Consider the following 128,565-nt stretch of genomic DNA (forward strand, 5'->3'; position numbering starts at 1 on the left):
TAAAGGAGTGAGCTGTGAATAAAGCACAATGTGCAGGCAAATTCTTTTAATCAGCTTTAGGTTCTCTGTTCCAGCTCAAACCAACAAACATCAGAACCCCTAGGAGAAAACCATGGCAAGAATAGCTATACTCCTCAGTATGTTACACTCCTTTGCTTAACTCTACATTCAATTTATCCACAGCAAATTGTAACTAGAACTGATCCACTTTTAAGTGGGAGCTGTAATAACCAATCTATAACTGAGCCAAGCCTACTTACTGTAACAACTACATGCTTGTTTGGTCAATTGCCCAATGATTCATTGAATATTAAGTGAGCGTCAGTAAATTGTTCACTGATAAGGATTTGGTATCTCCTGCCGCTGAATGAAATGTATGTGAAATAACATTTCCAGTCAGTCAGGGATGTAGGAAAACTATTTAAAGCATGCTGTCTTTTTTCTCTTTATGAAACAATATAATCACGCAGACATATACATAGCAAAAGCAGCTCTGAACCTAATGTGGAACCACATGGTTTAAAAGATTGATTAATAAAACCTGCAGTGTGCATGACAAAGAGTTGATAGTTGAATAAGGCATTAGATGGGAAATGTTGGATTTTAAAGAGTTAGTAATTTTGTACTGAAATAAGTTCACCATTTACCCTACACCAACTGATTCAGTCTGTCCTGCAGACACTCTAAGTCTTGATATTATAGCTGTCCCTCCAGAATCTAGTTTGTGGGTTCTTGACTAAATATCATCTATCTATAAATTGCATGCAGTGTTTAGTTACAAACTACATTTGCTCAGTATCAATGCAATATGGCTCTCCAACTGACTGACTAACAATCTGTGACTATGGACATTTTTAATGGGACTGCATAAAAATTTCATGCAATTTCTAAATTACTAAATATACTGTTAGTGTTAACTTAACTGATGTATCATACTACATTTATTGTGAAGTTCTGATTTAAGCAAAAGACCTTGGAATGGACTCTTTCTCTGTTAAAACATTGACTTTCTACTCTGGTGCACAGTGTCTCTGCTCAAAATTTAGCAGAAGTGAGAACTATTTTTCTGGAATCATGTCTCTGTCTCATCATTGAAGCTGAAGGGCTCCTCTTCATCTACCTTCTCCCCTTCACAAGCCTACTTTACTCAGGTAGGTGGGCTCTTTAGGTTGGCTGGCCTAAGGCACACACCTCTGCTAAGTGCACTATATTCCACAGAGATTAGGAACATTCTATGATATATTTCACTGTGTCCCTCATCAGACATAGCATCGTCCAAAGACTGGCCGGTCAAGGACATCTGCTACTTATCTCAAAACGTCCTTAAACGTTGCACTTTACTAACACAATTATCTCACTTCTGCTCCAGCACACCATAATTTCCAGGGTTAAACATCATTACCCCATGTTCCTACGTAACCTAATCTACAGAGTAAGACCTGAGAGCTTTGTCTAAATTTAAAAGTTGTTGATATTATCAGGAACCCATTGATACTGCAGCTGTGAGATGATAGCCTCCTGTATACCTGAAGTGTAATGAAGTGTAGATCTGATTATTAGTAGATGGTTGTGTGGGTTACTGCAACTTACATGTCTTGTAATGTAGAAGTGTATAATGAACACTCCAAGAGACTACTTTACTTCCCAGAGTCACTGCCTTTCCACTGTGAGTGCAAATCAGCATTGCTGCTCATCTCTCTGTGATTATGTGCAGCCTGCAACACATAAAGGAAACTCATAACATCAGTCACACTAATGTAAAGTTGTGGGGAGAATGATCACCCGAGAAAACTATAGCTCGCCTTGTGTATTATGTCTTCTTGAGTGGTTGTGCTGCTGAGTATTTAAGAATAGTGAAACAAGTCATACAAACTCCTTTTGTTTCTTTGCTTTCAATTAATAATTAATTTTTTGTAGAAGAGAATTCCCCAATTGATGTATGTTTTGAAGAAAAGTTTTGTTTGCTCAGTCTGATAGTAGAGGGATGCTCAGTGCCATGGGATGGGTGCAAACATTCTCAGTGCCATGGGATGGGTGCATAGTCCGGAATGCCAGTTACACACGAGTCAAGACTCTGTTTCCTTGAAATTCTCTACAAATGGAACTTCTATACAGTAACAAAGCCTAATCAGCCTGCACAGTGTGCCAGGGAACATGCTTCCAACGCAAAAAGGTCTAAGGGGTGTAGGTACAGGGACTTCTGTGACACACAACTGTCTGAATACACTCAGTGCAGGTCAGAAAGCCTCATAGTGCATAGAACACAAAGAGCATCGGCCTAGTGACAAATACTCAATTACAGACAACACAGAGAAAGTGCAGAAGAATCGTACATTACACACACCAATGTGCAAATTAAGGTTTGCTGTGAATGGTTAGTGCTTTCCTCAGTACCAGATGCTGTGATAAGGCGCTGTCTTATCTCAAACTTTGCAAGGACACAGATTAAGACCTTGATGCTCTAAGTTTGAGTTAACGTTTGATCATTTACCTTCTGATTTGCTGTTTACCATGAAATCCAATGTTTGAAGTGCAAATCAGGTGCAATTCTAGCCTTGCTTACACACCAATGTGACTTATATTGTAAGTAGATTCAGATTTGCCTTTTAACTATTATGCAATTGAACACGTGCTCATTACTAGTCCTTTTTGGTAACAATAAACAACAGTGCAGTTTGGAATTATCTGATAAACACAAGACAGATGATTCTTCGGATCTCAGAAAATTTACAGATCTTAGTGAGAAATACTGCGTTCTCCATCAGTCCATGAGCGTGGATTTTTATAATAGAAAAATTAGTCATGAACAAGAGCCCTGACCTCTGTCACTGAAACCTCCTCAGTACCAATCTGTGAATATACTTAACTCCCTCGTAACAAAGAAACAAGTACATCAGTGATCGCCATCCAGTACATAAATAAATCACACAGTTCTCTTTCACGTTATGTCTCCACTGCCTTTCCCTGCCATAAACAACATGGCCTGTTAGAGTGAAAGGGATGCGAAAGACAGAAAATTAGCAACCCTGTTCTTGAAGAGCAGAAGAACATATAACCAGTAAGAGAACTGAACTGGTTGATCATTCCTTGTGATCCTGTCTAGATTAGTACACAATTGAAAGAAGTGCCAGTGGTCAACAAGTTACTGCTAACAGGCTGGGAATGAATGGCCTCACTCCTTCAAGATGTTCAAACCTTTGCACTTTTAGTTAAAGATAAAATTAAGAATTGGTTCCCGCCTGCCAGATCAGCTAACTAATTCAGTATACACAGTGCCACACATGCTGGCATCCAATGGGCACTGGATGATGTTTCAAAGCTTAGTTATTACTGAAGCTGCACTGATGCAGTAAAATCCAATATATCACTTAATATAACAGAGTGACTGGGTTGCAGGTCCCAGTGTGTGTATATGGAGGTGGGAATAATATTGTCCAACCTTCTTTAATCAGAGGGACAATTCTTACTAAAAAAAATTATGCAGTTAGTGTTTATTAGCTGAACATCGAATAAATATATATATAACATTCATCAATTTGTCCAACATCGCTTTATATTTCTTTCTTCCCCACTCCTCTCTTCTACCTTTCCAGTGTTTTGACTTCTCCTTTACTCTTTCACTCTTCTCCAAAATACAGAGCGATAAGCTGTTCCGGGACACAAACTGAAACCATTCAGACCACTTTGGGGAGGTGGGAGGAAACCGCCTGCATTGAATGGTGCAGAATGTGGCAAGGAATCGGGGGTGGGGGAGATGGGGGGGGTGCTTGATCGGGGCCATCGTTGATAACAGTACCAGTCTAACTCAAAAAGACAAGTCCAGTGGTAACCTGTCAAATCGTGCGAAAGCTTGTCTCATTTTACACTAGACTCTATCCATCTACCTTACTTCCATTCCCGGAATGCCTACAAATCCCAAAGGCTTGAGAAAACCAAATCAGGGACTGCTTTTGTCTCAGTCACACAACCAAATCGCATTCAGCCTCTTCCTGTTGGGAGCATTACTGTTTGGAGCGGCCAGGCCTTTCAATCCACCTTGCCTCCTCACCGCCCCCATCCCCGCCGTCCGTCATCCTCCTGACCCCTCGCCACTAATGCAAGAGCAGAAACAGTGTCAAGTGTCCACACTACAGAACTCTGTCATTACTGATACCTAACTGTTTGTTGAAGACATACGGAGCATCACACGCACATGTAACACGGCGCTTCCAGCGCAAGGCGACACGGCTTGCTTTCACACAACTATAATTTTTTTTTGTTCCTCAATAAATTACTACACGTAGAGCAGGCATGTTAGATGGGTTTTCACGTCAAATGCTTGAAAGGTTGAGTATGTACACGAGTCCTGTTTAATGTCACCAGGTTAAGAGCAGAGTTAGAATTCGAGGCAATCTCAGGCTCCCCCTCAGATCTTTATCTGGGTATTCCTCCTCCTGGACAGCTTTGATCTGAAACACAGGGATGTAATGCCATCAGGAAACACCACAAATGTCAAAGCATTTTCTCACTGTAACAGTCTGATATACTCTGTATATCACTGTAACACTAGTGTACTCTACACCCCTAATGTAATGCTCTGATACACTCTGAACACCTCCCCCACCCCTCCCCCATCACTTTCTGATGTAGTCCAGACCCTTCCGTGCACCATTCAAACAGCTAATCCCAGCATGGTTCTAATCATGGTGGAAATCCAGGTGTTACTGGAACATTTCTCATAGGATTTGGGAAAATCAGAGATGAAGTCGGGATGGTTTGCATTTTAGAACTGGTAGAGTCTTAAAATGAGAAAGGAGCAACTGATTTTGTACTTGAATTCCCAACTCTACAATACGCTCCATACACTGACATTGGCACAGCACATACCTGATTGAGCCAGCGAGGAGGGGGTTGAATGCATACAGCCAGTCCTGCATTTCCTTATCATTGGAGGCCTGCAGGAGGATCCCGCGATGCTCTGTGCATACGGCAAACGTATTTGGAGTCTGCAGAAAGATTCAAGTGAAAAAAGAGTTAAATCCACTTCCAAGGATGAACCACTTCATAAATACAGCAACTATTAATTACTCCTCTCCCCACCCCCACCCAATTCCAACATCAATCAGATCCAAGTACAGCATTACATGCTCTTATTCAGGTTCAGTTGACTGCTTTTTCACTGGAAAGCTTTAATTCCAAATTAATTTACAGGTCTGAATTCCCACCACTCCATACTTATTCCCACTCAATACAGATGTTCCAAATGTATAATTTTCCCCTTATTGCCGTGAATAGAAAATTATTTAATTGTTAATGGTAAAAGGCATCATGTTCGTGGGTACCTGAAAAGTATAAGAGATATCAATTGGAGATGGATCTCACTGTACAATGCATACATTTCCTTATGAAAATACAGTGTATGTATTATATAGCTGTATGTGGTAAACACACTGTATTTTCAGTGTATTTACCACATACCACATTCAGTGTGAGGGTGTCCTTCTCACTCATTGTCAATGGTGAGTATTCTTTTACGTCCTAAGAAATTTCTGTCTCATCATAATCGCATAGTTGACAACGTATCAATTACTTTAAGAATAAAAGGTCTTGTTTCTGGTTGTTGCTGTTCTGAGACACTACCCTGTGTGGAGGGTGCTACATAAGTGCAAGTTGTTGTTGTTGGCAAAGCTTGGCTTTGAAAATAGTCACTTTTATTAGAAGAAGTGCCATGAATTCCCTAGGAATACTGGAGGCAACAGTAAAAAAGTGTGCGTACCTTCAGCATGGCCTGCTGGTCCTCACTGTATTCCACCTGTGCGGATGACAGGTTAAGGATCGCTCGTTCCACTGTGTCCTTGTCAGTGTTGTATATGTAAACATAAGGGCGTCGTACAGCCACAAAGCGTTTGACCCAGCCACTCGTCTGGGGCTCCAGAAAGTGCAGGTATCCCTTTTTTGAAACAATTGCACTGGAAGATATAAGATGATTCAGAGTGAATTTCTTCTGGTCATTTAGCCAGGAACATATATCCACAAAGGGAGTCTGTTCCCTTTCATGAAACAACTGCTACAGATATAACATAATAGGCTGGTGATTCTTCCCACAGTGAGTAACTGATCTCAAATGGTGAGCGAGTGCAACCAATAGGGGGATGATACATACCCACTGGGAGTCAAACACCACACAGCCAGTCACCACAAGTATATCCTGGTCAATAGCTATTGAGCACCATTGACAACAGCCAGTAACCATCTGAACGCAAGATAGGCCCAGCTAATGAAGGGACATTTGGCACAGTTGATGCTACATAATTCTTCAATAGTCTTTAAAATACAGACCAGTTTGTACCCATCCAACACTTTGGGACATCCACCCGATGTGAAGGATGCTGTATAAATATAAATTGTATTGTAGTGTACCTCACTCTGATCTCCTGGATGTCAGCTACAAATGCTCTAGTGATTCCCTTCTCGGGCTTTGCCTGTACTGGAGATTTCTTCAGTTCTCCGTCCTGCATTAAGTCGGAATCTGGAGTCACAACTCTAGACTGGGCCTCTGGAGTCCTGGTATAAAAATCACAATTATTAAATAGTATTGTAATCAAAGCAACAGTCAAATTGTTATCATTTAACATTTGTACATAATGTAACACTCTCTGATATACTGTGACAACACCCTGCTATACCTCATACTCTTCACTGTAATATTGATACATGCCACACTACTGATGCTGACTGTAACACTCTGATACAAGCCACACACCTCACTGAAACACTCACTGGTTTATTTACTTGTGAACTCCAGGTTCTACTGTCAATAATAATAATAATAATAATTAACCTTTGTGATAAATTGCTTAGCCTACATGTGTTACTGAAGTTGTCACAACTGTTATACATAAACTTTAACAAGCGTATTTCAAAGCTTCTGTGATCCCTAACCTCAGCTCTGTGGCGATGTACTGGCCTTCCATTAGGGAGGGGCAGGTGGAGGAAGGGGGCAGTGTGGTGTTGCTCAGTGCAGAGAATGACGTATCTCTTGTTAGGGTGACGGACATCTCAGATAACTGCAGAAAACAGAACAAATAGGAGAAAAGTGAAAAGTGTCAAAAATTGGCTATCTTCCCCTACCCCCCACCAGATCATTTTATCAGAGGAAAAGAGAAACCCTGAATGCAATAATTTAAAACAAAACCATTTGAATGATCAGTTTAATGTTTCCAGTACGACTGAAACACTGAACACAATTCATATCCTGAAGTGTGATACACCATACCGACCTGTCCACTCCTTCCGCTTAGTGGGCTCCGTCCTATCCCCCACAATTGGTGGTTGGACCTTCAGCCTCTCTGCCCCACCCACTGGAATCCTATCCCACAACAAGTCCCTTCAACACATCCCCCCACACCCCCGCCTCGTTCAAGTCCCGTCTCAAGACCCTCCTCTTTGAACGCGACTTCGGTCACCCTCCTAACCCTACCCTCCCAGCCCTCCACTCCTTCTGATGATTGATTCAGCGCCTTGGGATGGCTTCCCGACACGAAAGGCGCTTTACAAATGTCATTTTGTTATTGTTGTTATTGATACCTGGATTGAGGATTTGCACTGGTTCATGTGACGGATAAGAAGAGAAACATTTTCAGAAAGAAAGAGAAAAAGATTATTTTTTTCAGGAGAGGAGAGATTCTCAGACGTACCTTGCTCTCGCTGGCACTGATGCAGACGTGGCTGTATTCCCTGTTGAATGTGTGAGACAGAAGTCGGAGGCACTGAAATAGAAAATAACACATGGTAGTTTGTGTTAGCTTTCTTATTGTTGAACCACCTTACTCTCTGCCTTCAGAGTACTCAGATTGCTGTCGCCCTCTCTCCCCCGCCCGCCTTCAAAAGGACATTCACAGCATTTTGTACTCCCATCACATCCCCTCGTTGGTTCGTCAATAAGAGGTGTGCTTGTGAAAGAAAACCTCATAGTTTGCGTGTCTTCCAAATGTGCTTTCCATTTCTGTGAATGTTTCTGGTAAAAATTGCGCCACGGGTTAAAACAAACATTGGTAAAGACTTTGTGAGGCGAGGCTATTGTTGGATGTTCTTCAGTCCTACAAATCTGCTTGATACGCACTGTCGTGGATATGTGCGTATAATTATATAATTAAAGTTATAAAATTTGAGTAGAACAGAGAAAGAGGATTGCTTGACATCTAAACCGTACTGCACTTGGACTCATTTGGGGAAAAAAGGTTAATTATCAATTTAGATCTCAGATGCTATCCCAAACCCCACCCTCAGTACCTTGGCTGCCAACTCTTTTTGGCGTTCGGTGGTGGTGGTGGTGGTATTGGAGGTTGGAATCTGTGTGTCACTTCCTATTGAGTGAAGGCTGTTGGTTGAACCGATGCTCTGGGATTCACTGAAGTCCTCGCTGTTGTATGAGGAAACTGAATCAAATCCTGACTTCTGGGTGGTCTCTAGCTTCTCGCGCAGCAGCAGGTAATGTCTGGTCTTCTCTACCTGCAGGCAGCCAAACAAATGGTCCCCGATAAATAGTTATGGTTAAAGAAGCGTCTGATAATTGGAATGTACCTTTTAACTGGCGAGTTGATTCGTCAGTGGCCCCTGTGAATGAATATCCTCCAATAGGACACCCCTCTATCAGGACCTCATTTAAAGTTATGTCACGTCACATCAGAACTACCTTTAAAGAACGTAACCCCATTAGGTCAGATCACTGTTTGGACTAAGAGTTTCCCCATCAGAATACTCTTCAGAGAGGAGACCTCACCATTCAAGACCACTGGTTATGTTTGGAAAGCAGAAGAATTCTTCAAAAATTACAATACCAAAAGATTTTATTTGAAATCTTGCATTGAAGCATTTTCACCCCAACCTCCCACCACTGGCTGGTTACAGGGACTTGTACTGTACCTCTTGCAACAGACTAAGTTTCTCCAGCTCCCACTGGTGATCAAGAATGAGACTGTCACTACGAGGTCGCCAGCCGGCCAGATTCTCCTCTCCACGGACGTACGCAACAGAGGTGTCCAGGATCCTCCTGCGTCTTCGCTGCATGCCTGAAAACATATGGTTGATCAATGTTGCCTCCAAAGTGCAAGCAACAGGTAAAAGTTATGTTCAATCCAGAAAAGCAGCAGACTGATTAGAGATGGGGGAAACGATCAGGGTCATAGCAGCACAGACCACCGTGGCAGTGTGACGGGGGCAGAAAGGCATTGAGGAGAGGAGTGTGGTAATAGGGAGCATATCAGAGTGGCAATAAGCAGCATGGCAATGGGCTGTATGGCAATGGGAAATTGAGCAGCACAATATGGGGGAGCACGGTATCATGGCGTTGGGCAGGTCTTACTACCTGGGCTTCCAGCATCCGCTACTCGGCAGAGGCTCAGCTCGTATACACCCGTCACTCGGTTACTGCAGATTACAACAACAACAAAATTACATTTGTAAAGCGCCTTTCAAGTCAGGAGGATGTCTCAAGATGCTGGACAGACAGAGTTATGGAACCGAGCTGAGGGTCAGGGTGGGGGACAGGGGGAGGGGGAAGCAGGAAGATCGAAAGCACGGTCAAAGAGGAGGGTCTTGAGGTCGGTCTTGATGGTGTGGAGGCAGGGGGCGAGATGGAGGGACTGCGGGATGGGTACAGAGTGGCGGAAGGCCTCCCCGTCGTTAGTGGTGCGAGGAAGGCGGGAGACGTGAAGCAGACTGAAGCCCGCTGAGTGGAAGGAGCGAATAGGGTGGTAGGGGGTTAGGAGGTCGGAGGGGTAGGGGGAAGCAAGACTGTGGAGGACTTTGAAGATCAGGACCAGGATCTTGAACTGTATCCTCTGTGTGATGGGAAGCCAATGGAGTTGGACAAGGATTGGGGTGATAGGGTCACGGAGCCTAGTGCAGGAGAGGACATGGGTTGCAGAGTTCTGGATGATCTGCAGCCTGTTGAGGGAGGAGTTGGGGAGGCCGACAAGCAGTGAATTTGCATAGTCGAGCCTCGATGTAATGAAGGCATGTATGAGGGTTTGGGCGGCTTGCAGTGTAAGACAGTGTTGGAGCCGGGCGATGTTGCGGAGGTGGGGGAAGGCAGAGCGGGCCATGGCGCAGATGCGGGGTAGAAAGTATAGTTAAGGGTCAAACAAGATCCCAAGGTTCCGGACAAGCAAGGTGGAGTGTGCAACCATGGATGGTGATGCTGTCAGCCCCTGAGCTGAGAAGGAGATGAAGTGCAGGCAGTGTGAGAGGTACGATCTGAACAAATCAAGGACAGTGCCGTTGAGGTGAGAGGAGAGGCGGGGGATGAGGATAGAGTGGTCGACGGTGTCGAAAGCAGCAGAGAGGTCAAGGAGGACGAGGAGGCAGAGGGAGCCTTGGTCGCAGATGGACAGAATGTCATTTGTCACTTTGACCAGGGTGGTTTCTGTGCTGTGGGCGGTACGGAAGCCCAATTGGAGGTGTTCGAGAAGGGAGAGGCAGGAGAGGAAGGAGCGAAGCTGAGAATCAACAACTCGTTCCAGGACCTTAGAGAGGAAGGGGAGGTTGGAGATGGGCGGTAGATAGGGAATAGAGAAGGGTCCAGGGAGGGTTTTTTAAGGATAGGAATGATGACAGTGTTTTTTAAAGGGGTGGGAACAGTACCAGAGGACAGGGAGAGGTTAACAATGTCAGTGAGTACAACAACAACAAGAACAAAATTCCATTTATTGAGTGCCTTTCACGTCGGGAGGACGTCCCAAGGCGCTGTACAGTTGGGTCAGGACCCGAGCAGGGGGGATATGGTCAGGGTGAGGGGAGGGAAGGGAGGGAGCGAGGAGGGGGTAGAGAGTCGAGAGGGGAGCTGAAGGCACGGTCAAAGAGAAAGGTCTTGAGACCGGCCTTGAAGGAGGAAAGGGAGGAGGCGGCGAAGGCACTGGGGGATAGAGTTCCAGAGCCTAGGGGCTGAGAGGCTGAAGGCCCGGCCACCGATGGTAGGGCGGTTGGGGCGGGGGATGTGGAGCAGACCGGAGCCAGAGGAACGGAGGGTACGGGCAGGTAGGTAGGGGGATAGCAGGTCGGAGAGGTAGGAGGGAGCAAGGCCGTGAATGGCCTTGTAGGTGAGGGTGAGGATCTTGAATTCGATCCTCTGGGGGATGGGGAGCCAGTGGAGGCGAGCGAGGGTGGGAGTGATGTGGTCACGGTGTCTGGTGCGGGACAGTACACGAGCTGCAGAGTTCTGAATGACCTGCAGCTTGTGGAGGGAGGTGGCGGGAAGGCCGGCGAGGAGAGAGTTCCCATAGTCCAGCCTTGAGGTGATAAAGGCGTGGACCAGTGTTTCAGCAGCGTGAGGGGTGAGGTAGTGCCGTAGTCTGGTGACATTCCGGAGGTGATGGAAGGCGGTGCCAGTTGTGGCGCGGATATGAGGGAGAAAGGACAGCTCAGGGTCGAACAGAACCCCGAGGTTCCTGACTGGCTTTGAGAGGTGGAGAGTGCAGCCTTGGATGCTGATGTTGTCAGCGCCTGAGGTGCGGAGGCGCTGACGTGAGCCAATCAGGAGGGCCTCAGTTTTGCGCACGTTGAGCTGGAGAAAGTTATCTCTCGTCCAGGACTCGATGTCGGACAGGCAGCTGTCAGGACATCGGTGGTCGTGGAGTTGAGGGTAGAGGAGGAAAGGTAGAGTTGGGTGTCATCCGCATACATGTGGAAGTTAACCCCATGTCTGCGGATGATGTCACCAAGGGGGAGCATATAGAGGGTGAAGAGGAGGGGACCGAGGACAGAGCCTTGAGGGACACCGCACGAGACAGTGCGGGGGCCGGAGGAAAAATCATTTGTGGAGACAAAGTGAAGACGGTGGGAGAGGTACAACCTAAACCACTCAAGGACAGGGCCTTGAAGGTTTAGGTGGGATGGGAGGACAAGCGGTGGAGGAGGATAGCATGGTCGACCGTATCGAATGCTGCCGATAGGTCGAGGAGGATGAGGAGGCAGAGGGAGCCCTGGTCACAGATGGTCAGGATGTCATTGGTGACCTTGACCAGGGCAGTTTCTGTGCTATGGGCAGCACGGAAACCCGATTGAAGGGGTTCGAATAGTGAATGGTTGGAGAGGAAAGAGCGCAGCTGGGAGGCGACAACTCGTTCCAGGACCTTGGATAGGAAGGGGAGGTTGGAGATGGGCCGGTAGCTTGATAGCTGCGACGCATCAAGGGAGGGTTTTTTTAAGGTGGGAGTGATGGTGGCAGTTTTTAAGGGAATGGGAATAGAGCCAGAGGAGAGGGACAGGTTGATGATGTCTGTGATATGTGGGGCAAGGAGGTGGAGCTGGGAGATAAGGAGTGGAGTGGGGATGGGGTAAGGAGGTGGAGCTGGGAGGTAAGAGGGGGATAGGAATGGGATCCAAGGAGCAGGTGGTGGGTTTCATACAGGTTCTGGTGGTGATGGGAGAGGAGAGGGAGACGAGTTCAAAGGTGTGGAGGGAGGGTTGGGTAGGGGCTGGGGTGGGAGGAGGAGATGGACAGGGGGTAGCAGTTGCAGCGGCAGAGGCAACTGAGCGGATTCCCTTGTCTTTGGATTCGAGGAAGCTCAGCATCGCCTTGCAGTTGGCATTTGAGGTGAGGATGGGTAAGGCATGAGAGGGTGGGCGGAGGAGTCGGTTCGTGATGGAGAAGAGGAGCCTGGGGTTGTTCTTAGCCTCCAAGATTGTCTTGGAGTAGAACAATGATTTAGCGGATTTAGATTAATCACAAAAAAGAAAAGATACATCATGCAGCTAGACCCACAGTTACATCACCCTGCCTCAAGCAGAGACCTGACTTAGTACAATCTATCTGACCCCCCACCTTGTAAGGGTTAAGTGCTCTGCACCTGAGCACCTCAACAGAGCTTCAGGATCTCAGCAGTCAGTGTATTGAGTGATTGAGATTCAGCTTATTGATGCTCTATGCCATGCACTGGTGTAAGGTGGTTAGTGAAGGGAGGACCTTTTGTACTAAAATGGCAAGTTATCCACCTCAGCTGTGCCCCCAGGAGTGCGGGAGTGCAGGGACCTAGTGGAAGGAAACGTAAAAAGGCAACCTGCACTCTCACAACACCTTGTGACTAGTTACCGGAGGATTGGCAGAGCCTGGTGATCCTCTTGAGCAGTGAAGAGGTGGTGGGTTGGCACAAAAAAAACAAAATTAGTGAGAGTAAAACAAACTATAAGCAACATAGTGCAACTTACATTTACCCTTTTAGGTCGGAAGAATGTCCGAATAATAATAATAATAATAATTATTATTATTATTATTATTATTAATAATAATAATAAGAATGTCCCAAAGGTCTTGACACCCAAAACAGACCCAATACTAGTGAATTAAACCCTGGCTCGTGAGTGAGGTAAGAGAATCAATAGCTTTCTCTGTCTGTTCTGATTTCAAACAGGGAGAGGGATTCCATTGGTTTTGACCCCTACCTTTCTGATGCTTTCAAGCTTCCACTGCCAAAGAGGTTGCGAATGGAGCGGGAGGCCGGAAGCCTGGCGTCTCGTGTGTAGAACACCATGCAGAAGTCTTTGGTGACGACCGCAGGCTGTGAGCAATTCTCCATCTGAGAGAAAAAACGTTCAAGAAGAAGGTTCAAAACAAGTCCACCACGGCACAGGGCACACGGGTCAGTTGGAACGTCAGTAAGGATGAATTATTATCTGTGTGCGTTTCATATTTTTATCCTCCCCAACTTTTATTTTGGTGGATTTTGTGCTCATAAGTGCTAGAAATTAAATCAAACGTTTCCCATGAAGCATTTCTAGGGCATGTGCCTCATCACATACCTGGATGCAGAACAGAAAAGGAAGAAAATCTACCAGTGTCGTAAGGGTTGTAATTGAAACAAATTTTGTCATCTCACTGCAGTTCTTGCTGGGTTTGGTGCTCACAGCACGAAACGGCTCATGGTGTATCTTTCTCAGAGAGGCCAGGAGGATGCCTGATGAGGTCACACTAGTCATGTGAAGGGTATTCTTTTGAGGTAAAGGTACTTGTGCAGAGGAGGAAGGACGTATCCTGTTAGTGCACTCGCGCACACACAGGAGTCACAGGGAGCTCAGCAATGACACTGAGTGCCAGGAGTGGAATAGCGTTCAGTTCCCTGCTCCTTTGTTTGTCTCTCGATCGCTTTTGGATGCCAGCAACGATTGCCTACCTCCAGGTATGCAGACAATGTCATGTAGATCTTTTCTCCGTACGGTGTCACTCTGTTCAGCAGCAGAGAGTTGTGCATGGAGCTGTCCCAGCTGGCCTCAAATCGGTAAAAGGTCCTGTAAAAATGGGCAACTTCCAGTCACCTGACTCAATACTCAAACACAACTCGGAATCCTTGTTTTTGCTTTCTTCAACAAATAAAATGGGAACATGAGGAAAGTCCCCAAAAAACTCAAGAGAAACTATAGAATTATTATTTCTTTATACTATTGTCCACTCCGTCTTATTAAGTGGATTCACCCAGGAATTTCGTTATTTGTATCTTGCTTTTTGTTCCTATTTGTATCTGTCAGTAATAATCCTTGCATTAAGCAGATCTGAGCAGGAGTTTAAAAGGGACTTTACACAGAGAATGGTGAGAATGTGGAACTCACTGCTGGGAGCTGTTGAAGCAGAAAGCATCAACATATTTAAGAAGAAACAATAGATATATGGGGGAGAGGGAATGGAAGGACTTGAGAGGGGATTGAAAAAGGTTGTGGGGTGAGGCTTGTGTGGAGAAAGCCACTGGCCAGATTCCAAAGGGTGTCTGGGACCGATGAAACTGTACCTCAGATCGTCAGTGCTGCCAGGAGCAAAGAAAAATCAATTAAAGGGTGAAGCTAGCAAAGAAAACAGATGGATGGTCTCTCTGCTCTCTCCCAGTTCTATTAATTTACAGATCCCTGTTATTCATAAAGAAAGCAAGAACATTTAGTTAACAAGAACAATTACAAAACAATGTTGGAAAGTATCTTTCCTGTGAATTCAGTTCAATGCTGGAGTTTTATACAGTAATTTGTCACTGGACAAATTCTTAGTGAAAGACCAGGAATAATAGACAGACATGGAGTGAGGAATGAAGCATGAAGGGACACACACTGACACAGACAAAGGATGAAGGCTCTAGAGGCAGCAACAAGCTGAATTTAATTTTACAGAATTTGGGCCATTTTTCTTCCTCTAGGGTTTGTGTTCACTTTCACTGAGCGACTAAACTGGCTAGGGTTAAATACTGCACAATCTGCCACCGATGCCAACAGAAGGCAATGCTGGGAGGTCGAATTCCAACCACTGTGCTTTGGTGTCTTAGCTGACAGGTTGAAGAGGTTGAAACTACACTGGAATGAAATCTGGGGATTTTTTTTATAAAATAAAGTTTGTAAAGGAGATTTGTGTAAGAGTTATGAACAGTTTATATGAATAGTGTAGCAGGTAATATATAACAGTAAATACTGGATTATTCATCTCAGTGTACTCTGGCATGCTTTCACAAATCTTCCTTTTGTTATGGGAGACCGGAGCCGATACTGAGACATACATAAATCACGCAGCGCCACACATGGATTGCATGTCAACTTTAACTGGAGGGTGCTGTAGATAACATTAATGTTGCAGTACTCGATGACTGCTACGGAGGGAGGGTGTAGCGCACAGATCAATGGAACAGGTAACAGCTGAGAAGCAATCAGAGTAACTAGTGAGAGGGGAGTGAATTAGACATTTTCTGACTTAACGGAAAAAGGCAACTGGCTAATATCTTCGTGGGTGAAGATATTAGAGCGTTCACTAATGCTAGTGAAATTCAGGAAGGCACCGTCTCTTTGCCTCTGGGTTTTGGCTCTGATGAAACATATCGCTGTTGTTGGTGTGTATTCATTTTATCAAAATAATAAGATGTGAAGACTCACAACATTTCTTGTGAGATTATCCTTTGTTCTTCAGCCAATAAGAAAGATATTGTTAAAGAGAGTAACTGCAATGATGAAATTGAAATTCTCCTTAAATGACAATGAGCGATAAAACTCCAGCATCTCACCCGCTGTTCACAAGCCCTGAACATTACAGTGCAATGAATTTCTTTATTCAATGAATATGTCGGCAATGGTTTAGATCAGAAGCAGGTGACAATTTACAGCCATCCTCAGAAGGCTTGCATTGTGGTGGTAAAGGAAAATTCCATAGTACATGATTCAACTCAACATTTAATATGCAGATTCCAAGTTGGCAACTAAAAATGATTTGATTCTCTCCTCTGGCTCTGAAAGCAGGTCAGACACCTCCAATAGACCTGCCATCACCAGTGGCACAAGAGCCATCATCAAGAAGGGCAGTGGGCAAGTAGGGGACTTGATCTGTGGTTATTGGGGAGGGGGTAAGTATATTATTAAAAGTGGAGATTTCCTCCCCTGCTCTGCTCTTTATTACAACTGAGACTGTAAACTAGGGGAGTCATAGACCCTAACCTAAACCTCTGTGGGGTAGGGAATGAGTGGACTGGCAGACTGCACTGTTCCTGTAAACACTTAAGGTCATGGCTGGGAGCTTCTTTCTAGTCTGCACCAGGAATCAAGTGAATCATGGATCTACACTTCAGGTAATAAAAAGTAGTGGATTCTAATTGAATGCAGTTACCCCCACTTCTTGGCAAAATCCAGAATTCAGTAAAATGGGAACAGCAAAAGGGAATAGTGTAAAAAAAATAGAATGTGTACAAGGATAGAAATGGAAAGAAAATGAGGGTCTCTGATTCGAGCCTGTCTTTTGGAGTTAGATAGATGTGACTCACTGTTCCAGGATGAGGATGGAGGGCTATCAGCCACACAGACCTCTAGCCAGGCTATTTAAAGAGGCCAACAGGCTTCGTTCACAAGGAGTATTGTGCAGTCTCTGAAGACCAAGAGAAGGCCAAGCACAATAACTTCAGGAAGAGGAAATAGATTTGCAAAGGGAAACCAGGGACAAGTTTAGGAACAATGAGACGCAAAGTACATTTGGGGAAATGTAAATGGAAAAATTGCAAAAAGCTGACTACCTGCACAAAGAAAAAAAGAATAAAATAGAGAAGTGGAATAAAAAAAAGTTAAAATGAAAGAGTTTGCTCACGAAGCAGTTTGGGCTCATTCCCTGGTTGTTTGAGGGCAACACTGACCAAAGATTGGATTTAACCACAGACTGAGAAGAGAGAGAGTGTAAAATGACAAAAATAAATTTAAAAAAACACAATTCTTGGAGCAGAGAGAACATCTGTATTCTCATCCCACTTGTCTGAGATGCGAGATGGATTTGAAATTTGGTCTGATCCTTCAGATGTACTAAACTATTCAAATTTGACACCAGTCTCCATTCATGATATCAAAACCGGAAGTGAGAATTGTCTTCTGGGATCACAGGTAAAGAAATATTGTACATTATAGGCAGAATTTGGTGTCAAACATTAGCCAATATTCCAAGAAGTATTTCTGTCTCTGGGATATTACATTTTGACCCCTTTGTGTTTGTCACTCTGTGGAGGTTGTACTGTTCAACTGTTCATATAAAAACTGGTCCCTTGCAACTTCCATGACTTGACATGTATTGAGCTGTGTCAGACCTGCTACTGTTTGTGTTAGATGCAAGGCAAAGATTCCTCAGCACTGTTCGCTCCCCTCTTTCACAATTTCCCTTGAATACTGTTCTGACAACCTGTTGTGATATCTTGAATAGAACCCTTTGCGGTGTAGTTAAGACGTTACCACCATGCCGAAACAAAACTGTTCACCTTGGACACAATCTAAACCATGCCGTTTTGTTTGATAGACATGAAGGTTAACAAGCACGGAATTAATAAAACCATTCCATTATCTGTATTGGGGGTGTGTAATATCTTCCAGTCTGATGGCGTACAAAATGCTTGAACTTATAAACCCACACTGGGCCACAATATCATAGAATTGTCTGCTTCAAAAAATGAAGCGTAATTATTTTAAAATCATCATTGCTAGTCATTGCTCAAACCAAGCATCCAGTGTAGGCTGGCCTGATATTGGATTCACCCACACCGACCAATATCTGAGGACACTTGATCATTCTGGTTCGGATACTTACACCCCCTCAGGTAATAAAGGTACAGTATTCCTTTTAGAGGTCTCTTTATACAGGGTCATTGTAACAACTATTACTTTTCAATCTCTTACTGCAGAAGGGTAGTGATCATGTTTCTCTCTTCAACCTTCATCACGCAGACTGAAACTGAACTCAAAATTCTTAGGAAGATGTGGAGTTTAAATTATCTTTGCCTGCTTCTTACTCTTTGAAAACCTAACCCTTACACTCGGTTGTAACTCACATTATTCTGCAAATTTATATACTTTCCTATCTGTCCTTTCTTCCTACAATTTAGAGATTTAGAGCACAACAAAAAAAATCAATACATCTTTACTACTTCGTCCTCTGTCTTATTCTTGTAAACCTTGGTGGCATCCTGACCTATTGGCCCTTGACTACCCTTATCAATCAAAATAGAAAGAGCCAGATTTGAATACAAGATTAACGAGCACCACCACAGTATATGAATCCAAGAATAAATTGAGGCTTGGTGCAAATTTCATTGTCGTGATTTAAACCAGATTGTGCCTCCATAAAAGATCTCCTGTTGATTGTTACCCACTGACTCAACTGCACTGCAAATATCTTACAATTGCAAATATTTTACAGTTGCAAAGGGTTGGAAACAGGCCAATGAAAAGGAATACTGTGCCTTTAAATAACAAAAATAGCACAATCAATTGCAATAAAGACACTGTAACAGAGAAACAAATATAATTTTAGGAATCAGCAAGAGGAAAGTCACAATGAAACAGGACATCGCAGACAAGAGAATTGAACAAAAACTAACAAGTGAGACCAGTGTGTAGAAAACAAAAAAAAGCAAGGGACACAGACTCGAGAGAGAGTGAGAGAGAAAAGATCAGCGTGTACCTATTGTCATTTCCATATGTTATGCTTTTTAGTGGAAGCAACCCAGAGACAAACAGAAAGAAAAAAAAAGGAAAAATGTCAGAAATTTTGTCCTCGGGACGTTAAAATGCCATGTTAATGCAGTGAAGCTTAGCCTGAACATTCGGCAGAGAGGGCAGGAAGGGAAGGCAAATGGAACCCTCCACCCTCCCCGACAGCCCAGAGTGCAGACTGTAAACAGGTAGCGTGCATTCTCCTCCGAGAGCAAAAGAATATTCTGCAAAGACCTGAATTGCAAATCATCTTCGGATGCGTTGTGTACTGCAGGCTGCATAACTGAGTTACTGGATACAGTTGATGCCGGTTATTTGGGGCTTGGCCAACTGGCTTTTGTCTGACTGCTAATTCCATCTCTTTAAATTAGCACTGGTGGGATTTGTTTGATAGGCAGGAGATGATCAAGGTTTGGTTTCCATCAGAATATCCCCATTAACAGGCCTCAACTGTAAAAGGATAGAAATGCTGGAGCCAGGAAACATTGGAGGTTCACATGCTGCGCATCAGTAAATTACAAGAGGCATCAGTAGTTATACCTCTTTCCCACTTTATTTATCCTCCAGTAAAAAAAAATGCACATTTAGTGACTTCTTTCTGCCTGTGTGTTAAACTGCCTGGATTTCACCACTGGGAAATATCACATAAATCACTGATGATTTACCTGCAAGAAATTCTACTGCATGTTGCCTTTAAAATCAGGGAGATTTCAATATTGGATGGATAGTGCAATTGGGTTAGAAACAAGTCACAAAGAGCAGAGAGGGTCTCACCATTAATAGAAATCTTCATGTACATAGATGATTTGGTGAGATCTACAGGCAAACACATCTGATTCTCGGATAACGAGGTTAGATTCCGCTTATCTATGGTCAGATCCTTCTTAGGGTAGTTTTAAAGCTACTTCAAAGTTTTTGTCATTAATCAGAATCCGAAAGGGGTTTGTCAGATGAACAAATAAATCCTAATGATTAGTTCCCTTTCAATACACATGATCTCACCACAGTAGTAGTTGAGCGTTGCCCACCTATTAGATCTATCATCTAGCCTGTCGTCACTATCTCTATCTGCTTATTGTGCTTAACTATAGATATTCTACATCTTAGATCCCGATCACTCTTTCTTTCTCTCAAAGATATGTGAAAACCATCAAGCAATCACTCTCGCTTTCTCTCTCACACACACTTTCCATATCACTGTGTTCACATCAATTTATTCCAAAGTCCTCCAATATTGTCTCTGTTCTGAAACAAGACACTTTTCAGGTGTTTAACGGAGCTAACAAATGCAGTATCCACTGCTTTTGCTGAGATTCTGTTCCACGTTCTGTATCTACCACAGTTTGGAGAGCGTGTGGGGAGAGTGTCCTCTTACGGAATTTTAGGAAATGGTTGTGTCTAAAAGAGACTATATTTTTCAGTGAAAGCAATTATATCGCAAGAAGCATTTTCTGTATCATCTGCCCTCGAAGGTAATTTCAATCCAATGCTGTCATGTTGACCTCAGAATGTCTGAATTTCTAAATGGACTTCAAGGAATTTGATTAAAATCCAGCACACAGTCGAATCTCAGCCCAGTGCCAGGCAACACCTCCTCTTATCAAATATAAATTGGCACAAATCTAAATGTTTATAACTGCGTCCCTGTAGTCATTACTATGTGGAATAAAATAAACTGTCAAGTTACACATTCTTTGTGCTTTGATGGATCTTGGTCTCTCCTTACATGAATGTAAACTGAAATGTTGCCTGTAATGGTTACAGAAGGGTGCTTGGAAGTAATTGTGTGTAGTAAGAAATGATGTCAACCCGAGTGTCACTACATGATGTGCTCACAAACAAAGCAGGAGTCCTTGGCTAACAGGTCTACATAGTGACAATACTACATTAACAAGCTGATATCTGCACTCACAGCAGATCAAACTCAATTGAGAAACCCTTATGTAGAGATTACTGTATATAATCTTACTTCATGGACAAAAGTAACATCTAAGATATTTTTGCAAACTAGTTATAGGGATCACTGTGTCCCCAGGCCTAAACTTTATCTCTGGGTTAGAGCCATCTACTGATCCATTGATGATGGCAGCACATCACAGCTTACATTCAGACCATCACACGATGCAATGAGAAGTCCAAGATATCTGGCTAAAGCACTCTGTCATTTATCGAGCACATCAGATCCACTCACTGTCAATGTGCATTGAAGTTTAAAGCATTCGACCAGATTGAATTATGCAACATTTCCACACACACTCTAACCTCCAAATGTCCCTCACAAACATTCAGGTAGAATGAAACAGCAGCAGAAGGTTCAAAAGCAAAGGCCTTTACTAACCCGTCTGTGACCCTGCCTTTAACAATATCAGCTCATATATCACAGCCAATGCAAGCGCTTCATGCAGCCTTTAGCCAACTTAGTGATGGAATCAGGCTTCAGACCAGATCAAGTGGCCCAAACTGACAATGACTGGCAGGTCTTTGCAGAATGTGGTGAAAAGAGAAAAAGTGAAAGGAAACAAACAGTCCAAATAAACAAAGAGAAAACCAAAGGCTTTGATGGGATTTTGGTGCCTGAAAGCTGTTGAAAAATGAATATTTAAGGTTTTTAAAAAAATACCTAGGCATATCCGAATCAAGAAATTGCCTGCAAAAACACAAAAACAATACCTGGTTAGTAGACTCAATAACGTTTGAGCTTTGACTGTAACACCTTAAAGCAAAGCACATGTGGAGGTGTCAGGCCTTGAAAAGACCCTAAGCAGAATAACACAGAAAAGCCACGTTCTTGGAGATAGAAGGTCACAAATACCCGTGAATCAGCTTTGTGGTCATCATGTAACGCTACATTCCCTTTTTAAAAAGGAATTTTCTTTCCAAACTTTACAACTGCAGCACCACTACTACTCATAGAAATGGAGCACCGAAGCATGCGCACATATGCCAGACTGCACTGTGCTTTACCTGCATCAGTATGGTATCTCTCATCCCAACAGAATAGCATTTAGCATCCGATGATTCCTTGGTAATGTAAGGAAACAAGGGGCTTTGGGCAGCTGGACTATAATGTAGAAATGTTTAGCACTCAAGAGGTTAACATGTTCTATTAACTCACTGTTAACCACTGTGCCTGGCCAATCACAGCTGAAGATGTAGTCACCTAAGCAGCCGTTTGCCTGATAAAACTGGAGTAATGTTATTTGAATAGGATACTTTCAAAATTAAATGGGTTGATCGATTTATCATCAGTGCAAGCAATATGGTCCTTTACAGTGAGATCATCAGCCTGGACAGCTGACCTTCCTCCCTTCCTTAAATAGTATTGACCTTTGACTCTATTTTTGCTTTGTTCATCTGCTCTGAAGTATTTAGTGACCTTCTATGCCCATAGTAGGAACAACGCCCAGAGGTTGCACACAGCCAGAATGTCGCAGGGAAAAGCTTTAAGTTATGTCTTCAGAGCCAATGTGAGAAGCTGATTTCACCCTTAAAATAAAGGCACTTTTTGCACACACATACAGACCCACACACACTTGGTGGAGGATACCTGACTAACCAAACAATGTTTACAGAGGCAGAGTTCCAGTTCATTAAAAGATGTTCTCAAGTCTAACATGTCAATAGAAAGCTGAATGACCTGATCCCTTGTGAGTAAAAGCACTGCATTTGCTCTGTTTCTATGAAGGTCATAGCAACTTTGGATTTATAAGCCACTCCAGGGTGTGACTCACAAGCATCAATTCCACATGAATCATCCTGAATCAGCCAACTCCCTGAACCTGAATAGAAGTAAGCATCACACAACAAAGAATGGATGGAATAGTTAATGTCCTTGGATTTTGGATATAGTGGACTGTAGATATATTGGCTTCCAGTCACAATGAAATAGTTTTTAAAAATTGAAAGATTTGCCAGCCCATTTATAAACAGACTGTGTAATATACAAAATTTCATCACTCAGATGTCAACCACATAAGATCACCACCGACTCTTTGATCCTGAGATTCATGTCTGCCAGATTAATTGCAAAGGTAGAATTAATGGCTGATATCTAAGTCCTGGCTCGTGACACCAGTATTGTATCAAATTTCCAACAGGTATTGAAACAATTAACTCAAAAGGTCACAGAGACATCTGTTGCAAGGACGTATGGAATATCAAACTTCAATTCTAATGACTGCCCAGAACAGAAAGATTCTGTGCAATACAAAATATTCACTGCATGTGGTTCACTGCATAATTTATCCAGAAACAGTCAGAATATTTTTAAAGAGTAAAAATGTATCCTAGGGCTATTAAAAGTAAAGCTACCCCACCCTCTTCATCCAGGTAGTGCCCTAGCAATGACCAGGAATAAGGACAAATTCATCTAGGAACCTTGTACCTAAGACTTCCAGCACCGCATCTGTATAGCCTCCTCATGGACGACGACTCAACAGGGACCAGATTGGAGTCAATGTGAAGTTCTGCCAGGTATCTTGAACACTAGTCAAACTTACCTACAGAATAGCCTACAGGCAAGGCTCCATCAGCTGCATTAACAAAGCAATGCAGAATTCAAACGTACTCTCCCAACCAATGCTGGAGCCCTTGCACATCTTGTATTTCTGTTTACATATTGGCTGTGGCGAGTGGAATACTGTCCCTACAGTTTGCTGAATGAAATTCTGTATTTGCACATCCAACTGATCTGAGGTGACTGCATAGGGAGCTCCAGTTGCACACCATTTTCGTTCTGTCCCTGTGCTTCGTGTTGCCTTTAGAATCTGAGATATCCTTCCATCTGTCTTCTCCATCTAGTGTTCCAGATCCTACCAGTGTATTGAGTAGAGCTCAAATTGTTCCAATTGCACTAGTTATTTCTCATGGTGTATCAGCTATACTTGCTGCCCTTGAATTCTCTGATGGGTCAGGCTGATCTGCAAAGGGAAAATATCAAGGCCTTGAAATTTATATCTTGGAACTTAAAGTTTGTCAAGCTGTAGAATGTTTACTAGGTTTTGCACACCCTGTGAATTCACTATAAAAATAAACCAAATGTAAATTCTTAATGAACATTGCATTTTGCATTGAGTAACAATCTTTTGATTTTTATCTGTATACTTATACTTGAATAAAACACTCACCAAGGACTATCACAGAATTCAAAGGCATCAACTTCTTTTACAGAAGTAGTGGAAAAAAATTCTTCCACGCTCTCCTTTCAGCAGCTGTGTTAGATTTTCTCTTTGTTACTTCTGGTCACACTGAAGTTCCTGACATTCATTCAATGTGAGAGATCATGTTTGGCCATCTGTCCATAGGTTATCCAATGGGCTTTGAGGTTTGGTAGTCCCAAAGATGCTGCTTGGTTCATAATAAACTTGACCACCTATGTTGTAACGTTTGGCTTCTTAGATCTTTTATCCACAGATGCTATTTTGCACAACATTATCACTATTAACATCTGAAACTTTCAGAATTTAATGGCAGAATTTATACAAGTAAGAGTGGATAGCTACTTTATAGTTACCACCAGAAAAGCCTTAATGGGGATCTCACATGTGCCCATCACAAGTGTGGAATGAAACGTTCTCTACTCCTAGAAAATAACATGTTAGATTCCAATGTCTGCACAGGAGGTGGTTTCACCCATGGATGTCCATCTCAGAGACTTCAGCGTTTGTACCATTTCATTTGTCCGTTTTAATTCTGTCAGTCTCAGGAAATCTTCCAAGCCGGTTCGCTCTTATTAGTACTCACTGTTCACATGAAACATTCAAAGAAAATGGCATAAATAGAGAAAGGACAAAGAGAAATCGAGGTAACAAAATCCTGCCTCGGAATCTTTCATTCTGATGGAGATGGTTTGTGTTCCTCAAAATAAAATATGAATGCATGTTGGTTTAGGTCTCATTGCAATAATTCCAAATCCCTCCTTTCTTGAGATTTACTGCTGTTACCACTGCTGGAAATGGAGAGTTCAATGATTCTATTATTATACTGAACTGGAAGACATACATATGGGTGGCAAGAGAATGTCATTAATTGGAGGCTCTCCGTGATGGGAAGGGGCATAGGTTCAATGTGTTTCCCCTGAGTTCATTACCTTGGATATCTGCTCATTTATAGAGGGAAAGGGGTCACTTCAGGAAGAAAATCAAGAAAGAGAACACCTGTACCATTTCACACTATCCTTAGCGGCCACTTCAGTGGGATTGACAAAGCCTGGGAAGAGATAGTTCCTTTGTTCTCTTGCCCATAGGATGTGTGCGAGTTGGGAGACCAGGAGATAAATAATTCTGATGGGGAGTATGGGGTAAGGGAAGAAACAAAGGCTTTCACATTCCAATTTAACTTTCTACTTCCTGCCCAGAGGAGTGGGGTGAGTGGTGGTGGTGGTGGGGGGATAGGAAATGGCTGAATCTTTGTGTTAACTGAGGCAATGGATATCAATGCAGTAGAACACGTTTTTACCTCTGCAATCAGTATCAAGCTCTCCCATGTCAAGTATAGCAGCGGTTAAATACTAGATAAAGCTGCGTCTACACTGTCCCATCAAACACTGCATCAAGATGCACATATGCCTAAAAATGTACCTTAGCTGTAATATTAAAAAATTGTCTTCTATTGGGATCATACGGATGGACTAAAATGGTCTATTTTGGTCTTGTTCATTTCTGTGTTAGTATATACTGTAACAACATGGCACAGCTTAATTTCCTATACAACTGTGGCCTCTCTACACAAGATTGATAATTTAATATAAACTTGATCCACATTGTGGGTGTTGGGCTATGGACTCCACACTAGAAACTGGAATTGACTGTCCAGGTCATAAATATCGGAGAGAGAAGCCCAACATCCTATAAGTTTGGGTTTGGAATAGAACCCAGTTGTGAACGGCATGAACACCCCACTCCTTGAGTATCACATAATTATGTTTTAAACAAAGTTTTAGGATATTAAAAGAATGGATTGTAGTTGGCATTTCCTACTGTCAAACTCTGGACCATAATCATAATCAGTCTTCCGGCAATATATTTTTTCAGACTTTTGGGAGTAGTAAAGAGCTGGAAGAGCTTCTGCAACACTAGATACAGATTAGCTATGCAGACCTTTTTAAATTATAGGAGGAAGACTGAAAACATGTTCCAGTAGTGGGGCCTATGGGAGAATATAAACATATCAACTTATTTCAAAACAAACTGGAGGAAATACTGTAGCAAATATGTGCAGTCTATTTAACCAGGATGCTATTTGCTCAGTTCTCCTAGTTTAGTAAACAGGGCTGGAGTGGCTTTCACATCCAAAGCCAACCTACCGATCCTCCTGGGATGGATACATGTAGCCAGCAGTTAGAATATTCAAGGACAGGATGTTGGGATCGATGATGGAATCATCCGATTCTGGTGTGTTCCGGATCCGACCTAAAGACACAGAGAAGATTGGTTGCAAGGGCCAGAGTCAGTGCCAATGTTTTAAACATGTACATCGTCCCATTAGTTATCCAAACAGTGACAGCATGATAGGTTCCTTGGAGCCAATGTAACCTTTACTCTAATACAAATGAATCAAGATGCATTTTGGACTTTATAAACCTCTGTTTTAGGAATGTAATCTTTGTACCCTGTGATACTCTAACCTGGGGAAATTTGCACTCAACCAAGGGAATTACTTTGATTCAAACTATTTGGTTGCTGACTCTGCAGATCTGAAGATCCTGACAGCTATGGGTAGATATTCATAACAAGCTACATTGCTTCACCATATACAATCATTATTGCATTAATTGTTGCCAATATCATTTGGCTTTCCCCACTCTTCGTACTTACCAACAACTAATTCTCGTACTTCCTTCCAATGTATGTCACTTCCTGTCTCATGTACTATAGTAACAGTAATCCGCCTCTGGATCCCCTGTTAGAAGCAAAGTGGAAACACTAATGTTAAACTGGAAGCCATCTCAGATGTCATAAAACTCTTGATAAGCCAAGTACTGTGTAACATTGTTACATCCCAATATGAGTCATACATGTTATAGGTGTTGAAACATTCCTTGATTGCAAGGCTATCAAATGCAAGGCAAGGCTTGTTTAAATCTTAACTCCATATCACATCATATCACTTTAGATGTCTCAAAGAAAGCGTGGAATAAGATAGACTCCATTCAACCTACTTGCTCTCATGAGAAAAAAAAATCAGTTTTACTTGATTGCCTTTGGGGCTGTTGATGTAGAATTTTACATCCATTCCCAGATTGCAACCCTAGCCTCCTGCTCTTCATAGACAAAGTTCCCAATTTCATTAGGTTCCCAGCAACACAAAAACTATTAGGTCCCATGGAGTCTTCATTCATCTTTATATTTATCTGAACAGCCCCTAATCCACTTCTCATTTGAATCAATGGGAGTCTGTTCCACTTGTCCACTAAGCTATTGGAAATTAAGTTTTGTCCAATTCCTAGTTTCTCTTATAGCTTGTTGATTTTAAACCAAGTCCTCAACTTTTGAGTTCTGCTCCCAGCTAAATAATTGGATACCTCTACATCAGCTTTTATTGAACATGATTGATATTGGCTAAATGGTATTACCTGGTGTAATAGGAATATCCCATGACATGGCATACCACTTCTGTGGTCAACAACAGAAGGAATGTACCTGTGGAAAGAAAGGGAAGTTTTGTCATTCAGAATCAGTAACTTGACCTTACAAAAGGTCTCATGTCTGATTCCCAGAGCAGCTTGGCTTCAAGCATACGCCAATGGACCAACTGCTTTTGAATAGGAAGCTTAACAAGGTTTATTAAAAGGGAGCTTAACTTGGCTTGGTTCACCTTGGACTATACAAGTCATGAATGGCTTTCTATCAGCAGATATGGGATAGTCTTGGGTGAGTTTCAAAGCCGTCGTATTCTGCCTCATGGTACTTACTCTCCAGTAGCTTCAAGTTCACAGATCTCGAAGAAGACTAGCAGGTCATATTTGCACTGGCATTGTCCTACAGTAGGTCGTCTCATGGTATTCAACTTTGTAGCTGGGACTGTAAACACAAGAGACTATCAGTCACCATCCTTGGCAATTGAGTATAAATGTAATGACTAGATCAGGGTAATCTTAATTTCCATCATTACCCATCTCATTTAACATTGCATAGGAAAAACTGGCAGTTTTATCTATTTGAATTCAGAAATGACATGCATTATAGCTTTTCCAATGTTTCTAGGAATGAGTCATGCTCTTAAGGAATCTAATTGATTTACTTTACCCCTCCAATTTGATGCCCTTCCAAATATTGACTTGTATGTTTGGTGGTTCCAATGATTATGACTAGAACTAGTTTGGAAACTGATTTATTTTGCCTCTCCCTAACCCATGGGTCCTAATACTATCTGTACCTATCCTAATTCTGACTGAGATTATCCATTTTAGCATTGTCCAGTCTGTATTTAATCATTATTGAAAGGAGCAGATACACTGTGGAACAGGAGACAAATGATTGCTTGTGCTGACATGGGAGACTGGTACAAATATTAATTAGGCATTTTTATATTTACTAAACAAAACAAAGGAAAAAGTAGAGAGAAAGAACACAGGGGTGATACAACTGTAGAAACAACAATCCCAGACAATAAAGAAAGGATCAGGGCAGTTCCAATTTATTCTGTCTCTTTAAGGGCAAGTCCTTCATTGTTTCATGCAGGTTTTGTTTTAACTGAACACTTCAGTCTTCCTTAAACAACATGCTTTACATTTTTTTCACAAGAAATGTGTTTTGAACAACAAAACTTCACTTTTTTAAAAAAAAAGCTGAACTTTTTTGACTTTTTGAATAGTCCTAAGGTACCTTTGATGTTCACCTGACAGACAGACAGGACCGGTTTAACTTCTTACCTGTGAATAATGCAGCGCTCCCCCAACTCTACCATGGATGGTTAACTTAGACTATGAGCTCTATATCTAACTAATTGACTGACTGACTCATTAAAATAATAAAACAACAAAAAGACTGTTATTGTTGGCAATCAACATGCCACTATCAGGGCACAATTGACTAAAATGCCAGCAGTTCTGTGACATGTTTGACACACAACTAAAATTATCGAGAGAAATATACATAATCCAATTCAAACCGTTTAAGGCATGGTTGAATTGCAGAAATGAGTTGCGCTGTTCTTCACCAAACTGCTTAAAAAAGCAAATACTGTACTACTGTGAGCAATAAATATTGTAATTCTGCTACCAGTCTGGTATTCTAACAAGGAACTGCACGTCCTGGTATCAGGTTCTGTAACATTGCTACTGTTGATAACTGTCACCACTTGATTCTACATATATCTGGAAGGAATGTCTCCGAGACTGGAAAAAAATCAGGAGAAAACAAAACTTATGATTCAATTAGATTGTCATGATTTGGAGAGGACTAGAAAGCTCCTCGCCTCTTCAAGCCATCTACGGTAAAGATTACACCCTGATCCATTATTGTTTCTGCTGCTGAGTAAAGAGATAAGGACACAGGGCTGCACAGCGAAACACCACTGCATTACAAAAGATACAGTTCAGGGTTGGGTTCTTCACCAGGGGCAGAACAAACAGAGAATTTACACTTTGCATAATCACTCATGGCATTGGATTTGGCTGGAAAGGCCAATTGATTGATGGGAAGTACCAACAAAACATAATAGTTCAAAAAGGTGCTCCAATTCAGCGATGGAGAGAAGAATTAAGGAATAATACAGCAGAAACACTATGACCGTCTCAAGGCTTCTATCCTCCACCACACCCACCTTATTTAGACAGTACCATTGTGAACTGCCTCATCATAATAAAAATAATAATAATAATCCTTGCATTTGATGCAGCGCTTTTCACGTCTTCTAGCAGTGTCCCACAAACAGTCGTGGACTGAAAATGACCAATTTTATTATTGTTTTTGTAATCATACAGGGATTGGAGGTGAAGAACCCAATCAAGGAGAGGTTTCATGACTGCACACTACAAACCATGCATCTGAGCTTTTCTAACAGCACAAGCGACAGAGGGTAGGGGCAAGGGGGTGCTAGACTCCTCCTCTGTCAGATAAGAGGCCGCTACATGAGCAGCAGACACAGCACGCATGGATAGGGAGTCCAGGAGCGGGATATTCAACGCATCTGGCACCAGATACTTAATCAATACGAGCGCTCTCTCGTTCTCTGTGGGGTGGGGAGGGAACAAAACATAGCAATAAAGTAAAGATATTAAAATCATATTAGATGATGCCAAAAGCAATTATTTCTGTATGCGCTGTAAACATTCAGCTAATTTTTAGTTTCACAAGAAACACAAAACAAACCTCAAGAAAAATATAAAGCCCTCATGCTCTAAAGTAAAATGATAGGATAATCACTTAAATATGAAGTAAAATCAATAACCAATAATTATTCATAGATTAAAATCTTGGACTAATTGTGAGCATCTCGGTATCTGATAAACGCTGGTCTTTCTGTTAATATTCAATTCCAAATAATAACCAATGGAACAAACTGGAAAAGGGTGAAATAGCTGATGGTCAGTCTCCTAGAGGAGGGATAGAGGGTAATTTAGAAGAGGGGTCTTGTATCCAAAATTTGTATCCAAAATTTGTTTAGCCTGACCTGCTCTAGCAAAGCGATTCTTCACCCTCAGAATCACATAGCATAACCCGATGACATTAATCTTCCTTGGTTTAAACCATTCCACATGTCCTTCTTGTCCATGTTCTCCTGACAGCAATGCTGTGTGCTGCACAATTTGTTCTACAGACCCAGTAGCTCTCTAGTACCTTGACCGAGCCACCATTCTTCCTGTGTCCATATAGACCCAGAGTGCATAGGTTTCTCAACTGTAATGTGGCATCACAGCTAAGTCTGATCCTGATTCCCACATGGACGTACTAACAGGGGATCACCGGGCAGTGATTAGGGATAGGATCCAGCTACATTACTACAGACTAGGGTTGAATCTGGGACTTAATAACACAATGTGTAACAGTAAATGTACCCATTAAGTCAGGAATTAACTTAGTTTTTCATGATGTACACAGAGGGTAAAATTAAAGAATTTGATCTCAATTACACAAAACTTTCATCCTCTCACCTGGTTTAGACAGAGGCATGACTCGGGGAAATTGTCTGCGGGACGGTCTGAGAGAGCTGGGAACAGAAAGGGAAATATATTTATAAAGGACACCAATAACAGATCTTTCTTGCAAAGGATTCAGAAAGCGCTCATCATTACATTGAATAACGCTGAGAGGATGCATCGGGTAGATTTACCTAAAGAGATCTTTGCAGAGTGGTGGAAATGGGTGTTGCTGATAGTGTCCAAACACCTCAAAGACAATCGGTTGGGTCTTGATGTACTCAATAAAGGATTTTGTCACCTCCACGGCAACCTGTAAAAAGAAAGGCAATTACTGAGCTCAAAGAAATATATTGTTAGACAAACTGTACAGGATCATAACAGAGGTTCAGATGAAGAAGGCCCTTAGGTTCACTTGATCTCATCCTTCCAAAATACTCATTCTAACTTGCTCCCATTACAGCATAAGTTTTTTTTAAAAATTAGTCCAGTATCTTGGTCTCAACCACCCTTCCTAGTAACCTGTTCCAGTCATTCATTACCCTACGTTCTCAGGACTCGTTGTCTGTTTCCACTTTAAACACAACTGTGGTATTGGTGCTGCTTTTGGAGACCTCATTTCTACTGTAACTGGTAGAATTCAGTTAATAGCCTGCTAATTCAATTATGTTGTNAAAAAACAAGGTAGACCTGATTTTAAAAAAAAACAATATTTGGCCAACGTCTATTGCTGCCTGAAGCAGTGGTTGAATCAGATAGTGCAGATGCATTCAATGGGAAGCTAGACCTTCACATGAGGGAGAGAGGAAGGGTATGGGAGGGAGTAAGCAAGGGGTGGAGACTCCTGTTAAGTATAAACACCGACACAGACTGGTTGGCCCGAGCGCCTGTTTCTTTGCTGTGCATTCTTTGAACTTCTTTGTAATTTTTTGTAATGAGTAAAGAAAACATTGCAGAAATGATGGAAATTCACAGCACTTCCATCAGCATTTTGGCACACTCCTAGTTACAATCCCGCTCAAGGCGAGTACACTTCTGACTTAAGTTGTTGCTGTTTTCTTCCAGTTGTATCAGTGGGTGCGACACTCACGTTCTGCACGTGGTAGAAGCCAAGTGGGGGACCCCGGCCAGTATTTTTCAGTGGCTCTGTTGAAAAGGCTTCTTCCTGGCGATGAATGAAGCTGTAAAAGACAATAATATTTCTTACTCAGACCTCTGCAGCAGTATTTCCTGCAGCTGGACACAGGATAGCATTGTTGGCCCAAAGCAACCTTAGGCACCAACTTTAGGAAACATAGGAAAAAGGGAACAAAAGAGGCCATTTAGTTCATCAAGCCTGTTTTGACAATTTGTTATTCTTGGCAGATCTTTTAATTCTAATGCCTTGACCTTGCATCATATCCCTTAATATCTCTACTACCCAATTACATTTCTATGTTTAAGTAGATCTTTTGACTTAACATAACATGTAGGAGCAGGAGTAGGCGATTCGGCCCTTCGAGCCTGCCCCGCCATTCAATCATGACTGATCTTCTAATCTAACTCCAGCTAATAACCTGACCCTGCTTATCCCCATATCCCTTAATCCCTTTTGCAATAAGAAATATATCTATCTCAGTCTTGAATATGTTCAAGGACTGAGCGTCAACAGCCCTTTGGGGTAGTGAGTTCCATACATTCACGAGCCTTTGAGTGAAGAAGTTCTTCCTCAACTCAGTGCGAAAGGGCTGGCCTCTGATTTTAAGGTTGTGATCCTAGGTTTTAGTTTCTCCAAACAGGGGAAACAATCTCCCACTATCTACTCTATCATGCCCTTTGATGATCTTATAGGTTTCTATAAGATTCCCTCTAATTCTTCTATATTCTAGAGAATAGGGGAAACAATCTCCCACTATCTACTCTATCATGCCCTTTGATGATCTTATAGGTTTCTATAAGATTCTCTCTAATTCTTCTATATTCTAGAGAATAGGGGAAACAATCTCCCACTATCTACTCTATCATGCCCTTTGATGATCTTATAGGTTTCTATAAGATTCTCTCTAATTCTTCTATATTCTAGAGACTTACTTGAACTGACAGAAAATATCAGCATATTCAGCTGAGATACTGGACGCTTGCAGAACTGTGACTCTGAAGGTGAAATGACTGCCGATCCTGAGGTGTTCTACAATTCCATCCATCTGCAATTCTCCCGGTGACTTGATAGGGCTCTCGAGCTCCTCCTGGGTAGCTGTGAAGTGTACAGAAACCATGGACAGTTAGTCAAACTGCTCTTCTAATTTATCATTCTTCCGAACCACCCAGCCGTGTGAATGTACACCCGGAATAAAAATGAACCACCTCAAATCCTTAAAATCTAAATTTGAACCTGAATTCCTCAGTGCATTTCTTTAATAAAAATGATTCCTCAGTTTTAGTTTCCCCCCCAATTCTTCACGTCTGTTTTCAGCGTATGACCTCCTCCCATGACTGCCCGTTCTTCTCTGTTTCTATTTCCACCTGCTATAAATGAAAAAAGCAACATAGCTGTGCCCAGTATCTTCCCCTGACAATGTCACCCGAGGCTCATTGTGTGGAGAATCACAGCCACCTGTCTATGCCCTCTTATAGTCTAGTCGGGTATGATGGTACACTAACACAATGTGTCATTTCAGAAATCAGGAAACCTGGCCCCAGGTATTGAAGCAGACTGTAATTTTCCATCACCAACTCTGCCTCAGATCACTGAACTGAGCACAGATCGCAATCCTGGGATCTTCCATCCCACCTACATATGGAAATGCCCATGTATTGGAATGGAATGCACACTCTCTACCTGGAGGGATCCATCCTGCACACCTAATTCCGAAGAGTATTATCCCCAGGTTGGCAAGAGTCAATGCTTGGGGACTCCATGAATATCTGTGTTCTTTGCCTGGAGGACTCCTAAGCAGCATCACAAATCATCCAAATCAGCTTTTACTTGTAAATTTTTTTAAGAGGTGTAACAAAATAAGCACTGTGTACCTATACATGTGTTGTTATTCACTTCATCCGCTGAGGGGCCAGAATCGCTTGACTGACCTTGTCCTTCAACAAAACGTAGCTCTTCCTGTGATGTTCCGGAGCGAGACATAACGGCAGGGCAGCAATCCGACTGAAACTGACATATTGGAAATGTTCACAACGTCATTCCAAACAACCTCAAATCTCCAATCAGAGCAGTAAAGCTTGTAATACACAGCAAATATTAATCAGAACCTCAAAGAAAAAAATAGATCAATATCTGAGTATGACACTATCAGAACTCCCTTACCTCGTGTAACTGAACCTAATTTACCCTGATTCTACCCCATCTATTCAATCTCCTAAATAAAATAAAATTAGTCATTCACTTTATGGCTGTTTGTGGGGCATTGCTGTGTATAAATTGATTACCCTTACAGGCACCTTACAATGAATCCTGTGAAACTCTTTAGACAATGTTACAGTGAGTCCTGTGTAGAGTTTGAGATGACTACCTCCCCACCCTAGCCCAAGTGAAAAGTGCAACATCAAAGGCAAAGATTATTATTTATTATTATAAACATTACTCGATTCCTCGTAGACATTCACTTATTCCCAAACAATTCAGCACTGACCTGCCGTTTTCCACAAATAGGATTCTCTCCCTCACCAAGACCCTAACAGCCCAAGAACTTTGGATTTCATCACTTCAGTTGATACTAATTCCAAAAAAACTTCAATCCAATTTGAACTAGAATCTTTATTTTAAGAAAAGCTCATCAACCGATAGCATCTCAGATGTCATTGTAATATTTGAGGTATGTGTACAATTGTGAATTTTTATTTTGCATTATTTGTATAACTTTCTCTCCTTTATATCAATAACCATGTGAAGGAAGGAGAATGCTGGTGAATAGAATTACCTTTTCAAAGTGCTGGTCATCAAACGAGATCTTGGCTGTTCCTGACTGACGGACTCCAGAGCCATAATCTGGTGCCTCCTCATCAGCTTAAGAAAATGCCATAGAAACAGTCAACAACAACAACAACAAGATTCCATTTATTGAGCGCCTTTCACATCGGGAGGACGTCCCAAGGCGCTGTACAACAATATTATTGAGTAAAAAAAAGCATTGCATTGAGCATTGCAAACTTGTTTCACTTTTAGCATCATTCAATATGTCCCCTGCTGACTCCATAGAATCAACCTTTTTTGTCATTAAATCTAGTTGAGATTAATCTCCTTTGTACGCTCAAAATTGTTGCTCAATGACAACTAATTCTGGCATTCCCCTCATCAATGATGAATTTCCTTTCCATATTCCTCAAAGTAGTAAATCATTATACAATTATCTAAATGGCCAATCTTCACCTGGGAACATCTATAGGTTATTTAACCATATAACACATTACATCATGCTCAACTAATATCTATGCAGTAAAAGGATCCTTACAATTAGAAGGTAGAAAATACAATTATTTTATCAACCTGACATGGATTTGAACCCACATCACAGAAGTAGTTTGCAACCCAAAGCTCTTGCAGCCTGCATGTATGCCTCTGCTCTCATTAGTGAGATATACATACCAGAAATGGCCTGAACAGCCACACGTAGAAATCCTTTCACCTCGCCTTTTTCACTGACTATGGCCACACGATGCACCAGTGGCACTGGGTAGAGCAGGTTACTGAGATAAACAAATGCTCTGGAAAGACAAACACAAACACATCAACCAAACTGTCTACATCATTTCCAAGACAAAGGTGGTTCTACAGTGTCTCAATGGCTCAGGGACTTCACAGCTGGATCACATAGGAAACATACTGACTGCACAGTATATTGATTTCCTTCATAACTTGATAGGGTAAGTGGAAAATTCTGGATAACACTATTCATTGGGATTGTCAGATGTGCCAGAAAACAGGTTTGGATTTGACACGATTATTTAGCCACTATTTTCAGTAAAAGCAAAATATTGCTTTAATTTAAATAACAGCAACAATTGCATTCATATAGCGTCCCAGAGCGCTTTGCAAACGTTTTTGTTACTTTTGTGTTGTTTCAGATGAAAGGAATGTAATGGGGTGTGGAAGGAGTGCATTTGATGGGTTACATGGTCTTTGAGCCAATTCAGCATTTAGGTCTTTTTCGTCAGTAGAAAGGGTTGAAACTGCAAATTTGCAAATTATCTAAGTTACTAACTAAGGTTCAAGAAGGATAGAGAAATTGCACCTGGGCTGCATTGACAGCTTTTTAATTCCAGGTCTTCTTGCTGTTTAACTTTTCTTAACTCAGGTAGGCTAGCTTTAGAATAGTAATCCAGAGTGCTGATTGTTTCTAGGAAAGAGGATTGTGAGAGATCAATGGTGCGCAACATTCTGCCACTTAGCAACTATATACTGCCATTGGCCATGATTGAGGTATTGGTATAGGCATCGGTGTTCGCAGCTTACCAACGAAAGGAGGATCTTTGGTAGCAAAGTTCAAGAACAGTGAAATGGAAAATGGGGAAGAAGATAAAATGGAAATGAAAATGTTTCCAATAACATCATGGTACGTGTGCAGCACAGTGGGAACAGAATCTTGTCCAAAGCTTGTAGAAAAGTGGCAGATATGTTTATCGACATCAACTAAACTGACAGAATCGTACAAAACAAAACCAAGTGTACATAGTGGTTGGGCAACTTCATCTAATTAATTTATTCAGTGCCATTTTACATTGAGCAAAGGATAGAGGCAGACAACATCTGTAGATGGAGTATTGGAACTTCCAATGCCAGCCTAGTGCCCTTATTATTTTCTGACCAGCTAGATCGCCTCAAAAGGACAACTACAATTTGAATTTATAGCGCCTCTCAATCAGCTTTACAAAGGACCCCCAGATGGGAAAGAGACAGGATGGGTAGGGAGGAGGTGACCAAACATGTAGTCAAAAAGACAGTTTTAGGACAGGTGTTCAAAGCTGAAAGGGCGGGGGTGAAGTGGGGAGATTTGAGAAGAGAATTCTGAAGGATGGAAACCATCGACACTGATGGTGGGCACAAACATTGGCCCAATTCTGGATTGACATTGCATGATACAATCAGCTATAAAGCAACTTTGGATTAGACATATCAAGTGCATAGGCTGGCCGGACATCACAGGCACAACGACATTCATTTTGAAACTTACAGATGAAATGCTAAGTCACAATTGTGTGCAACACATAAATCCATTGAACCTAATTGTGAGAGTTGGGAGAAGTCTATATCAATAGATAATATTTGCTCATCATCAGAGTCAACAATTTGCAGTCACTTTGGGCTCTCATTCATTGAGTGTAGGAATTGCTAAATGGGACTTGTCCTGGTCTACAGAAACTGCACATGCAATATATTTTTGAAGTGGTATTAATACCAAGTCACAAAGAGATCACAGTCCTGACTAGAGAAGACACTGAGCTGGTTTGCCCTGCTTCCCGAGTGAAGGAGTCTGCATTGAAGCCAGCAGCCATTAGCTGAACAAAACTGAATGATAATCTAGTAGTGCAGAAATAAAATAACTGGAAATGGATCATACTTCTACTCAATATCCCAATCAAAAAGAGGTCCACAATTAGTACAGTAGCACAGTAGTATTCTGGAGAGCAGAAGAATAATAGAAGCACCTCAATTGATATTCATTCAGGTGCCTGTTTCAATGTCCTGCGGTCTCAATGACCTAAAACTGGACAAAACATCTCACTCTGCTGTGCTGGAAATGCTTCTGGATACTCTGGGCAAGTGAGGTACAGTTTACCTCCAAGCAACATCTCTATTATCTTCATACAAACTGAGAGAGAAATTGCTTTTAGTTTCTGAGATACGTCTGTCTCATTGTCATAGAAAATTAATATTGCATACAGGATTTGGTGTTTACCCTCATGTCTGGCTCCTACATTGGTATTACTGTACTAGTGAGCTTTGATAATTTTGGAATATTTAGATTTATTCCTGCAACAAACTATTTATTAGTCCAAAATAAATCCACAAGCTATGTGGTACAGAATGAAGTGCTAAAGGACATCTTGGAGCGAGTCTGTAGAACAGAAGAAATGTAGTAGCAACATTCACTCGGAAGATCATTTCAAGGATCTGAAGCCTCAATGGCATAAAACTTAACACAGCATTTCTCTGTGCTCCTCTGGAAATGCCATAAACATTAGTGGTGTAGATCACTGGATTCAGAGCAAGTTAAAATTGCAAAGCAAGTTTAAGGATTATGTTCCTACTAAGTTTTTTTTCAGACTTTATAAAAGTCTGTCTGATAACAAAAGAAATTTCTCAACCCATTGGACTTAGAACATGTGAAAATTATTCCTATCAGTGAAATCTACAATAATTGGCGATAGATCATCGAAAAATCAGTTTTGTGACTGGCTATTTTGCACAGGCCACTGAATTTGCTGAGTATGCAGCCTGACTGATAAAGGAATGGATTTCAGGCCCAAACTGAGTTTGCAAACTGACATGGGGAAGGAGGAAAGGGCAACAAGAATACGTCCCTGAGCTGTCAAAGTAGAACCACCTATAATCTTCATCCAATAGACACATCAAGCCACAATGCCAGGAAGCAGAGCAGAAAACAAATCAGCATCAAAAGCCAGCCACAGCCAGCCAAGTGACATCGACCGTGGACAATCGCAAGCACGCGCACACACATATACAGCTAAAGACTGGATTCAGCAACAAGTCACAATCAGCGAGGAGAGGGAGAGGAAGATCACTGCCGCTTTGCAATCGAGCAAAATTTGTGGACAAAAATTATCCGTAATAAGAAACACAAAGAAAAAATATTCAAGAGCGTTAAGTACAAGCAACCATACTGGATCCTGTGGATTCAGTCTGCTTCAAGAGGAAATGACATTGCGATGGGCTAAACATCCAGTTGCAATTTTCAAAGTCATAAATCTTCCAAAAACAATAGACGTTGTTACTTGTGAAGGCGAAACTTCTGATGAATTCAACTTAGTCACAAATTAAAACTTTGCTGGTGCCTCTCAGTATATCCTGTACCGCTGAACTTCCTCACTAATCCATGGTGGCAGTGGGGAGGGAGGCGAACACACTATCACTTCTACTTCATCCTGTGCTGTGGGAAAGGCGAGTTCACTGTCTGCTGTGTGTGCTACGCAACTTTATAGCTTGCTTTTAAATAATATTTTCTGGATACTAGCTACAATAATGGCTTTGCTCCAATAATTTATGTCCTTATCCTTCCAAGAATACTCTGCATCAAAGGCAGGGATTGGAATCACCCTCACCCCTATAGCGTTGATAGAATTCTGTGTTACTAACTGCGTGTCTCAAGGACGCAGCAAGGCAGAGGATTTCATGGGGGTATTTTTATGTGAGCAAATAATGAAAACTTACAATTCTTATTTTAAAAAGTATTCAATTGCTTCATATTGTTGTTTTGTAATCCTTAGGTTAATAGGTCAAACTAGTTAATGTTATTCTTTCACAGGTTTAGTACAGATTTAGATTTAACTCTCGGCATTATATCTGCAACATTGAAAACGGGACCATTGATGAAAGTTCAAATTAGTTCTTAGTGTCTTGGCCAAATACCATGGTCCTGCACACAAGGTGGAATTACATTCATCTGAAGAAACAGACACCAGAACGGTCTCGTGTTACTTCCTTGCAAGCAAGAAGCCATGGGATATAATATTCAAGGCCAAAACAATAAAAGGGCTGTCAGATCCAAACCTTTTGCACATCCCTCTTTTACCCGTGAAGACCTCGTATCTCAAAATGTTCTGTGTGAAATGCATCTTGTGTGGACAGAAACACGATTAACTGTTCCCAGATACATACAAGTCTCTGCCCAGGGTCAGAGCCACAGTAGTTCAGTATAGTGCTGAAGGACTGATAGGCTTGAACTCTAAGTCACTTTGCTGATCAGAGTGGAAAAATACAATAGGTTTACTAATCTGAGACTTGATCATTCCAATTCATATCCTCCATCTCTTTACTTGTATAATGCTGCAGTACTGGCTATATCACTGATAACTCTCAGGGAGATACAGCAACAAGACTGCCATTGAATGACAGAAGTCAAGTACCGCAGTATTTTGGTACACTCCAAAGATCATAGTCAGAATATTAACATCCCCAAGTCGTTAGTATTTGACCCTGGAAACTTCCACACTGATCAAAATAACACCTATTGAACAGGTCACAGTGTCAACTAGTCGGTATAAACCAGGAACCTTCAACGCTTATGTCAAAGTTAACAATATGGTAAAAATGGCACTGCAATCTTCAGTGTGTCTCAGCAGTAAGCTTACCATTGATGTTACTGAACAGATGAAAATACCTGACCTTTTCACAGAAGTAAGGTGGATCCATGAGAGACTTCAGGCATGCTCAATAACAAAGAGAGCCTCGGTCTTGGAACGCAAGATTTTTTTCATGAAATACGGAAGAAATGAAAAGTGGTATATGGTTCGATCACAACTTTACATTCATTTGGAATGAATTTTAACCATTCTCATCTTCATTTACACAAAGAGAGCTTGATCTGGGTACAAACTGATCACTGGCACCTCTGAATGTAATAATAATAATCCCTGAACACTGTGATTAGCATAAATCAAACTGCAAATCAGGCCAATGTTGAAGGAACAAGTGGTTAATTTTTTCTCTCAAAATAATTTTACTCTTCTGGGACAAGTGATTACAAATAATGAATTGGATTCATATATTTATTAGAAGAGTCATGAGCATTGGAGTCATGATTCATATGTGATCCTCTTAACCAAAGGGTTCAACATTTGCAGTCTCTAAATGTTTCCTAGTTATCTGTATCCATATTCCAAGCTGTAGTGAGATCAAAGTATATGATTCCTGAGCACTTTTCCTTTCCATTTCAGTATTTTCCAGGCAACAAAGCTAAATGGTTGCTCAATGGTGCTAAATCTGTGATGCACACTGAGGAATGCAAACCAGAGGAAACATGCTGATATCATTAACAATCTTTAAAGGAGTGATAAGTCATGTTATTTATAACTTAAAGCATTGTGAAGTGGAGAGAAAAGTGTCATCTTATTTATGGAATATTAAAAGATAATTTTAAATACTTCTACTTGAAACATGGCAGTTCCGTTAATACTGCTGTTCTGCTCCACTACCCTCTGAAGACGTGTGACAGTTAAACACATGCTTCACTAAATACGTTTCTTAAGAAAACAAAACACAGTTTATTGAGCCACAAGACCCCTCTCCAGAGGAGCTGATAGTGCCCAGTTTAAATCGATTCAGCTTGTACTGGATCAAGATGAACAAGGCTGACATGCCACACCATGAATCACATGACCATCACAGAGACATTCCAGGCACAGTGACACACTTGAAGCAGACTGAATTGACTGGTGCCCAATGGGTGTGGAAACTGGCAATAAGATTGGTGAGGTGCAAAGATGGCATGCTCAGAACACAAAGCTTTCAACACACAAATAAAGAACATAAAGAACGTCAATCCACCGGCTAAGCTTTAAAAACGGCAGAGCCAGCTTCCACTGCAGTGCCAACAGAATTAACAGAAGGTCATAACAGCAAACGGTACAATAGTGGCACATCTGGTTTCAAAAAGGTGGCACTTGTGTGCATCTGCATTTCTATTTTTTGTTGTTTCTTCAAAGCCGCTGTGTAGTGGTAGCCAATTCCATTACATTGCTACAGGTTGTAACGCATTTGGAAACTGAGATGCCCTGACATGCCCTAATGAGATGCCCTGGCATGTCCTAATGAGATGCCCTGGCATGCCCTATTGAGATGAGCTGGCAAGGGACAAGCTCTTTCATTGGGAGAAAGTAAGTCATCAAAGCTGTGAAGAAAGATCTGAGTTTAAACTTCAAGCAGGTATCAATGTGGTATGAACTGCTCAAAGCATCCAACTACTGCAGTGAGACCCAAATTAGCCCTCAAGATACTATACAACTATACATAAACACACATAAAATGTTTGAAATATTTACTTCCATACATACTGCAAGGCTCAAAACTGTTGTTGAAAGTGTGCAGTGAGCAGCTTCCTTCAGCACAGCCACAAACAGGTTAAAATGCTGCTCTGATTATTCTACTAGTGAGAACATGGTTCATTTATAATCTAGATTCGATACGAAGTCCCAACACTTTAAATAGGACAACATTTTAAATAGACGTTTCATCTTGTATCCTTCACAGAGACAGAAGCCCTATCATCCCTACATTCTTGCCAAATTTGACTCAAGTCCAAAGGTGAAATGACAGTGATTGCCTCAATTCATCACTCAATCCACATCAGAGAGAAGAACTCTGTATCAAGTATCTGGAACTGACCCACGTCCCTGGAGGTTATTACCATTTACTGTATGTTACGACATTTACTTCATTGTACTAAATAGAGCAGATATCTAAGGTGGAGCCTGCTTAATTTATACTTAGTGTCTGGTTTAATATATTTACTGCTGAGTTCTAAGCAGGAGCTCAGGCTTTCTCGACGCGCTCATTGCCTGCTCCTTGCACTGCGCAAACTGAAAACTTTCTGCAAGCAATAGGAAATCAACACAGAAGAGTCTTTACTGCCGCATGGTGATGCTTTCTTATAGCTCAAGATTTCAATTCCTTTCGTGATATAGAATATTTTTGTTTGATCAGCTGGGTGTCGAATAATCTTCTCTCCCCCACACAAAAAAATCATTTAGTGATATGGAGTATGAAAGCAGGATTCTTGAAGATGCATTCTTTTAGAAAAAGATTTTAAAAGTGAGCATTAACTTCAGTCACTCAGTGCTCACCCCTCAGACATCCCGAGAATCCTTCTATAAGACAGATCTTTCTCAGTAATCTGAAAATATACAGTGGAATCCACACTTACAGCAATCCTGATATAAGTATTATCATGAAATTTAAAAAATGTCTGTGTCAGCTAGCAGGGGCAAAGATTTAGTTTTCTTGTTGGTCGTGTACCACATATCTGGCTAGATATTCAGCAAATCTAGCCAGAAACCCCACCCTCCGCCCACCCATCCCTCCGTTCCTACGCTTTGATTGCTTTGAGACGTCCTCCTGCCATGCAAGACACTATATCAATTCAAATTGTATTGTATTATCCTTAGGTTATCAGCTTCTATTTCCAGCTTTTACCTATTTTCAGTTATTTTAGAAGTACATAAACTCTTTCTTTGTACAATTCAGACTCAGGTCTGATCTTAAACACTAACTGCCTCACTGTAAACCTGCAACCAGGCCTTGATGTCTGGCCTGTGCTTTACAGCACGTTTTGCAATAATGGCTAACGCCTTGGTTAGCCAGTGTGTGACATTACAATTTGGGGTCTGAAAGAGCTAGTCCCTTCCCTTCACGCTCTGGAAACCTCACCAACCTTCCCACTAAACTGAACCAGGGTGAGCGGTCGTAAAACGGGTCCTGGCCATCATGGTGGATGTAGTACCCTTCGTCTCCCCCCAGGTCAGAAAAGGGATCATCCAGAAAGATTTCATCGTCCAGCTCCTCCTCCTCCTCCTCCTCATCCTCCACCTCCTCTTCCTCCCCATCATGCTGCTCGTCTGCGAGCTCAGTGATGTCGGAGTCAGGGTTCGAGAAGGTGGGGGAGGGGGTGAGATCAGCCATGCGCTCAGACATGCAAGTGTTGAAAATGGGAGTACTAGTACAGCCAGAGACAGGGGAACTAGGGTTAGTACAAGACAGAGACATGTTAAAAAATAACCTCATCGATCGAATAACCCGTACGAAACCCTCCGACTGAAACTCCATCAGGGATTCTTAGAAAGTCTTCCCAAAGTGATGGGAAATCAGTAAGCTATGATCAGAAGGTTTTGCACCTTAAATGTCAGGACTGTCAGGTCTGTTCATGCACCACTTCTGATCCATCTCGTACTGGCCCGAATGTGAGGAGTAACTGTGTGACTTATCCCCCTCCTCCAGGTGTAATGTCAAGAGCATTTCGTACGAGCAAGCCTCGTGCACCTGGTTCCACATCACTGAAAAATCATACACCTTCACATTCTGGAAAAGTTAGTTGCATAGTGTAGACTCTTCACTGCAGGTGGCCACCCATGTTGTGACTCCTCTCTGTGTGCCTGCACTAACATATTCCACGGAGATCAATCATCAGAGTCAGTGTGAGCGGCGGACAATGCTGTTCAACAGTAACCCTGGTCACCGCCATCTTATTTCATCTCTGTTTATGATTAATATTTACTTCTATGGGACTACATGCATTTTAGAGAAAGACACTTGCTGTGTCCACATGTTTAGCTACTGTGTCCTTTGATCTCATTCTCTTTGTCCTGTGCGTCTGGAATCTGATGTTGTTTGCTTACCCACCCCCCATCCTATCCATCACCATTGCTCAGTCCATGTTCACGGTTGCCCAGTACATGTTCACCATTGCCCTGTCAGATTCATTCAAATGACTTTTAAATCTATGCCAATGCTGCTCTGCAACTTGTAGGTGCACGAAAGCTCCCTTTCTCCAGCACTGATGTCTCTCATTCAGTTTCCCCTCATATTTGTCCTTCACTTAGGTCTGCCTTATCTCTTCATCAAATTCACAATATAGATCTGCAAAAGGGTGACCCAGGTATAGCACCTCACCAAAGGATGATTTGCTCTCATGAATTTTAATCTTTAATTTTAAAGTCTTTCTGGATGATCTCTTTTCTGAATTTGGGGGAGGCTGGCTGGTGACTGACTTACTTTGATGATGCTGAGGAAATGCTACCAAGTGCTTTGTGTCATATGTGGGTGATGCAGCAATGTGACAGAGCGAGATGGCTGCAATTCAGTGAGCCCATACCTGCTGCACTAAAAATCTCAGAGCTCACGTTGTTCGTATTGCTCAGACATGATGATTCACATTATGAGTCTATGGCTGTGTTCAAATCACAATGTTCAGATGCATGAAGTTTTCAGTGAAGTGAACACCTTCAGTGCAAGGCAATCAACATGACAAAGCACAACATTTTCTTAAGTCTCAAACTGATTCAGTGTGCAATGCACACAAAGTTAAACAGCAGATAGGAAACATTCATACAGATCATATCACAATAAACAGTTTTTATAAAAGATATCACAATATGACACTTTCATTGAGAGATAGAGTAACAACCTGGAAATAAGGAAGAGTTAATTCTGAATGCTGGTATTATGAAATCCTAACAATTCTTCACTGGAATGGGAACATGTCCTCATACAGGTAAGAAGTTTCACTGCATACTCAATACGGACCACATATTCACTGTTATACAATGTGATTAATGGACATATAGGGTTATGGTTTCCCCAGATATGGTGGAAAGGAAGGGGTGTTGTGGCCTCCCATCACTAATAATCACGCTGACCTAATACTTCTCATGGACCAGGAGTCTCACCAACCCAAAAATTGGACTGACGGGAAATCAAACTGACCCACGGATTAATTGATATTCATTGGAATCAAAGGATTTCATTGACCAGTAATCACCGGTAAAACACACTGATCTAAGGATTCCACTAGCATTTAGACCAGTAATCACTTTGACTATGCGACTCCTCTCACCAGTACATTTTTTTTTACTATCTTGTTTGCTACTATTGGTAATTTTGATATAGACAACGGGCAAACAGAAAATAAAGCAGCCGATGTTCTATGAATGTGTGGCTGCAATAGACATAGAACATGGTGAAGCCGCTTTAATAATGTTGCCACCTTGCCCATCCTCCAGACCTGGGGAAGTGCTGTGTAAAGAAAGGAATGTCTTTAATACCGTGCTGGGGAGAACCCCAACATGCCGAGTACTTACAGTCTATAGTACAGTCCAGCTTGTCTGCAATGGTCATTCTCTAAACAACATTTTTATAATAATGGAAAATCCCATTTTAAAGATATACTGAAAATATGTTATTCTAATTATACCCCAATATAGTGTAACAGTATATAGAAAATTGAATAGGACACCCTATATGTATTGTGGAGAATAGCACACGCTGCATGTATATAAAGAATGGCATTGCGGGGTGTGGGGAGTGGGTTAGTAGGGTAGGGGAGAATTACAGTATATTATTTTGGTTTGAAGACCACAAGTGCAGTGTGGTCCATTCCAACATACCTTGACACTGGGATTGCCGCCAGTTTACCTTCCTTCTGAGCTCCTTCCAGCTCCTCAATGGACCCTCAACAAAGCCTCTATAGCTTGCTCTGGCAAGTCACAAATAGGTGACACAAAATAAAATAGAGCAATTCGGCCCTGCAGTGTATTTGATTAACACTTCTTGTTACCCTTTGAATAGAATGTAAAAAAATGGATATTTTATGAGTGAGTTTTGATGTACTTTCCAAACATTGTTCAAAGTTATACAATCCGTTGAGTACTTGTTCATGGTTGCCCAAAAACTAGGCCTTGGAAGCTGTTGGTGCTGATGAGAGTCAATGCAAATTGGATATTGCAAGTCCTGCTATTGAGTTGCACTCAGACATGTCCCAATTAATTGGACTGAAACTCTGGGATTGGCTGCCAACACCTATTCTAAAGAGAAGACCATTGGTGCACGCTGGACTGTATTAAACACCTGAGAAACGTTCAAGTGTAAACAAGCTGTCCATCGACACAAAAGTAATGCTAGGTCACAACCTAGAAGGAAAACCATCAATCACTCATACTCTCTCTCGCTGCCCCCTCCACGTTGCTGTTTCCATGGAGACAGTTCTAGGAATGAGCAGCGTTAATTCACACTCGGGCAATTGAAACATGGAAAATCTGAATGATATTAACGTAATGTAATATATCCCAGCAATTTGTCTTGCTTTTTTTCACAAGAAGCAAGAAACTTTGGATGTGAAATCCAAAGCAATTAAACTGAAATATTTTAATTTCTCCAAAATTTAGATGCACACAAGTCCCCAATTCACCTTACTGCTCATTCCTATTTGGTACTTCAGCCAATGTCACCTTATGCTATATTTATCAGCCTGAAAAAGAATGACATTATTACACTCTTACCTTCCAACTAACCGGAACCATGGGAAGCGATCGTAAAAGGGATCCCCGCCTGTCATTACATTGTCACAGTCGTCAACGACACTGGAGGGGACTTCAGCAGCTCGGTCGTACATCTCTCGCATCAGGTACAGTCTCTGCCTGCAAGGGGTCAAAATTCAACACACAGCAGGTCACAGCCAAGTAGCAGAAATCAGAAGGTGATTACAAATGGACTAGGCTCAGCCTTGATTGCAGCGACTGAACGAGTTCCACTGGGATTTCATAACATGCCTATAACATCAAAGTGTCAGAAATGCTTTCTAAGTAATTTCTGTAAAGTGCAGTAATTCTGTGGTGACTGGGTATTTTGTAGGCAAATGAAGTTAATTTGCACACAGCAAACAGCAATCAATGTCCCACTAACAGCCATGAAGCAAATGATTAATTTTAGTGATTGCTCACAAGGACACCGGGAAAATCTCCCTTCCCTTTTCAGGGGACTGTTAACATCGAGAGATAAAATTGCTACCAAATGAGGCAAGCTAGCACACATTGCACAGTTCATATACTATACAGTTGAGAGTATTTCTTGTAATCTTATAATTGTTGTCGTCACCGAGCTAAGTGGATAGGTGAGTTAGTGAAAAAAAGACCGATATCACTCAATAGTATCTTAACTCAATTCAGTGGATAAATGGAAGGTAGATTTCAATCTTCAATGTATGGTTATGTGCATTAGTCCAGGAAGCCTGAAATGTATTGCTGATTAATGACAAAAGATAGGAAAGGAAAAGAATTTGTATAGCAATATTGATAACTCACTGAAGAGTATCCAATGCCGGTAAAACTGTTTCAACAAATTTAACAAAATCTTGAGATATATCTCAAAAGGTTTTAGATTACAAGGATGTCACATAACGCACTGTTGTCTATTGCCTATCCTGTCTGCAATACAAAATTGGTGCATGGCTCCCAGCTATCCTGTTTTCTTATACCTGAGCTTTTCCAGGGTCCAATAATGTGTTGCTCCATTTTTCTGATCTTGAACTTCTACAGCCACAATGGTTCGTGGGAATGGTCGCTTCTCCCTGTCCTTCACAGCGTCGGGGGGCATGAGGTCAGGAGGAAGAGGGGAGTACAATGTGTCCGTCAACAGTACAAACTGGAACTGCACCTGCGTTTTTCAAGGAGAAAAATACAATACTAGATTTGAACCAAGTTTCAGGTGGAATTCATTCCCAATCTACTTATCATTCTAATTGTTTATTGAAGAATTTGGTGTGCACCACTCATTCATAAATTGGGAAGATGCTGAGTAAGGTTTCCCTTGTACACTTGTCCTATTGGAATCAGGAACAACAAAATTCTCCAATTCTGTGTGTCCAGATATTTACAGCAGTTCCGTGCGCACTGGCTTAACATTGATCTGTTTGTTTAATGAGTATTTGGCATGCTTCATATCAGCTCACCAAACAATGACCTTCACAAGATGCACAGTATTTGAAGGGCGATTGCACTCTCCAAATCAGGGAAGGAGTCAAATAAACAGAGTGAAGATGACACTAAGACATTTATTTAAAAAAATCTGGAACCAGTGTGAATATGGCAGCACTCTGTTATACCAACTTACCCCCTGTCTTGGCGGTTGGGTATTCTACATGCAAAGCCCAGAATAGAATATGGGCACAGCATCAAACTTGCTGAAATTGGTGAAAGGAGTTGAATAGCTTGGTGCACATATGTTATATTTAGTAAATGGAGCAGTAAATTCTTATCACTGCCTTCCGATTGTCACATATGTAGGATGAACATCTCACAAGTGTCTGCACTCTGCACTTTGAGACGTTCATCCTACCTATGTAAAGAATGCTATGTAAATGTAAAAATGATCAGATGAGCTGTCAGTGTTTACAGGTATAGATTTGCACAGGAGAACTGTATCACCCGTTGTGCAATCCTCAATTCATAACTACAAACAAAAGGCAATGGGAAGCTATGGGAGATTTTACTCATCAAAGTAACTGCCTGCTGTCAGCTGCAGAAACACAGGCTCAAAGCCGACGCTCCAGGCATGAATCGCTCCATTACAGCAGCTGTCAATTACCTTCTTCTTCAGTTCCACACTGATTGCATTGGCCTCTTTCAAGAAGATGGCATTACCCCAGAGCAGGTCTCTCAGTGAGGTAAACTGGTACCACTTCCATTTGCGGAATGCCCACAGCGCCAATTCAAACTCTCTTTCCGTCCATTGCACTGTGTAGAATAAGATATTGAAAGTTACCGAGGTGTGTTAGCCAAGGAGGTCCAGGCAGACATCTGTCATTCTGACATCTGACAGCCTGTGTCCTCTACTGCACCAGGCTCCATGACCCTATCACCCCCATACTCGCCCGACTCCACTGGCTTCCCACTACACAGAGGATGTAGTTCAAGATCCTGGTTCTCATCTTCAAAGCCTTCCATGGCTTTTGCCACTCTGCCCCCACCCTCTGGAACTCCATCACGCAGTCCCATCGCCTTGCCCCTCCCTCATCTCCTTTAAGATTCATCTCAAGAGCCTCCTCTTCAACCGTGCTTTTAATCACCCTCCTTCTTCCCCTGCCGTCCACCCTCCCAAATCCTGATCCCCAGCTTGGGTCCAAAACACTGACTGTCCAGCGCCTTGGGACTCCTGATATGAAAGGCGTTTTACAAATGTAATTTTGTTGTTTAAAGGGAAATATTACAACTTTTCTTTTGACTAACATTTTCTATTTTTTGCAGCCACTGTCAATGTGGAGTCTTCCCAGTTAAAGGAGTAAGAGAAGCTCCCTCCATTCTGCTCTGATGATGCATCCTAGTCCTAATCAATTCCCCCTAGTGCACCACTATGATATTTCCATTTCCCACATAACCCACTCTTGTGGCTCAAATTAACACAGTTTTGAGCTGTAGTTTTGTATCCACGAGGCACTGCAAATAGCAGTGTACTGCTCTAATGGAGGCAGGAGAATTTCTTAGGAACTAATCAAGTCAATTTTATTAGATACTAGAAGCTCCTTATATTGTTAATCCCACTTCCTACTCATTCTCCAAACCCATTAGTACCATTGCTTCCCAAATTATAATAAACACAAAGAGATGAGCTTCTCTCACCTTCTTCTTCTGGTTCCTCGTCTTCATCTACATTGTAAGGATGCAAGCGTAACTCCATCTGCTTTTGCAGAGCTTCCAGCCTGCTTTCATAGTCCTGGAGAAGCAGAATGCAAGAAGAAAAGTCTCTTAAAAAACCATGAACATACAGTAGCAATTTTCATTCAAAGGAAAAAGATTCCATTTATTTTAGTAAGAGAATTTTTATATTACACGGTATATCTGAATTGACACTAAGTTCCTCATCTGTGTAAACCAGTCTCATCAATACCATGAGGGATGGAATTTTTATTTTTCTACTCTGTGCATTACAATTCATCAAAACATAAAGAGAATGAGAACAAATGGATTTGGTTCATTGGGATTCCAAACACTTTAAATACATGATAAGGGTTTGTTGGATCAATTGGATTTATATATGCAGAGCAAATAAGAAGCTCTTTGGGACTCTATAACACACGGACATGAGACTTATCTATTTAGATTCAAAGCTTTTTGGGGCCCTAATAATTTTTTGCCAGATTCATGCATTACCACGACACCATGAGCTAAACACTTGAAATTACAATCTGGAGTCCTTGGTCCAGCAATGTCCTCAGAAAAAAACATAGGATAAAGCACAATAAATGTTCACATGAATGAACCAACCTATCTGATTTCAAAAGTTCTACAAATCTAAAAGCATAACAGTCCAAGAAAAAATATTATAACCCCTTCTCCCATTTTTATGGTTTTGAATTCTTTCCTAATTTCATACATTAATTGTGCTTCAGGTTAATAAGAGTTACTTTCTCCTGCTGAAGTCAACGAGAGTTAGAATCATGACGACACGCTGGAGATTTACTCAGCTGGAGCTACTGTTGGTTTCATGGAGAAACTTATAATATTAATACATACCAGTCTTTGCTGTTCCAACATTAAATCAGCTTCTTCCTTCTCCTTCCGATATTGAGTTTCTAACTCCTGAAGCCTGAAAAATAATTCACTGTCAAAAATGATGGAGTCACATGTCATCACAGAAAACTGTGAAAAAAATAGCTTAAAGCTACATCGCTGGTGGATATACATGGAAACAATGGAGAGAATTAAATTGCTTTGTTTCAAACAATTTGTTATGCAAGCATATCAAGGTCAGCGTTATCCATGTTGAGCTGCAACCCTGTTCCTGTTCCACTTTTGACCCTCATTACCAGCATTAAGCACTGTGAGTCAGGTGCAGCATAAAATACAGTGTAAAGCTGCCTCTGTCCTCCCCACCCCCCCGCCCTCTAGGTATTGCATAAGTTAGGTGTGGTGTAAAGCCCCCTCCTGTTCCCCCTCTGAGGTCATATATGGGTTACGTGCAGAATCAAGCTCCCCTTCAATCTGTTCCTATGTATCTTCACCCAACTTCAGAAAATCATCTCCCACTTTAACAGTGTAACGCTTTCTTTTCACTCAGTCAACGTGGAGATTAACAAGTTTCACAATGTAACTTAAATGTAAACTTAAACCACTGAGTTGGGCAGAGATAACTTATGAGGCCGCACATCTTTTGTGCAATGACAATGTATTTTTTGGAAACAGCAACATTCCATCTAAAATGTTTGAACCACCCCCTACTTCTGGACCACTATTGCTCTGCCATTCCTGGATTTACCTCTGTTCCATCTCAACTTTCATATCGATGCCCTGCTTCTCCAGCAATTCTCGTTGAGCAAAGGCCCAGTCTACTGGCTCTATTGGGGTCTCTGCGCAGGGGGTCTTATCACGCTCCTGACGAGCCTGTTCAGGATGGTTAAAACGGAAGACATGGCTCTTCCCCATTATGATTCGATTTCCTGTGCAGAAAAGAAAATAACACACTTTAAAATGGCAGAAATTAATGTAAGAATAGTATTAAATGCAGCAAATTCTTTCTTTGTGAAAGCCTGGCGTTTGAAGCTCAGAAATCTTAAATGTTATTACACAGGCTATAAGCCATTCTACTGAATATCAATGGTTTGAAAGTTTAAATTTTAACACAGCGATGATGCATGTAAACCTTCATGAATTCAATAAAATAATAAGGGTTTCATTACTTGTAAGAGTGTAAAACTGGGTGATGTTAAATAAATTGGGTTCGGCATTGATCAGGTCATGTAAATGAAAAGGAAAAAAGCATCAGAATATTTTGCTTATGTTAGTGATCAGAATGGGATAAATTGGAGATGTTTGTGATCCCAAATTTGTTTGAAACACCTTCAGTCCAAGTGGAGAACTCACCTGATCGTAGTATTGTTGGTTCAGACACCTTCTTTCCATTAACATATGTGTCTGCTTCTTCACATGGTTCAAGGATTACAACCACTGCAACAAAGATGCCAATGTAAATTCATTAACTGTAGTTGGACTGTGTCTCAATAACATTTTACACTATTTTATAGATCTTCCCGCTCATTGCACAGCTGCATATTTCCTCTTCAATGACAAGTTCCACTATACTGTATTTTATCAGAAAAATGAAGGTCGCTTTGTCAAATGAACTAAAGGCTACGTATCTCTTCAGATTGTCACACCATTGCCAATAATCTTTTGCAGAATGAATTCAGAATGAACGGATCCAACAAGTGTAACATAATGATTGTGTTCAAAGGCTAGACGTTCACTCAAAGCTAAAGTTTCTTTCAAATAAAACACATAAATCGCTTAACAAAACACCTGGCATTGCCTGGCACCATAGTAGTTAAGGTGTGTGCCCCACACCGATGCTAGTTGGCAGGGAAGAGATTTAACTGATGAGAGGCTCAAACAAGTAACTCTCACAGGTTCCTACATACCTTCTAAACAGGATATGGCATTGCTGCGGAAGATACAGTGCTCTTCTTTGATAAAATGTCCACTCAAAACAATGTCCTGTCGCCGTTCTGCATCTTCCCGTCCAACCCTGAGCAAAACCAAGTGAATATTTTTAAAAGATATGGAGGTATTACAGATTAACGTGACAAAGCCCAGAGCTGTATCTGAGTGCTTCCTGTCATCACAAAAAATCTTTAATTATTTGGAAGTTAGGACTTAGATGTTGTGCAGGAACGGCCAATAACTATTATTAATGCAATAGTATTAGACTAAGCGGACTGTTCACTGGGATAACATATTTCGTTTTGTCTAATTTCTTAGCACAATTAGGAGATACCATTGTCAAAAATTAATGATGCCTGAGGAATAAATAAATAACTTGATCCCTGCCAAATAGGGTTCAGTTTCACCATCCACTGAAAGAAAAAAGACTCAGCCTGGAGTAATGAAGTTCATTAAGAACTAATGAATGTGTACCTGGTGAATCCATCCTTGATGTAGTACAACAGGCATTCAGACATCAGTGGGTCCTCATTCAAATTGACTAGATGAGGAGTCTACAAAGGAAAAGGCACTAATCAGTACAGCCAGCACACACTATTCAAGACGCCGTGATATTTTGGAGAGATTGTGGGAGGTCCATTGACAACCAGGGTGAACCAGACTATTTCCCTCTAGCTGACAATTTGTGTCTCTTCCCAAACGATGATATCCTAATAGTAAATGGTTCCAGGCTGTGAGTAACAAGTATCCAAACAACATGGAGCAGTGTGGGCTACAGTATTGTTCAAATAAATAACACTGTTAATTAAATAAAGCCCAATATCTTAACAGAACAAGTCAAACACCAAAAAGGCATGCATCAAAAAGTCACACAAAATCTACTGGATATTGGGCAAATGGCATCTGAAGTGAATCCATGCTGTGGTCCAGCAGTAAAGCTGTTCATAAGCCACATCACAGGATGACAATTTGGCACATGAGCTGAAAGCAGGTTCAGACAAATTGTTTTGAGCGTGGTCATGCAAAGGATATCTCCTTCTCAAGATATCAAGGCCAAAGTTATGATATGTTACTTTTAAAACTTACACATTTAATTTGGCTCTTGGATTTGAAATTCTTTTAATTATTGTCATCAACCTGTATTTAGGGTAAACTTGCATCACCCAGGTCAGATACAACTAGGAAGGTATAGAACGTCACGTGCAGGATGCAAGATTAAATAATTATTCGGGAGGTTTGCATGATTTACCCTTGATGGAAAGGGAGACATTTGAAGAACATTTCTCAGGAATTGAATTCGTCTGGGGATGAGGCATCCTTGGGCAGATTAGATATGGTCTTCAGAAGGAGTGGGCTTGATGAGCCAGATGACTTTTTCTTTTTCTAAAAATTTTGTAAATCTCATCAAACCATACTTTAAAGAAGTCTAGAATTGCTTCAAAGCCTATTTAATGAATAGCTCAGCCATAATGGTTCCGAGTCCAATCCACAGTAAATATTAAGTTAGCTGACCTCAGCTACGGGTGGCACAACAATTTGCCATAGTGCTGCATGTACCAACGATATAATTCAGCCAATGATTCAGCCAGGACCATTGTTGGAAATGGGGAGTGTGGACATTGGCTGAGGACAGGATTTAGCTTAACTGTGATGCCCCATTGATTGAAAAACCTGCCACAATTCATTATGATGGCTCATGCATTTTACAATCAATTTTTCACCAGCACACGTGGAACTGTGACCCAGTAAAAGTGGAGTTGGGGGAGGGAGAAGAAACAGGCAAAACACATTCACCAGAGGAAATTGGGACTCAAGTCAGAGTTCTTAGTTAGAGAAAGGGTGGAGAAGAGATTTTGGAAAATGGCAGTAACACCAAGGAATACGACTAACAGAACTAAACCAATCCAGAGAAACACAACACAATTCACAAGCAAAACAAACCTCCTTGGGAGAAAAGACCCCCACCGACTCAAGCAAGAGTTCAGTGGGTCTTCTGGGCATGAGCTAACGGTAAAAAAAAAGGTGTAGTCCAGAGCGGGTGGGGAGGGAGTGAGGGGCAGTGAAGAAGATGAGGGGGTAGAATGAGAAGGATAGAAACAACAAAATGATTTTGGTTAGGATCTTAAAAAAAAGCAGTCACTGAAGACAACAGCAGCAGTGTCACAATAGGGGAGAACAGCAGATATCAGATACAACTAAACAAAACCTGAACTAACTTACTGATAACAGCAAGACATATGAATTCTGACAACTACAAAATCCTATTTTATTGTATCTGACTGTCTCAGTTGATAGAACTCTTGTCTGTGGAAGAAGGCATAAGGCTTTTGTCAGACATTAAGTCCTGGCTGAGAGCTAATTTTCTCCAGTTGAGCGTTGACCTGATGGAGACCCTCTTGCTTGGCTCCTGTCAGTGCCTCTTCACCTCTGGCACTGACAACAGCACTCACGGAGCCAGTACAGAACCTTGGTATCCTCTTCGACCCTCAACTGTCCTTTAAACCCCATGCCTATGCTATTACTGTTCTACCTTCCCCCACCTCTGCAACATTGCCCACCTCTACCATGGCCTCTCCCCTCACGCTGCCAAGAACCTCATTCATGTATCCATCACTATGAATACCCTAAATCCCTGCTCGCTGGACTTCCCAACTCTTCCTTCCACAAGCTGCTGATTATCCATAACTCTACAGCTCGAGTCCTCTCCCATATCAAGTTCCGTGAACCGATCACCCCTATCCTCACCCGGTTTCACTGCACCCCATCCCTCAGAGGATCGAGTTTAAAATCCTCGTCCTCACATTTAAAGACCTCCACGGTGAGGCTCCTCCCTACCTCTGGGACCTATTACCACCATACCAACCTGTGCACTCCCTCCACTGGCCTACTCCATGTACCCTGCCCTGCCTGCCCCACCACTGATGGTTGGGTCTTCAGTTTTCTGCTCGCATCCTCTGGAACTCCTTATCCCAGAATCTCTCCACACCTCTCCCTCCCTTGCCTCCTTCATTCCCGTCTCAAGACCTTACTTTTTGACCGTGTCTTCGGCCACACATCCTATATCATTCCATCAAACATTCCTAGGTCAGGTTCAGCAGGTGTGAGTTGCAGAGAAAACATACCTTTTTGGGTGAGAACACCCCCAGTGTACCACCATCCTCACGCATGGCAACGCCCATTTCAGCAAGGAGAGCCTCTCTGTAACGCAATTGAAAACTACGTCTCAGAAGTAACTTATACAATAAATTTGAAATAACCCAAGCACATTAAGCCTGGCAAGAAAGCATCTGTCAGAATCAAGCACTCTCAGGTCAGGTACGATCAAGTTAAATGCTCCCTCTACAGTCTCCCAACAAATCCTGCCAGGTCAGGTACAGCACGAGTTTCCTTTAGATGAGAGCTCCCTCCACAATGTCCCATCAAAGACTCCCGGGTCCTTTGCAGAACAGGTTAGAAACAGAGTGAAGCTACCTCTATGCTGTGCTGTGAATCAGTTCTGGTCAGATGTAGCCCACTTAAATCAAAGGTAATGTTCCTACTGCAATTCCACCAAGAACAAAGAGAAGCTCCATCGACTCAACCCAACTTCAAAAGACAACCCACTCACAGCAACATGACCGTTCCCACTGTTACCAATCTTACTAAGCAACAATTTCCTATTTTAACCATTAATGAACCTTTGACTTGTACGGACATTTGATCAAGTTTTTTTTAACAGCACTGTATGAACCTGTTTGAGCACTGTAAGAAGATCTCACCCTGCGATATGCACATTTGCATTATTGAAGTGTGACTGCTGCAATTTTTACCTCTCCATCCTAATAGCTTCTGTCCTGCGCAATTTCTCCTCCCATGTTTCATTCAGCTCAGCAATTATCTTCTCTGTCTCCTGTGGAGAACGTGCAAAGCGGTGGAAGAGTTAGCATTTGTACAAAGGCTTATTGCTGAAGTGAATAATGTATTGCTCTACATTTCATGACTAAAGACTGCTGCCTGGATCAGCCACATGATATGTTAGATGCAGAATAAATCTCCCTCGCTATTTCTCTATCAAACATTTCCATGTTAGTTACTATTTTGGTATTTGTAATTGATATACAAAAAAAAATTCAAAATATACAATTGATTCGCTTTATAGTAAATCCTTTGAAGCACTTTGCGATGTCTCAACGATGTGATAAAGTGCTATATCAAATGCAAGGATTATTATTATCATTGAAATTGATTTGCTTACCTTGAGGCGTTCGATGGCTTCCTCACTGCCAGGGGCGATCATGAGGCGATCGTGCAAACTGGACACAGACCCTGCACGGCTGGACAGCGCGGATAGGGATGGTGAAGGGCTCACTCCAGCCACCACATTGGACACTGTGGAGAAATGGTCAGCTCGTTCATTGATAGAGGATACTCTGCAGTTACGATTATTATTCTCTAAATCGTTCACATCTACAGAGGGAAGGAAGGAAGGAGAGAAGGAAAGAAAGGAAACAAGAGAGATGCAAGTTTGGTAAAAATGAATTAAAAGCAAGATGAAAAATACGTTAGAAAAGAAGTACACAGACAGAAAAAAATTACGTAAATGAACACAAGTGAACAGGTGTAAAATGAGTCAGCAATTCGTGAGTGAGCACAGAGACGTCTCAAACTAGACGGATTCCTTTAAGACATGTTTACTGTTGGTGGATTTTGCCAACTCTGAGCATGGCTGTGGTTCCAAGACTACAACTAGCAAAAGGCATGATTTTTCATCAGGCCAGGATCAACCAGTTCACCAGCAGTGAATGGAAAATGATGATAATGTTATCATTTCTCCTTTGAGTTGTTTGCAAGGTAAGTATTCAAATCCCTTTCCAGCTGGCATTGTCTACAGCTGTGGCTCTTTATTTCCTGGATATAATAATAATAATACTTCCATTGGATATAGCGCCTTAACAAGTCTTTAAGATGTTTCACAGCGATTCACAGAATATACTGTAAAGTGAATTGACTGTGCAATTACTGGGGTTCCCTCAGATGCCAAGGTTGTTAATTTTTAAATAACTATTCTGGATTTGTTTTATATTTAGATGGTTCGAACCGTGTACAGGGGGATTCCAATTGCCCTCTCCCCTCAAGCTCAGGGTGTACTTATGGCTGTAAACGCAAACAGGAGAGCCAACCATTTCAGATTCTAACTTCACTGCAGATGGCACCGTTCATGGAAAGGTCAAAATTGTGAGCGAGCAAGTCAACACTTGGTATTTTGTGTTCTTCAAGGTGAGGAATGTTAATGCTGGATAATCAAACACTTTCACATTTCGAAAGGATTAATCGCTCCCAGGTCAGGTGCAGTTTAAATCTCTCAGTACTCTTCCCTATCAACGTGCCTTAGGCCCAGCCTCCACGGAGCACTCTATACTGCACCAGTATATCAAGTTCTCATACCAGCCATCCTGTACCTTCCTCAGTGAGAATGCTAAGTTGATAGTAGTTTGTCCTATGAACCACACATATGCCACATCAGAACTGTTTACGAAAGAATAATCCATTGGTTTAACCAGTGAGTGCAACCTCAGCAAACAAACCACATACAGACAGAATTAGTGTGTCTCAGATTAACCCAGTGTGAGAACACACAATGGCATATCATGGCTGACTCGGTACATGATCCTCCTCTCATTTTCCTTCCCCCTCACAGCAAACGCTATAGTTTCTAGCTAGTCTCCTGCTCGTGGAAACTGAACAAGCAGGAACTGCATCTGTTCCACTTCTCTCAGCAAGCTTTAAATGCCAATGATCAGGACCACATTCATTGGCCCTGTAATGTGAATCAGAGGCACCCTATTCAACCTGTCTCAACCCTAATAATATCGGAAACTACTACACAGCAAAATCCAATAACAGTAAATCAATTTTGCACTGTGGCAATCATAACTGCTCATTTTGCAACAAGGCCTTGACAGCATTAGACAAAGAGACATACTGATACATACATAAAAAACAGCAAGATGGGAATGCACAGCAGAAGCAATGCAGTAGCAAGAGGTGTGCGAAAGCTTGTCCAGTAACCCCTTAAGTGAGGGGCTAGTGAGAACACCAGCTTGGTTAACGTGCTGATTATAAAGCAGGGCAGTGTTTGTTAAAGGTCCTCCATGATGGTTCCATTATTTAATCTTAATGCACCAATGTTCAACGAGCTCCGTAAAATGCACCAAGTTGTTTATGGAACAAAATACACATGCATATCAATTATTATTTTAACAAGAATAATTGGAAGCTTCAGTACTTATTCCAGTTCTCCTCCCTTTCTTATGCACATACAAGAAGATTTACATCTGTGTCAGACAACTGGATGGATTAATAGAATTTGTTGCCATGTTGAAGACAGACAATAGGAGAAAAGATATGTTTATATTTGCTCAAAATATTGTTTATTCATCCACACATCTAATAAGTGGGAGGTGTGAAGTGTTTCCATGTGCTCAGCTATGCCAAGTTGTGTGACGTGCATCCATGCCCAGTTCTATAGAGAGTGAGTGAATCAGTCGGGTTCTGAGCACGATTAGTAAAGATTTGGAAACTGAATTTCCCACACACTTGAGAGGAGAGACCCAGAAAGAAAAAAACAGCATAGATTCCCCAACATATTGTCTTTCTAGATGAAGGTGGGCAGTAAACAGGCAAACGTTGTGTTCCATTACTGGTGCAGCCTGCATCAGTCCTACATACACACAGAACCAACAGTGAATGAACATTGTTAGAATGGAAAACATGAACTTGCTGGAAGCAGCTATAATAAACCTGAAGCAGCTGCAAAGGAGGAGAACCAAATCTTATCAAGAGCATTCGACAATGAGAAATGCCGCAGTGCATCTGTGCAAAAACCTGTCAGTCACAGCATGAGAAAAGGGAACCCAAGGAGATCAGCAGGACTCTGGAGCAACCTGGAGTCAGGAATGCCAAGGGGGAACTTTAAAAACAAAAAAATAAATCAAAACTGTTAACACACTATTGCAGAGAAATTCCTCTGGAATCTAGATTTATTCTATTTATGTAGCATCTTAAGTGCACAGGATTAAAAATTGTAAATACAGCCTTAATTTTGAAGCTGTTTCTTAGTAAGTTCTTTTAGGAACTGCGAAAAACAACATGAAAGTTAAGACTGAATTCAACTAATTTCCACATTCTGGATACTTTACAATGCTATATAAATTTGGTAAATCTCGACCCAGATGGAATTTCTACCTATGTCTCTGGCTTGCTGATTTGTGAAGTAATAACAACTAGGTATCATTTCAGAGCAATTTCAAAGCCACTCAATGTGGCAAAAGCAAAAAACTGTGACTACATACCCTGACCCATGTGGTCAGACTCACTTGCGGTTTAAATGCACCACAAGCCACAATCGTGCACTTGTGATCTTCACGTAACAAAAGAGGCATTTGGAGAAGACAAGCCAAAATTCTTCGGCAAGACCAAAAGCTGTAAGTTGAATCCAACAGCTTCCCCTTCAAATGGGGCCGGGGCACAAAATGATCAGAAATCAAATAATAAACTGGAGCCATCATTTTGTGCTGTCAGGTCTAATTTCCTCAAGAAGAGCAAAGGGTAGTTCACGATCATTGGATCGGTGTCATTTGGTAGACAGCTCTGAAAGGCTCATAACTCACAGGTGCATGATAAAGGACTTTGTCACAAGCGAAAGAACAGCATTGCTGACACACATTACTAGCAAGACATGCACCCTCTTCCATGCCTCTGGGTTTAAAACCTTCTCTGGAGAAAGTTGAGCGATAAATCAGTATCGCAGAAGGATCCTTTATAGTTTTAGATATTTGTTAACGCTTGCTTTCACCCTGGAAGATTACAAACAGCCATCCAGCTGTAGGAAGAAGCTCTTTGCCTCATGCTGTGTTCTGAGGGGTGTGCGTGCTCAGAAAGCGTTACAAGCTTTTACTGTACTACTGCAGCTAATACACACATGTGGATCGAATTCTTGAGCCACCGGTCACTGGAGCCACTGAGAGACCAAAGAAATGAGAAGAACACACAAAAGCTCAGGTCAAGAACAGGTTTCAGAGACATGGACTACATTTACAGAGAAACACCCCTTGGACATGTTTAAGAAATAGATTTTACAGAGAAAATTAGAGTAAAAACATTTAAAGGAAAGAATGGCTTAGCACAGAGGAGGATAGAAGAGAGGAAAGGATAGAGGCACTTTTTTTAAAACCTCAAAATACCCATTATTCACAATGCCTTTGCTTTGAAGTGGTTTTGATTGATTTTAGCTTTGCCACGTACTTACTGCTTGCAATAACTGGAATCTTATTCTATGAAATCGGAATACTCAAGAAAATAATGTAGCAAGCTCTTCATATCTGTAGCTGCTGGTATTTTTTGCTGTCTATAATATTGAAACGCTTTGCAAACCTCATATTTTCTTCTTCATGTGAATCAGCCACGAACAAAAGGAAGAGCAGTTTCATTGGAATTTTTTTCTCAATTCGGAAGATTGGGAGTGCGGGGAGTATATGTAACATGTGCTGCCTTCAACTGTGCTCACACTTCCATCCTTGTCAGGCTAAGCCCTCAGTATACAACAGTAACAGGAGGCAGGGGCAAAGGATCTAACTATCATGGGCTGAAGGCTGGCTGTTGCTTACGGTCAATGATGTCTCCCAGTCCCTGTGCGCACAACAAATCCCGCAGTCTTGACACCTCGTCCTTAAGCTCCCGAATCAGCTTGTTATTAGGATCCTCGTTAATAACTGCATTACACCGGATCTGTTTAGCTCGATCAGCATATCTGGAGTGAGAAAAAAAACACAAGGCTGGCTTATAAAGATTTATTGTGTTAGGCTGCCCCAAACACACATAAAACTTCTATCTCCCTCCAGTCCCCCATATCAGCCACACCCTCCCTCTCTCGAGCACCTCAAGCCCAGCTCCCTCCTTCCCTTCCTAATCTCATACTCGGCCCAGTGCCTGGTGAAAAGCTTCCAATAGTAGGTCTGCTCATTACCTGAGGGTGCTGAGTGTTTCATCATAGTTGATATCTGCTGGGCTGAGAGCTGCCACCATGGCTGTCCTGGAATTCCCTCCTACAAAAGAAAGAGGCCCTGATTAGAGTTGCTGCATTATCTGTTTTCACCTTTAGTCTCCAAATTGAGCAGTTGGGCTTTCCAACTCCCCGGCACTTTCATGCATTGATACCACAACAGTGCCATTCTCTGTTCTCTACATTGGGCTATAAACCCTGTTCAGAACAAGAAAGCTTATCTTCTCCTACCAACTAGGTAAAGATTAGCAGCTCGTCATGTGGGGCAAATCAGTCTGTATCAGTCCAGCATGTGCCAGGTCACAGCCCCATGCCCCACTCTATGAACTTCCAATATCTCTTTTTCTCTGCAAACGACCCAATCAAAACAAAACTCTCCAATTTTAATTGTACTCAGTTTAAGGGCAATTCTACGCCCTGACTCTTGTTCTCTGACAGGCAGAAGGAGATGAACCAAATCCATTTCAGGTTGGAATAATGAAAGCAGATATTTGGAATCTCTACTTGGACTTTGAATTTGAACTCAATTTCAGGGGTGAACAGACATTCATAACACCAGGATAGCTGTCATCTACTACAACCAGTAAGATTGTTACAACAGGAAACAAAAGAACAGAGAGTTTTGCTCAACGCCTCTTACCCAGGTTTTCTCGGAGCAGCCATGTTAGCACAGAGTCTCTGTAAGGAATGAAATCCGACTTCTTCTTTTTCTTGTTCTGCTCAACAAAATGTTTGAAGGTTAAAATGTTAACCCATACATGACAATGGAACACGTTAAATTAAACACACCATGCAACCATGTTCAGTGCTGTTGGATGGAACATATAGAAAGCCTCTCACTTCAATCTTTGAAAACACCACACAGTGTCCCTTCCCTTCACTCTCACACACAGAGATAATAGACAACTGAAAGAAAACAACAAAGCAGTAACCTCACCAAGAGATCAGCTAACCAGGGAGTAGTAGTCAGTGAGAGAGTAACCATCGCTAGAAATAAGTATTCAGGGAGAAGCTTACCGTTCCGGGCAGCTAGTAAGGACATAACTCACACACAGAGACAGCTAATGAGGAATTAACCCACTGAGAGTGCAACTCGTAATGGAGGATCAGTCAGTGAGAGAGTAACCCAATGAGGAGGGCAGTTAATGAGGGAGTAAATCACCAAGAGCGGTGGCTAGCCAACAAGTAACCCACACCAACAGTCCATACCTTGTTTGATCCAGAATCCTGTAAGAGACAGAACAGGGAAGAGACTTACTGATAGTTCAGGGATGTAGCACACTTCTCCCAACTATACTGAGTACAGTCCTCTACAACAAATCATAACACACAGGTACCACTCCTAGACTCTCTTATGCTTTTATTCCACTTCTGCCTTGTTTCTTTATGCCTCCCAGCACACACATGGGAATAACAATAATGGCTCCGAGCAGCTAATGCCATCTCATGTGTTCCAGACTCATTCCTATTTGCATTCATAATAAAGAAGCTTGGTGAAACAGGCATTACTGCAACAAGGGATAGGAAGGGTCGAGAGGTGTGAGGCTCAAAGAGACACTGAGATCCATTATATATCGACTGTTGAAATAGCAAACTTTTCATTCAAAGAAACAAGTAATGAAAGATAACTGTTTTTCGCAATTATTATGTGAGAGCCCCAGCCATTTTCGTGAAAAACTCCTGACTGAAGACAAATGTGAGCATGTCCTGTTCCACACTTAAGCATTAACACGAGAGACTGGATCAGAAGTGTCCCATTCTGTTTATTACATGAATCAGTGCTGCTCTGCCCATCGAGGAAGCAGCGTTTCACCCGGTTTCTGGGTGTTATTCAGCGGCTCTCTAACACAATGAACAGTAGCGTTATGTCCCGAATATATTATGCAGTGCCTGATTAGATGCAAGTAATTCCACTCACCACATCTGCCAGGGCCGAGATGACTTTGCCCAAGGTTGTCAGAGATTTATTGATATTTGCACCTTCCTGTAAGGAGGAAGGAAAACCAAACAATCCATTGTTAAACTCACTCATACTTCAGTGGTAGTTCCACATAAATGTGTAGTCAGTACGGAGGAGAGAAAATGATGTTCAACAAATCAGAGTGAGGTCCGTCCAAAACAATCCGTCCAAAACTACAAGCTTGTGTGATGACTGAATCACAGCAGTACATAATAATCCTTGCATTTGATATTGCAATTCATCATGTCATTGAGATGCTGGAAAGTGCTTTACAGGATTTACAATAAAGTATGTCTGTATTTTTAGGTGAATGCAGCAGCCAATTTTGCACACAAACAAGTAGGTGGATACAGATGGTCAAAGAGATTGATGGAGGCAAATGGTTGCAGGAAGATAGACAGATCCTCACCTTTAATCGCGTGCCTTTGGCTCCTGTAGAATCAGCTCGCTCACTTCCAGCCAGATCAACCAAACTGATTTTACTGACCTGCAAGAATGACAAAAGATTGATAAGCAAATAATTCCTCGTAAACTTTACCATGGATTTTCTTAAGCTTTTATTATTGGGGATCAAGTGTTTGTACTCCACTCCTGATATCCTGCTGCGCTCAGTCGCTTTACCTTTTCAGTGGAAGTGTCTGCATTAGAGTCGTCTGTTTTTTGTGTGAAAATGATGTTGAACACTGCATGGGATCTGCTGCTTGTCTCGTTCATGTTGGTGGCAGCCACAGTTCTAAGGACAGTAAATATACACCAGTCAAGCACAATAGATTTCGTAAGTAACATTGAGGGTAGTAGTCATCATGAGTAAGCAGGGGAAAATACTCTCTAATATTCTTCACTAGTTTTCTTTGCAGTGATGTGTAATCAGAGTCAAACCAGGGCAAAAAGGTTTAATTGCTAGGGTTATTTCCAGCACCATTGAAAGGGGATAACAAGTTTCAGAAATGTTTTTGTTAAACAAATAAAAGCACTCTTTGGGGTGCAAAGTGATTTCAGCAAAACTTGCAGAAACTGGAAGCTTTTCTGCACCTAATTATTTTAGAAATAAAATATGACTTGGGAATTATTTTGTATAAGTCACTTAGCCTTACTTTCCACTTTAGCACTGTGCAGGGAGTTTGAGCCCTTTACTGGTCCTTTACACCAATGTATACCTGGCTTTGTTTCCTGAATCCATAAGATCTGAGATATCATTGAACGAGGTGACAGCAAGCTTAGAGAGATCTTCCACATAAGGTCCGAGGATGGGGTGCTCACGCACCCGAAGGTTTCCTTTGGTCTTGGGGTTCAGTAAGTCTCGCACACGCTCACAGTAAATTTCCATGTAGCTCACCTGAAAAGCAAATACGAATGTCATAGGGACAGAATAAAAGCATCACAGAGGTTGGCATCAGCCACATAAGTAGCATTATCATCAAATTGACAGCTTCTTAGCAAATATTTCATTTATCTGTCAGGTCACAGTGTGTTTTCTCACTCCAGCATGTGCCATTATATCACTTCTGCAGCCAAGATTGACTTTGGCTGAGAAATTCCTTTTGCCATTATGTATTGCAACTTTAAAAACTGTAGTTAGCCCTTATAATTGTCACCATCGTAAACACATATAGTGAAAGTAGTTGCACTTAATATTAAAAGAAATTTAACTCCCATCTTTTTCTCTCTCAGCTTTCTCCCCTCATCTCCTGAAGGCATCAATCCATAGCAGTTCCAGTTCATCAGTACCTCACTGAAGTGCTCTGTTTATATGAGAGCTGAGACATTGAGTGGTTGATTGACTGTAACCCATCTCCCCTTCATTCATTAGCATGCTTCTCTGTGCTTCTGGGCTTGCCAAGTCACAGGATGTTGACAATCTGGGTTTCGGCAGAAATCCTGACATAATTTCAAAACGAATTCTATGCTTTAAGATCTGGATTCTATCCCTGGCTCCAGATCTACAGTATAAAATCCGATTATGGAATAACAATAAGAATGAGTTGTTTGCTTCAGTACTTAAGTGCTGGATTATGAAAGGTTCTCTGTAGCACTTACCTCCACAGAGAAGGAGAGATTGGCATTGGAGCGGTCATTAATTCTGGCAAAGAGATCCTCACACAGCTGGGAAAGGAAAGATAAGACAACTTTAATGTTCGATTTCAAATATTAAGCAGTGAAAAAAAGCACTGCCACGATCATCTAGTGAAACCTGCAGGAATGCACAAGTATGTGGCCATCAGGTGAGAGCAGGTTAGGAGCCTGACTCCGCTTCCCCTTCAGTCAAATGCTGCACTACATACCCACAAACAACAGGGGGCGCCACCAGGCTTTACAAATCCTAGCTGAAGTCATTGACAAATACAAATGCTCGTCTAAGTTGCCAAAACACAAATTTCAAATAGCCCCTTTCCACATCAAACATTTCCACACTATCTGGTGAGTTAATAGGCTGACTTTGTAATTTCGCAGATTAACGAATGGTAGACATTAATTATGGTACCGCTATGCAACATAAAGCTGTTCAAATGCCTGTTGCCACCTCTCTAATTGCAATGGATCTGGCTTTAATTATTGTTTTATTTTTTTAAGCAGGAGGTGAAGTGAGTCTGTGTCTATCTGTCAGTTCCTATTTTTGTTACACTTGGAAGTGTGAAAAAAAAGGTTCCAACCCGTTAAAAAGGGTGAATGTCTCATGAGCAGGAGCCAATGCCTTTTTCTCCAAGCATCTATGTACCAGGAATAACTACACTATAGAAGAAATTACATCATCCAGCAAACTAAACACACGAAAGCAACAAAACTCTCCTTAAACCAGTGAGCAAACATATACTTCCCGACTTTATTTCTAGATTTTGCTTTGTCTTGTATTGGCTGGCACGTTTCGCCCTACATATATTCACTTTACAGTATATTCTGTGAAGCGCTTTGAGACTTATTGAAGACGTGATAAGGCGCTATATCAAATGCAAGGAAAACATCACGTGAAATTTAACCCACAAATGTAACACCACAACTACCTGTGATGGTCTAGGTCAGAGTTGATTGATCAGCCTCGTTCACTCAGTGCAATGACTCCCCCACCCCCACGTCTCTTCAAGTCTCACCTGTGGGATAATGCCCTGTTGCTCCTTCTCTTGCTTGCCCATCATAGTGTAGGATTTGCCGGCTCCAGTCTGCCCGTAGGCAAAGATGCAAACGTTGTAGCCCTCAAAGGCATGTTGCAGCATCTCTTCCCCGATGTCCCGGTACACCTGCTGCTGAGAGGCATAGTTGATGTCGGCAGGCTGAAAGAAGTACAACACAACCATAAATAAAGCTCAGCCCTTTCCATTCACTTCCACCTTTTCTCTTTCTGCCCATCAACCAAGAGGATTAGTGTTTAACAGTAACTCCTCCAATAGATCAATAAAATTATTGAGTGCAGAAGTAAGATTTCTCTTATCCAACCTGTCAGCAGCACATGCTGCAAGTGGGGAGACTGGCTTCCTTACCGTGGTGTGCGACCAGTATGAATAGTCAAAGTTGAAGCTCTTGAGTGCTTCCTTGGGCTGCTTTGGGTTTACAATGGCTGCAAGGAAACACAGGAAGAAGAAAAGCATTGAAATCCACAGATATGTTACAGAAGAGAATGTGTCCGCCTCACTGCCGCCAGTTTCGTTTTCTAAATTGTTCTTTTCCTGTTAATCACAAGATTGGTTTGGATGAAGAAGACAGGAGGGTGGATATTCTGGTAAGGATGAGATCAAATGGGCCCTTTGAACCATTTGATCTCATTGTTATCAGAATACCCACCCTACCGTCTTCCCATCATTTAATGACACTTTTCAGCTCTTTTCCCATATTCTTTAATGTTTTTCAGCAGTGGGAGGGAGGAGAGGGTTGGGGGAGAGCAGGAGATGTCTTATCAGCTTCTAGTCAGATAAATAAATTCAGGAGACACGACACGCAAAATTTAAGAGCGTCCCTGACCATCAGGAAATCAACCAGCATTTGTAATGAGAATTGATCCCACAAACAAGGTAAGTGGATTACTGACTATCAGACCTACACTGAAGCATGAAGTGATTTTCTCACCACTCCACAACTGGTGTCTCACGAATGTGAATCAGAGACTCCTACCCTTCATATTATACATTTAAAACTGCAGGCACATCATCCTCAACAGTGACTTACACCCCCGCACCACAAGACGAGGCATCCATTATTTATTTTACATAAACCACCTAAGTTCTTTGATTAGATTCCAGCAATTCACCCAGAGTAATCTATTATTCTAGATCTAAACCATGCAAACTCCTCAATTAGATTTCAGCCTGTAAGTGACTCTGGGGATCAATTATTTTATATATAAATATTTAACCTCCAACTCTTTCTTCTAAAAGAAGGCACTTATTTTTCTGTTAAGGAAACGTTTTGCAAACAAGTTATTGACCTAAACTTTTGGTAAACACACCACTTAACTCCTCGCATTCAGGCATAAATAACTTGACAGCACTGCTCCTTATCTGCTGAAATTCCAGCCCATTAAACACAGAATATTGCCTTATTCTAAGCTCAAACATGCACTGTTGTATGGTTCTGTGCTGAAGGCATCATCTGTACTGTTTGTTAGTGAAGGAAAGCTGATGGTTACCATTGTAACTGAGAGAACGGGTGGTACAATTAAATAGACTGAATGTGATTACGAGGTAGACTTGAGTCATGCATTAGGAAGGTCCCTGATTTGTTCCTCGATCTGCACTGAATTATCACCCAGGGTGGCAGTAAAGAACCAATGGTCGATCTCTGCAAATGTTGGTTCGGGGGAGGAGGCAGAGCATATATATATATATATGAGTCATGGTCTTTCCTCATGATCACTAATGGGCGACTGTGCTGAGAGGGTAGTACGGCAATGCCTGGCCATGGATCACAACAGAAACTGCTGTTGCTTCACAGTGGGAACGCAGAGATCAGTACTGACAGACTATCAGCCTCGTTTGGTGGGACAGTACTGGTGTATGGCGATTGTTATCACTTACAAACCTGTTAATGCTGACAAAATTACTGCTTCCTCTCCTATGCTGTCCAGTGAGAGATAGCAAAGAAATTAGATTAAAAGGCTGGCTTCTTCCAGCGTCCGTAGAACAAGTGTGAATGTTCCATTGAAACTGTGAGACCAATTGCTGTAATAAAGTGACCAGTGCTGCAAACCTTCTCCCTTTTCCTGTAAGGCTGTGTTGGTCTCTCATTGGCAGATAATCAAAGTTGCATGGCTGACATCAGGAGCTCACAGGGTGCAGAATGAAAGGTGCTGAGCCATGTCTCATCACTCCAATCATAGAATGACTGAGCACAACCCTCCAGCAAGTCTCTCTTTGGCATTATATTCCTCAACAATGGTGAGTAATGCTTGGGGCTGTTATACAAGGATATTATCCAACTTCCAATTCTATCTACTCAGTGCCAGCAGCCAAAAGTGACTGACTGTCGAGCCAACCTCTGTCCCCTTCGAGGAGCAATGTCTCAACTGTCATACAGCACAACAGATGACCTATTTCCATCCTGGGATGAAACAAGTTAGTGACAGTGAAGTAAGTGCACCTCTGTTTCAAGAGGCAAATTATCAACTTTTAACAGAGTGAAATTCTGCACGAACAAACCGATAAGGTCAAGGATAGTGCGATCACACAATATTCAGAAGGGGGAAGAGGACACAGTTCTGTGGGACATGGTCTGGACAAGGAGGTATGAAACACATGAATGCATTTTGGTAAAATAACTTCCTATAAATGTTCAGGAGGATGGGGGGGGGGTCTGTTTACAGGGTACTGATGTTGACACTCCTAGTCGAATGTCATGGCAAACATGCTCATGGCTAATTTTGGAAGGCTGCAGGAGGGAAGACTTCTTTCCGGTTTCTTATGACAAAATCAATTACCTGCAATTTAATCTGTTTGTGCCGTGATCACACAGTCACTTCCACCAATCAGCCTATGAATTAATGATGGATCCCTCTGCTTAGCAATACAGTTGCTAAGATACCAAGCGGAAAGCCACATTGGGCGCAGCAGTAAGACATGAGACAGATGCCCTTGTGGTCAAGGACAAAGGCAGGTATACATCGACCAGAAAATGATGGGAACGGGCAGGCTAAAGTCACAGTGGAAACTCACTCCTTATTTCACAGCATAACCAGGTATAGCCTCTGTATTGTCAAACTGCCTCTCCCTTCTTCAGATATCAGCTGAGAAGCAGCATCTTCATATAACAAAGAAAGAGCTCCCCTATCCCTGTAGATTGAGAACTGGAAAGTAGTCCTTTCATACTTTAATGAAATACCACTGTTACGGAAAGAGATTATGATTCATTCTTCCTTCATCTCTGAGTATAGATTGGCTGCCATGACATCCCCTCCTCCTCAATAACACATGACACAGGACAGGAAATAATAGCTTGAAGGCTTTTAAAGGTTAAAAACACAACAACCCAAATATTCCAGATGTGAAAGGTCTATCCCTTTAAGAGAACTGGACCCCTATGTATTTTTAAAAGGTGGTTATCGTAATATAATAATATTTGTATTTGATATACCTCCTTTCATGGCGGGAGACTCTCAAATCATTTCACTATAAATGATTTTGCTATAAAGAGTCGTGACTGCAGGTGAATGTGGGAGCCAATTTCATCACAACAGTGTCCCATTAACAGCCATGAAGTGAATGACCAATTTTATCTGGGTTGAAGGGGGGTGTTGTTGGCCAACACACCAGAAGATTTTCTCTCAAATGTCATTGTGCTTATAAGATTCTAACCAGATCTTGTGTTGAAAATACCAAATGTCTGAGCTTTTGAACACTCTGTCTTCCATGTTGTACATAGATCTTGGCTTATTTTGTGACCACCTAGTTCAGGTGTTGTCAAGTACAATTGTACTTTCAACTCTTGCAAACGCCAACCTCAAAGTTGGGAATGTGGGGCTCTCGATCTTTAATAAACTTTCCAGTTTTGTGCTTACACTGTGCTCTATAGGAGTCCTGTAGCTCACTGATTAGTGCATTTGCCTTGCAAGCAAGAGACCTGGGTTCGATTCCCAGCAGGGCGAAACCTTGGGCAAGTTTCCTTACTCCACACGCCTGATAATAATCCCTCAAGAAAAAAAAATAATTTGGTCACTCAATCTACGACTGTTTGTGGGACACTCCTGTATGCAATTAGCTGCTGCATTTCACCCACAAAATATACAGTTAATTCACTTTACAGTATATTCTATGAAGTGCTTTGAGACATCTAGAAGATGTGAAAAGCGCTATATCAAGTGCAAGGTTTATTATTATATTCGGTCCCACTATCACTGTATAGACAAGTGTGGTTCACTGCAGCCTCAGTGAGGGCCTGAGAGTCTCTGAGTATGGGTGTAAGCTGCAGGAATTCCACTTCCAATGCCTTATTCCTGTAACTCACTCCTGCCAATCAATATCTTCTCATGGGAGGAGGGCAGATGGGTTGAAAAGCAGGAGGAGATAGGTTTAAGCACAGAAGGAAGAGCTGAGAATCTTGGCAGTGGGAGGAATTCAGAGTCACACCTCAGAGACACATTGGAAGAGATGTCAGACGAAGATTGCTTTCTCCTCTCTCGCACACGCACACGCATGCACACACAGAGAGGAACTGATAGCCCTGTAACCTGGCTTCTGTAATTAGCTATGTGTCACAATGTCAGTTACTATGGTGATGACAGATGGAAGAAAACTCAATCAGCTGATCAATAATTCACAGCCGGAGGCTGGCTGCAAGGAGATGATACGTCATCACTGTGCAAGACAAAAGAGAAGTCACATTACTGAGGAAATTGTCATCATCTCTCACCTTTTATTTTATGGTTGGGGGAGGGAGGGTGCGGGAGGGAAAGAGGAGGGAAAGTATTGTAGATCAGACGAGGAAACCGAATCTATTCAAAGAGTGCTCGTCAGTGTACACATTTGGATGGATCATTTAGGATCAAAAAAACATTTCAGCCTGTTTGACTTCATTGGCCAGGTAACCAGATAATACAAATCAAAGCAGAGAAGGTAATTTCCCTTTGGGCTGTGCCATGCCAAGACCTCACTGCTCTCAACCCATTTTCCATCTCTTTCTCCGTATGCCATTCTATTTATTTTTCTTCAAGTGTCTCTCGAATTCTCTTCTAAAATTGACTTGGCTTCATAGCCACTTGGAATTAACCCTATTCCACACTCTACTGATCCGAACCTCCCCCTTTATGCATCCAGCGATACATTTGAGCTTGAGCTCCTTGTTGCTGAGTGATCAACTGGCGGAATCAATCTTCTATTATTTAACCTCTAACTCTGTGTTAAAAAGATTCTGAGCACGCAAAGCGTGTTAAAGCCTAACACCAACATATTCAGTGGCTCTTCAATGCTAATCAAATTGGGCATAAAGGTGGCTGTTATTTGGGATACCTGTCTCTCTCCCCCACCCCACACAAACACAGGGGGAAAAAAGCCATGAATTAACAAAACTGTTTCAGGGTTCCTGCGATGCCAATTCCATCTCTCAGATACACACTGCTTGTTTAGCACACTGTTTGTTTATGCAGGGTAATGGTTAAAAAGCCCAAGGACAAAGTTCAGCTTGTATAAATTTTAAACCAGATTGCTTTGCTCTGCAGCAGTTAAGTGTAGAATTCCTAGAGAAGACACGTGGAAAATTTGTACAAGAAACTCCAGTTTGTTTTAGGAGTTGTTATATTCATTAAAAGCAGTTTTCCTGATGTTGATTTCCTCTGATGCGTCTCCAGCTGTGTTAGCTGAACAGCAGCAAGGTCTAGCAATGATCGTGAGAAATGTGCTCTGGGAGATTAAGCGTGGGCTGCTCGAATCTTCTGTGCTGATCGTAGGTGGCTGCACCTTGTACTATCTGTGGAAGCATTTCAAGGAGTTGAGCAGACAGAAGAACGAGGAGGAGAATCCGTATGAATCTCAAAAGCTGTTGAGTGAGTATCTCCTGTTCCACTTCGGCACATCGCAGGAAGTGTTCCTGCATGACCTCGGCCCACCAGAAACTCGAAATTTCCTGCTGCAGGGTGCGGAGGAATGCGTGAAACAGTTCAAGGTTCAGGTAATGTAAAACTGTTCTCAATATTGTACCGACTTCAAAATATTCCTTTTGAAAATCTCAAGTCTTAAAGTGAGATGAGAGCCTCTCCTGGTGGTCCCACTGTGAAAGGCGCTCATTGGCCAGTGTAAAACTGAGCTGTACACACCTTGGTCTGTAGAGCTGGTGAATTTGGATGATGTAGCAATATCTGCCAAGGTACTAGTTTGCACTGAATAAGATGAGGTGGATGTGCAAGTGCTACAATCAGGCTCAGCGTCTTTGAGTTAGGGAGAGAAAATTTCAGCCAGGTTCTCCTGCCTGATCATTACTGTGTGAATTCTGTTGGCAAATACACTTAAAATTACATGTCGGGTGAGGACTGGATTTTGGAAGGTGGTCGGCAAAACTGATTCACCGCCTCACAGTCACGCTGCCTTGCACGGTGTCCATGCTCACAGATGAAAAATAGTCACTTAGATGAACTCCTGGAAGTCAGTTCACATCAATGCAACCTCAGCTCAGCAGGAGTTAGTGCCCTCTGGAAAGCAGAGAAAATTAGAGNAAAAAAAGCCTTTTCAAAAAGAATTAAAATGAGTGCAGTACTCAAGTCATGTATTCTTATAATTTGTAAGACTGCTGTCTATTATAGCTGAGGTTTTGCCAGCACATTTTTAATGTTACAAAGTAAAACAAATACGTGGGATGCTTTTCCATTTATGATAAGAAATATTAATGAGAAGTTCTTTAGCTTATTTGATCATCATTCAAGAACATCCACGCCATCCCATTACAGCATAAAATTGTTTCATAAATGAGTTCAGTTCCCTGCCCTCTACCGCCTTTTTGTGCAGCCCATTTCAGCTGCTTATTATCGTCTGTGCAATAAAACACTAACTCTTCAATGTCTTCAGATTACTTTTCATAACCCTGAACCTGTACACTCTGGTTTTGCTGTCTTAGCATATCTGAAAATACTTCATCCAATTTAGCACCTTACATATAAATCCCCTTTGGAGATGTCTTCTTTCAAGGCTGTAAGGTTTTAGTGTATCTAATTTTCATCAAAGCTCAACCGCTCTAACCCCAGGGTTCAGTTTCATTGCTCAGCACATGAAAGCTGGTAACAACCCAGGATTTGTACTATGGATGGGCTCAACACTTTCATTTGGTCTCAGTTCAGGCACAGAGTAAATTGATGAGCTTTTCTCAATGACTTGAGATACAAGTCACTTAATTTGCTCAGTCTTTCTCATTCAATACTACAATTTTATTTTTCCAGACATCAGCCTGATTCAGTTGATAGCATTCTCACTTCTGGGTTAGAAGATATAGTGGGCTCAAACCTCACATTGGAACTTCAAGTTCATTGTCTAGGCTGATACTCCATTGCAGTCCTGGAGGGGCTGCATTGACATCATTCAGATGAGATATTAAATTGAGGACCACTCTGTCTGATCAAGTGGACGCTAAATATCCTATGGCAGGATTTGAAAAGAGAAGTGAGTTCTTTTTAAATGTCCTGGCCAACAAACCTCCTGATAAAATTAGTCATTCATTTCATGGCAGTTTGTGGGATATTGCTGTGTGCAAATTAATGTTCTAGACACTATATCATTATTATTTTCTCTAACAATCAATCATCATTAGTTATTCACTTCATGGCCGTTTGTACGACATTGCTGTGTGCAAATTGATGTTCTGGGCACTATATAATCATTGTTATTTTTTCTTACAATGAACCATCATTCAAACATCCCTTCTCTGTTGATAAATGTTTTACTTCTGTTTGTAGAGTGGTGCCCCAAGCAGGGCTTTGGATATTGGTTGTGGTGTAGGGAGAGCCTCATTTGAACTGGCTCACACGTTTCAAGAGGTGGTTGGCATCGACTTCAGCCACTTGTTCATAACAACCTGCAATCAACTTAAGGATAAGGGCAGGGTCTCTTACTCTGCCACGATGGAGGGGAACCTGAGGACCCAATACACTGCTGTGGTGTCGGAGGATATTGTAAGTCTCTCCTTCTTCACTCCTTTGCCTTATTATTTCTGAAACTGAGCTGCGTCTCCTCTTTTGCTTTTCCAAGTATTCCATGTTTTCCCTTCAGTTTCTTGAACTGGTTGCAGTGGATTCCATTTGAGACAATTCCAAAAGACTGAAAAGCACAATAGATTTTGAACATCCCGCTATGATCCTCTGGGACTTGGATTTGAATCCAGTACAGAGTAACAAGATAACAATCTCTCTCAGATGACTGCAAGTGCCTCTAATACAATGAGTTCAGTCAGTCTGAGCCACTTCCTATTGAGCCTAGGTCCACAGCAAAAAAACATTCATCATGCCACACAAATTGCGACTAAGATAATAATCTCATCTGGACCCTACACAATGATGATTGGTGCTTCAAATGGAAATGTCTTTCTGGATATTGGTATGAGAATCCTTGACGTTAACATTGGGCAGTGGGAATGTCAGTTTCCTGGCATTGACATGCCTCAGTTTGATGATAAACAATAACCTGCCTTTCTCTTCACTCCTTCCAGATAACTGCACATTTCTGTTTTCCTTGTTTTGCAGGATCGTAGTAGATGTACCTTCATATGGGGCGATGCCTGTAACCTACCAATAAACCTGGGACTGTTTGGCTGTATACTAGCGAGCAACTTAATCTGCCGGCTTCCTGATCCCTTTGCATTCTTCCACAGACTCCCGGGCCTATTGGCTCCGGGTGGAATTCTTGTGATCATATCTCCTTATAGTTGGATGGAAATGTTCACACCAAAGGTAAGGCCACCTAATTCCAGTCGCACCAAATGGTATCAGTTTGGCTCAGTTGTAGCACTCTCTCCTTTGAGTCAGAATATTGTGGGTTCAAGCCCCATATTGGGCCTTTGAGCTCATAGTGCTCATAATCCAGTGTGGGAGCATTGCATTGCCGGAGGTGGAGGTGCCATCCTAAAGATGAGATGTTAAACAGAGCAAATCTAACTGTTCAGGTGGACACTAAAGATCCCGTGGCAGTTCTTGAAAAGTGTACATTGTTGGACTAGCTGGTAATCACCTCTTGGTTTTTAGGATGAGAGATCTCAAACAGTGATAAATTCTCATCTGCCTATACACATTCCTGAGATTTCCATAATTTCAGAATCTTTCCAAACAGAGTAATGCCAGCAACAACTTGCATTTATATAGACCCCATCACAGCATCAAGCTTCTTTATAAATTAGTTCAGTGTCCTGGCCTCAACTACCAATTCCAGTCATTGATCACCTTCAAAGTAAAAAACTTGAAGTAAGTGCATGAATCTCCAGTAAAAATAAAAATCTCCCATTAGAGTTGAAACTGATTTTTCTCCCCTTTTCTTCCCTCCATTTTCTTCTCTTGAAGCTACTAACTCGTGCTAGATTCAGTTGCTTGTCATCCTTTTGTATCTCACACATTCTTTATGTTTCACACCAGCCAGTAGTCACACACCAGCTAGTCTGAAACATAAACACATAGCTGAACCCAAGACAAATGTTTTCTGTCCTTCCCTCTCCATCACCTTCAACCCTATCAGATAACACAGACCAAGAACTTGAGCAATCTAGTGTAAAGTGCATCAGTGACTGCCATTCATACGACCAAGGAAACCAAAGCTGTGACTTGTACGTAGTGTTTTATCACAGTGGGGATAATTAAACAATGCTTTTCTTCTTTGTAGTAAGATTGAAAGTGGTTGCCTGATTGGTGATGTTTCTGGAAGTATTTCTTTCCTTCATTTAGTTATTTCAATGTTTGTTTGTCAAAACAGTCAATGTGGCTTGGTGGATATACGGATGATTTTGGCAAAGCGGTGCAAGGATTTGATACCATGAAGAGAGTCCTGTGTCCAGACTTTGAGCTGGTGGTTGAGAAGAACATGCCTTTCTTCATGCGAGAGACTGCACGCAAGTACCAGTGGACAGTGGCCCACATGACCGTATGGAGAAGGAAACGCTCTTAGATTTCAACACGCAGGTTTTCTTACAACAATGGAACACTTGGCTTCGTGACTGAGTTAGAGTCTATGCAATCCATTCAGATTCATGTTAGCGTCAAGTCATCGGGGAAGGGGAAGAATTTAACCAAATGTCAAAATAAGTGGAAGCTCAGTTAAGGTATAAATAACAATATAAAGAAATCCTTACACAGTCCAACTCTGGATTATGCTAGTTAGTTCTTGCCAAATGGATGCCCGATGGATTAATTTTACCCCATCCAGTATCAATCTGTCTTCAATAGATATCACCAGTCAGACCAAATCTTTGCACTCTAAACCAAGATTTCTTTTTAAATAAAAAAAATTGCCTCCCAAGTAACATTAACCTTTTAAACAGCTCAGTCCTATGGTTCTAAACCTATTGTAAGTTCTTTTTAAAACATGCAGGAAAGCATTTAATTTTTTCCACTTACATTTTTTTTTACACAGCTTTTTACTTTCAAATTCTTGTCTCACTGATCGATTAGTTCAGACAGCAAGCAGCAAATGATTTCCGACAAGTCAATGCATAATAGTGTCATATCAATCAAACAAAGGATTCAGTCTGAAAACTTGTCATTACTTTAACAAGAATTTATTTTGTTTAGTATGTATTTTAGAAGTAATTTGCCAACCTGAATAAACTGCCTAATTCATCTTGATCATTTCTATTGAATTCAAAGCATTTAAAACATGACCACATTGAAATAATACAATATTGTAAAGAGGTTGATCCTGTCTTCATTTTCTTTTCCTTTCATACTACACACAAAGATCTTTAGAAGTTACATAAAGCAATATTTGGAGTCAAAGGAAGAGTAGGGTATCTTGGAAACGCAGAGAATATTGCAGATTATTGAGATTCAGTGATGGGATGGGTAAGCTTCTAGAAGATTCAAAGAGGATTACGGATCATTTGTTCGATCTATTCCTTCTTATTTGCTGCATGCATTATAGTTTGTCTCCTGTGGTTTCATTTTCTCTCTCTCTATCTCTCTCATACAATATCTCTGCTCATGGCCCCTGGGCTTCCTCACATTCAGTCTCTCTCCACCTCCCATGGTTTCTCAATGAAACTGACTGCCCTGTAACTTGGCTTCGGTAGTTAGCCTGGAGTCATTCTACCAGTGGTCTTGTGATAGCCAGTTGCTATAGTAATGACGGATGGAAGAAAACTGCAGATCAATAATTCACAGCTGGGACCTGGCTGCACATGGACCAAAATGTGGATGAGGAATTATAACTGCGAAAAACAAAGGGGAAAAAAAACACTCCTCGATACAATGAAGCACATGTTATTCCATTCATAGAAAGCAGTAATCTTAAAAAGACTGTCTGTATCGCAGTAACTTGTGAAGTGGACATTCTTAATGTTTGAGCCTAGACAATGAATACTGGCAAGTTATCTCACTGTTTCCCACAAACAGTTGAAGATTGAATGACCAAATTATTCTTTCTTTATAGTAATTATTATCCTTGCATTTGATATAGCGCCTTGTCACGTCTTCAAGACGATTCAAAGAGCTTCACAGAATATACGATAAAGTGAATTGACTGTATATTTTGTGGGTGAATATACAGTCAATTCACTTTACAGTATATTCTCAAAGAATGATGCATCTTATGCAAAGTGTCCTGAGCAGGGACACATTGCTTGCTGCTTTTGTATCCACATAAGAGATGTGCCAAAAGGTCCAAACGACACTGAGCCATGTCCTGGTTTGCAAGTATTCTTTACTCTGTAACTACACTCGTTCAAAGAGCATCAGCACATTCCTTTAAAAGGAAGTATTTCCACCCATTCTAGTCACATCATTTCCTGACAAAACTCCAAGTTCATGAATCAAGAATCTACTGGACTGAAAGGCTGCTCTGAATCTGTCATTCTGCACAAGTGGTACAGTAATTTTTTTATATAAGCCCATATTAATAATAGCCAATAAACCTCCTCGTTCAGCGCTGTGTGTCCAGATGCCCTCCTAGTTGTCACAGTGATATTCCTTCTACCTGCATGCTGACTAACGGAGAGCTCAGCAAAGAATGGCTACCATCACACCAACTGAATGACGTCTCTCGTTCCGGTGCTAGGCGACAAGCTCACACCCAGTCCATTTTCATTTCCCTGCTGAGCTGAGCGGTGAGACAGCACTTGGCATTTCATTTGTTTGAAATGTCAGCACATCATCATCATAATGTCCAGCGTTAGCCATTTAAATCTCAGTTTCTATTGAAACAATTGGATAAAGCTTCACTGAAAATGGGCACACCTGTATCTGTCTGTGGTGTCCCACCTTGCAGCCCTGGCAGGTTGTGGGCTTGTACATAAAAAGCCTCAAACAAAATTGCACCTGTGCCCTACTCTTGGTTGCTGGAATTATCGGTGCTCAGATGCTCCAGGATGCTACCATGCATGAAGAGCGCTATATAAATGCAAATTGTTGTTGTGTTATAAAAGCCTAGTCCCGTCTGACAACCATCAGACAGTGAACGTTCTTCTATTCTGTTTTGGTTGCAAGAAGTGGCACATTCTTTGATGAGACATTAAATTCACCCGTCTTATTTAGGTGGACGTTAAAGATCCTGTAAAACTACCCACAATCGACCTAAGTGACATGAGTCAATCTCCACGTGGGAACCTCAAAATTTGGGAATCCATCTGACTTTCGGGAGGGTTGCAGAAAAGCCAGATCTTATTTTTTCTTTCTTTTGCTGGACTACAAGAGGAAAAAGAACAGTCCCGACTGAATCCAAACTCTGGTAACATCCAACTTGAAATAGTAGCCCAATTTATAATTGAGGTGCAACAGCAGGTATGCCAAGACACAGAGGCCCATAAGTGAAAAGGAGATACCCCCCAAATCCAGATCATAATAATATATAATAATAATAATAATCCTTGCATGTGATATAGCGCTTTTCACGTCGGGAGGACGTCCCAAAGCGCTTCAAGACACAGCATGTCCCCCAAACAGTCGTAGATTGAAGATGAAAGGGAGTAAGGAAACTTGCCCAAGATTTCCCCCTGCCTGGAATTGAACCCAGGTGTCCTGCTTGCAAAGCAGTGCTCTAACCACTGAGCCACAGATCATATTACTGTATCTATACATTGATCTAGATAGTGACAAGCACATGAGTAGGAGTTACATGGGCAGTTAATGGAGGTTGTGACAAATTGCCAATATGGGAGGAAATTGATGCAGAAGTCACAGTAAGCGGAAAAGCAATTTCCTCTCTCTCCACTGGTACTAATTTCCTCAGCCTCCACACTGGCACATCTTGTTCAATTGCAAATCTATTGAACATTATTTCAAAGAATAGTTGCATTTGGTCTCTCATCAACGCACGTTGCCTGACTGCTTGTCATTTTATCTGTGCGTCCTGCTGTGCATCAGAACCCTCAAGGGCTCTCTGGCTTGTGTTTGCCGAACTATGGCACTTAACAGAGCTGCCTCAAAATGCAGAGATTAGCTGGCTTTGTCTCAGTTAGAAACTACGTGTGTTTGAACATCAGGAGCAGACAGCATCAGGCTCAGCTGAGATGCATTCCCAGATTCGAATAACGCATCAGAGTACATAGATCTACATACGAAGAACAGGGTGAAAGATAAGAGGATACCTAACCTCCATAGAACTGTAGCCCAGAAGAGAGGAGAAAGAATTGATTTTTTAAAAAACTAATCATGATGGAGGTACTAAAATCAGCACAAGCTGCTGTCTTAACAGCTGATCTTTTCTCAGCATATTTACAATGTTATAAAGCAAAATTAATATGCGAGAAGCATTCTTAACTAGAATGCTGGTTTTCATGCCAGACACTAATACAATTAAAAAGAACATTTCTTAAAGGGATGGGAAGGGGTGAGGAAAGAAACAAATCTTTCCATTCAAAAATTCCATTGGGGAAATAAATGTTGTCTTATCCAAGATAGCGGAGGCTGTGGAATTTGCTGTAACTGTGTTATGAAATAAGAATTCTAAACAAATTTTTACCCTCTAAGTCAAGGATCAGAGATAATAATTATTGATTTTCCAAGGTATATCTTTATCTTAGTTTCTTTCACTCATTAGCTCTATATTAACATTTTCTTTTTAGAGTGAACCTTCTGTTGAAAGCCTGAAAAATTCATTTTACAAATTCTCCAGCCCCCTTATACAGTGGTGTTCCAAGCAAGGCTTTGGATATCGGTAGCAGTGTGGTTCAGAGCCTTGTTCGAGAGGTGGAGGACAATGACTTCAGACTCTTGTTTGGAAACACCTGCAACCAATTCAAGATAAAATTTTAAGGTAAAACATTTCTTTACTTTGAGAAACTGAGGACTCAGCACACTGCCATGGTGTCAGAGGCTTTGTTCACCTGCAAAGTACAGTCACAGTAAAATCCTGTCTCATGCTTTGAGACAAAAGATGCAACATGAATATAAATAACATTGTAAAAATCCAGATAAACACACAACTACCTCATTTCCTCTTCCCATCATATGATGCGGGGTCACAGTACAACTGTCGCATGAGGCTGTACCCCCTAATTACGGCATACAATACAGTCACCTCATCTAATGCATTCACTGCACTGCCCAGACAAGAGAACGTCAGAGCACTTAGAGCAACATTCAGGGAAGCCAACCTGGAAAAATCACAAACAGCTCACAGAAATATGATGGAATGTGCACCTCAAACCAGAACACATGATCAGGGCTTAAGTGATGGTCAAAAACGCTCAGAGGCACCTGATATATCTACACTGCGAGATCTCCATTCGATATCAATGTGAAAAAGAACCCTTGTGCACTATTTTTCCTTCACATACTGCACTGCAGTAGAGAGCGCGCCACGAGTCATGTTGCTAGGGTGACAAGCCTTCTAAGTGTGGCTGGTGCCAGCAGAGGATGGAATTTTCTACAGCTTGACTCCACGGGGAGCATAGCAATCATTACCCAGACTACCGTGCTGGTGAAGTGGAGGGCATGAATGCAGCTTTCAAATGGCACTCCTGTGGTTCACGGACTTTATCCTGATTGCAATGCAATGAAAAATGCATGACTCGCAATATATAGTGCACTGATTTCATTTACCTGCTTCGAGCCCATTCAGCAATACTGTCCAGAGCTACAGTACAAAGTGATTACAATGTATGGGATGCATACAACATGTTATTTTGGTCAGCTGTATATTGTCAGGGAATTAGCCATTTGCACAGCTGCTCAATCCATTGATAGATGTCAAAGACATAGGAACAGTAGGTGGCCATTCAGCCCCACAAACCAGTTCCACCACAAATTGAGACAGTGCAATGAAAACTAGGCCAAACGTATTACAATACAGGTGAAAAAAATGTGATTTAAACATTCTTACAAAGCAGAACACAAAGGCAGGGAAGATGATTTTTTCCTAGTAACATTGTGTTCCAGCCCTTTACTGTCCGAGCTGCACAGAGCAATGATTTACTTGTTGCTGGCTGGTGTATGAGAAGACATGACGTCATTCCAAACCCACTGGGAACGAACTGACAATCACTGAAAGAACACAGCAGCTCCTACTGACAGTCACTTCTAATTTTAAAAAACATTGCCAGTGACTTACAAATGACAACATTCTCTATTCAGTTGGATACAGCCTGATATATGGCACAAGAAAGCAATAATAAACAATTGCAGAGCGCTCAGCAAGATACTTGCACAACCTTGGCACAGAGCCAAGGAAACGACAGCAGTACCCTGAGCCTCCTGGTGCCCTTCCATTCAGTGATAGCCATTTACCACATTTTCACATCTTCCCCTTCCCCATATCGTCTGAGCCCACTCCAAAATCTATGGGTCTCTGTGCATGAAGACACTGTAAATAGACACTGAGTTCATTGCCAGTCAATGTCACTTTCTCTGTTGATTTGAGAGTGAAGTCAAGAGTACGGCAACTGCTCACTAATAAGCAATACTCATAAACCATTCCAAATTTACCATGGTGATTGGAAATAAATTAACGTGATTACCTGCCATTGCATGTTCGACTAACAAAAGTCAATACCAATGAGGACCCCCACCACAACTCAAATTGTTACCATATCTTGACAATGTGCCTCAGAAGCATCCCTTTCTTACCCTCGGTCAACAACAACATAAACTATACACAAAGGATGAAAATGAAAAATAAAATTTAAGATGAAAAGTCAGGACTGCAATTATATAACCCACTCTACAGATTTCATATCACAGTGAAATTGTGTTATATGCTGGAGTATGCCCCCAATAGAGGCAGAAACATCCCTAATGTTGCAAGGGTGTACTTACTTGAATATATTTGTGATGTGTGGCGGATTAGTCCCAGGTAATGCATCTCTAATTCAAGTGTTACCCTGGTAATAAACACGTCATCTGAAATATTGTACTTAGTGGCATAGGGTGATCGAGCTATAACATGGTATTTTGAGTCTATAAAATTAAACATAGGGCCGCATATGCACTACTGTTTGCAAGTTATGATTTTTCTTACCTCTGGGGATGTTGAGCAGACAAAAAATTGTTTGCTGGCCTCTTAAGGAATGGGCTGATAATTCAAACTACCTTTGCCCAGAAGATATTGTTCATAAATTCAGAGAAAGCCAATCGCCTAGCTGTGGAGGGTCCTGTTACCTCTGGAATTAAGAACCACCTCCATAGAAATAGGACTACATTTACCACCTTCCAGTATGGCTTAAATTCACTACTATAAACTAAGTCAGCAATAGGGCATCAATGGAGCTTCAAGGTATCTATTGTTCAGAACTGAGCTCTGAAATTGTTGGGAGTTGCACTTGGGTTCACTTGTGCCTGATCTAGTTATTTTTTTCTTTGAATCAGTTCCTATCAGACTGAGGTTGTGCAGTTAGTGAGAAAATCAGATTGGAGCAGTCTCCTTGCAGCAAGTCACTGTACCCAGGCAAGAGTGTTGACAGAACCAGGGTGCTAACATCAAACTGCCGGCCAATGATTCATTTCCAGTTATAATTACTGTGCAATACTTTGCTGGCAGCTGTAACTGCAATGTAACCTTACATGCAGATTCCATCACTTTGGAAACAATTGGGTTTTATCGCTGCTATAAGGTTGAGACTGACTGTGCTGCGAATACATCACATAATGTTCTTGTTGATTTTTTTTAATGAATTTTTCTGCAATGTAGATATTCGTAACGAAAATGCAACTTCACAACAAGATTAATTTAAATTCATTCAAGATTAATTCGTCATTCATCTCATTGCAGTTAGTGGGATGTCACTGTTGCTCATTAGCTGCCACTTTACCTATGTAAATAGTCGGTGCACTTTAAAGTGACTAATTATGTCAAACACTTGAGGTGTTCAGATGTGATAAGGCAAACGTTCAAATGTAAGTATTATGATCAATGGATTGTGACCGGGTTTGAATGAACACTGCTCACTAGTCCCATTCCTAGCTCAGGTGCAGCACTGTGAAGCGGTTTGAGACATCCTTCCAATATGAAAGGCGTTCTACAAATGCAAATTATATTATATAGCCTGGTTCGCTATTCGAGCAAATCACACAGAAATATAATCCCCAGAGTTCTTGAACAAAAATTCTCTTTCCCAATACTCTGAGTGAGCTATCCACTGCATTGCGGTTAGCTTTACTGGTATTTTTACTGGAGACAGAAACTGCTTTGCCAACCGCCTTGTCAAGAGATGGTGGAGCACTGCTGACACTGAGCTTTCCTGCCATGAATGTGAGGAAGTCACAAGGAGGCAGAAGGAGGAGCAGCAACGCCAGCAAGAACAGGAATTTCAGAAGGAAACAAATGCACATGAAATGTTTGTGAATCAGTTGGTTTGTAACCCCGACATCACTGAATTACGATTTAATGTTCCCACAACATGCTGCATTGCCTATCACAATTTTAAGGCGAGAGGGATACACCATATGTTCCAAGACCTGATCGTGGGCTTCCACTTAAACAACTTAGAAGTGGATACAGAAATAAAGTTAAGCATGTTTGCGTATGATGCCCAGTTGAGTGGTGTAACCAGGTACAGGGAATGCATGGACAAGTGTGCTTCACTGTCCCATCTCCACGTGGCTAACAATTATTAGCTTTTAGGAAAAAAATGTCATTCATGTATCTTCAAAAGTGGATTTAAAGTACATCACAAACACACAAGAGAGATTTGGATGAAGAGGGCTCTATTGTCGGGTGACCATATTTAGTGAATCAAATATTCAAAGAAATTGAACTCACCACAACTCTTGATGCTGGCAGTACTGGAGAAGCTTGTTGGATTAATGGCTAGATTTCTCTGATGAGTGTATCTCTTAGAATTTATTGTTCTTGCTCAGTTAGTTTCTGAACTCAAGACAGGGCAAATTTGGCAAGGGACACAGTACCTCACTTGGGAACTGTCCCCGGAATTCAGGGAAGTGTGGTCACATCTATAGTCAATATCTATAGTCTGTTTAATCTCATTTTCAGAACATAAGAATAATCCTTGCATTTGATATAGCGCTTTTCACGTCTTCTAGACGTCCTAAAGCACTTCACAGAATATACGGTAAAGTGAATTGACTGTATATTTGAGGGCAAACGCGCAGCCAATTGCGCACAGCAATGTCCCAAAAACAGTCGTAGATTGAAAATGACCAATTTATTATTGTTTTGTTTTTTTGGAGGGATTATTATTAGGCGTGTGGAGTAAGGAAACTTGCCCAAGGTTTTGCCCCGCCTGGAATTGAACTTAGATCTCTTGCTTGTAAAGCGAGTGCTCTGACCACTGAGCTACAGGACTCCACCTTCCACTCTTCCTTCTTCCCATTAATATTGTGAAGTGTCCTGATGTTTTAGTAATAGCTTGATGCTCCAATGAGAAGAACTTTTCCAACTGAAGATTACCCACTGTTTGAAGAAATCTTTCCTGATATCTACACTAAAAGTCTCCTTCACAACCCTGAGCTTGTGGCCTCTTGCATTGCTGACTCAGCATATTGTTCTTTTTTGTGTGCAATTGATCTATCTTCATAGATCATCCTCTAAATATGAGGTAATGAGAAAAGGCAGTAGAGACTGATTCCAGTTGGGAGCACAATGTTTCACAACCTTGTGTACATGGCCTCAGTGATACAATTTGATAAAACTGGGTCAGCGGCTGCAATCACAGATAGAGTCAGCAGTTTAAATTGGTTTATTGATAAATGGAGTGTTCTAGAAGCAAGGACCTGTAGCATCTCCAATAGCAGAATCCAAACCCGACCTCGACACAGAGCATCAGAAGAAAATATTGAGATACTCATTGCATGGGAGAGATTGAGAATCCCTGAATAATACTTTTTGCAAGAATGGTTCTGCTGGCTTGAACTCTCTCTTCATCTCTCTTCTGGTGACATACAATTGCTGTAATGCATGCTGACCTGGGTGTAGTGGAGAGGTGAGAAAGTATGGTAGGATAGTGCATTAGGATCTTGGGAGGAAAGCACAGTAGATCATTATTGGTCCAGGCATTGTACTGTGAGAGGAGTGAAGGTTGTATGCAAGGAGGGCATTTGATCTGATGGAAGCTGATCAACGCAGAGTTGAATCAATAGCAAAACAGCAGATAGAAGGGTGAGGAGGATCATTGGTGTGGAAAAGAACAATGGGAGAGTGAAAACAAAACTGAGAAACCCTGAAATTAAAAGAAAAAACAGCTATGTATAGAAATGTTTTAATAGTAAGAAGTATACAAATTATAAATCCCTGAAAGTGAGTTTAGGGAGCTAATTTGAACTCAGAATCCATTTGATTGAATTACTGTCTTATAACTTAGTGAAAACCATCTATTATCCTCCATTGATAGCTTAATTTTATTATAACTAACTCATTCAAAAAGCACTTTTCTTTTCAGACTACATCGCTGACACCACACAGTGAACAGATATGAGGTTTATGTTCAGTCAAAAACATCAGATCTACTGACACTCATGGCAGAGAACCCACTAACATACTGAATTTGAGCGAGCCTGGCTTTATTTAATCTTTACCTGGAGATAATGATTACTCAGCTTGCCTTGCATCTGTGCTATTATGTGACCCATCTTTCAAGCGCATATCTGATGCAATTAAGCCATCCTCCACACTTCTCCTCCCTGCATTGTTACTTGGTTGACAAACTCATCATACCATCTCGAACTCTAATTCATTCTTTTCCAAGACCTCCCTCCTTCCTTACTGCCTGCAGATTTTTAAAACCAAACCTGGCAACATTTACCACGACTTCTCAATTAATCGCCTCTCTTGTTTGCTATGTTTAACATGCACCTGAATAGGCAAGTGTAAGTTCCCATGAAACTATTCAAAAACAGTTTGCCCCAGAGATTTAGCCAACAATTCTCCAGCTAAATTGTTCATTTACTTCATGGCTTTCTGTAGGATATTGAGATCAGCAAATCAGATGCCACACTTTCCCTATAAATATACCGTCACTACAGAAACAACAAAATAACCAAATGATTATGCTGAACAAAACTACTAATTATTCCTCAATGCACTAAACTGAGTTGTTATTTCCTGTTACCCAAGCGGGACAATAGCTAAATGGATTTCAGCCAGAAATGAGAGGAGTGTAACCCTAGAGCTGCTGTTGTATAGTCAAAGTAGCACTCAATTTGCATTTTGAGCTTCTGTGTTACATGTTGACATTTGTATTCACTGCTCCTATCCAGCAGGCATTAATATGCCAGGTTATTTTTAAAGTAGTGCAGCATTTTGTATTTCATTTCCGTTTCTCTCTGAAAAACTGAAATTTCAATCACTGTAAGCCACATTGCTTGGGATGGGCTCTTCGACTTTTCAGTATGTGACACTTCAACAATTCTTAACAGAAACTGAAATCCAACCCACAAAACATTCTGAATGTCAAATTGAAATGAGACAATGCGAGATGAACAGATTCTGGCCGGCAAACAGTAACAGAATATCAGTCGTCAGTTACACGGCAAGTAACAAGTACCCAGCATTGAGTTGCACAGTGACAAATACCCATCAGTGCATTACATAGGAAATACCACATGCCAAGAGCAACAATAATAGCAGAGTAAGAACAACAGGCACTCAGAACTAAGTTATATAGTGTAACAAATGATTGGAGTTCTCTTGGTGGCTTAGCCATCCACATTTACCTAAAACCAGATCAATTAGTCATTCAGCAGATTCCTGTCTGTGGGAGGTTTCTGCTATAAGTTAGCTGCTCGAAAAGAGAAAGGAGTTTCTCTCGGTGTCCTGGCCAATGGACCTCACTCCCCCAGATAAAATTGGTCATTTGCTCCATGGCTATTTATGAGATACTTTATGTGCAAATTGGCTGCCACGTTTGCCTACAAAATACAGTCACTACATTGTACAATAAATCCTGTGATTCACTTTGAGAAATTTCAATGAAATGAAATGTCAATATCAAATGCAAGGATTATTATTGTTACTGTACTTTTTCCCCACATAACAATAGGCAGGCACATCACTTCAAAGTAACTCATTATGTAAAGTACTTTAAGGCTTTTCATCATTATATCAAACAGGAAACATTTTACTTTTCAGTTTCATTTGAGCGGTTTAATTTTAAGTCCTCTAGTTTACATCCACTGTCTAAATCAAATAGCGTGCTTACATCATATCATCTATGCCTCAGCCTTTTTAAGACCTGAATCATATCCCCATCAATCTGTTTTCCAGTGAAACCAAATTGAGTTCCCTGTTCCTCTTCTCACAATTTAGTCGGAATTAATGCAATCGTGCTTGTCACTCTTCTCTGATCCTTCCCATCTATGTCCTTTTCAACATACTCTGTGCAAAACTGCACAAATTATTCCAAATTAGGCCTCAAAAGTGATCTACACAAGGTTAGAACAATGCCTTTCAACTCAGTCAAATGGTTTCAAGATGAAACTTAATGCTTAATTAGCTTTGTTGGAATCAGCTTCACATTTCCTGGAAACGATCAGTGAATGATCGATAACAACCAATTGCATTTCCTTCTCTACAGTTACTAATGGATGACCCTCCTTCTCGTAGACATCAATCATTTTCTAAATTACATATCTGTACATTTATTGGGATTAAAAGCCATCTGCTAGCCTTGGCTCATTTGCTTAATTGGTGATAATGAACACATGGAGGTGCGTTATGCAAAGTGGTGAACGGTGAACACAACCTGTGAAACACAAAAGAGGGAGTTACACTGAGAATGACAAAATAATAGATAAGGAGGTAATTTCAAGAATTAATCAAGTAAAGAAGGTTGTGGGTTCAAACCCCACGTCGGGATTTGAATTTACAATTGCATTGTTGGAGGTGTCATCCATCGAGTGACATATTGAACTGAGGTCATGTCTGCCTGTTTAGGTAGATATTTAGGTAGAAATGGATTTCAGCCAGAAATGAGGGGAGAGGAGAGTAAACCTTACAGCTGCTATTATACAGTCAAAGTAGCACTCAATTTGCATTTTGCATTTCTGTGTTACACTTTGACATTTCGACCCTTCTCTTTTCGAGCTTGTTTTGGTAGATATTAAGTAGAAATTGTCACCCACAAAATATACAGTCAATTCACTTTACAGTATATCCTGTGAAGCGCTTTGAGACGTCTGAAAGACATAACGCGCTACGCTATATCAAGTGCAAGGATTATTATTATTAAGTATCCTATGCAACTACTCAAAAAACGTTTTTCCTGACATCCTGGCTAACAATCCCCCAAATAAAATTGTCGATTTGATTCATGACTATTTGTGGGACAATGCAGTCCACAATTGGGCTACCATGTTTGCCTACAAATACACAGTTACACCACTTCACAGTAAATCCTGTGAAGTGCTTTGAGACGGATGTCCTCACAATTTGAAATGCACTATACCAATGCAAGGATTATGATTATTATTATCGTCCTGTACAAAATGAGTCTGATACAGTTTCAATTCTGTTTCCCCATGTTGTCACAGAACATAAATTGCCTTTATTTGGCTTTAAATTGTGCATCTTGCTCATTCACTGGATGCCTTGAAAAGGGAAAAAAAAAATATTTTTTTGGATAAGAACATAAATTCCCAGAGTTCGATAAAGAAAGCTTTTTGCAGTATGCATGTGGAGCTCAGCCCCAAAGGGGTTAACATTAAAGTGTCATTTCTGTGGCTCATTCTCGCTCTCACCAGCGGTCCTTTGTTTCAATTGTGCCTTTCACTAAAACCTCTCCCGCAACTAATCCCCGGAGCTGACCCACAGGACAACGGAATGACTGTGTCAGGAAGAATGCACATTCCACACAGATTAGACACATGCACACAGCAAAATGTTAGGCCGCCCACACTGCCAGCAACCCAGCATCATGCTCAATGAGAGCGGGGATGGACGCTGCCAACTTCTCAGGGATGCTCATGAACCAATTCAAAAGCAACCACTAGAACCCATGAATTTTATGAATATATGTTAAATCTTTTTGAATGCATTGTAGATAAACAGACTGCAGCAGGCTCATACTCCGCTACCATCTTTTTTTTTTGGTCAGCTGGATGTCTGACAGTGCAGAAACCCACCACCATGCTTAAGAGAGTACAAAACATGCTTCCATGCCTGCCACCTACTCATGGAAATTCCCATGCTTGGTATAAAATCTTGAATTTTCCATCGTTGATTATGCTGAAATCCCTACCCTGTGCGGCTCCACTAGGTTTGCTAGCTTCTGAGTGATGACAAGCACACCCCAGGTAGGCTCAGTGACCTGTGCAGTGAAGTTGACAACAAGGAGGCAGGCTATTCATGCCCAGATCCCACATTTGATGTAATTTTCCTCAACAAATCTATAGGCTTGCCTCACAAACATAAGACCAAAATAAGAAAGCTTTTAGCTGGCCTAGACTGAATCCCAAACCTTTATCTTGTCTTATGTACTGGACTCACCATGGCCAGATTAAGTGGAGGCATTTACAAAGTAACTATCGGCTGAGCTGATCCACCGATGCAAATGAGTAAGTGCCTAACTAGCACTCCCAGACTTGCCCTGTACATCATACATTTATTCCTAAATTCCATTGGGTTACTGAACATTTATTTATGTATAGTACTGCCAAATGAAAATGTCTCGATTCAAAGAATGCAAATAGTAAAATGCTTCCTTTTTTCTTTCTTTTTGCTGGTGAACAAATAAAACAATTTGATGCACTATTTTAATATCAAATCTGTCAGTTCAGTGCTCCAGATCATAGTCAGATTTGTACATTCCCTCCCCACTCTCGTCTTGTTTTTTCATCTCTCTCTTCACATCTCTGTCATTTTCTTTTTCGATCTGTCTCACTCTGCATCTCTGTTTTTTGTCGTTGTGTTTCTAAAGCTCTACCTATCCATCTTCTCACTCCCTGCAGACTCTCATCTCTCCTTTATTTTATTCTCTAATGGTAATTTCCCCTTGTAAAGTACAAGGATCCTTGAAGATAAAAGCTTGTGAATTATCGTCATACGAAAGGATTTCTCTGTGTGGCGATTAGTTTTGGTTTAATGATGTTCAAGGACGAATTCTATTATAATACAATAAAATAAATAACTCCCCAGTCCTCAGATCCAAAAGCACAAAGCTACAATACAATTCTATATTTATAGAACACCTTTCATGTCGGGATGATGTCCCAAGGCAATTTACATTCATGCCCCACATCATGCAATATCTTGAAAAGGTAACAGAACCAAGAAAGAGATCCTCCCACCACCCTATCAGTGCTTCCTTCCTCTTATATTCTATAGGCTTTAAAATTAAATGTTATGTCATCTAACCATTTCTTCTCGATATATTGGTCTCTTGCCTTGTTAGATTTTAGCCTTCCTGCACTCTGAGACCCAGATCAAAATCACAGATTCCTCAATAGTGTTACATGCAGGATGTGCACATCCACGCACATTCATTCACTTTTATAAACAGACCACAGTATCTTGAAGAATACATTACTGTAACAATACCAACTTTAACTGGTGATGAGATAAATTAAAGAAAGAAAAACATATTTGTCTAACTTCCTAGCCAGATTCCAGGATTCGATACTTCTCTTGACTCTACAACACAAGAAGAGATCTAATGGTATTCGACGAAACAGGTTATTCTTTCAAGAAAGTATTTTATTATAAGATAAAGAGAGCAGATAGAAGCTTTGAACCTCTGACCCTCGACAGCCATTTTACTCTCAGTCTCATTCCCATCCCTGTTCAGCTCGGCAACCACAGACTTTGATTAATCCTTCAGATACGATAATTGCTGAATCTCATAGTGGAAAAAAACACACATTAAATCATTGAATGGAAAATGAAATGAAAGCAGCTAGAATTAGCTGTTCATTGCAGCGCGTTGCTGAGTCTAATTTCCTGAACCCGCCCCATTTACAAAGGATCTAAATTATTCAGGTGTATTGCTGTCAATTCACAGCAGCTGGTGCTTTTACAGTCAGGTACTAAATGCTCTCAATGACAATAGACAAACTATTCAGAAAAAGAGAGGCACCTTTCAGGAGAATTATCACCAAGCGTTCATCGGAAATGGCTACCTAATTTGAGAGCTTTTAGAAAATAGTCTGAAACATTGCAGGATGGATGATGGAAGAGGGGATTAACAAGCCATCTTACTGAACCAATCACTTCATATATCTGATATCTTGCATTGAAAGGTTGATGTTAACGTTAATCACATCCTCTAGAGTTGCTGTTTAAGTGGAAATTTACTGCTTTTATTTAATCTGAAGAAATTACATATATTTTTTGGTGATTTTCTTTTTTGCTCATTAAATTAAGGGATGCTGATAGAAATTTAACCTTTATCTATTTCAGGCACCTAGTGTTATTCAGGTTTAGCAAAGATAAACACAGCAATGTGCTTCATTCAAGCACCATGAGATTGTGTCTCTCCCCTCGCTCGTCCCATTGCATTTCCTATTCCCACATGAGCTATCTTGAGTGAGATCGTCAATTCAGTGCTGTGAGCACACACCCACTGGGAAAATAGACTGTAGATGTTTCTGGGAGACTGAACCGGATTGTACAGCACCTCTGAATCACAGAATTTGCTCTGCGTATCACCCCAGACACACTCCAGACTGTGCATTGCTCCTGACAGACAGAAAACCAGGTCCCGCAGGAAACGAGCCAGCATCTCATGCAGCACACCGCCCCATCCTTCAACACAATGCTGCGATTGCTGATGTGGAACACAAAGTGGGAGAGGTTTCATTCCCCCAGCAACATCATCCCTCAGCTCACTGATTTCCAACCTGTGAGTTCCCACCTGCACTTACATGTTTTTTTTGACAAGTTACAATTTCCAACAACCTTTGCAAACTCACAAAATTATGAAGAGCAACTGCTTCTTATGAGACACTGACCAGGCAGGGCTCGGAAATAATAAGAGCTCTTTGTTTTCAAACAGATAGAATTTGGCCATAATGAGTATTAAATAATTGGTAGAAATCTCAACATTTGCCCACAACCTTCCCACTCAAAGGAGGAAGAACTAATAAACATGAAAACCAAAGTAGGAAAACTTATATCAAAATTTGAAGAGAAAAAAAAAGAGACCGCAACTGAGTTTGAGCTCTTTGATCCTTGATTAATTTTTACTGATCTGTGTCCTCAAACCCCACACTCTCCACGGCATAACAGGGCTCCAAGCAAGGTAACCAGTGCAGCGGTAGATACTCACTCGTTGTGTTTCCTGACATCTGAATAATACATTTGCTGTCTCGGCTGATTTCCCTGGAGTTGAAAGGCCGGACTCTCACCGCTACCTTCACTGAGGAGCCGGCCATCTTGCTTCCGCGATGACCTCAAAGCGAGGCTGGCCAGTCTGTCGTCGTTACTGAGGGAAAGACAGTAAATGCAAAGTCTTACAATCTGGTTCAAGTCTCGACATAATTCAATTGCTGAACCAATTTTTAAATGACTTTTCAAAAAGCCTGCTCCCCTCCCTACGCCTTGATACCAGGCAACATGTGAAATGACACACGATTTCAATCCATAAATCATTTCGTAATTTTTGAATATTTCAAAGTGCAATCATGATAAAAGCACAATAGTTAAAAGCAGCCTGGGATGGAAGTAAGCTCCCCCCTTGCCCAATTGTCTCCCTCCTCTTCTGGAAGCACTGACACATCCTGGGAAACAATTTCACTGCTGTCGAACATCCACTGTTACCTCTTCCCAAGTAGCCATTCTTCCTGTCTGAAGTACTTTGATGGTATGGAAACAATGCAGGCATCACATAATCTGAGCCTGTCCTCACTCACCACCTACATTTTCCATTAGGAGTCACTGGATATGTTAATAAGAGGAAGAACGTGGCTGTCATTTACTCTCACTAGCCTTGGCACCATGTTCATAAGATTGCCTCAGATCAGTACGCAGTAGGGATTCAAACTGGGCCTTTCCTGGTCTGTATACTCAGATATATAACATTGTGGAGTAGCTTTACTGAGTCACCAAGATCTTCATGGACTAAGAGTGACATAGTGAGAAGGCCTCTTGGTCTATTTGACCTCATCTTATATATTTCTATAAGGTACCCTCTAACATGTCTCTTTTTAGGGCTGAAGAGCCCTATCTTATCAAGACTGAGACAGAGACAAGTTTTTCTGTACCAGACAGAAGTGAATTTTGTTCCCTCATATCCAATATATATTACATGAATACCAACAAGCACAAGCAGTGCAGTATTAACCAGGAATATGTCTTTCCTTTTACATGGTATGTCATGTACACGTACAGGAGCTGATGAGGCGGAATTGCTCCTTGTTATTTGGTCTGTACAAGTATGGGAACGAACAATGACACAAATCAGCCTAACAGTTCCAGACAAGAGTGAATAGCTCTCTTTTATCCAACGTGTACAAGATTTGACACTGATATTCACGAGCTGTAATAATCATAATAATAATAATCCTTGCATTTGATATAGCATGCTCCACAGCAGGTATCAAAAACTAAATCTCATCAAATCCTTCAGGAATCCTTGAAAATGACATGGTGTGAAAATTGAGTTATATAGACCAGTAAGGTCACAAGGCTCGATCGCAGATCTGGACTCAGTTTGCTGATGTGAGCTTGGGTTCCTATAAAGGCATAAAAATTGGGGTATGAAGGTGAAAAATGAGCCACAGGGTCTTCCACTCTTGATTCAGAGAAAAATAAGTCAAGGTTCCCAGTGCAGCACCACACCAAGTCCGAAACAAGATTAGGAAAGACGGAAAATAAAAACAAAACAGAGAATATTATTGTACATATAGTAGTGACATCTTCTCTCCATTTAATAATATGCCTTTAGGGTCCTCCTGGCATTTCTCTTCAACACTAGGCAGCAGATACTTTCATTTTGCTCCATTACCCAGCCAGCTCTGCGAAATAGTTTTTAAGATGTCCTCTTGATGAGTCAGGCACTTTTATAAATGTAAAATTGTTGCTGTTTCTTTCCAACTACCTGCTGCACAATGCTTAGTGGCAAACGCAGGCTTGTATGTAAAGATGGTGGTGTGGTGCACGGTAAAATCTAGAATGGAAATTTAATTTCAAATTAGCTCAAATCCAGGACTACAGTTACATAGTGATTATACTTACTCAAATGAACGCCCCTCAATTGTTGAAACAATGTGAAAATCTAAACATGTGTGCAAACACACATACTCACACAGAAGCAAAATACAATATTGTACTTGGCTCAATTAATTCTAATGTATGAATTGGTGTGTCTACAGAGCAACATTGTGATTAATGTGAATACCAATGTTATGTGCAACATGCAAAATGTTTACAGCAGCACAATGTATAGAGTGTGTTATTTTTTGCACTCAGAGGGTTTCTTCAGTTTTTAAATAATGACATAATGCTTGAATCGTCACCTGCAGTGCGAATGTATATGTATCTCTTGTCTGGTCTCCTCTGATGAGATTTCACATTTCAAATGCAAAAACACACAGCAAGAAATTAAAATGTTAAATTTGGTTTCCCCCCCACCCCCCAATATGAAGAAAACAACGACTGTTGTGGGTGGGCAATCAGCTTCAGCAACACCCCAACTATAAGCTCACCCATCACTAGTTTTCGTAACCAAAGGAAGGGACAATTAACTGGGAACAAGTGAAAAGCTGCAATTCAGTAAAGTGATTTAAAGTTTGGCAAACATAACCTTTGTGGCTCACTCCCAAGACGCATTATTATGTATTGCGTACTGTACAGACATTGAATTGCCTGCTTATTAATTCTCAGTAAACCTGCAGTGCTAATGTCACAATTATGCCTCAATAAGATGAAGCCTTATGGCAGAACATTGATACAAACAGAAACAGAGGCAAGTCGATGACTCCACACCTCCACCCCACCCTCTCTGAACATTAAGATGGAATGCTTTGTTCTTCAAAAAAAAAACATGCATAGAATATACCTCTGAATCAATTTAAGGCTGTAAATTAATCTGGAGGCTCAGATAATGTTTACCAGCTATTTGAGCTTGCTTCCTGTCTTATGACGGCATCTAAACCTCTCGATTTAGTTACAGCTTGAAACCCTGTCCTAGGTACCCATTATTCTCTCTGACGCAAACTCAGTAGGGCGGAATCACACCAGGTAAGCTCTTACAAAGGCAGCATATAAATGTCAGTGTTCAGTAGGATAAGGAATACAGATTATCGTTTCAATAGAAAAGTATTGATCGTTCATTTTAATATATTTATAGACTGGAGGATTTCTGTGTCTGCATATTATAAGCAAGTCAAAGCCTAAGAGAAAAAATGATTCCATCACCCCTTGCTCTGCTTGCTTTTTGTTTTTTTGTAGATTTGTCGCTTTTAAGACCACTGAGATCTGTCTGCCTCATTGTTGCTTTACTGGATCTATTTGAGGGTGAAGGGATTAAACCATCGTCTAATCGAGTGGATGAAATTGTTTATTAACAATAATTGCACGCTATCGGATTTGGGTGTTTCCTCAACCCCACAATGTGTCTGCAATTAAACAGCTCCGTAGCTGAGAAAGGAAAAGGTGCAGAGTCTCTCCTCCTTCCCAACCCCTCCCCCACTGAAAACCTGGGTCAGGACCAGAGAATTCCTGTGTTAGTACAATGCGCAGACATTAAAAAAAAACAAATGCGTAGAGGGAGGGGTAAAGAGGCATGAAGCATGCAGTCCCTTGATGACATCCCATTAATAACAAACCTCTTTAACCCATTTCGAAATGACGAACAAATATTCCTTGCATTATCCGCCATCCCTCAGGAACAAAGATCTATTGCCAGAGGTTGTATGGAATTAAGGTAACTCGCTGTGGCGGCCATTTTAGATGCAACGCTTTCTTTTTTAAAAAAATCAGTGTTTAAAACAACGCTTGCAGTAGAAATATAATATAGCTATCTATAAGTGTCAGCCTCAAACTACAACAACCTTAAGAATATAGCCTTTTGCAATCTTTTTTTCCGGAGAAGCTGCTTACGAATGATAACCGCACATCCTCTTGGAAGCAGAAATACACTGGAAAATTGTCATTCAGGGAAGGACATCGGATTAGCACAGAGCCGAAGAGGTTGAAGAATGCCATTACACCATTTCAATTCATTCCCACCACAGCATCCAGAAATCCTAATCTGCTTTTGAAACCCAATCCAATCAGGACATTTGATATCTGGGATGTGATCCAGTACTGTGCAAATCTGCACTAGAAATGTTAGGCTGAAAGAGGGGGTTATTATTCTGAGACATTGTTATCTGGGTGTAAAATATGTTTCATCCTCTCAATCTGGATGGTGTGTCTGATGGACACAGTTCTAGGCCAGACAGGTTTGGCTTTGTCTCTGTCTCTCTCTGTATGTCTGTCTGTCTGGGTGGATGGGTGGGTACATACGAACAAAACAGTGGAGACAAATGGTAGCAACCAACTAATGTGCTGGAGATAATACACAGGGACAGGCAAACAAGGGAACAGGAGGGAATACACACAGAAATAAAGAGCGAATAAAGAGAGGTAGAAAGGGGAGACAATAGGAAAAACAAGACGGACACCTCCAGAGAGAAAATGACAGGGCAGAGAGAGAGAGAAAAAAACATAAAGATAAAGAGGCAACACAGACAGACAGCCACTCACACACAGACACAGACAGACACACAGACAGACACTCACACAGACACAGACAGACACACAGACAGACACTCACACACAGACACAGACAGACACACAGACAGACACTCACACACAGACACAGACAGACACACAGACAGCCACTCACACAGACAGACAGACACAGCCACTCACACACAGACACAGACAGACACACAGACAGACAGCCACTCACACAGACACAGACTGACACACAGACTGACACACAGACAGACAGACAGACACTCACACACAGACACAGACACACAGACAGCCACTCACACACAGACAGACACACATAGACAGACACAGACAGACAGACAGCCACTCACACAGACACAGACTGACACACAGACTGACAGACAGACAGACAGACAGCAGACAGCCACTCGCACAGACACAGACAGCCACTCACACACAGACACAGACAGACAGACAGAGCTAATTTGGGTGGAGATCTGCCATGAAACGCTATGGGAAGCCATCGCTGGTAACAAAGAACAGATGATATATCCAAAACACACTGACCTCTTTGATGTGAAAGGGGGGGAAAGAGAAAAAAAAACAATTTCGCGACACATCCGTGTTTGTGTGCGTGTTTGTGTGTGTGTGCGTGTTTTTGTGTGTGTGGTGTAAATTACACTGCAGATCTAAACAGGAAAAAAAAATAACACACACCCATTACAATGCGATGGAGATGACACTGAACAATGCCATCCATCCCTGTGCGGACCCACCAGGTCTGGACGCTCAACGCATCTCATCCCCTCATTTTAACAGCAAATGTATTTCTTTTCGACCAATAAAAAAAAATCCATCCAAAAAGGTGGGGGGGAGGAAAGGAAAAAAAAAATCCCACAGGAATTTTTTTTTAATATATATCATATAAAATAAACATAATATATACATATCTATATATATAGAGAGAGAAAGCATTGAACCCGATGATTGCAGCTGTCAACGCAAACCAATAAATAGATAAATAATCCAATAATAAAACAAATAAAGGAGGTTGCAAATAAGGGCGTTGATTTAGCAAATATCCCTGAAAAAGGGGGTTAGTGAGAGAGGGAGAGAGAGAGGGAGGGAAGGAGGGAGGGAGGAGGGGGTTTAAAAAGGAGCAGATGTTTGGTTACCTGCGGGGGAGCTGCTGTCCTGGGTGCTGAGGGTGAGTGAGTGAGTGAGTGGGGTGCGGGAGCCCGGAGCTCAGGGCATGTCCGGCTGCGGTGCGGTGCGGATGCTGAGGCTGCGGGTGATGCTGAGGCTGCGGCTGATGCTGAGGCTGCGGGTGAGGGGGCGCCGCTCACTGCTCACTCACTGCCTGACTGGAGCTCCTGCACTGACCCTCACGCACTCACTCACTCGCTCACTCACTGCGCTCATCATCATCATCATCGCCGCCGCCGTTCGTTTGTTCGTTCTTTCGGTCGTTCCGCCCTCAGTCGCTCATTCACTCACTCATTCACTCACGTGGAGCGCTGCGGTAACCACTGCGGCAGCGACGCTCGGCAGCCACCGGGGGCCACCGGGCACCAGCCAGTGACGCAGCGCTAACACGGAGGGCAAACCGATACACAGCGGTGACTGGTGGAGCTGAACACCAACACTAGCCAGGGGTTCACTAGCCAGGGGCTCACTAGCCAGGGACTCACTAGCCAGGGGCTCACTAGCCAGGGACTCACTAGCCAGGGGCTCACTAGCCAGGGACTCACTAGCCAGGAGCTTAATAACCAGGGGCTCACTAGCCAGGAGCTTAATAATCAGGGGCTCACTAGCCAGGAGCTCACTAGCCAGGAGCTTAATAATCAGGGGCTCACTAGCCAGGAGCTCACTAGCCAGGGACTCACTACCAGGGACTCACTAGCCAGGAGCTTAATAACCAGGGACTCACTAGCCAGGAGCTTAATAATCAGGGGCTCACTAGCCAGGAGCTCACTAGCCAGGGGCTCACTAGCCAGGGACTCACTAGCCAGGGACTCACTAGCCAGGAGCTTAATAACCAGGGGCTCACTAGCCAGGGACTCACTAGCCAGGAGCTTAATAACCAGGGGCTTAATAACCAGGGGCTCACTAGCCAGGGACTCACTAACCAGGGACTCACTAGCCAGGGACTCACTAGCCAGGGGCTCACTAGCCAGGAGCTTAATAACCAGGGACTCACTAGCCAGGGACTCACTAGCCAGGGACTCACTAGCCAGGGACTCAACACTAACCAGGGACTCACTAGCCAGGGGCTCACTAGCCAGGAGCTTAATAACCAGGGACTCACTAGCCAGGGACTCACTAGCCAGGAGCTTAATAACCAGGGACTCACTAGCCAGGAGCTCACTAGCCAGGGGCTCAACACTAACCAGGGACTCACTAGCCAGGGACTCACTAGCCAGGGGCTCAACACTAACCAGGGACTCACTAGCCAGGGACTCAACACTAGCCAGGGACTCAACACTAACCAGGGACTCACTAGCCAGGGGCTCAACACTAGCCAGGGACTCAACACTAGCCAGGGGCTTAATAACCAGGGACTCAACACTGACCAGGGATTTAATAACCAGGGACTCAACACTAACCAGGGAGTTAACACTAATTGAATACTGCCCAGAGACTTAACACCAACCATAAGACCATAAGAATTGTTGGATTAAAGATGTCCAAGGTCCATCCAATTCACTTTCCACCATCCTGTCAGTCTCATGCATGTCATGTCCGAAACCATATACTGTATCCCAAGATATTATTTCCCAAAGGAAATCTAATCTAACCTGGGATTCAGCACTAACTAAATGCTAAGACCTCAACACCAACTAGGGATTCAGCACTAACTAAAACCTAACTAGGGACTCAACACCATCAAAGGGCCCAGCACTAATCAACAAGTCAGAACTAAGAACCCAGTACTAACTAAGGACCTATGTGGAGATTTGGCAGTAACCAGAGCTCTTGCGTCAACTAGGGATCGTGTGCTAACTAGAAACTCAGGACCAAGTTGGGAGCAATCCACAAAATTGGCTATTGACAGGGAAATGCCAATTAGACTGCAGCACAATACCAGCCCAACACTTACAGTCCCAGCATTGCCACTGCTCTCAAGATGTCAGCCCTAATCCAACTTTTTCCCACCCCGCACAGTTGTTCCTTTTATAGTAATAATAATATTTAATAATCCTTGCATTTGTTATGTATCCTTGCCTTTCACGTCAGAAGGATGTGCCAAAGCGGGATTTATTGTGGAGTGGCTATGTATTTGTACGTAAACATTGCAACCCAATTGCCCACGGCAAACAACCATGAAACAATATTTTGGGGGGATTATTGGCCACAATACCAGGAGAAATCCCCTTCTCTTTTAGAACAGTGTCGTGGGATCTTTAACATCCACCTAAACAGGGAGACAGAACCTCGGTTTAACGTCTCGTCTGAAAGACAGCACTTCCAATAATGCAACCCCACCCCCACCCTGCAGCACTGTATTTGAGTGTCATTTTAGACTATGTGAGTTCATGTCCCAACATGGGGCTTGAACCCCCAACGTTCTGACTCAGAGGGAAGGATGCTACCACTGAGTGCTACCATTGGGGTCCTGTAGCTCAGTGGTTAGATCACTCACCTCACAGTTGAGAGTCCTGGATTCTATTCCCAGGCAGGGCTAAATGTTGGGCAAGTTTCCTTACTCCACATGCCTCTGTTCACCGAGCAGTAAGTAAGAACCCGGTTGATAGTCGATTGTTGGGTCACTTTTCTGGGGATAATAATCCCTCAAGAAAAAAAAATAATTTGGTCACGCAATCCACGACTGTTTGTGGGCCACTGCTGTGTGCAATTGGTTGCCATGTTTCACCCACAAATATACAATCAATTCAATTGATAGTATATTCTGTGAAGCGCTTTGAGATGTCTAAAAGACGTGAAAAGCCCTATATCAAATGCAAGGATTATTATTATTATTATCTCAACAATCAGACCCCAATGTATAACAAAGCTCAAACCCAAACCCTGCCAACCATATCTCTCACATTGCCGGCCTCTAACTATCTTGATCCCAATTTTGCTAATAAGGTTATAAGGCCTCTGACTCAGCATACAGCAACTCTGCAAATACTTCCAGCATTTTCCAATAAACTGTGATGACTATCTAAATTCAGGTTGATACGTTTTAACATTTGTTCAAAGGATATCAAAAAAGATGAATCACCAGAAAAGGAACTTGAAAACATGGTACTATTTATCGGAAATGCCATGATTCATGGTCAATTAGTCTAAAAGCCACTGTGGAAATCAAACATCCACACACCAGGCCTTGACATAAACTACACAGCTGAAATGAAACCTGAAATGTACATCAGACGAGGTGATATGCATATTTAAGATAGACAAGTCTCCAATTTAATCCTCCCTTGAGCTCTCAGGAATTTGTATTCCTAAAGCAATGCAGTTATATTACTGTTTGGGTAAGAAGTATGGGACACTTTAACTTTTAATACACATCCTATTTGATATTGAAATGTTCCATGGTTACAACCTGGTGATTTCATGTTAGCCTCTTTTGTTTCCCTTAAACAACTCTTTATCCATGTATTCATCTTGAGCAGGGGATCAATAACAGCTGCAAATTATTATTTTACACAGAATGATATAGCACAGAAATAGGCCCAATTGTAAATTTCACGCAATGAAATAACAATTGCAATTGATTTTCAGCACTGTTTCTTGGAATAAGTTGTTGTTTCCTTCTTGTGCAATTTTCAATGCAAATGTCACATGAAATGTCATCTGAAGACCTAAAGATTCCTCTTTTTCTCTATTCCCTCACAGTATCTTATGGAAACAAAAAACAGTGCTGAGATGTTTTGGGTATTGTGATTCTGGTTGCACAGAAATATCTTCACACGGTCCTTATACAACATATCTCAGATAACCGTTATTTGCTGCTTGGCCTCTGTGGCTGAAACAATCAAAGCTATTTAACTGTAAGCAGGCCTTGTGTTTCAGCCAACGGCACTTTGTTTAGCTCTTTTGTTCCTTTCCCCTTTCTCTGATTTTGCTAATTGACAGAAAATCATTTCCAGCATCAAGCGCTTATCAGAAACTTGCAAAATGAAAAGTTCAGTTTTTTGAACAAGAATTGACTAAATGTGATCTCAATGTAGAGAAATGTATTTTGGTTATTTGGTCCATCTGCTCAGCTGCTAAGCTAGGTGAACCAAGGTTATAGAGTTAGCAGAAACCCAGGTACGTTCACCAAAAAACAACAGCCCCATAGGTGGCAGTCTCAAGGTTTCAGCTTCTACCTTAATGGTTTCAAACGTTCCATTTCATCTTGTCAAAGAGAAATGAAATACCACCGAGTTTACTTTGCAAGCTGATTATTGCAATTCATTTCATCCGTCAACTTCACCACCTGAAGTTTTTTTTTCACCAAATTATGACTTTACATAAATCATAATAATTGCAACAAGAAGCCACTAAATAATATTATATTATATATATATATATAAAACATATGTTATATATATCTCACAGCCCAGCCTAACAGTGCCTGCAGATCAAGGAGTGCTGCTTTCAGGGATCCACTTCATATTGCCAATCAGAACACAAAACTTAGAACGCCAATAATTGACCACAAAGAACATTAGGCAATAAAGCATATAAATGTCTCATAAAATGTGAACCAGATGGCTATGGTGCACTGCTACTTCACTTCTTCTCTGTGGAAACTGCAGCATGTTGAAGTACCTCAGCTATGATTTGCAAGACTGTTTGCCCACATTCAGGCTCTGGGCAAGTGGTTGTACTTTATTTTGTTTTCAACCTTCTATCCATTATGGTGGAGCTTTTGTCCAAGCCTGCTTTAACAAGCATTTATCAAACGTAATATTCATTTTCCCATTGATTGACATTTTATTACTCTTCTTCAAAAAAATTCAAAACATTAATGTATACACCGATTTCATGGTTAGTGTTTTCTGAAGCTACACTTAGAACACATGCTGCTTAGACTCCACTATATCAGCTGATCATGAACCCAAAGTTCATTGCACATAATTGGAGCTAAATATTGATCGTACTTCAGGCTGATAACTGAAAATTGTGATATGGTACGATGTGAGAAGCCAATTTATTTTGGAGGACAATTGACCAGGACACCAGGAGATATTCTCTTTACTATATTCTCTTTTCATGGGGTCTTCAATATCCACCTCAACAGGCTGTTGGGACCTCGATTTAACATCTTATCTAAAGGGTGGCACGTCCAACAATATAGAGCTCCACTTACACTGCACCGAAGTGTCAACAGTGACTAAGCTGTTATTTTTCTGCTTGCAGTTTCTTCAGGTGCTCTGCTTACACTATGACACGGTGAGGATTTAAAACTATGACACGGTGTTTTGCAAATTCATTAAAAATCTTCCGGTCAATACAGAAAGTCTGGTGGAAGGTTTACTACTCAGTCTGCTATTTCAAAGTTGTGCACAAGCAGATAATAGCAAAAGGCCCCTTCAAACACAGTAACACAATATCTTCTGCTGTGATCTAAACCTCACAATATACTGGAGGACACACAAAGATGATGCAGCTTTTCATTCAATTAAATAAATGGATAGTTATTGAGATTAACGAGGGAACTATCTGACCATATTACTCAATCCAATACACTTGGAAGATATTTAGGAATTAATTCTATTTCTCCCACACCACTCCTTTTTTTTACATATATGTTTCCTAATGTACATTTTTCTCCATGCCGTTGCATTAAGAATTCCTCAATTCTCCAACCATTCTTGGGAATTAATTAGCAAGGGGATTGGACAACTGGAAATCTATGAAATGGAAAATAGTTGAAAGTAACACTACCAACTATAATTCCATACTGTCGAAGGTTTTGGAAGAGCATAATTCTATGCAATGCAAGTCAATGTCACAGGGTTAAGTCCATCTGTATTCTATACTATGGTAAAGATTAAAGTAATTTGACCAGGTATAAATGCACACAATGGAAATAAAGAGTAGTATTTATTTAAATGTTATATATTTGGAGGAAAAGTGAAGTAGCTGGGCAGTTGGAAATCTAAAGAGACAGACAAAAGGGAAAATGTTTGGTCTAAGGTTCCTGACTCTGGACTCTAAAGTAAAGTTCACATTCCTAGACACAGACCAATGTATTTCACTATTTCTATGCTGACACAAATGAATTCAGCATGAAAACCTGAAGCTCATAGCTTCATTGCGTGCATTTGCATCTGCTCACCACACAATTTTTAAAGAATTTAACACATTAATTTATGAGTCAGATCATATTAATTGTATGCCTGTGATAGAATAGTGGATGGAAAGTTGGATGATTGAGATGGCTGGGATGACTCATGTACTCTGACAAATAACTTCAACGAGGCACGATCAATAATTGGCCATCATATTGCTCTGATTGTCACTCCTACGTTGCTTTAACAAGTGCAAATGTAATAATAAATAATTCTTGCATGCATTTGTATCATTTAATATTTAGTAATTTATATAACCCAGACACCATACTGTTGAGTTACAGAAGTTAAAACTTCCTTTGAAAGGGGTGTCGATGGGACACTATCCCTCCATACAAGGAGTTCTTTGCTCTCAGAACTCAATAGCATAAACTGAATGATGACCTTATCCAAATTTAAAATGAACAGGGTATGTGGAAACCAAGGATGTCCCAATGATAAAATGAATAAATATAGCAAGTACTAAATAATCGTGCGCAGATGAGGCCAACATTAACCCAAAGATCAAGCAGAAATAATTTTAAACTGCAAGGAAATAAAAAACAAGCAAGGACATAGTCTTACAAAAGCCAGTTGAGGTAGATTATGTCTGTTTTATATTCAAAGGCAGTTTCAATAAGAAGTGGCTGTACAATGCTGGTATTGTAAAATTCAGCTGTTTACACTGTGAACATTCCACATCATGAACAGTAGCATATTATATTGGTTCTATGTTGTCTGCTTTAGTTTTCAATTCACTTTGACTATAGCAGGAAGAACTTGGATTTTATAGAGCATTGAAATGTCTCAAAACGGCTTCAAAACTAATTCATTTAAAGTGATTGTTTCTTGTAGATAAAGTTGGTAGTTGGCACCTCCCTGTCTCTCCGACCTCCTCACTCTCCAGCCCACCATCTGCCCCTCTGCTCGACTGGCACCGGCCTCCTGCTTGTCCTTCACACCCACCGCTCTACCATTGGAGGTCATGCTTTCAGCCACTACACCCCGAAGCTGTGGAACACTCTCCCTCAATTCCTCCGCCTTGCCCCCACTCTCCCCTTTTTCAATTCTCACCTGAAAACCCTCCTTTTCGACCGTGCTTACGTCACCTTCCCCCTCCCCCACCCCACTCCTCCCCCAACATCCCCAGCTTGGAGTTAGGCTCCGCCACTGTTAAGCGCTCTGAGACACTACCCTGCGTGGAGGATGCTATATAAATGCAAGTTGTTGTTGTTGTCGCCATTTGCGACAAGGTCCCCCAAAAAGCCATGAGATCAAAGACATTTCACCTGGAGAATTTCAGCCACGACACCAGGAGAAACTCTTTTCTAAAAATGTCATGGAATTTTTAACATCAACCCATAATCTAAACATTGGCTTTAACATCTCATCTGAATACTGCACTGGATTATCACAAGGCAATCAATTTTAGCTTTGCAACTGAGACCAATTGCTGCACAAACTAATATGATCTATGAACTGGTACATACATGTGCCCCAAACATTTAATATTTAACCGCTTTACCAAAGCATTTTCTTTGTAAATTCTCAAAGTTTAAATAATAAACAATAAAATAATCCTTGCATTTGATGTAGCGTTTTTCAGATCTCAAAAGAGCTTCACAAAAGATACTGTAAAATGAATTGACTGTATATTTTGTGGGCAAAACGGAGCAGCCAATTGTGCACAGCAGTGTCCCACAAACAGTCGTGGATTGAGTGACCAAATTATTATTGTTTTTTTTCTTCTTGAGGGATTATTATCAGGCGTGTGGAGTCAGCAAACTTGCCCAAGGTTTCGCCCTGCCGGGAATGGAACCCAGGTCTCTCGCTTGCGAGGTGAGTGCTCTAACCACTGAGCTACAGGACTCCAACTCTAACAGAAAATAACAGAGTCTCTCAGACTATTCTAAAATAGTTCTGGCGAGTTACAAGTTGCTTTACAATTTGCTAGGTGTTTTTGATCAGGAGGCATTTTATTTTCATTTTCATCTGCATAACATTTTCATCTGCTGTAACACACCTATCGCATTTCTGCAATAGTACAACACATGCTACTGTAACACACCTATCATACTCCTGCACTTGAAGGACTTTGTCCTGTGCGTGATTCTATGTCCATTTGAACTTGTTGAACTTGTTGCTTAGACCTGCTCTGTCAGTTTAAGTGTTCCACCTGATTCCAGCGATCAGAGATTGTTGGGTTGTTAGATTCCAAACAGTTGCTTGAGAAATGGAAGTGGGGTCTGAATTAACTATGGTGAGGAGCAAGAGGGTGGTGTTGAACTCCAGAACTTGCCCAGCTGACATTGTCATAAAAGGGGGAAAAATTGTGGAGATTCTCACTGATGGAAGAACATCAGCACAAACACCGAGAGAGAAGGTAAAACAACCGTGAAAGAACTGGTGTGTTAACAGTAGGGATGGTATTCTGGAACAATGAAATCAAATGAGCAGAAGGGCCTCTTTTATCTGTGCTGCTATTGGGAATTGTGCGGTGAGGACGCAGAAAGACGCTTTGAAGGTAACTGTCCGCCAATGGTGAGAATTTACTGCTCTCCAAAGACACTGAATTGTCGACTGGTGGTGATAATTAAATAAATATCCATTGGCTAGTTAGATCCAAATGTTTATTTGCTACTTTGACTAGGGATATGAGGCACATGGAACTGTGTTTCACAAAATTCCATTAATCCACTGGGAAATGGAATTTAAGAATTACCTTATACTTTATAAATTAATAAAGATAAAAGTACACTGTCATAGCAGTATTGAATCGAAATACACTATTTGCTGTGTCCTTATATGGTGATACTGTATCTAGTGGACTGTGGCTTTATCTCGGACTGCACCTGTCCAATTAGATTGACATGGTCACTTTAAGAGATTTCAGGCAGGTGAATCCAAGGCTAATAATTGATAAAATGCTGCACTACTTTGCTATTTGTATTCTCTGACCTTCATAAATGATTGACTCTGGGCAGATTCTGGATGTCGGGGACCTCGTGGTGATGGCTGGTATTGTGGACAGTCATGTCCATGTTAATGAGCCTGGCCGAACTGACTGGGAAGGCTACTGGACAGCAACAAAGTCTGCGGCAGCTGGAGGAATAACAACGATTGTTGACATGCCTCTGTAAGAAACTGGGATATGAGAATCAACTTAGAGATAAAGTGGTTTCCTCCAAGGATTAATGAATCTCCTTCAATTATCAAGAAATGTTTATTCAATGATTGCGAATGGAAATTTGAATGACATGCGAGCCAATATACTGGAAGGTTAAGCCTATAGGTTGCTCTATATTATGAACCCAAATGTGCTAGACTTCTAAACCCCACAATTATAATGCAGCATCAAACATGTTTTTTTGTATGAAACTCGTATTATTCCCACAGCTTTCCCATCAATTCCCTCCAATTTACTTAGATTTTTTGTTATTTTGTTCTACTGATCAAAATAATCATAGACCTCCCTGACGAAGGGTCGTGGACCCGAAATGTTGACTCACTTTCCTCTCTCCATAGATGCTGCCTAACCTGCTGAGTGTTCCTTGCGACTTCTGTTTTTGTTTCAGAATTACGGCAACTGCAGTATTTTGCATTTTGTTTTTACTTTGTTAAGGTCTTGTTAGAGGATCTAGTCCTGCAAGTTTAAATTTCTCACAGACATTTCCCAACTTACATTAGTACGTGGTATTCAGTACACATATGAATGAATGGAAAATTATATAAAACCCGGCATTAGCACACTTCTCAATATGAGGAACATTACCATATGTAATTTGCCTGCCCCTGAAACATTTGACATTTAGTAAATTAGCATCAAATTGTTTGTGCAATTTTGAAAACACATTAATGCAGAAGCCTTCAGCAGAAATTTAAATAGCGTCAGTTTGATATACTGTATAAGGTAAGATAAATAATAATAATCCTTGCATTTGATATAGTGCTTTTCATGTCTTCTAGACATCTCAAAGCGCTCAACAGCATATACTGTAAAGTGGATTGATTATATTTGTGGGTGAAACGCAGCAGCCAATTGCACACAGCAGTGTTGCACAAACAGCCATGGATTGAGTGACCAAATTATTAAAGATGCACAATTAACAGCCTTAAGTACTTTATAGCAGCTTTAAACATGACAGATATTTTACTGCTTATTGTCATCAGTTTTATTCCATCCCCTTTTTCTGAAGGTGTTCAATATCTCCATAGAAGTCCCCTTGCAACCTCCAGTGTTTCCCTCACGTGCCTTATTGACACGTTAAGACTTGATATTGAGTTTGGCAGACAATTCAACCAAAGACAGCATCAAGTGAAGCCTCATCCTGATTTAAGTAGTAGAATTTTAGAAAGATTGCTTAATGGCTTAATTATCATTGCTTACCACTTGATCAATCCATGAGGAAATTGACTGCCCATTTGCCTACGAATACACAGTCACTACACTTCACAGTAAAATCTTATGAAGAGCTTTGAGATGTTGTCGATGATGTGATCAGGCACCATATCAAACACAAGGATTAATATAATATCAGTCTCACCATATAATCATAAGTAAGTCTAAGAGAAATAAATTTGCTATTCATGCTACAGTTCAAAAAATTCTTTCCAAATTATTAGTCCTACTGTATTTAACTGTTTAGAACATCTCTTTGGGAATATTTAGAAGCCTGCAATGTTTGATGTTGCAATTACGAGTGGCTTTATTAGTGAAAATAGAATGTATTTTCTCAAGGTGAACCTTGAGAAAAAATATTAGTTTGAATGGTGTGTGGATGGCATCACCTAGTGGCACAAACTTATATTGGAGTTATTGCTGTCCTCTTAATAGCAGCACTGGATCAAGTGACACTGTTTGTGTTTGTCAAGGGAGCAATCACACTGTATAGATGTAAATGATGTGTGTGGACAACAATCTGTTAACTTTTTCCATGTGTGCAGGAACAGCATTCCACCGACAACCACACTTGAGAATTTCCAAATGAAACTTCAAATGGCCAGAGGCCAGTGCTTTGTGGACACTGCATTCTGGGGCGGTGTTATCCCAGGCAACCAGGTAAATTATTCATCTTTTCCGATTCTATGTAATCGCTAGCAGGTTCTGTTCCCTGGGTTCCGTGGTCATTCCATCGAGTTCTCTAGAATGTGTTTCAAAAGGGCACTGAAGGATTTAATAACTTCATTCTTCGTGGATATCTCGTTATGGCAGGACCTGAAGTTCCTTACTATGGCATGACCGTGGGATACAACCAATCAAGCATCGATATAATCCGACTCTTGATATATGTGTTGTGGGGGAGCATGTGTCGGTTCTCTTTCTTTCCCCAGTCTCCCTTTCTTTCCCCAGTCTGCACTTCTCCCTATGATTAAGGCCGGCGTCCCGGGTTTCAAGTGTTTCCTGATCCACAGCGGTGTGGACGAATTCCCTCATGTGGCTGAGGTGGACCTGGAGGCAGCCATGGCTGAGCTGCAGGGTACAGGCTGTGTGCTACTGGTAAATATACAATCTCTCCCTCATCAGCAAGCCAAATACGCACAGCTCAATCCTATCTCCACTAAGAACAATAAACTTCAAAGGTCAAGTGTTCTGTTTGTAGCAGAGCTCTGGTCTAGGCGAATTTATAGCAGAGTGCAAACCGATCCAGTGAAAGAACACAGCATTGTGAACGGAGAATACCCCTGATTACACAGTTGCAGTGTCCTTTTTGAGTTTACCATCAACAACAACAAATTATATAGTGTATCGTGGGTATGCATCCTGCGTACACATAGCTGTATAGCCCTTTATCCCAATTAGAAAGTCACAGCAGCCGAAATGGAGAGCACTCTCCTCTTCTGATTAGACAGAGCCAAGCCATCCTGTAGGAATTCCATCCGAACAACTTGTTAAGTAGAGCCAGATTCGGCCTTCAGCTAACGACGCTGTAGATGGAGGTGCAGATTTGTGAGCCAAAAAGGTTTACAAACAAGTTGTGCGTCAGCCTGGCTCAATTAGTAGCACTCTCAATTCAAGTTCCAGAGTCCACTTTGTTCAACCACAAAATATTTACAGTCATTCCACTTTAGAGTAAATCCTGTGCCTGGAGACATCCTTCCAACATGAGACGCTTTATCAAATGCAAGGATTCTTATTCTTCTTATTATGGAATGCTTTCCCCATACAGGAATATAAAGATTCTTAATCTGCCAAACTAAGTGATCAATACTTTGCATTTTTGAAAGAAGAATATCAACAATATTAAACCACCAGGAGTATATTTCTGAAGCAAGAATGAAGCCATGCTGTTGGGTAGAGTAGAAGTAACTTGCTATACATGACATCAGAGCACTTGCAGTAAGGATAAACAAAGTTCAACTGCTAACCTGGGAGTGGGTAAAGAGTAGAATTCATGTAGCTTTGCACTGTATCTGACTGTGTTGTACCTGAACTGAAAGTGTTTGATGCTGACAGAGGAAGAGAGCACCAGATCCGAGTGCTCCATATTACAGAGCAGAAATCTTGCTTTCAAAGAGTTGAAAACTAATAATAGTTTGCTTCTTCACAGTTCCATGCAGAAAAAGAACTGGAGCGAGTGAATCCTCCAATACACAGCGAGGGTAAGAACAAAACACTTGAGGAGTCATCACTGGGCACACTCCGAGATGGTTTGGTATTACCGTTTCACTGTGTCAGTGCAGCTTTGTCACTCTCCGACTCCATTGCATTTTGTCATTATATCACTGCATCTCTGTATCACTGAGTTATTATATCTGTGTCCTTATTGATGTCTTTTCACCGGCGTCACCTTATCCCTGTGTCAGTATCCTTATATCTATGTATCTGGAGTCTGAGTTCGTAAACACGCATTCGTACGTCCAGCACCCGGAATCCCCCTTGACTGTGGAGAGGCAAGCAGCTGATGCTTAAACTCTGCACGTCTAATTGGTGGAACCATTGCTCAATGGGAAGAATGTGTGCACGAGCTGCGGACAGGAAGACGGTGGCAATGCTCTCACGTATTTCATGCTGACATGGGTTGCCCACCGTGGAAGCTCGCAGAGAATTCCTTGTACACCCACCAAGTGAGGCTCAAAACCATGCTTGTCGGATGTCGAATGACCAACTAGTAATTATCCTTCTTGTGGGGGGTGGGGGGAGGTGAATGGGGCCTCCTTGAAGCTGAACTGGCTCCAAGGTGTCATGGTTGGCAACGGAATGTTGGAATCGAGCCAGCCCTCTGTGGTGGTCTCGGTAGTCTGGTTCCTGAGCCAGGCTGGTCCGTAGTATTCCAGGGCACTGCTGATGATATCACAGCCAGCCTGACTCATTGACAGGACTTGGAAGGACAGACCAATCACTGGGGGCTGGGAGTCATCCCTCTCAGTTCCTGTTAACCCTGCAAGCCAAAGCCCTAGTGGGTAGGGTGGTCCTAGCTAAACAAGCAGCGGGAAAGCTTGTCGGACAGCACTATCAATGGCAACCTATGCAGTTTTAGCTGGTTAGACTCCAACCCAAACGAACACTCTGGGGTCCCCAAGTCTTGGCTCTTGCTAACTTAAGCCTTATATTTTCCGGAATTAGTAAGCAGGATGTGTCCCTCCAGTCAGGAGTGCGCATTTCATTCCAACAATCTATCTCTAGGATTTCCATGTGTAAGTGGGATGCATGGAAATCTCAGCTTGGTTTGGATACTCTTAAGCATAGTGATGGGTTTCCACATGTGTCAGACACCCGCCTGACCAAAAATATATGTATCTAATATATTGCTGTCTCTGCACATAAGTCAGTGCCATTTCGCAGTGCCATTGTATCTGTCTTTATCATGGTCTCTAGCCCAGGCACTGGATCTTTACATCTCTGTGTTCGTATCACTGTTTCTGCATAGGTGATCACTTTATCCTGCATCCATCTTCATACCTCTGTGCCCTTGTGACTGTGGTTTATATGTTCCTTTGCCAGCCCCAGATCCCCGTGATTACACAACATTCCTCAATTCGCGCACTGATGATATGGAATTGGAAGCCATTCGAATAGTTATTAAACTGTGTTTTCAGTACAGGTTAGTGTGCTGCCAAGTGGCCTGTTTCAGTCTTTGTAAATATAAATACTTGGCATGCTTGGGCTACATTTGAACCCAAGACCATCCTCTTCAACCGTGCCTATGGCTACCCTCCCTGCCCTCCACCCTCCCTTACCTCAATCCCCCTCTCCTGCTCAGATCTAAATCCGTGACTGTCTAGTGCCTCAGGACGTCCTCCCGATGTGAAATGCGCTGCACAAATGTAATATTGTATTGTTCAAAAATAGGTCTATGAGAAGACCTAAAAACTGGCTTGCTTAAACCAATGCGAAATGTTTGTTACTTCTAGACAGCCACTGATTGACTGTTTTTCTCTGCCCAGAGTCCACTGTCATATTGTTCACCTTTCCTCGGCGGAAGCTGTGCCCATTATACAAGAAGCTCGTAAGGCTGGGGCTCCACTAACTGTAGAAACCACTCACCATTACCTCTCACTAGCTGCTGAAGAGATACCAACTGGAGCCACACACTACAAGTGCTGCCCTCCCATAAGGGGCAGATGCAACCAGGTAACAATTTTCCGCTGTTATGAACTTGAACCTTGTTCACACTATCACTTTTATTCAGAGTACATCTACTATACAGTTAGTTTACTATACAGCCCACTATGTCCTTGAGGAGAAGCTTTATGGACTATATTTTGTCAGCCTGGCTCAATAGATAGCAACCTTCACCTTTCAGTAAGAAGGGAGTTTCTCCCTGTGTCCTGGCCAACAATCGCCCAATGTCCTACAAACATGGTTGTTTGTAGGACATTGCTGTGCACAAATTGGTTGCTGCATTCTTCTGCAAAACACAGTCACTAAACTTTACAGTAGATTCTGTGAAGTTTTTGATTCGTCATCCCGACATGAAAGGCGTTATATCAAATGCAAGGATTATTAAGAATTATTTGTGATCGATCTATAAAGTCATACCAGTCCCTCTCTGTCCATCTCATGCAGGAGAAATTGTGGTCTGCACTGAAAGCTGGGATAATAGATATGGTGGTGTCTGACCATTCGCCATGTACAGCAGATCTCAAACGCCTAGAGACTGGAGACTTTATGACAGCCTGGGGAGGGATTTCCTCTCTGCAGTTTGGTGAGTCAAATTACTGTCTGCCACATTAAAATTAAGTACAGAATGCTTCTATGAGTCTTGTTAATGATAGTACAAATGATCTAACACATTTTAGGTAAGCTTTACTTAACAAAAAAATACCCTGAAAAGACATATGCAAACACGTCTTGAAAGTTGCTGAAAAAAGGAGACATTTTTATGCCATTAGTTTAGACTCAAAACTAAATTACAGAGATGAAAGGATAACTGTGAAAACCTAACATACAATACAGTCCATATACAACACTTTACTTTGATCTGATGAACTCCTAAAAATCTCACAGGGGCTATGAGACAACATTCTGGAAACGCTCCAGAGTCAGCTTCATAGTAACTGAATTCTGATGCCAACTTTCCTGCCAGTGAGACATTTCTGCAACGCAATGGCATTTAAACAATTGCATCACTGTTTTCCAAACTTTTTTTGAACAAAATGTTTCTTTAAATAGAAGTAGCTTCAAGAGGAATGTGTGTATATAGGAACCTTTTGCCAAAGACTTTAGAAAGAGTTTGAGTTTATACCCTCCCTTACAAAATATTATACGATATACTGTAAGTAAGTGCTAGTAGCACGAAGGCATGTTTGCAGTTGCTGTGGATAATGGAGGGTGGGGGGAGATGAATGAATGAGCACTTATTGCAGATGTTTCTCAAATGCATCTGTCTTGTAGGACTCCCTTTGTTCTGGACTGCTGCACGTCAGCGAGGATTCACTCTGCATGATACAGTGAACCTGATGTGTAAGAACACAGCTAAACTGTGTGGGATTGAGGACAGAAAGGGATCTCTTGCCCCTGGTAAGGATGCAGACCTCGTTGTTTGGAATCCTGACAAAGAGTTTGAGGTAGGTTAATCGGACATTGCCACAGGCATTTAGATGTTTTCACACCTGCGTACAATTTCAGTGACAATTGATTATTTCTTTCCAGGTAAAGGAGTCCATAATTTACCACAAAAACAAAGTAAGTGTGTTTAAGAAATGCTCTTTTCTCAAACAATCTGAAGCGTTAAGGTCAAGAAGGGAGCTCAGCCTGACATAATATTGATCGATTGTTCAGCAGGAGACTGAAGCTGGTCAATGCCAGTGTCTCTGCTCCACAAAGAGAACCAATATTCCATCTCTTGAGACATTCCAATGAACAACTGATCTAAAAGCTGCCAAAACTACCTGCGTGAGGCAGTGAGTGCACACAGGTAGCTCCAGGATTGATCCTCACTCCTGCAGTGTGTGTGAGTGAGAGAGAGATGGTACTGAATCCAGCACTCAATAATTGATCCAGTGAGCATGAAACAAGTGGTGCTGGGTATGCCTTGACTCAGGCAGTAAGTGACAGATGATCTGAGAGACCAGGTACCTACCAACTAAGGCAGCGAGATCGAATTCCTAGCTGGCAAGTGAGTTGGCACATTTCCCTTTCACTTCTGCAATCAACATTCCAGCGCAAGGAATATGGTAAATATCTCTGCTTGAGTTTGGCTGGAACCCCCCCACCCCTCCCCCACCTCTAAATGAAAGTAGTTTGGCCAGCCTCAGACCTTTCTTGAAAGGCATGACAAAAAAATTGCCTTTCCTGGCATTAAATTGTCAACTTCACTTTAAGAAACCTCAAGGATATCAGGAATGGGAAATGGAGAAGAGTAGGGGAGTTGCACTCTGTATCCAACTGTGCTAGATCTGACCTGAAAGTGATTGTTGCTGACCTTTGTTGCTAGGAATAAACCTGACGGCTGTGTTGTGTTTGAATTTCAGCTGACCCCTTACCTTGGACGGAGACTGTACGGTGAAGTTTTTATTACCATTGTCCGAGGCAACATTGTCTATCTCCAAGGACAATTCCCCACCCTACCCAGTGGGGAACACATCCTGGTCAATGCCAACAGCGCCACATGATCATGTACTGAATAATGAGGAAACACGTGTTCAATCTTTCTTTTTACACTCTGACAGTCTTTGTAAAGTGTGATTTCTTCTGTCTCACTGCACTTCTAAAACCAAGGTATTGTTGGTGAGGGAGGAGGGAGAAGGTGCTGGTAAAATAACTCAAGAGAATCCCACCGGATACATTTTATGTTAGTATTAAACGTGATCTGCACTCAATCTCATTTCTCAGCACATCCACACAACACAAAGATTTCTACTCAAATGTTGATTCCTCTGAATTGCTCATAAAAGACATTTCCACTGGCGTGTTACTATGCAAGCTATTACTGTACGATTGGTTGACACATGGCAGCATTTAAACGCATTAAACATTCATTCATGTGTGCAGGAATATATCACTTCTGTAATAAATTCAAGAGTTTGTTGGAATGCTGGAATACGTGTAAATCCACAATTTAATAAAAGTGGTTTAATTTAATCTCTACTCACGGATCACTACTCTGGTCTAGGTTGTACAAAGGACATCTAAAAACTAATCCTTCTATACCAATCATTGCACCTACTATTGGAATATTATACAGGGTTTCCTCACTCTCTTAACTCATTCAATGGCTTAACCAATTCCATATATAATGATTACAGACAGCATTAGGAGAAAAGAACCTTTCATCCCATCTATTTTGGGCAGGATTTGAACACTAGTCCAAACCAAAGGATTTGCTTGGTAGGAAAACATGGCAGCAATACTGACTTATTTCAAAAATTTGAAAGAGGAATATAAATTCAGAACACAGTTGCAGCATTTAAAAATGTAAGTAATATTTCCATATTCATCAGATTGTGGGGGTTCAAACTGTTGGAATTTTGTTGGCATGATGATGTAATATATTGTCTATATGAGACAATATGTAGACAATATGATACATCATCATGCCAACAAAATCCCAACAGTTTATTTTACAGCCTTCACAAAGAGATCTTTCTTGTATTCTAAAGAGAAGGCCACTGTGTGGCCTGATAATTACACTAAATAACAACAATTTGCATTTACATAGCACCCTTCACACGGGGTAGCATCTCGGAGCTCTTAGCAATGGTGGAGCCTGACATAATGCAGGGCGAAAGAAGAGGTGACTGTAGGCACGGTCAAAGTTCTTCAGATGTGATTTGAAGATGGGCAAAGAGGGGGCAAATCACAGGGTTTGAGGCAGGGAGTTCTAGAGTTTCAGGCCATAGTAACTGAAAGCACAGCTGCCAATGTCTCATCCTGACTGACACTGCCAGGAATGACTCTTAACCTAATCAAAGTTGATTCATCCATCACAGACAATTGTTATCAAGTTATCTCACCTGACTATAGAATTCTCAGATCACATCATCTCAGAAGTTGGATTAATCTTGTGATTCTAATCAAATTAACCTTTCAACCTGGTTATTCGTTCTTAGCCTGTGTCTTTCTAATCACTGCAACCCATGAGACACTTCAAGAGCAGTTTTGGTAGATGGCTGGAAAAGCTGATAAGGTTTGTTAAGTGTGTTACTAACTATGTTAAATGAGAAAATACTTTAACAGCAGAGGAGAGAAACAATGACTGATTAAATCATTAGAGAACCATCCAAATTATTGCAATACAAGTAGATAGCAATGGCTCTTTACAGAACTGGATAAGTGCAGAATATCATGCAATATTTCATATTTGAGTAAAAGTGTAGTGATTGTGTATTTGTGGGTGAATGTGACAACCAATTTGTGGACAGCAATAATAAATAATAATGATCCTTGCATTTGATATAGCGCCTTATCAGGTTGTCAAGACGTCTCAAAGCGCTTCAGTGTACTGTACTGTAAAGTGAATTGTTTCTACATTTTGTGGGTGAAACGTGGCAGCCAATTGTGCACAGCAGTGTCCCACAAATAGTCGTGGATTTATTTAATTTTGTTACTAGGAAACAATTTCTCACTGTTGATTTCATCAAAACCCCTTAAAAATGTCAAAGACTCCATCAGGGTTTGAACACGCGACTTGCTGACTCAAGGGTGCAATTAATGATTGTTACAGGGACAACTTTGCTGAGTGCACCTTGCTTACCAATATACTGGACTGTGAAGGGGGCTCACAAAATTTTGCTCAAACAGGGCCCGTGCAATCTGAACCAGATCATCTAGAGGAAGGCAGAGAGCAGACTTAAAGTCTTTTCCTAAAGACAGGAATAGAAAAGTAGAAAATAAATCGTCGCAGGAGTAGTGCTCTGAGCAACAGAGTAGATTCAAGAATTTAAAAACAGCATTTGTCCTACTATTTCTGTCAGAGAAAGATGCATAAGGAGAGTGGTGGGGTGGATATTTACTTTGAAGGGTATTATTATGGAGAAGAGAAATGGGGGAAAACAACAGATCCAGAACAAAGCATTCATTATCTCCCTCAATGACCAACATGTGGATCCTCTGTAAATAGTCAGGCAAGATTTCATTCATTGTTCCCTTAAAATTTTATCATTCATTAAATGAAATGTCAGACGGACTCAGTCCACCAATTATATACACGTATATACACACACAAACACATACAGTCCACATATAACAACAACAATTTGCACTTATATAGCATCTCAGAGTGATCACATGTGGTGTCATCCAAAGAAAGTCACTTCTTCACAAAATATTTGGTGATAAATTCTGCTGATAAGTCTCTGAAAGGAGTGTCTGAATCAGACTTCATCTTAGGTATCCGGCAGAGAGCGCGAATAGTCGGGGAACGCAGCAGCAAGTTCTGTCCAAGACCAGCCCAGCTGGAGGTCAGCCAATAAAGAGCCATAGACTGAAAACAGAAAAGGAGCTGAATAAGCACTTCTCACTGAACCATACACAATACACTCTCCGCTAATGCTACTGACGGATATACTCGGGGATTAGGCACTTAGGTTTTCCTAGCCTTGAGTATTTGTGGGAAAAACATACTGTTCCCTTCCATCATTGGCTAAGTATCATTTTCCACCTCATTTCATTCCTTGCTGGGATGATCTGTGCTCAGATTAGAATTACAAGTAACAGTGCTGCTCTCAAGCAAGCTCCTAGCAGATGCTCATGTAAACTCATCTTCCGAGATCCCTTGGTATAGGTTGATTCATACACCGTTGGCAATGGCCAAAACTTAAACTCGTGGATCTTCCAGTCAGCAGGTTACCTACCCACGTGGAATTTAAAATCAGAGGAGATAGCTTTTAACAAAATACCACATTGTTGAGATAATGCTGACACAGAAAATAATCATAGTTATTACACATGTACGCATGTCACATCCAAACGGGATTGGCTTTGGTTCTGGGTAAGAATGAGTACTTGGCAGAAAGTACTTCATGAAACTATATGCAGTAGCATTCACTGTCTTCCCATTGCCTGGGGTAAAAACTGGAAAAATAAAACCTCTTTTGTTTATGTTGTTTTACTGCCTTGCAGAGATAAGCATCATTTTAGCTGTAAATTTTGAGTAGGATTACATAAAAATAACACTCAACAACACGATCGCAGGGTCAACATATATTTACCGAGGGCACTGTTGCAGCAATTGGAACCATGATTACTGATATGCTCCGGATCATATAGGTTGCGTATTTCTGAATTTTCGACTTTTCCATTTTTCTTAAAGCAAAAATCTAACGAGAGAAGATAAAACAACAATGATTTTCACGTGCTGAGCAGCTGAGAAGCCAACTGACCAACCAATCAATGCAGTAACTGGGCAATCTACCAATTACAGTAACAGTAATAGGGAAAAGAAATGTTCTACCAACCTAAGCAGATAACAATTGTGATGATGTCAACTTTCAGGATATCAGCAATAAGCACTGAACGCCACCGCTTAATTGTCCAGCTAACTAAGGCAAATCCTTCATCATTCTTCCATATGAAAATAAATATCCTTACCTCAACTATCAAAAGGTTAATGAGTCCTAAAAAGATGGGCATGATCCAGGTAGAATCAGGGAGTGTAAGATCAGGAAACCACAGCACTCCACCCGAAGCCAGACTCTGAATAGCAGGTGCTGAATAGACAAAAAGATAATCAGTGATTTCCTGCCCATAGCCCACAATTCCTCCATCAGCATTCCGGATCAATGTCCATTCATTTTCCATCTCCGCATCCCCAACTCACCAACTTTAGCTATACAATCAATGCACTAAATGATGGGAGACAGAGGAATAAACATATGGCAAGGACAACCAAATGAGTAACTAAATTAAGTTTTTGAACAAGGACCACTCTACACCAAGAATGGATTTTTAATTTTCTATTAATTTGCAAGGCGACAATTACAAGTGGTTTAATAGTCACCCTCCTACCCCTACATGGCCTGCCCTCCACTCCTCCTGATCCCAACCCCCCTGCTCGGGTCCAAATCCCCGACTGTCCAGTGACTTGGGATGCCCTCCCGATGTGAAAGGCACTATACAAATTTAATTTGCTGTTGCTCTTGTTGCTACATAACCCTAAGGCAGCCAGCTTACATCTCTTTTCAGAGGCATTTCACAGGTAAAATAATGTAAGGTACCTGCAGCAGCATCAGAGGCCATTACACTCAGGTTCCGCAGAGCGATGGAAATACAAATCCACAGCGGCAGTTGGACCCAGATGAGCAGAGTTGCTTTGAAAGGATGACAGTTGTCACGAACGTACAACTCGGAGACGATCCTGCTCAGGTTCTTCCTGAACTGAAAGCTGATTCCCAAGACAAAAGAACAAATTAAGCACGACAATGAAAATGACAACTCAAGAATTTTCTATGAAACAAATTAGTGGCTAAGCAGCAAGAGTATACAAGGATAAAACTCATAGCACCAGGACACATGCAAACCAAATAGCCCTTGTCTATGTAGATAAAATATTATGACAGTCGTACAGTGATTGTATCCTGACTCACTGCTGTTAGTTTTATCATTGGGGTATTTTTGCTTAAAAAAAAGTACATGATATTTTAGCAATCAAGCAGATCTGCACTGTAGCATGCTTGTGCAGAAAGTAGCATCAGCGACAATTCCTTCACGCAATGCATGAGCAAATGACAGCTCAAAGGCAGCCATTCTTTACAACAATTTAACAACTTGCATTTATTTAGTTCCCCTTCACGCAGGGTAGCAACCCACAAAGCTGACTACTCAGTATTAGAACCTGGGCGTACCTCGCTTCCAGTATAGTACACGTCCACAACACACTTGTGACACAAGCAAACCTGCACTCAAATGGGACAATTTCTTACCGAGTAACTTTTTCAGACCACTCAAGCTGCTTTGCACGCACAGACACCTCATAACGCAGTTGCTTGGCTAGTTTCGCAATCTCTGGCTGTAAATTTTCAACCTAGCTAATTGGAAGGTGACACTGGTTATACAATATGCAGAAATAATTCAGATTTTAAAATCAAAACAATTCCAAAATTATTTTGTTTTAAATTAAACAGTTATTTTCCCTGTTGGATACTAAGAGGTTTCTGTCTGTGCTAAGCTAGCCTGAAATCAGGAGAGGATGCTACAATTGGCTGTAGAGTACCTCTCATGCTCAGACAACCATTTCTTACGGTAGGGAGAAAAGTACATTATTACTGAATTAATTGTCCACAAAATACACGGGTTAATTTTGAAAGCATTTTCCAACGTTTATGACATTTAGAAAATACAACACCAAAGGGGATGGTATTTTCAAGATCTCTTCAAAATAAAAATTGTAATTTATACTTATTGGTATCATTTTTTTTGCTTAAGTGAATATTGGAATATTTTTTGCTTAAGTGCTAATAATATCATTAGTCCCAACAATTATGTACTTTGGTTCTGACATGCATTTACTGGTCAGTTGATGGTGTGTCTTGTGAGTGAAGGAAATGGAAGTAGAAGGGCTATCAATGTTCTGAAATTCCCCTCTCACCTTGGCAATAATATACATCTGGTACACTGCGAGTGGGATTGTTATAGATGTTCGTAATGCTACTGTAGTGAACATGATGGTTGCCCACCATGGTAACCCTGTGACCTGGTGCACATTTGTCAATAGGTCTTGTATCAGTTGGATGGGCGGTGAATCTGCAAGGCCCTCATACCAACCAGGCTGAGGAGTGGAAGTGGATGCAGCAGACAAGCAAGTGGCCGAGAAAAAGGTTCTTCTCTGAAAAAGCAAAGAATTAGCAAGGCTCTATCAGTTGGAACCAGTGAATGAAGCACATGTTTTTTACAGGCAGTCCTTTCTTTCAAAATAATTCTGTGACTCATTGAGCAGGACACTCCTTGGATTCTCTGCCACATAAATCCTTGGATTCTCTCTGACACACAAACTCCAGCATGTGATAAGGCCCAACTTTTCACCTGTCCCAGAACTCGACAGCACAACATCTTGGGAAAACTGAAACAGATTGAAAAGAAAATTACACTATTAACTCATTTAATCCTGAATGTTTTAGAATCCCAGGATGATTAACACTTTCTCCAAGACTCTAGACAGTTTTTGTTACCCACAAAACACAGTCACTGCAATTTACCATATATCCTGCAAAGCGCTTTGGATGTCATCCTGACTTGAAAGGCTATACCAAATGTAAGGATTATGTTATTATTACTCTTGTGTTAACCCAATCAATCTGTTCGCTAAATCTTTAGTACACATATATAACACACATTACTTAGAAACAGGCGAAATCCAATGAAATGCATAAACTTTTGATATTTCGTCACTCCAAGGGAAAAGGTCCGAGTGAGCATATGTATAAATACATGAATCAATGCGGCCGGGAGCTTGACCACGATAACCTAAGTGGCAGTGACACGTGAAACAGAATTGAGTTATCAGTGCATTGTATTTGGTTTATTTGGCTTCATTCACCAGGAATGTCTCATAACTGAATCTTTCACATTTTACGATTTTTTTAATCTTAACCAGCTACGGTATTTTCTTCAGTCTCACTGAATCGTACAGCACCGCAGCTGGAGAACACAGGCATGTCTTGTACCGATGCCACACTAAAACTAGTAGTCTGGGATGGCCACAACACATGTTCCTATGTGGACTGTTGTGCTGTAGTCTCTGCTGTCAGGACAGCAATTGGGCATTGGTTTGAGGAGTCAGTGGGTTGAAGGGCGCAGTGCAGTGCAGACCTGTGGATCTGAGCAGCTAAAGGGGCGGTGGAGACGGTGCTGGGGTCGGGGTGGGGGTGGGGATGAGGCAGTGTGTGTGGGGGGGAAGGGGGGGCAGTGTATATTTGTGTGTGTGTGTGTGGGGGGGGGGGTGCAGTGTGTGTGGGTGTGGGGGGGGTGCAGTGTGTGTGTAGGGGGGTGCAGTGTGTGTGTAGGGGGGTGCAGTGTGTGTGTAGGGGGTGCAGTGTGTGTGTAGGGGGGTGCAGTGTGTGTGGGTGTGTGGTGGGGGTGCAGTGTGTGTGGGTGTGTGGTGGGGGTGCAGTGTGTGTGTGTGGGGGGGGTGCAGTGTGTGTGTGGTGGGGGTGCAGTGTGTGTGTAGGGGGGTGCAGTGTGTGTGTGTGTGTGGTGGGGGTGCAGTGTGTGTGTAGGGGGGTGCAGTGTGTGTGTAGGGGGGTGCAGTGTGTGTGTAGGGGGGTGCAGTGTGTGTGTAGGGGGGTGCAGTGTGTGTGGGTGTGTGGTGGGGGTGCAGTGTGTGTGGGTGTGGTGGGGGGGGCAGTGTGTGTGTGTGTGTGTGTGTGTGTGGTGGGGGTGCAGTGTGTGTGGGTGTGGGGGGGGTGCAGTGTGTGTGTGGTGGGGGTGCAGTGTGTGTGGGTGTGTGGTGGGGGTGCAGTGTGTGTGGGTGTGGGGGGGTGCAGTGTGTGTGTGGTGGGGGTGCAGTGTGTGTGTGTGTGTGGTGGGGGTGCAGTGTGTGTGTGTGTGTGGTGGGGGTGCAGTGTGTGTGTGTGTGGTGGGGGTGCAGTGTGTGTGTGGTGGGGGTGCAGTGTGTGTGGGTGTGTGGTGGGGGTGCAGTGTGTGTGGGTGTGTGGTGGGGGGGGGCAGTGTGTGTGTGTGTGTGTGTGTGTGTGTGGTGGGGGTGCAGTGTGTGTGGGTGTGGGGGGGGTGCAGTGTGTGTGTGGTGGGGGTGCAGTGTGTGTGGGTGTGTGGTGGGGGTGCAGTGTGTGTGGGTGTGGGGGGGGTGCAGTGTGTGTGTGGTGGGGGTGCAGTGTGTGTGTGTGTGTGGTGGGGGTGCAGTGTGTGTGTGTGTGTGGTGGGGGTGCAGTGTGTGTGTGGTGGGGGTGCAGTGTGTGTGGGTGTGTGGTGGGGGTGCAGTGTGTGTGGGTGTGGTGGGGGGGGCAGTGTGTGTGTGTGTGTGGTGGGGGTGCAGTGTGTGTGGGGGGGGTGCAGTGTGTGTGTGGTGGGGGTGCAGTGTGTGTGGGTGTGGTGGGGGTGCAGTGTGTGTGGGTGTGGGGGGGTGCAGTGTGTGTGTGGTGGGGGTGCAGTGTGTGTGTGTGTGTGGTGGGGTGCAGTGTGTGTGGTGGTGGGGGTGCAGTGTGTGTGTGTGTGTGGTGGGGGTGCAGTGTGTGTGGGTGTGTGGTGGGGGTGCAGTGTGTGTGTGGTGTGTGGTGGGGGTGCAGTGTGTGTGGGTGTGGGGGGGGTGCAGTGTGTGTGTGTGGTGGGGTGCAGTGTGTGTGTGTGGGGGGGCAGTGTGTGTGTGGTGGGGGTGCAGTGTGTGTGTGTGTGGTGGGGGTGCAGTGTGTGTGGTGTGTGGTGGGGGTGCAGTGTGTGTGTGTGTGTGGTGGGGGTGCAGTGTGTGTGGGTGTGTGGTGGGGGTGCAGTGTGTGTGGGTGTGTGGTTGGTGTGTGCAGTGTGTGTGTGTGTGTGGTTGGTGTGTGCAGTGTGTGTGTGTGTGGTTGGTGTGTGCAGTGTGTGTGTGTGTGTGGTTGGTGTGTGCAGTGTGTGTGTGTGTGTGGTTGGTGTGTGCAGTGTGTGTGTGTGTGGGTGGGGGGCAGTGGTGGGTGTGGGGGGTCAGTGTGTGTGGGGGGGGGTGCAGTGTGTGTGTGTGTGTGTGGGGGGGGGATGTGGGGGAAGACAATGACCCTGGACCGGGCAGGTGCTGAGGCCCTCAGGCCGCGCGCTGAGAGTGGAGCCGGGCCGGGGGGCGGCTGTGGGGGGCGGGGTGCGGCTGGGGGGAGGCCCACCCCGGGGCTGGAGCTCTGCCCCCCCCTCCCCTCCCCCGCAAACACATACCGCCGCTGTTAAAGGCTATTCAGGTGCAGCTCCGGCGCCCCCTCAGCCCCGGACTCCGCCCACCGACGTACTGTGCGGCCTCGCGTCACCGCCGACGTCACCGCGTTATCTGGACGCGTCTCCACAGCGTCTCTCTCTGCCTCGAATTCTCATTCACAAAAACAAAGAGCTTCTGATCCAAACGTAAAGCGCCTCCACACCTCCACCTCCATCACACCCACACCCCCCACCACCCACACCTCCACACCCCACACCACCCACACACCTCACACACCCCACACACACCACACCACCCCACCCACACCTCCACACCCACACCACCCACACACCACACCCCCCCACACACACACCCCCCCCCCACACACCCCACCCACACACCCCACACACCCCCCACACACACACCCCCCTCACACACACACACCACACACACCCCCCACACACCCACCCACACACACCCACACACACACCCACACACCACCCCCCACACACACACCCCCCACACCCCCCACACACACCCACACCTCCACACCCACACCCCCCACACACACACACACCACCCACACCCCCCACACACACCACCCCCACCACACACACCCACACACACCCACACCTCCACCACCCACACCCCCCCCACACACACACACCCCACACACACCCACACCCCCTACACACACCCACACACACACACCCACACACACACCCACACCACACCCCACACACACCCCCCCACACACACACCACACCCACACCCACACCACACCTCCCCCCTAACCCCCCCACGCCCCACCGCCCCCATTCCTGCCCCCTACCCACACACCTCCCCCCCCATCCCCACACCCCACTGCCCCCACACATCTCCCCCACCCCCACACACCTCTCCCCCCCACACCCCCCACCCTCCACACCCCCCACACACACACTGCCCCCCCCACACACACACACACATGTTCCAAAACAGGCTGATTTTGTTTTGGAGGTCTCGGCACGAGTGCTCACTTATAACAATACTTCACATTTGATAGAACGCCTTATCACAGCGTCGAGATCAAAGCGACTGTGACTGTTACCATCCAATATCAGGGACACGTTTCTCCAGGAAACGTAATGACATAGACCCCCACCGCCCACATCACTGCGTGCACCAATTACCAGCATCAGAAGCACACTGGGAGTTTTCATGACTGCTACTAGGACACTGGGAAGCAATATCAAAGACACATTTCTCATCGGAACACAGTTCCTACTAGGAATGTAGGAAGAGTTGAGCACCACTATTAGGGAAGTCTCAGAACCAGTATCCGGTTCATAGTTCCCGATGGGAATGTTGACCATGACTATCTAGGACTACAGCTACAGGACAGTGGTTAGAGCACTCGCTTTGCAAGTGAGAGACCTGAGTTCAATTCCAGGCAGAGGGCGAAACCTTGGGCAAGTTTCCTTACTCCACACAGAGCCTAATAATAATCCCTCCAAAACCAAAAACAATAATAAAAAAAAAATTGGTCATTTTCAATCTACGACTGTTTGTGGGACATTGCTGTGCGCAATTGGCTGCCGCATTCGCCCACAAATATACAGTCAATTCACTTTACAGTGTGTTCTGTGAAGCGCTTTGGGACGTCCTCCGACGTGAAAAGCGCTATATCAAATGCAAGGATTATTATTTATTATTATATTGGACACACTCCACACTGGAATATGAGTCCTGAGTCTAAAAGTAAGAAACAGGTTTCCCTTTGAGCTACTATATAAGGTTATAAAGTTACAAGTGGTGCCAGGTTTTTTTGAAGCCTCAACTCCTCTAAACATTGAAAGCAATCATTAGAAGTTGTCTACACAATTATACTGTAGTTCAGATGCAATTTAATTGCCAAGTGTTGGTAGGTGAAGAGCATTCTAAACTTTGTGTACCAGATGTGGGCGGTAACATCAAAGTCAAACTTTATCAAATGTTAATGAATCAATTTATTGAATTGGAGGGTGGAAAATATAATTATGCTGGTCTTGGAAGAAATTAATAATGGACAGTTTTTGACAGTATAATGATATGTGGTAATTCTTGGAGATTAGCTATCAAATAACTGTTGGAGCGATGTCATATGTTGCAATTCAGTCCACAACCTTGAGCTACAGTGTGTTTACCACAGTGTGAGTTCCGAAAGCACACTTCATCATGACAACCATTTATCAACTAATGTTTTCCAACCATGTCACATATCTTTTTCAAATAAGTATGGAGGATGAAGTTAATTAGGAAATGTTAACTTGCATATATTAATCACAATGTGCAGACAGAACAAGAATAATAGGAGCTGTAGAGCATAAAAATATAACAACAAATTGCATTTACATAGCACCCTTCACGTGGGATGGCGTTCTGGAGGACTTCACAGTGGTGGAGTCTGTCACTGAGCCAGGGGGAAAGGGAGGAGGTAGGTTACCATAAGAACCATCAAAGAGGAAGGCCTTTAGGTGGGATTTGAATGTGGGGAGGGAGGGGGCAAGGTGGAGGGATTGAGAGTGAGAGTTCCAGAGTTTTAGGGTGTAGTGGCTGAAATATAAAAATATAAGAATACATAGAACGGGAAAAGACCATTTTGACTTCACCTGGCTGCTCCCAAAACTCAAAAAAAATCACGAAATTCTTTCTATTATAGAGTAACTATATAATACATAACTTATCCATTCAGAATCAGCTTATTGTTGGGATTTTGATTTGCGGAGTTGGCTACATCTTCAATTCTGCTACAGAATCCTGGACATTTTTATTCTTGGAGAGGCCTGGCGTACCCACCCCTCTGAAGATAATAATAATAATCTTTGCATTTGATACAGCGCCTTATCACATCTTCAAGATGTCTCAAAGCTCTTCACAGAATATACTGTAAAGTGAACTTGGTAAACCGACCGGTTCTTTACACTACATCAACAATTTTGCTAAAATCCATATCTAATATTT

The 128,565-nt window shown here is 41.9% G+C and overlaps 4 protein-coding genes across 16 annotated transcripts; 2 read left to right on the forward strand and 2 right to left on the reverse strand.

Moving 5' to 3' along the window:
* Positions 1 to 3,420: 3,420 nt before the first annotated feature.
* On the reverse strand, positions 3,421 to 99,577 carry kif1aa (kinesin family member 1Aa). 11 transcript variants are annotated; one of them, XM_042338961.1, is made up of 50 exons: positions 99,275 to 99,442; positions 93,706 to 93,861; positions 67,437 to 67,513; positions 67,050 to 67,229; positions 66,001 to 66,066; positions 65,121 to 65,299; positions 64,585 to 64,696; positions 64,373 to 64,450; positions 63,922 to 63,987; positions 63,213 to 63,230; positions 62,644 to 62,719; positions 61,968 to 62,046; positions 61,609 to 61,751; positions 60,924 to 60,962; positions 57,198 to 57,331; positions 56,773 to 56,852; positions 56,086 to 56,161; positions 53,438 to 53,517; positions 52,942 to 53,048; positions 52,388 to 52,471; positions 51,783 to 51,963; positions 51,041 to 51,113; positions 50,147 to 50,240; positions 49,116 to 49,264; positions 48,007 to 48,185; positions 47,033 to 47,170; positions 35,613 to 35,731; positions 34,948 to 35,033; positions 34,103 to 34,181; positions 33,107 to 33,269; positions 32,127 to 32,217; positions 31,231 to 31,349; positions 31,052 to 31,107; positions 27,869 to 27,977; positions 27,530 to 27,596; positions 26,772 to 26,856; positions 26,261 to 26,366; positions 21,578 to 21,604; positions 18,926 to 18,949; positions 14,148 to 14,262; positions 13,420 to 13,553; positions 9,347 to 9,408; positions 8,905 to 9,050; positions 8,272 to 8,490; positions 7,677 to 7,748; positions 6,922 to 7,046; positions 6,400 to 6,543; positions 5,756 to 5,948; positions 4,867 to 4,985; positions 3,421 to 4,448 (listed from the first exon to the last, which is right to left on the reverse strand). In XM_042338961.1, the coding sequence occupies exons 2-50, from the start codon at positions 93,809 to 93,811 to the stop codon at positions 4,406 to 4,408; spliced, it is 5,097 nt and encodes a 1,698-aa protein (XP_042194895.1). In that variant the 5' UTR covers positions 93,812 to 93,861; positions 99,275 to 99,442; the 3' UTR covers positions 3,421 to 4,405. The 11 variants fall into 11 exon arrangements, with proteins under 11 accessions (XP_042194895.1, XP_042194891.1, XP_042194899.1 ...); XM_042338957.1 differs by having other exon boundaries at positions 34,046 to 34,181; XM_042338965.1 differs by lacking the exons at positions 18,926 to 18,949; positions 60,924 to 60,962 and adding an exon at positions 43,414 to 43,695 and having other exon boundaries at positions 34,046 to 34,181; positions 99,275 to 99,444.
* On the forward strand, positions 72,566 to 77,684 carry LOC103187628 (uncharacterized). The gene is given in 4 exon segments (NM_001292726.1): positions 72,566 to 73,047; positions 74,819 to 75,034; positions 75,602 to 75,808; positions 76,818 to 77,684. Coding segments are annotated over 4 exon segments (903 nt in total). The 5' UTR covers positions 72,566 to 72,759; the 3' UTR covers positions 77,010 to 77,684.
* Positions 99,578 to 107,482: 7,905 nt separating the features above from the next.
* On the forward strand, positions 107,483 to 116,903 carry zgc:103559 (allantoinase, mitochondrial-like). 3 transcript variants are annotated; one of them, XM_007907891.2, is made up of 11 exons: positions 107,483 to 107,756; positions 108,358 to 108,509; positions 110,318 to 110,432; positions 110,724 to 110,870; positions 111,922 to 111,973; positions 113,316 to 113,415; positions 113,759 to 113,945; positions 114,381 to 114,519; positions 115,209 to 115,381; positions 115,467 to 115,499; positions 116,288 to 116,903. In XM_007907891.2, exons 1-11 carry the CDS (start codon positions 107,607 to 107,609, stop codon positions 116,426 to 116,428), a joined length of 1,389 nt encoding a protein of 462 aa, XP_007906082.1. In that variant the 5' UTR covers positions 107,483 to 107,606; the 3' UTR covers positions 116,429 to 116,903.
* A 1,996-nt stretch (positions 116,904 to 118,899) lies between these two features.
* LOC103188158 (mitochondrial inner membrane protein COX18-like) lies at positions 118,900 to 125,678 on the reverse strand. Its single transcript, NM_001292798.1, is given in 8 exon segments — positions 118,900 to 119,238; positions 119,966 to 120,073; positions 120,345 to 120,463; positions 120,971 to 121,137; positions 121,676 to 121,776; positions 122,341 to 122,600; positions 122,603 to 122,811; positions 125,607 to 125,678. Coding segments are annotated over 7 exon segments (1,128 nt in total). The 5' UTR covers positions 122,802 to 122,811; positions 125,607 to 125,678; the 3' UTR covers positions 118,900 to 119,064.
* Between the last annotated feature and the right edge of the window lie 2,887 nt (positions 125,679 to 128,565).

Source organism: Callorhinchus milii, unplaced genomic scaffold (assembly GCF_018977255.1).
Source record: "Callorhinchus milii isolate IMCB2004 unplaced genomic scaffold, IMCB_Cmil_1.0 Scaffold11, whole genome shotgun sequence".
NCBI classification, from domain to species: Eukaryota; Metazoa; Chordata; class Chondrichthyes; order Chimaeriformes; family Callorhinchidae; genus Callorhinchus; species Callorhinchus milii.

Bases quoted from the DNA above. Each gene is read 5' to 3' on its own strand.
- kif1aa (XM_042338965.1), bottom strand. From the start codon at position 93,811: ATGGCCGGCTCCTCAGTGAAGGTAGCGGTGAGAGTCCGGCCTTTCAAC. The intron at 49,265-50,146 runs GTGAGAGAAGCT...TATTCTACACAG, and splicing joins CGAGGAACCAGAAGAAGAAG to TGCAATGGACGGAAAGAGAG. The intron at 34,182-34,947 runs GTAATTCTATTC...CCAATATGTCAG, and splicing joins ATGACCAGCACTTTGAAAAG to TTTCAGTCGGATTGCTGCCC.
- zgc:103559 (XM_007907891.2), top strand. From the start codon at position 107,607: ATGGAAGTGGGGTCTGAATTAACTATGGTGAGGAGCAAGAGGGTGGTG. The intron at 111,974-113,315 runs GTAAGAACAAAA...TTCCTTTGCCAG, and splicing joins TCCTCCAATACACAGCGAGG to CCCCAGATCCCCGTGATTAC. The intron at 113,946-114,380 runs GTAACAATTTTC...CATCTCATGCAG, and splicing joins TAAGGGGCAGATGCAACCAG to GAGAAATTGTGGTCTGCACT.